A 144,179-nucleotide genomic window follows, 5' to 3' on the forward strand; every position below is an offset into this window, starting at 1 on the left:
TGAGATAGAGAGAGAGGAATGGACACCTGTCAGTGAGATAGAGAGAGAGAGGAATGGACATCTGTCAGTGAGAGAGAGAGAGAGAAAGGAATGGACATCTGTCAGTGAGATGGAGAGAGAGGAAATGACACCTGTCAGTGAGATAGAGAGAGAGAGGAATGGACACCTGTCAGTGAGATAGAGAGAGAGAGAGGAATGGACTCCTGTCAGTGAGAGAGAGAGAGAGGAATGGACAGCTGTCAGAGATATATATAGAGAGAGAGAGGAATGGACACCTGTCAGTGAGATGGAGAGAGAGGAATGGATACATGTCAGTGAGATAGAGAGAGAGAGGAATGGACACCTGTCAGTGAGATAGACAGAGAGAGGAATGTACACCTGTCAGTGAGATAGAGAGAGAGAGAGGAATGGACATCTGTCAGTGAGATAGAGAGAGAGAGGAATGGACACCTGTCAGTGAGATAGAGAGAGAGAGAGGAATGGACATCTGTCAGTGAGATAGAGAGAGAGAGGAATGGACACCTGTCAGTGAGATAGAGAGAGAGGAATGGGCACCTGTCAGTGAGATAAAGAGACAGGAATGGACACGTGTCAGTGAGATAGAGAGAAATGGACACCTGCCAGTGAGATAGAGAGAGAGGAATGGACACCTGTCAGTGAGATAGAGAGAGAGGAATGGACACCTGTCAGTGAGATAGAGAGAGAGGAATGGACACCTGTCAGTCAGACAGAGAGAGAGAGGAATGGACACCAGTCAGTGAGATATAGAGAGAGGAATCGACACCTGTCAGTGAGATAGAGAGAGAGAAAGGAATGGCCTCCTGTCAGTGAGACAGAGTGAGAGGAATGGACACCTGTCAGAGATATATATATAGAGAGAGAGGAATGGACACCAGTCAGTGAGATAGAGAGAGTGGAATGGACACATGTCAGTGATATAGAGAGAGAGAGGATTGCACATCTGTCAGTGAGATAGAGAGAGAGAGAGGAATGGACACCTGTCAGTGAGATAGAGAGAAAGAGAACGAATAGACACCACTCAGTGAGATAGAGTGAGAGACAGGAATGGACACCTCTCAGTGAGATAGAGAAAGAGGAATGGACACCTGTCAGTGAGATAGAGAAAGAGGAATGTACACCTGTCAGTGATACAGAGAGAGAGAAACGGACACCTGTCAGTGATACAGAGAGAGAGAAACGGACACCTGTCAGTGAGATAGAGAGAGAGGAATGGACACCTGTCAGTCAGACAGAGAGAGAGAGGAAAGGACACCAGTCAGTGAGATATAGAGAGAGGAATGGACACCTGTCAGTGAGATAGAGAGAGAGAGAGGAATGGACACCTGTCAGAGATATATATATAGAGAGAGAGGAATGGTCACCTGTCAGTGCGATAGAGAGAGAGGAATGGACCCATGTCAGTGAGATAGAGAGAGCGAGGAATGATCACCTGTCAGTGAGATAGACAGAGAGAGGAATGCACACCTGTCAGTGAGATAGAGAGAGAGAGGAATGGACACCTGTCAGTGAGAGAGAGAGAGAGAGAGGAATGGACACCTGTCAGTGAGATAGAGAGAGAGAGGAATGGACACCTGTCAGTGAGATAGAGAGAGAGAGAGAAATGGACACCAGTCAGTGAGATAGAGAGAGAGGAATGGACACCTGCCAGTGAGATAGAGAGAGAGGAATGGACACCTGTCAGTGAGATTGAGAGAGAGGAATGGACACCTGTCAGTCAGACAGAGAGAGAGAGGAATGGACACCAGTCAGTGAGATATAGAGAGAGGAATGGACACCTGTGAGTGAGATAGAGAGAGAGAGAGGAATGGACACCTGTCAGAGATATATATATATAGAGAGAGGAATGGTCACCTGTCAGTGAGATAGAGAGAGAGGAATGGACCCATGTCAGTGAGATAGAGAGAGAGAGGAATGAACACCTGTCAGTGAGATAGACAGAGAGAGGAATGCACACCTGTATGTGAGATAGAGAGAGAGAGGAATGGACACCTGTCAGTGAGAGAGAGAGAGAGAGAGGAATGGACACCTGTCAGTGAGATAGAGAGAGAGAGGAATGGACACCTGTCAGTGAGATAGAGAGAGAGAGAGGAAACAAAACCTGTCAGTGAGATAGAGAGAGAGAGGAATGGACACCTGTCAGTGAGATAGAGATAGAGGAATGGGCACCTGTCAGTGAGATAGACAGAGAGAGGAATGGACACATGTCAATGAGATAGAGAGAGAGGAATCGACAGCTGTCAGTGAGATAGAGAGAGAGAGGAAAGGACACCTGTCGGTGAGATAGAGAGAGAGGAAAGGACACCTGTCAGTGATATAGAGAGAGAGAGGAATGGACACCTGTCAGTGAGATAGAGATAGAGGAATTGACACCTGTCAGTGAGATATAGAGAGAGGAATGGACACCTGTCAGTGAGACAGAGAGAGAGGAATGGACACCTGTCAGTGAGATATTGAGAGAGGAATGGACACCTGTCAGTGAGATAGAGAGAGAGAGAAATGGACACCTGTCAGTGAGATAGAGAAAGATGAATCGACACCTGTCAGTGAGACAGAGAGAGAGGAATGGACACCTGTCAGTGAGATATTGAGAGAGGAATGGACACCTGTCAGTGAGATAGAGAGAGAGGGAGTAATGGACACCTGTCAGTGAGATAGAGAGAGAGAGGAATGGACATCTGTCAGTGAGATTGAGAGACAGGAATGGACACCTGTCAGTGAGGTAAAGAGAAAGGAATGGACACGTGTCAGTGAGATAGAGAGAAATGGACACCTGTCAGTGAGATAGAGAGAGAGGAATGGACACCTGTCAGTGAGATAGAGTGAGAGGAATGGACACCTGTTAGTGAGATAGAGAGAGAGGAATGAACACCTGTCAGTCAGACAGAGAGAGAGAGGAATGGACACCAGTCAGTGAGATATAGAGAGAGGAATCGACACCTGTCAGTGAGATAGAGAGAGAGAAAGGAATGGCCTCCTGTCAGTGAGAGAGAGTGAGAGGAATGGAAACCTGTAAGAGATATATATATAGAGAGAGTAGAATGGACACCTGTCAGTGAGATAGAGAGAGTGGAATGGACACATGTCAGTGAGATAGAGAGAGAGAGGAATGGACACCTGTCAGTGAGATAGAGAGAAAGAGAACGAATGGACACCTCTCAGTGAGATAGAGAGAGAGACAGGAATGGACACCTCTCAGTGAGATAGAGAAAGAGGAATGGACACCTGTCAGTGAGATAGAGAAAGAGGAATGTACACCTGTCAGTGATACAGAGAGAGAGAAACGGACACCTGTCAGTGATACAGATAGAGAGAAACGGACACCTGTCAGTGATACAGATAGAGGTAAATGGACATCTGTCAGTGAGGTAGAGAGAGAGAGGAATGGACACCTGTCAGTGAGATAGAGGGAGAGGAATGGACACCTGTCAGTGAGACAGAGAGACAGGAATGGACACCTGTCAGTGAGATTGAGAGAGAAGAATGGACACCTGCCAGTGAGATAGAGAGGGAGGAATGGACACCTGTCAGTGAGATAGAGAGAGAGGAATGGACACCTGTCAGTCAGACAGAGAGAGAGAGGAATGGACACCAGTCAGTGAGATATAGAGAGAGGAATGGACACCTGTCAGTGAGATAGAGAGAGAGAGAGAGGAATGGACACCTGTCAGAGATATATATATAGAGAGAGAAGAATGGTCAACTGTCAGTGAGATAGAGAGAGAGGAATGGACTCATGTCAGTGCGATAGAGAGAAAGAGGAATGGACACCTGTCAGTGAGATACACAGAGAGAGGAATGCACACCTGTCAGTGAGATAGAGAGAGAGAGGAATGGACACCTGTCAGTGAGAGAGAGAGAGAGAGAGGAATGGACACCTGTCAGTGAGATAGAGAGAGAGAGAGGAATGGACACCTGTCAGTGAGATAGAGAGAGAGAGGAAAGGACACCTGTCCGTGAGATAGAGAGAGAGAGGAATGGACACCTGTCAGTGAGATAGAGAGAGAGGAATGGGCACCTGTCAGTGAGATAGAGAGAGAGAGGAATGGACACATGTCAATGAGATAGAAAGAGAGGAATCGACACCTGTCAGTGAGATAGAGAGAGAGGAATGGACATCTGTCAGTCAGATAGAGAGAGAGGAATGGACACCTGTCAGTGGAATAGAGAGAGAGGAATGGACACCTGTCAGTGAGATAGAGAGAGAGGAATGGACACCTGTCAGTGAGATAGAGAGAGATAGAAATGTACACCTGTCAGTGAGAGAGAGAAAGATGAATGGACACCTGTCAGTGAGAAAGAGAGAGAGGAATCGACACCTGTCAATGAGATAGAGAGAGAGAGGACTGGACACCTGTCAGTGAGATAGAGAGCGAGGAATCGACACCTGTCAGTGGGATAGAGAGAGAGGAATGGACACCTGTCAGTGAGATAGAGAGAGAGGAATGGACAACTGTCAGTGAGATAGAGAGAGAGGAATGGACACCTGTCAGTGAGATAGAGAGAGAGGAATTGAAACCTGTCAGTGAGATACAGAGAGAGAGAAATGGAGAACTGTCAGTGAGATAGAGAAAGAGGAATGGACACCTGTCAGTGAGATAGAGAGAGAGGAATCGACACCTGTCAGTGAGATAGAGAGAGAGAGAGGAATGGACACCTGTCAGTGAGATAGAGACAGAGGAATGGACATCTGTCAGTGAGATAGAGAGAGAGAGAAATGGACACCTGTCAGTGAGATAGAGAAAGATTAATGGACACCTGTCAGTGAGATAGAGAGAGAGCAATGGACACCTGTCAGTCAGACAGAGAGAGAGAGGAATGGACACCAGTCAGTGAGATATAGAGAGAGGAATCAACACCTGTCAGTGAGATAGAGAGAGAGAAAGGAATGGCCTCCTGTCAGTGAGACAGAGTGAGAGGAATGGACACCTGTCAGAGATATAGAGAGAGAGAGGATTCGACAGCTGTCAGTGAGATAGAGAGAGAGAGAGGAATGGACACCTGTCAGTGAGATAGAGAGAAAGAGAACGAATGGACACCACTCAGTGAGATAGAGAGAGAGACAGGAATGGACACCTCTCAGTGAGATAGAGAAAGAGGAATGGACACCTGTCAGTGAGATAGAGAAAGAGGATTGTACACATGTCAGTGATACAGAGAGAGAGAAACGGACACCTGTCAGTGATACAGAGTGAGAGACACGGACACCTGTCAGTGATACAGATAGAGGTAAATGGACATCTGTCAGTGACGTAGAGAGAGAGAGGAATGGACACCTGTCAGTGAGAGAGAGAGAGAGGAATGGACACCTGTCAGTGAGATAGAGGGAGATGAATGGACACCTGTCAGTGAGATAGAGAGACAGGAATGGACACATGTCAGTGAGATAGAGAGAGAGGAATGGACACGTGTCAGTGAGATTGAGAGAAATGGACACCTGTCAGTGAGATAGAGAGAGAGGAATGGACACCTGCCAGTGAGATAGAGAGAGAGGAATGGACACCTGTCAGTGAGAAAGAGAGAGAGGAATGGACACCTGTCAGTCAGACAGAGAGAGAGAGGAATGGACACCAGTCAGTGAGATATAGAGAGAGGAATGGACACCTGTCAGTGAGATAGAGAGAGAGAGAGAGGAATGGACACCTGTCAGAGATATATATACAGAGAGAGAGGAATGGTCACCTGTCAGTGAGATAGAGAGAGAGGAATGGACCCATGTCAGTGAGATAGAGAGAGAGAGGAATGAACACCTGTCAGTGAGATAGACAGAGAGAGGAATGCACACCTGTCATTGAGATAGAGAGAGAGAGGAATGGACACCTGTCAGTGAGAGAGAGAGAGAGAGAGGAATGGACACCTGTCAGTGAGATAGAGAGAGAGAGGAATGGACACCTGTCGGTGAGATAGAGAGAGAGAGAGGAAAGGAAACCTGTCAGTGAGATAGTGAGAGAGAGGAATGGACACCTGTCAATGAGATAGAGATAGAGGAATGGGCACCTGTCAAAGAGATAGACAGAGAGAGGAATGGACGCATGTCAATGAGATAGAGAGAGAGGAATCGACAGCTGTCAGTGAGATAGAGAGAGAGGAATGGACATCTGTCAGTGAGATAGAGAGAGAGGAATGGACACCTGTCAGTGAGATAGAGAGAGAGGAATGGACAACTGTCAGTGAGATAGAGAGAGAGGAATGGACACCTGTCAGTGAGATAGAGAGAGAGGAATGGAAACCTGTCTGTGAGATAGAGAGAGAGAGAAAAGGACAACTGTCAGTGAGATAGAGAAAGAGGACTGGACACCTGTCAGTGAGATAGAGAGAGAGGAATAGACATCTGTCAGTGAGATAGAGAGAGAGAGAGGGATGGACACCTGTCAGTGAGATAGAGAGAGAGAGGAATGGACACCTGTCAGTGAGATTGAGAGACAGGAATGGACACCTGTCAGTGTGACAGAGAGAGAGGAATGGACACCTGACAGTGAGATAGAGAGAGAGGAATGGACACCTGTCAGTCAGACAGAGAGAGAGAGGAATGGACACCAGTCAGTGAGGTTTAGAGAGAGGAATGGACACCTGTCAGTGAGAGAGAGAGAGAGAAAGGAATGGACATCTGTCAGTGAGATGGAGAGAGAGGAAATGACACCTGTCAGTGAGATAGAGAGAGAGAGGAATGGACACCTGTCAGTGAGATAGAGAGAGAGAGAGGAATGGACTCCTGTCAGTGAGAGAGAGAGAGAGGAATGGACAGCTGTCAGAGATATATATATAGAGAGAGAGGAATGGACACCTGTCAGTGAGATGGAGAGAGAGGAATGGATACATGTCAGTGAGATAGAGAGAGAGAGGAATGGACACCTGTCAGTGAGATAGAGAGAGGAATGGACACCTGTCAGTGAGATAGACAGAGAGAGGAATGCACACATGTCAGTGAGATAGAGAGAGGAATGGACACCTGTCAGTGAGATAGAGAGAAAGAGAACGAATGGACACCTCTCAGTGAGATGGAGAGAGAGACAGGAATGGACACCTCTCAGTGACATAGAGAAAGAGAAAGTACACATGTCAGTGATACAGAGAGAGAGGAACGGAAACCTGTCAGTGATCCAGAGAGAGAGAAACGGACACCTGTCAGTGATACAGATAGAGGTAAATGGACATCTGTCAGTGAGGTAGAGAGAGAGAGGAATGGACACCTGTCAGTGAGAGAGAGAGAGAGGAATGGACACCTGTCAGTGAGATAGAGAGAGAGAGAGGAATGGACTCCTGTCAGTGAGAGAGAGAGAGAGGAATGGACAGCTTTCAGAGATATATATAGAGAGAGAGAGGAATGGACACCTGTCAGTGAGATGGAGAGAGAGGAATGGACACCTGTCAGTGAGAGAGAGAGAGAGGAATGGACACCTGTCAGTGAGATAGAGAGAGAGAGAGAAATGGACACCTGTCAGTGAGGTAGAGAAAGATGAATGGACACCTGTCAGTGAGATAGAGAGAGAGGAATCAACACCTGTCAATGAGATAGAGAGAGAGAGGACTGGACACCTGTCAGTGAGATAGAGATAGAGGAATCGACACCTGCCAGTGGGATAGAGAGTTAGGAATGGACACCTGTCAGTGAGATAGAGAGAGAGGAATGGACACCTGTCAGTGAGATAGAGGGAGAGGAATGGACACCTGTCAGTGAGATAGAGAGAGAGGAATGGAAACCTGTCAGTGAGATAGAGAGAGAGAGAAATGGACAACTGTCAGTGAGATAGAGAAAGAGGAATGGACACCTGTTAGTGAGATAGAGAGAGAGAGGAATCGACACCTGTAAGTGAGATAGAGAGAGAGAGGAATTGACACCTGTCAGTGAGATTGAGAGACAGGAATGGACACCTGTCAGTGAGACAGAGAGAGAGGAATGGACACCTGTCAGTGAGATAGAGAGAGAGGAATGGACACCTGTCAGTCAGACAGAGAGAGAGAGGAATGGACACCAGTCAGTGAGATATAGAGAGAGGATTGGACACCTGTCAGTGAGATAGAGAGAGAGAGAGGAATGGACTCCTGTCACTGAGAGAGAGAGAGTGGAATGGACAGCTGTCAGAGATATATATAGAGAGAGAGAGGAATGGACACCTGTCAGTGAGATGGAGAGAGAGGAATGGACACATGTCAGTGAGATAGAGAGTGAGAGGAATGGACACCTGTCAGTGAGATAGAGAGAGAGAGGAATGCACAACTGTCAGTGAGATAGAGGGAGAGGAATGGACACCTGTCAGTGAGACAGAGAGACAGGAATGGACACCTGTCAGTGAGATTGAGAGAGAAGAATGGACACGTGTCAGTGAGATAGAGAGAAATGGACACCTGTCAGTGAGATAGAGAGAGAGGAATGGACACCTGCCAGTGAGATAGATAGGGAGGAATGGACACCTGTCAGTGAGATAGAGAGAGAGGAATGGACACCTGTCAGTCAGACAGAGAGAGAGAGGAATGGACACCAGTCAGTGAGATATAGAGAGAGGAATGGACACCTGTCAGTGAGATAGAGAGAGAGAGTGGAATGGACGCCTGTCAGAGATATATATATAGAGAGAGAAGAATGGTCAACTGTCAGTGAGATAGAGAGAGAGGAATGGACTCATGTCAGTGCGATAGAGAGAAAGAGGAATGGACACCTGTCAGTGAGATACACAGAGAGAGGAATGCACACCTGTCAGTGAGATAGAGAGAGAGAGGAATGGACACCTGTCAGTGAGAGAGAGAGAGAGAGAGGAATGGACACCTGTCAGTGAGATAGAGAGAGAGAGGAATGGACACCTGTCAGTGAGATAGAGAGAGAGAGGAAAGGACACCTGTCAGTGAGATAGAGAGAGAGAGGAATGGACACCTGTCAGTGAGATAGAGAGAGAGGAATGGGCACCTGTCAGTGAGATAGAGAGAGAGAGGAATGGACACATGTCAATGAGATAGAAAGAGAGGAATCGACACCTGTCAGTGAGATAGAGAGAGAGGAATGGACATCTGTCAGTGAGATAGAGAGAGAGGAATGGACACCTGTCAGTGGAATAGAGAGAGAGGAATGGACACCTGTCAGTGAGATAGAGAGAGAGGAATGGACACCTGTCAGTGAGATAGAGAGAGAGAGAAATGTACACCTGTCAGTGAGTGAGAGAAAGATGAATGGACACCTGTCAGTGAGATAGAGAGAGAGGAATCGACACCTGTCAATGAGATAGAGAGAGAGAGGACTGGACACCTGTCAGTGAGATAGAGAGAGAGGAATCGACACCTGTCAGTGGGATAGAGAGAGAGGAATGGACACCTGTCAGTGAGATAGAGAGAGAGGAATGGACAACTGTCAGTGAGATAGAGAGAGAGGATTGGACACCTGTCAGTGAGATAGAGAGAGAGGAATTGAAACCTGTCAGTGAGATACAGAGAGAGAGAAATGGAGAACTGTCAGTGAGATAGAGAAAGAGGAATGGACACCTGTCAGTGAGATAGAGAGAGAGGAATCGACACCTGTCAGTGAGATAGAGAGAGAGTGAGGAATGGACACCTGTCAGTGAGATAGAGACAGAGGAATGGACATCTGTCAGTGAGATAGAGAGAGAGAGAAATGGACACCTGTCAGTGAGATAGAGAAAGATGAATGGACACCTGTCAGTGAGATAGAGAGAGAGCAATGGACACCTGTCAGTCAGACAGAGAGAGAGAGGAATGGACACCAGTCAGTGAGATATAGAGAGAGGAAGCAACACCTGTCAGTGAGATAGAGAGAGAGAAAGGAATGGCCTCCTGTCAGTGAGACAGAGTGAGAGGAATGGACACCTGTCAGAGATATAAAGAGAGAGAGGATTCGACAGCTGTCAGTGAGATAGAGAGAGAGAGAGGAATGGACACCTCTCAGTGAGATAGAGAAAGAGGAATGGACACCTGTCAGTGAGATAGAGAAAGAGGATTGTACACATGTCAGTGATACAGAGAGAGAGAAACGGACACCTGTCAGTGATACAGGGTGAGAGACACGGACACCTGTCAGTGATACAGATAGAGGTAAATGGACATCTGTCAGTGACGTAGAGAGAGAGAGGAATGGACACCTGTCAGTGAGAGAGAGAGAGAGGAATGGACACCTGTCAGTGAGATAGAGGGAGAGGAATGGACACCTGTCAGTGAGACAGAGAGACAGGAATGGACACCTGTCAGTGAGATAGAGAGAGAGGAATGGACACGTGTCAGTGAGATTGAAAGAAATGGACACCTGTCAGTGAGATAGAGAGAGAGGAATGTACACCTGCCAGTGAGATAGAGAGGGAGGAATGGACACCTGTCAGTGAGATAGAGAGAGAGGAATGGACACGTGTCAGTCAGACAGAGAGAGAGAGGAATGGACACCAGTCAGTGAGATATAGAGAGAGGAATGGACACCTGTCAGTGAGATAGAGAGAGAGAGAGGAATGGACACCTGTCAGAGATATATATATAGAGAGAGAAGAATGGTCAACTGTCAGTGAGATAGAGAGAGAGGAATGGACACATGTCAGTGCGATAGAGAGAAAGAGGAATGGACACCTGTCAGTGACATACACAAAGAGAGGAATGCACACCTGTCAGTGAGATAGAGAGAGAGAGGAATGGACACCTGTCAGTGAGAGAGAGAGAGAGAGAGGAATGGACACCTGTCAGTGAGATAGAGAGAGAGAGGAATGGACACCTGTCAGTGAGATAGAGAGAGAGAGGAAAGGACACCTGTCAGTGAGATAGAGAGAGAGAGGAATGGACACCTGTCAGTGAGATAGAGAGAGAGGAATGGGCACCTGTCAGTGAGATAGAGAGAGAGAGGAATGGACACATGTCAATGAGATAGAAAGAGAGGAATCGACACCTGTCAGTGAGATAGAGAGAGAGGAATGGATATCTGTCAGTGAGATAGAGAGAGAGGAATGGACACCTGTCAGTGGGATAGAGAGAGAGGAATGGACACCTGTCAGTGAGATAGAGAGAGAGGAATGGACACCTGTCAGTGAGATAGAGAGAGAGAGAAATGTACACCTGTCAGTGAGAGAGAGAAAGATGAATGGACACCTGTCAGTGAGATAGAGAGAGAGGAATCGACACCTGTCAATGAGATAGAGAGAGAGAGGACTGGACACCTGTCAGTGAGATAGAGAGAGAGGAATCGACACCTGTCAGTGGGATAGAGAGAGAGGAATGGACAACTGTCAGTGAGATAGAGAGAGAGGAATGGACACCTGTCAGTGAGATAGAGAGAGAGGAATTGAAACCTGTCAGTGAGATACAGAGAGAGAGAAATGGAGAACTGTCAGTGAGATAGAGAAAGAGGAATGGACACCTGTCAGTGAGATAGAGAGAGAGGAATCGACACCTGTCAGTGAGATAGAGAGAGAGAGAGGAATGGACACCTGTCAGTGAGATAGAGACAGAGGAATGGACATCTGTCAGTGAGATAGAGAGAGAGAGAAATGGATACCTGTCAGTGAGATAGAGAAAGATGAATGGACACCTGTCAGTGAGATAGAGAGAGAGCAATGGACACCTGTCAGTCAGACAGAGAGAGAGAGGAATGGACACCAGTCAGTGAGATATAGAGAGAGGAAGCAACACCTGTCAGTGAGATAGAGAGTGAGAAAGGAATGGCCTCCTGTCAGTGAGACAGAGTGAGAGGAATGGACACCTGTCAGAGGTATAGAGAGAGAGAGGATTCGACAGCTGTCAGTGAGATAGAGAGAGAGAGAGGAATGGACACCTGTCAGTGAGATAGAGAGAAAGAGAACGAATGGACACCACTCAGTGAGATAGAGAGAGAGACAGGAATGGACACCTCTCAGTGAGATAGAGAAAGATGAATGGACACCTGTCAGTGAGATAGAGAAAGAGGATTGTACACATGTCAGTGATACAGAGAGAGAGAAACGGACACCTGTCAGTGATACAGGGTGAGAGGCACGGACACCTGTCAGTGATACAGATAGAGGTAAATGGACATCTGTCAGTGACGTAGAGAGAGAGAGGAATGGACACCTGTCAGTGAGAGAGAGAGAGAGGAATGGACACCTGTCAGTGAGATAGAGGGAGATGAATGGACACCTGTCAGTGAGATAGAGAGACAGGAATGGACACCTGTCAGTGAGATAGAGAGAGAGGAATGGACACGTGTCAGTGAGATTGAGAGAAATGGACACCTGTCAGTGAGATAGAGAGAGAGGAATGGACACCTGCCAGTGAGATAGAGAGAGAGGAATGGACACCTGTCAGTGAGATAGAGAGAGAGGAATGGACACCTGTCAGTCAGACAGAGAGAGAGAGGAATGGACACCAGTCAGTGAGATATAGAGAGAGGAATGGACACCTGTCAGTGAGATAGAGAGAGAGAGAGGAATGGACACCTGTCAGTGAGATAGAGAGAGAGGAATGGACACCTGTCAGTCAGACAGAGAGAGAGAGGAATGGACACCAGTCAGTGAGATATAGAGAGAGAAATGGACACCTGTCAGTGAGATAGAGAGAGAGGAATGGACACCTGCCAGTGAGATAGAGAGAGAGGAATGGACACCTGTCAGTGAGATAGAGAGAGAGGAATGGACACCTGTCAGTCAGACAGAGAGAGAGAGGAATGGACACCAGTCAGTGAGATATAGAGAGAGGAATGGACACCTGTCAGTGAGATAGAGAGAGAGAGAGGAATGGTCACCTGTCAGTGAGATGGAGAGAGAGGAATGGACCCATGTCAGTGAGATAGAGAGAGAGAGGAATGAACACCTGTCAGTGAGATAGACAGAAAGAGGAATGCACACCTGTCATTGAGATAGAGAGAGAGAGGAATGGACACCTGTCAGTGAGAGAGAGAGAGAGAGAGGAATGGACACCTGTCAGTGAGATAGAGAGAGAGAGGAATGGACACCTGTCAGTGAGATAGAGAGAGAGAGAGGAAAGGAAACCTGTCAGTGAGATAGTGAGAGAGAGGAATGGACACCTGTCAATGAGATAGAGATAGAGGAATGGGCACCTGTCATTGAGATAGACAGAGAGAGGAATGGACGCATGTCAATGAGATAGAGAGAGAGGAATCGACAGCTGTCAGTGAGATAGAGAGAGAGGAATCGACATCTGTCAATGAGATAGAGAGAGACGAATGGACACCTGTCAGTGAGATAGAGAGAGAGGAATGGACAACTGTCAGTGAGATAGAGAGAGAGGAATGGACACCTGTCAGTGAGATAGAGAGAGAGGAATGGACACCTGTCAGTGAGATAGAGAGAGAGGAATGGACACCTGTCAGTGAGATAGAGAGAGAGGAATAGACATCTGTCAGTGAGATAGAGAGAGAGAGAGGGATGGACACCTGTCAGTGAGATAGAGAGAGAGAGGAATGGACACCTGTCAGTGAGATTGAGAGACAGGAATGGACACCGGTCAGTGTGACAGAGAGAGAGAGAGGGATGGACACCTGTCAGTGAGATAAAGCGAGAGGAATGGACACCTGTCAGTAAGATAGAGAGAGAGGAATGGACACCTGTCAGTCAGACAGAGAGAGAGAGGAATGGACACCAGTCAGTGAGGTTTAGAGAGAGGAATGGACACCTGTCAGTGAGAGAGAGAGAGAGGAATGGACAGCTGTCAGTGAGAGAGAGAGAGAGAAAGGAATGGACTCCTGTCAGTGAGAGAGAGAGAGAGAAAGGAATGGACTCCTGTCAGTGAGAGAGAGAGAGAGGAATGGACAGCTGTCAGTGAGATGGAGAGAGAGGAATGGATACATGTTAGTGAGATAGAGAGAGAGAGGAATGGACACCTGTCAGTGAGATAGACAGAGAGAGGAATGCACACATGTCAGTGAGATAGAGAGAGGAATGGACACCTGTCAGTGAGATAGAGAGAAAGAGAACGAATGGACACCTCTCAGTGAGATGGAGAGAGAGACAGGAATGGACACCTCTCAGTGACATAGAGAAAGAGAAAGTACACATGTCAGTGATACAGAGAGAGAGAAACGGAAACCTGTCAGTGATCCAGAGAGAGAGAAACGGACACCTGTCAGTGATACAGATAGAGGTAAATGGACATCTGTCAGTGAGGTAGAGAGAGAGAGGAATGGACACCTGTCAGTGAGAGAGAGAGAGAGGAATGGACACCTGTCAGTGAGATAGAGAGAGAGGAATGGACACCTGTCAGTGAGATAGAGAGAGAGGAATGGACACCTGTCAGTGAGATAGAGAGAGAGGAATGGAAACCTGTCAGTGAGATAGAGAGAGAGAGAAATGGACAACTGTCAGTGAGATAGAGAAAGAGGAATGGACACCTGTTAGTGAGATAGAGAGAGAGAGGAATCGACGCCTGTCAGTGAGATAGAGAGAGAGAGAGGAATTGACACCTGTCAGTGAGATTGAGAGACAGGAATGGACACCTGTCAGTGAGACAGAGAGAGAGGAATGGACACCTGTCAGTGAGATAGAGAGAGAGGAATGGACACCTGTCAGTCAGACAGAGAGAGAGAGGAATGGACACCAGTCAGTGAGATATAGAGAGAGGATTGGACACCTGTCAGTGAGATAGAGAGAGAGAGAGGAATGGACTCCTGTCAGTGAGAGAGAGAGAGAGGAATGGACAGCTGTCAGAGATATATATAGAGAGAGAGAGGAATGGACACCTGTCAGTGAGATGGAGAGAGAGGAATGGACACATGTCAGTGAGATAGAGAGTGAGAGGAATGGACACCTGTCAGTGAGATAGAGAGAGAGAGGAATGCACAACTGTCAGTGAGATAGAGAGAGAGAGGAATGGACACCTGTCAGTGAGATAGAGAGAAAGAGAACGAATGGACACCTCTCAGTGAGATGGAGAGAGAGACAGGAATGGACACCTCTCAGTGACATAGAGAAAGAGGAATGGACACCTGTCAGTGAGACAGAGAAAGAGAAAGTACACCTGTCAGTGATACAGAGAGAGAGAAACGGACACCTGTCAGTGATACAGAGAGAGGTAAATGGACATCTGTCAGTGAGGTAGAGAGAGAGAGGAATGGACACCTGTCAGTGAGAGAGAGAGAGAGGAATGGACACCTGTCAGTGAGATAGAGTGAGAGGAATGGACACCTGTCAGTGAGATAGAGAGAGAGGAATGGACAGCTGTCATTAGGATAGAGAGAGAGGAATGGACACCTGTCAGTGAGAGAGAGAGAGAGGAATGGACACCTGTCAGTGAGATAGAGAGAGAGAGAAATGGACACCTGTCAGTGAGATAGAGAAAGATGAATGGACACCTGTCAGTGAGATAGAGAGAGAGGAATCGACACCTGTCAGTGGGATAGAGAGAGAGGAATGGACACCTGTCAGTGAGATAGAGAGAGAGGAATGGACACCTGTCAGTGAGATAGAGAGAGAGGAATGGACACCTGTCAGTGAGATTGAGAGAGAGGAATGGAAACCTGTCAGTGAGATAGAGAGAGAGAGAAATGGACAACTGTCAGTGAGATAGAGAAAGAGGAATGGACACCTGTCAGTGAGATAGAGAGAGAGGAATCGACACCTGTCAGTGAGATAGAGAGAGAGAGAGGATTTGACACCTGTCAGTGAGATAGAGAGAGAGAGGAATGGACATCTGTCAGTGAGATTGAGAGACAGGAATGGACACCTGTCAGTGAGACAGAGAGAGAGGAATGGACAGCTGTCAGTGAGATAGAGAGAGAGGAATGGACACCTGTCAGTCAGACAGAGAGAGAGAGGAATGGACACCAGTCAGTGAGATATAGAGAGAGGATTGGACACCTGTCAGTGAGAGAGAGAGAGAGAGAGGAATTGGCTCCTGTCAGTGAGAGAGAGAGAGAGGAATGGACAGCTGTCAGAGATATACATAGAGAGAGAGAGGAATGGACACCTGTCAGTGAGATGGAGAGAGAGGAATGGACACATGTCAGTGAGATAGAGAGAGAGAGGAATGGACATCTGTCAGTGAGATAGACAGAGAGAGGAATGCATACCTGTCAGTGAGATAGAGAGAGAGAGGAATGGACACCTGTCAGTGAGATAGAGAGAAAGAGAACGAATGGACACCTCTCAGTGAGATGGAGAGAGAGACAGGAATGGACACCTCTCAGTGACATAGAGAAAGAGGAATGGACACCTGTCAGTGAGATAGAGAAAGAGAAAGTACACTTGTCAGTGATACAGAGAGAGAGAAACGGACACCTGTCAGTGATACAGAGAGAGAGAAACGGACACCTGTCAGTGATACAGATAGAGGTAAATGGACATCTGTCAGTGAGGTAGAGAGAGAGAGGAATAGACACCTGTCAGTGAGAGAGAGAGAGAGAGAGGAATGGACACCTGTCCATGAGATAGAGAGAGAGAGGAATGGACTCCTGTCAATGATATAGAGAGAGAGAGGACTGGACACCTGTCAGTGAGATAGAGAGAGAGGAATCGACACCTGTCAATGAGATAGAGAGAGAGAGGACTGGACGCCTCTCAGTGAGATAGAGAGAGAGGAATGGGCACCTGTCAGTGAGATAGAGAGAGAGAGGAAAGGACACCTGTCAGTGAGATAGAGAGAGAGGAATGGACACCTGTCAGTGAGATAGAGAGAGAGATGAATGGACACCTGTCAGTGAGATAGAGAGAGAGTAATCGACACCTGTCAGTGAGATAGAGAGAGAGGAATGGACGCCTGTCAGTGAGATAGAGAGAGAGGTATGGACACCTGTCAGTGAGATAGAGAGAGAGGAATGGACACATGTCAGTGAGATAGAGACAGAGGAATGGACACCTGTCAGTGAGATAGAGAGAGAGGAATCGACACCTGTCAGTGAGATAGAGAGAGAGAGGAATGGACACATGTCAGTGAGATAGAGAGAGAGAGGAATGGACACCTGTCAGTGAGATAGAGAGAGAGAGAGAGGAATGGACACCTGTCAGTGAGATAGAGAGAGAGAGGAATGGACACCTGTCAGTGAGATAGAGAGACAGGAATGGACACCTGTCAGTGAGATAAAGAGAGAGGAATGGACACGTGTCAGTGAGATTGAGAGAAATGGACACCTGTCAGTGAGATAGAGAGAGAGGAATGGACACCTGTCAGTGAGATAGAGAGAGAGGAATGGACACCTGTCAGTGAGATAAAGAGAGAGGAATGGACACCTGTCAGTCAGACAGAGAGAGAGAGAGGAATTGACACCAGTCAGTGAGATATAGAGAGAGGAATCGACACCTGCCAGTGAGATAGAGAGAGAGAAAGGAATGGACACCTGTCAGTGAGAGAGAGTGAGAGGAATGGACACCTGTCAGAGATATATATATAGAGAGAGAGGAATGGACACCTGTCAGTGATATATAGAGAGAGAGAAATGGACACCTGTCAGTGAGATAGAGAGAGAGACATGAATGGACACCTCTCAGTGAGATAGAGAAGGAGGAATGGACACCTGTCAGTGAGATAGAGAGAGATGAATGGACCCCTGTCAGTGAGATAGAGAGAGAGAGGAATGGACACCTGTCAGTGAGATAGAGAGAGAGGCAGGAATGGACACCTCTCAGTGAGATAGAGAAAGAGAAAGTAAACCTGTCAGTGATACAGAGAGAGAGAAACGGACACCTGTCAGTGATACAGAGAGAGAGAAACGGACACCTGTCAGTGATACAGATAGAGGTAAATGGACATCTGTCAGTGAGGTAGAGAGAGAGAGGAATGGACACCTGTCAGTGAGAGAGAGAGCGAGGAATGGACACCTGTCAGTGAGATAGAGGGAGAGGAATGGACACCTCTCAGTGACACAGAGAAAGAGGAATGGACACCTGTTAGTGAGATAGAGAAAGAGAAAGTACACCTGCCAGTGATACTGAGAGAGAGAAACGGACACATGTCAGTGATACAGAGAGAGAGAAACGGACACCTGTCAGTGATACAGATAGAGGTAAATGGACATCTGTCAGTGAGGTAGAGAGAGAGAGGAATGGACACCTGTCAGTGAGAGAGAGAGAGAGGAATGGACACCTGTCAGTGAGGTAGAGAGAGAGAGGAATGGACACCTGTCAGTGAGATAGAGAGAGAGAGGAATGGACACCTGTCAGTGAGAGAGAGAGAGAGAGGAATGGACACCTGTCAGTGAGATCGAGAGAGAGAGGAATGGACACCTGTCAGTGAGATAGAGAGAGAGAGGAAAGGACACCTGTCAGTGAGATAGAGAGAGAGGAATGGACACCTGTCAGTGAGATAGAGAGAGAGAGGAATGGACACCTGTCAGTGAGATAGAGAGAGAGTAATCGACACCTGTCAGTGAGATAGAGAGAGAGGAATGGACACCTGTCAGTGAGATAGAGAGAGAGGAATGGACACCTGTCAGTGAGATAGAGAGAGAGGAATGGACACATGTCAGTGAGATAGAGACAGAGGAATGGACACCTGTAAGTGAGATAGAGAGAGAGGAATCGACACCTGTCAGTGAGATAGAGAGAGAGAGGAATGGACACATGTCAGTGAGATAGAGAGAGAGAGGAATGGACATCTGTCAGTGAGATAGAGAGAGAGAGAGGAATGGACACCTGTCAGTGAGATAGAGACAGAGAGGAATGGACACCTGTCAGTGAGATAGAGAGACAGGAATGGACACCTGTCAGTGAGATAAAGAGAGAGGAATGGACACGTGTCACTGAGATAGAGAGAAATGGACACCTGTCAGTGAGATAGAGAGAGAGGAATGGACACCTGTCAGTGAGATAGAGGGAGAGGAATGGACACCTGTCAGTCAGACAGAGAGAGAGAGGAATTGACACCAGTCAGTGAGATATAGAGAGAGGAATCGACACCTGTCAGTGAGATAGAGAGAGAGAAAGGAATGGACTCCTGTCAGTGAGAGAGAGTGAGAGGAATGGACACCTGTCAGAGATATATATATAGAGAGAGAGGAATGGACACCTGTCAGTGAGATAGAGAGAGTGGAATTGACACATGTCAGTGAGATAGAGAGAGAGAGGAATGGACACCTGTCAGTGAGATAGAGAGAGAGAGAGGAATGGACACCTGTCAGTGAGATAGAGAGAAAGAGAACGAATGGACACCTCTCAGTGAGATAGAGAGAGAGACAGGAATGGACACCTCTCAGTGAGATAGAGAAAGAGGAATGGACACCTGTCAGTGAGATAGAGAAAGAGGAATGTACACCTGTCAGTGATACAGAGAGAGAGAAACGGACACCTGTCAGTGATACAGAGAGAAAGAAACGGACACCTGTCAGTGATACAGAGAGAGAGAAACGGACACCTGTCAGTGATACAGATAGAGGTAAATGGACATCTGTCAGTGAGGGAGAGAGAGAGGGGAATGGACACCTGTCAGTGAGAGAGAGAGAGAGGAATGGTCACCTGTCAGTGAGATAGAGGGAGAGGAATGGACACCTGTCAGTGAGATAGAGAGAGAGAGAGGAATGGACACCTGTCCGTGAGATAGAGAGAGAGAGGAATGGACACCTGTCAATGCGATAGAGAGAGAGAGGAATGGACACCTGTCAGTGAGATAGAGAGAGAGAGGAAAGGACACCTGTCAGTGAGATAGAGAGAGAGAGGAATGGACACCTGTCAGTGAGATAGAGAGAGAGGAATGGACACCTGTCAGTGAGATAAAGAGAGAGAGGAATGGACACCTGTCAGTGAGATAGAGAGAGAGGAATCGACACCTGTCAGTGAGATAGAGAGAGTGGAATGGACACCTGTCAGTGAGATAGAGAGAGAGGAATGGACACCTGTCAGTTAGATAGTGAGAGAGTAATGGACACCTGTAAGTGAGATATTGAGAGTGGAATGGACAACTGTCAGTGAGATAGAGAGAGAGAGAAATGGACACCTGTCAGTGAGATAGAGAAAATGAATGGACACCTGTCAGTGAGATAGAGAGAGAGGAATGGACACCTGTCAGTGAGATAGAGAGAGAGAGGAATGGACACCTGTCAGTGAGACAGAGAGAGAGTAATCGACACCTGTCAGTGAGATAGAGAGAGAGGAATGGACACCTGTCAGTGAGATAGAGAGAGAGGAATGGACACCTGTCAGTGAGATAGAGAGAGAGGAATGGACACATGTCAGTGAGATAGAGACAGAGGAATGGACACCTGTCAGTGAGATAGAGAGAGAGGAATCAACACCTGTCAGTGAGATAGAGAGAGAGAGGAATGGACACATGTCAGTGAGATAGAGAGAGAGAGGAATGGACACCTGTCAGTGAGATAGAGAGAGAGAGAGGAATGGACACCTGTCAGTGAGATAGAGAGAGAGAGGAATGGACACCTGTCAGTGAGATAGAGAGACAGGAATGGACACCTGTCAGTGAGATAAAGAGAGAGGAATGGACACGTGTCAGTGAGATAGAGAGAAATGGACACGTGTCAGTGAGATAGAGAGAGAGGAATGGACACCTGTCAGTGAGATAGAGAGAGAGGAATGGACACCTGTCAGTGAGATAGAGAGAGAGGAATGGACACCTGTCAGTCAGACAGAGAGAGAGAGGAATTGACACCAGTCAGTGAGATATAGAGAGAGGAACCGACACCTGTCAGTGAGATAGAGAGAGAGAAAGGAATGGACTCCTGTCAGTGAGAGAGAGAGAGAGGAATGGACACCTGTCAGAGATATATATATAGAGAGAGAGGAATGGACACCTGTCAGTGAGATAGAGAGAGTGGAATTGACACATGTCAGTGAGATAGAGAGAGAGAGGAATGGACACCTGTCAGTGAGATAGAGAGAGAGAGAGGAATGGACACCTGTCAGTGAGATAGAGAGAAAGAGAACGAATGGACACCTCTCAGTGAGATAGAGAGAGAGACAGGAATGGACACCTGTCAGTGAGATAGAGAAAGAGGAATGTACACCTGTCAGTGATACAGAGAGAAAGAAACGGACACCTGTCAGTGATACAGAGAGAGAGAAACGGACACCTGTCAGTGATACAGATAGCGGTAAATGGACATCTGTCAGTGAGGGAGAGAGAGAGGGGAATGGACACCTGTCAGTGAGAGAGAGAGAGAGGAATGGACACCTGTCAGTGAGATAGAGGGAGAGGAATGGACACCTGTCAGTGAGATAGAGAGAGAGAGAGGAATGGACACCTGTCCGTGAGATAGAGAGAGAGAGGAATGGACACCTGTCAGTGAGATAGAGAGTGAGAGGAATGGACACCTGTCAGTGAGATAGAGAGAGAGAGGAAAGGACACCTGTCAGTGAGATAGAGAGAGAGAGGAATGGACACCTGTCAGTGGGATAGAGAGAGAGGAATGGACACCTGTCAGTGAGATAAAGAGAGAGAGGAATGGACACCTGTCAGTGAGATAGAGAGAGAGGAATCGACACCTGTCAGTGAGATAGAGAGAGTGGAATGGACACCTGTCAGTGAGATAGAGAGACAGGAATGGACACCTGTCAGTTAGATAGTGAGAGAGTAATGGACACCTGTAAGTGAGATATTGAGAGAGGAATGGACAACTGTCAGTGAGATAGAGAGAGAGAGAAATGGACACCTGTCAGTGAGATAGAGAAAATGAATGGACACCTGTCAGTGAGATAGAGAGAGAGGAATGGGCACCTGTCAGTGAGATAGAGAGAGAGAAATGGACACCTGTCAGTGAGATAGAGAGAGAGGAATGGACACCTGTCAGTGAGATAGAGAGAGAGGAATGGACACCTGTCAGTGAGATAGAGAGAGAGGAATGGACACCTGTCAGTGAGATAGAGAGAGAGGAATGGACAACAGTCAGGGAGATTGAGAGAGGGGAATGGACACCTGTCAGTGAGATAGAGAGAGAGAGGAATGGACACCTGTCAGTGAGATAGAGAGAGAGGAATGGATACCATTCAGTGAGATAGAGAGAGAGGAATGGACACCTGTCAGTGAGATAGAGAGAGAGGAATGGACACCTGTCAGTGAGATAGAGAGAGAGAGGAATGGACACCTGTCAGTGAGATAGAGAGAGAGAGGAATGGACACCTGTCAGTGAGATAGAGAGAGAGGAATGAATACCTGTCAGTGAGATAAAGAGAGAGGAATGGACACCTGTCAGTGAGATAGAGAGAGAGTAATCGACACCTGTCAGTGAGATAGAGAGAGAGGAATGGACACCTGTCAGTGAGATAGAGAGAGAGGAATGGACACCTGTCAGTGAGATAGAGAGAGAGGAATGGACACATGTCAGTGAGATAGAGACAGAGGAATGGACACCTGTAAGTGAGATAGAGAGAGAGGAATCGACACCTGTCAGTGAGATAGAGAGAGAGAGGAATGGACACATGTCAGTGAGATAGAGAGAGAGAGGAATGGACATCTGTCAGTGAGATAGAGAGAGAGAGAGGAATGGACACCTGTCAGTGAGATAGAGACAGAGAGGAATGGACACCTGTCAGTGAGATAGAGAGACAGGAATGGACACCTGTCAGTGAGATAAAGAGAGAGGAATGGACACGTGTCACTGAGATAGAGAGAAATGGACACCTGTCAGTGAGATAGAGAGAGAGGAATGGACACCTGTCAGTGAGATAGAGGGAGAGGAATGGACACCTGTCAGTCAGACAGAGAGAGAGAGGAATTGACACCAGTCAGTGAGATATAGAGAGAGGAATCGACACCTGTCAGTGAGATAGAGAGAGAGAAAGGAATGGACTCCTGTCAGTGAGAGAGAGTGAGAGGAATGGACACCTGTCAGAGATATATATATAGAGAGAGAGGAATGGACACCTGTCAGTGAGATAGAGAGAGTGGAATTGACACATGTCAGTGAGATAGAGAGAGAGAGGAATGGACACCTGTCAGTGAGATAGAGAGAGAGAGAGGAATGGACACCTGTCAGTGAGATAGAGAGAAAGAGAACGAATGGACACCTCTCAGTGAGATAGAGAGAGAGACAGGAATGGACACCTCTCAGTGAGATAGAGAAAGAGGAATGGACACCTGTCAGTGAGATAGAGAAAGAGGAATGTACACCTGTCAGTGATACAGAGAGAGAGAAACGGACACCTGTCAGTGATACAGAGAGAAAGAAACGGACACCTGTCAGTGATACAGAGAGAGAGAAACGGACACCTGTCAGTGATACAGATAGAGGTAAATGGACATCTGTCAGTGAGGGAGAGAGAGAGGGGAATGGACACCTGTCAGTGAGAGAGAGAGAGAGGAATGGTCACCTGTCAGTGAGATAGAGGGAGAGGAATGGACACCTGTCAGTGAGATAGAGAGAGAGAGAGGAATGGACACCTGTCCGTGAGATAGAGAGAGAGAGGAATGGACACCTGTCAATGCGATAGAGAGAGAGAGGAATGGACACCTGTCAGTGAGATAGAGAGAGAGAGGAAAGGACACCTGTCAGTGAGATAGAGAGAGAGAGGAATGGACACCTGTCAGTGAGATAGAGAGAGAGGAATGGACACCTGTCAGTGAGATAAAGAGAGAGAGGAATGGACACCTGTCAGTGAGATAGAGAGAGAGGAATCGACACCTGTCAGTGAGATAGAGAGAGTGGAATGGACACCTGTCAGTGAGATAGAGAGAGAGGAATGGACACCTGTCAGTTAGATAGTGAGAGAGTAATGGACACCTGTAAGTGAGATATTGAGAGTGGAATGGACAACTGTCAGTGAGATAGAGAGAGAGAGAAATGGACACCTGTCAGTGAGATAGAGAAAATGAATGGACACCTGTCAGTGAGATAGAGAGAGAGGAATGGACACCTGTCAGTGAGATAGAGAGAGAGAGGAATGGACACCTGTCAGTGAGACAGAGAGAGAGTAATCGACACCTGTCAGTGAGATAGAGAGAGAGGAATGGACACCTGTCAGTGAGATAGAGAGAGAGGAATGGACACCTGTCAGTGAGATAGAGAGAGAGGAATGGACACATGTCAGTGAGATAGAGACAGAGGAATGGACACCTGTCAGTGAGATAGAGAGAGAGGAATCAACACCTGTCAGTGAGATAGAGAGAGAGAGGAATGGACACATGTCAGTGAGATAGAGAGAGAGAGGAATGGACACCTGTCAGTGAGATAGAGAGAGAGAGAGGAATGGACACCTGTCAGTGAGATAGAGAGAGAGAGGAATGGACACCTGTCAGTGAGATAGAGAGACAGGAATGGACACCTGTCAGTGAGATAAAGAGAGAGGAATGGACACGTGTCAGTGAGATAGAGAGAAATGGACACGTGTCAGTGAGATAGAGAGAGAGGAATGGACACCTGTCAGTGAGATAGAGAGAGAGGAATGGACACCTGTCAGTGAGATAGAGAGAGAGGAATGGACACCTGTCAGTCAGACAGAGAGAGAGAGGAATTGACACCAGTCAGTGAGATATAGAGAGAGGAACCGACACCTGTCAGTGAGATAGAGAGAGAGAAAGGAATGGACTCCTGTCAGTGAGAGAGAGAGAGAGGAATGGACACCTGTCAGAGATATATATATAGAGAGAGAGGAATGGACACCTGTCAGTGAGATAGAGAGAGTGGAATTGACACATGTCAGTGAGATAGAGAGAGAGAGGAATGGACACCTGTCAGTGAGATAGAGAGAGAGAGAGGAATGGACACCTGTCAGTGAGATAGAGAGAAAGAGAACGAATGGACACCTCTCAGTGAGATAGAGAGAGAGACAGGAATGGACACCTGTCAGTGAGATAGAGAAAGAGGAATGTACACCTGTCAGTGATACAGAGAGAAAGAAACGGACACCTGTCAGTGATACAGAGAGAGAGAAACGGACACCTGTCAGTGATACAGATAGCGGTAAATGGACATCTGTCAGTGAGGGAGAGAGAGAGGGGAATGGACACCTGTCAGTGAGAGAGAGAGAGAGGAATGGACACCTGTCAGTGAGATAGAGGGAGAGGAATGGACACCTGTCAGTGAGATAGAGAGAGAGAGAGGAATGGACACCTGTCCGTGAGATAGAGAGAGAGAGGAATGGACACCTGTCAGTGAGATAGAGAGTGAGAGGAATGGACACCTGTCAGTGAGATAGAGAGAGAGAGGAAAGGACACCTGTCAGTGAGATAGAGAGAGAGAGGAATGGACACCTGTCAGTGGGATAGAGAGAGAGGAATGGACACCTGTCAGTGAGATAAAGAGAGAGAGGAATGGACACCTGTCAGTGAGATAGAGAGAGAGGAATCGACACCTGTCAGTGAGATAGAGAGAGTGGAATGGACACCTGTCAGTGAGATAGAGAGACAGGAATGGACACCTGTCAGTTAGATAGTGAGAGAGTAATGGACACCTGTAAGTGAGATATTGAGAGAGGAATGGACAACTGTCAGTGAGATAGAGAGAGAGAGAAATGGACACCTGTCAGTGAGATAGAGAAAATGAATGGACACCTGTCAGTGAGATAGAGAGAGAGGAATGGGCACCTGTCAGTGAGATAGAGAGAGAGAAATGGACACCTGTCAGTGAGATAGAGAGAGAGGAATGGACACCTGTCAGTGAGATAGAGAGAGAGGAATGGACACCTGTCAGTGAGATAGAGAGAGAGGAATGGACACCTGTCAGTGAGATAGAGAGAGAGGAATGGACAACAGTCAGGGAGATTGAGAGAGGGGAATGGACACCTGTCAGTGAGATAGAGAGAGAGAGGAATGGACACCTGTCAGTGAGATAGAGAGAGAGGAATGGATACCATTCAGTGAGATAGAGAGAGAGGAATGGACACCTGTCAGTGAGATAGAGAGAGAGGAATGGACACCTGTCAGTGAGATAGAGAGAGAGAGGAATGGACACCTGTCAGTGAGATAGAGAGAGAGGAATGAATACCTGTCAGTGAGATAAAGAGAGAGGAATGGACACCTGTCAGTGAGATAGAGAGAGAGGAATGGACACATGTCAGTGAGAGAGAGAGAGAGAGGAATGGACACCTGTCAGTGAGATAGAGAGAGAGACAGGAATGGACACCTCTCAGTGAGATAGAGAAAGAGGAATGGACACCTGTCAGTGAGATAGAGAAAGAGGAATGTACACCTGTCAGTGATACAGAGAGAGAGAAACGGACACCTGCCAGTGATACAGAGAGAGAGAAACGGACACCTGTCAGTGATACAGATAGAGGTAAATGGACATCTGTCAGTGAGGGAGAGAGAGGGGGAAATGGACACCTGTCAGTGAGATAGAGGGAGAGGAATGGGCACCTGTCAGTGAGATAGAGAGGGAGAGAGGAATGGACACCTGTCCGTGAGATAGAGAGAGAGAGGAATGGACACCTGTCAGTGAGATAGAGAGAGAGAGGAATGGACACCTGTCAGTGAGATAAAGAGAGAGAGGAATGGAAACCTGTCAGTGAGATAGAGAGAGAGAGGAAAGGACACCTGTCAGTGAGATAGAGAGAGAGAGGAATGGACACCTGTCAGTGAGATAGAGAGAGAGGAATGGACACCTGTCGGTGAGATAAAGAGAGAGATGAATGGACACCTGTCAGTGAGATAGAGAGAGAGGAATCAACACCTGTCAGTGAGATAGAGAGAGTGGAATGGACACCTGTCAGTGAGATAGAGAGAGAGGAATGGACACCTGTCAGTGAGATAGAGAGAGAGGAATGGACACCTGTCAGTGAGATAGAGAGAGAGGAATGGACACCTGTCAGTGAGATAGAGAGAGAGAAATGGACACCTGTCAGTCAGACAGAGAGAGAGAGGAATGGACACCTGTCAGTGAGATAGAGAGAGAGGAATGGACACCTGTCAGTGAGATAGAGAGAGAGGAATGGACACCTGTCAGTGAGATAGAGAGAGAGGAATGGACACCTGTCAGTGAGATAGAGAGAGAGAGGAATGGACACCAGTCATTGAGATAGAGAGAGAGGAATGGACACCTGTCAGTGAGATAGAGAGAGAGGAATGGACACATTGTCAGTGAGATAGAGAGAGAGGAATGGACACCTGTCAGTGAGATAGAGAGAGAGAGGAATGGACACCAGTCATTGAGATTGAGAGAGGGGAATGGATACCTGTCAGTGAGATAGAGAGCGAGAGGAATGGACACCTGTCAGTGAGATAGAGAGAGAGGAATGTAATCCTGTCAGTGAGATAGAGAGAGAGGAATGGACACCTGTCAGTGAGATAGAGAGATAGGAATGGACACCTGTCAGTGAGATAGAGAGAGAGAGGAATGGATACCTGTCAGTGAGATAGAGAAAGAGGAATGGATACCTGTCAGTGAGATAGAGAGAGAGGAATGGACACCTGTCAGTGAGATAGAGAGAGTGGAATGGACACCTGTCAGTGAGATAGAGAGAGAGAGGAATGGACACCTGTCAGTGAGATAGAGAAAGAGAGACAATGGACACCTGTCAGTGAGATAGAGACAGATAGAGAGGAAAGGACACCTGTCAGTGAGATAGAAGGAGAGGAATGCAGACCTGTTGGTGAGATAGAGAGATAGAGGACTGGACACCTGTCAGTGAGATAGAGAGAGAGAGGAATGGACACCTGTCAGTGAGATAGAGAGTGAGGAATGGACACCTGTCAGTGAGATAAAGAGAGAGAGGAATGGACAACTGTCAGTGAGATAGAGAGAGAGGAATCAACACCTGTCAGTGAGATAGAGAGAGTGGAATAGACACCTGTCAGTGAGATAGAGAGAGAGGAATGGACACCTGTCAGTGAGATAGAGAGAGAGAGGAATGGACACCTGTCAGTGAGATAGAGAGAGAGGAATGGACACCTGTCAGTGAGATAGAGAGAGAGAAATTGACACCTGTCAGTCAGACAGAGAGAGAGAGGAATGGACACCTGTCAGTGAGATAGAGACAGAGGAATGGACACCTGTCAGTGAGATAGAGAGAGAGGAATGGACACCTGTCAGTGAGATAGAGAGAGAGGAATGGACACCTGTCAGTGAGATAGAGAGAGAGAGAGAGGAATGGACACCAGTCATTGAGATAGAGAGAGAGGAATGGACACCTGTCAGTGAGATAGAGAGAGAGGAATGGACACCTGTCAGTGAGATAGAGAGAGAAGAATGGACACCTGTCAGTGAGATAGAGAGAGAGAGGAATGGACACCTGTCAGTGAGATAGAGAGAGAGGAATGGATACCATTCAGTGAGATAGAGAGAGAGGAATGGACACCTGTCAGTGAGATAGAGAGAGAGGAATGGACACCTGTCAGTGAGATAGAGAGAGAGAGGAATGGACACCTGTCAGTGAGATAGTGAGAGAGGAATGAATACCTGTCAGTGAGATGAAGAGAGAGGAATGGACACCTGTCAGTGAGATAGAGAGAGAGGAATGGACACCTGACAGTGAGATAGAGAGAGAGAGGAATGGACACATGTCAGTGAGATAGAGAGAGAGACAGGAATGAACACCTCTCAGTGAGATAGAGAAAGAGGAATGGACACCTGTCAGTGAGATAGAAAGAGAGAGGAATGGAAACCTGTCAGTGAGATAGAGAGAGAGAGGAAAGGACACCTGTCAGTGAGATAGAGAGAGAGAGGAATGGACACCTGTCAGTGAGATAGAGAGAGAGAGGAAAGGACACCTGTCAGTGAGATAGAGAGAGAGAGGAATGGACAACTGTCAGTGAGATAGAGAGAGAGGAATGGACACCTGTCAGTGAGATAAAGAGAGAGAGGAATGGACACCTGTCATTGAGAAAGAGAGAGAGGATCGACATCTGTCAGTGAGATAGAGAGAGAGGAATGGACACCTGACAGTTAGATAGAGAGAGAGTAATGGACACCTGTCAGTGAGATATTGAGAGAGGAATGGACAACTGTCAGTGAGATAGAGAGAGAGAGAAATGGACATCTGTCAGTGAGATAGAGAAAATGAATGGACACCTGTCAGTGAGATAGAGAGAGAGGAATGGGCACCCGTCAGTGAGATAGAGAGAGAGAAATGGACACCTGTCAGTGAGATAGAGAGAGAGGAATGGACACCTGTCAGTGAGATAGAGAGGAATGGACACCTGTCAGTGAGATAGAGAGAGAGGAATGGACACCTGTCAGTGAGATAGAGAGAGAGGAATGGACACCAGAAAGTGAGATAGAGAGAGGGGAATGGACACCTGTCAGTGAGATAGAGAGAGAGAGGAATGGACATCTGTCAGTGAGATAGAGAGTGAGAGAGGAATGGACACCTGTCATTGAGATAGAGAGAGAGAGGAATGGACACCTGTCAGTGAGATAGTGAGAGAGGAATGAATACCTGTCAGTGAGATAAAGAGAGAGGAATGGACACCTGTCAGTGAGATAGAGAGAGTGGAATGGACACCTGACAGTGAGATAGAGAGAGAGAGGAATGGACACCTGTCAGTGAGATAGAGAGAGAGACAGGAATGAACACCTCTCAGTGAGAAAGAGAAAGAGGAATGGACACCTGTCAGTGAGATAGAAAGAGAGAGGAATGGAAACCTGTCAGTGAGATAGAGAGAGAGAGGAAAGGACACCTGTCAGTGAGATAGAGAGAGAGAGGAATGGACACCTGTCAGTGAGATAGAGAGAGAGGAATGGACACCTGTCAGTGAGATAAAGAGAGAGATGAATGGACACCTGTCAGTGAGATAGAGAGAGAGGAATCAACACCTGTCAGTGAGATAGAGAGAGTGGAATGGACACCTGTCAGTGAGATAGAGAGAGAGGAATGGACACCTGTCAGTGAGATAGAGAGAGAGGAATGGACACCTGTCAGTGAGATAGAGAGAGAGGAATGGACACCTGTCAGTGAGATAGAGAGAGAGAAATGGACACCTGTCAGTCAGACAGAGAGAGAGAGGAATGGACACCTGTCAGTGAGATAGAGAGAGAGGAATGGACACCTGTCAGTGAGATAGAGAGAGAGGAATGGACACCTGTCAGTGAGATAGAGAGAGAGGAATGGACACCTGTCAGTGAGATAGAGAGAGAGAGGAATGGACACCAGTCATTGAGATACAGAGAGAGGAATGGACACCTGTCAGTGAGATAGAGAGAGAGGAATGGACACATTGTCAGTGAGGTAGAGAGAGAGGAATGGACACCTGTCAGTGAGATAGAGAGAGAGAGGAATGGACACCAGTCATTGAGATTGAGAGAGGGGAATGGATACCTGTCAGTGAGATAGAGAGCGAGAGGAATGGACACCTGTCAGTGAGATAGAGAGAGAGGAATGTAATCCTGTCAGTGAGATAGAGAGAGAGGAATGGACACCTGTCAGTGAGATAGAGAGATAGGAATGGACACCTGTCAGTGAGATAGAGAGAGAGAGGAATGGATACCTGTCAGTGAGATAGAGAGAGAGGAATGGATACCTGTCAGTGAGATAGAGAGAGAGGAATGGACACCTGTCAGTGAGATAGAGAGAGTGGAATGGACACCTGTCAGTGAGATAGAGAGAGAGAGGAATGGACACCTGTCAGTGAGATAGAGAAAGAGAGACAATGGACACCTGTCAGTGAGATAGAGACAGATAGAGAGGAAAGGACACCTGTCAGTGAGATAGAAGGAGAGGAATGCAGACCTGTTGGTGAGATAGAGAGATAGAGGACTGGACACCTGTCAGTGAGATAGAGAGAGAGAGGAATGGACACCTGTCAGTGAGATAGAGAGAGAGGAATGGACACCTGTCAGTGAGATAAAGAGAGAGAGGAATGGACAACTGTCAGTGAGATAGAGAGAGAGGAATCAACACCTGTCAGTGAGATAGAGAGAGTGGAATGGACACCTGTCAGTGAGATAGAGAGATAGGAATGGACACCTGTCAGTGAGGTAGAGAGAGAGAGGAATGGACACCTGTCAGTGAGATAGAGAGAGAGGAATGGACACCTGTCAGTGAGATAGAGAGAGAGAAATTGACACCTGTCAGTCAGACAGAGAGAGAGAGGAATGGACACCTGTCAGTGAGATAGAGAGAGAGGAATGGACACCTGTCAGTGAGATAGAGAGAGAGGAATGGACACCTGTCAGTGAGATAGAGAGAGAGGAATGGACACCTGTCAGTGAGATAGAGAGAGAGAGAGAGGAATGGACACCAGTCATTGAGATAGAGAGAGAGGAATGGACACCTGTCAGTGAGATAGAGAGAGAGGAATGGACACCTGTCAGTGAGATAGAGAGAGAAGAATGGACACCTGTCAGTGAGATAGAGAGAGAGAGGAATGGACACCTGTCAGTGAGATAGAGAGAGAGGAATGGATACCATTCAGTGAGATAGAGAGAGAGGAATGGACACCTGTCAGTGAGATAGAGAGAGAGGAATGGACACCTGTCAGTGAGATAGAGAGAGAGAGGAATGGACACCTGTCAGTGAGATAGTGAGAGAGGAATGAATACCTGTCAGTGAGATGAAGAGAGAGGAATGGACACCTGTCAGTGAGATAGAGAGAGAGGAATGGACACCTGACAGTGAGATAGAGAGAGAGAGGAATGGACACATGTCAGTGAGATAGAGAGAGAGACAGGAATGAACACCTCTCAGTGAGATAGAGAAAGAGGAATGGACACCTGTCAGTGAGATAGAGAGAGAGGAATGGACACCTGTCAGTGAGATAGAGAGAGAGAGGAATGGACACCTGTCAGTGAGATAGAGAGAGAGGAATGGACACCTGTCAGTGAGATAGAGAGAGAGAAATTGACACCTGTCAGTCAGACAGAGAGAGAGAGGAATGGACACCTGTCAGTGAGATAGAGAGAGAGGAATGGACACCTGTCAGTGAGATAGAGAGAGAGGAATGGACACCTGTCAGTGAGATAGAGAGAGAGGAATGGACACCTGTCAGTGAGATAGAGAGAGAGAGAGAGGAATGGACACCAGTCATTGAGATAGAGAGAGAGGAATGGACACCTGTCAGTGAGATAGAGAGAGAGGAATGGACACCTGTCAGTGAGATAGAGAGAGAAGAATGGACACCTGTCAGTGAGATAGAGAGAGAGAGGAATGGACACCTGTCAGTGAGATAGAGAGAGAGGAATGGATACCATTCAGTGAGATAGAGAGAGAGGAATGGACACCTGTCAGTGAGATAGAGAGAGAGGAATGGACACCTGTCAGTGAGATAGAGAGAGAGAGGAATGGACACCTGTCAGTGAGATAGTGAGAGAGGAATGAATACCTGTCAGTGAGATGAAGAGAGAGGAATGGACACCTGTCAGTGAGATAGAGAGAGAGGAATGGACACCTGACAGTGAGATAGAGAGAGAGAGGAATGGACACATGTCAGTGAGATAGAGAGAGAGACAGGAATGAACACCTCTCAGTGAGATAGAGAAAGAGGAATGGACACCTGTCAGTGAGATAGAAAGAGAGAGGAATGGAAACCTGTCAGTGAGATAGAGAGAGAGAGGAAAGGACACCTGTCAGTGAGATAGAGAGAGAGAGGAATGGACACCTGTCAGTGAGATAGAGAGAGAGGAATGGACACCTGTCAGTGAGATAAAGAGAGAGATGAATGGACACCTGTCAGTGAGATAGAGAGAGAGGAATCAACACCTGTCAGTGAGATAGAGAGAGTGGAATGGACACCTGTCAGTGAGATAGAGAGAGAGGAATGGACACCTGTCAGTGAGATAGAGAGAGAGGAATGGACACCTGTCAGTGAGATAGAGAGAGAATAATGGACACCTGTCAGTGAGATAGAGAGAGAGAAATGGACACCTGTCAGTCAGACAGAGAGAGAGAGGAATGGACACATGTCAGTGAGATAGAGAGAGAGGAATGGACACCTGTCAGTGAGATAGAGAGAGAGGAATGGACACCTGTCAGTGAGATAGAGAGAGAGGAATGGACACCTGTCAGTGAGATAGAGAGAGAGAGGAATGGACACCAGTCATTGAGATAGAGAGAGAGGAATGGACACCTGTCAGTGAGATAGAGAGAGAGGAATGGACACATTGTCAGTGAGATAGAGAGAGAGGAATGGACACCTGTCAGTGAGATAGAGAGAGAGAGGAATGGACACCAGTCATTGAGATTGAGAGAGGGGAATGGATACCTGTCAGTGAGATAGAGAGCGAGAGGAATGGACACCTGTCAGTCAGATAGAGAGAGAGGAATGTAATCCTGTCAGTGAGATAGAGAGAGAGGAATGGACACCTGTCAGTGAGATAGAGAGATAGGAATGGACACCTGTCAGTGAGATAGAGAGAGAGAGGAATGGATACCTGTCAGTGAGATAGAGAGAGAGGAATGGATACCTGTCAGTGAGATAGAGAGAGAGGAATGGACACCTGTCAGTGAGATAGAGAGAGTGGAATGGACACCTGTCAGTGAGATTGAGAGAGAGAGGAATGGACACCTGTCAGTGAGATAGAGAAAGAGAGACAATGGACACCTGTCAGTGAGATAGAGACAGATAGAGAGGAAAGGACACCTGTCAGTGAGATAGAAGGAGAGGAATGCAGACCTGTTGGTGAGATAGAGAGATAGAGGACTGGACACCTGTCAGTGAGATAGAGAGAGAGAGGAATGGACACCTGTCAGTGAGATAGAGAGAGAGGAATGGACACCTGTCAGTGAGATAAAGAGAGAGAGGAATGGACAACTGTCAGTGAGATAGAGAGAGAGGAATCAACACCTGTCAGTGAGATAGAGAGAGTGGAATGGACACCTGTCAGTGAGATAGAGAGAGAGGAATGGACACCTGTCAGTGAGATAGAGAGAGAGAGGAATGGACACCTGTCAGTGAGATAGAGAGAGAGGAATAGACACCTGTCAGTGAGATAGAGAGAGAGAAATTGACACCTGTCAGTCAGACAGAGAGAGAGAGGAATGGACACCTGTCAGTGAGATAGAGAGAGAGGAATGGACACCTGTCAGTGAGATAGAGAGAGAGGAATGGACACCTGTCAGTGAGATAGAGAGAGAGGAATGGACACCTGTCAGTGAGATAGAGAGAGAGAGAGAGGAATGGACACCAGTCATTGAGATAGAGAGAGAGGAATGGACACCTGTCAGTGAGATAGAGAGAGAGGAATGGACACCTGTCAGTGAGATAGAGAGAGAAGAATGGACACCTGTCAGTGAGATAGAGAGAGAGAGGAATGGACACCAGTCATTGAGATTGAGAGAGGGGAATGGATACCTGTCAGTGAGATAGAGAGCGAGAGGAATGGACACCTGTCAGTCAGATAGAGAGAGAGGAATGTAATCCTGTCAGTGAGATAGAGAGAGAGGAATGGACACCTGTCAGTGAGATAGAGAGATAGGAATGGACACCTGTCAGTGAGATAGAGAGAGAGAGGAATGGATACCTGTCAGTGAGATAGAGAGAGAGGAATGGATACCTGTCAGTGAGATAGAGAGAGAGGAATGGACACCTGTCAGTGAGATAGAGAGAGTGGAATGGACACCTGTCAGTGAGATAGAGAGAGAGAGGAATGGACACCTGTCAGTGAGATAGAGAAAGAGAGACAATGGACACCTGTCAGTGAGATAGAGACAGATAGAGAGGAAAGGACACCTGTCAGTGAGATAGAAGGAGAGGAATGCAGACCTGTTGGTGAGATAGAGAGATAGAGGACTGGACACCTGTCAGTGAGATAGAGAGAGAGAGGAATGGACACCTGTCAGTGAGATAGAGAGAGAGGAATGGACACCTGTCAGTGAGATAAAGAGAGAGAGGAATGGACAACTGTCAGTGAGACAGAGAGAGAGGAATCAACACCTGTCAGTGAGATAGAGAGAGTGGAATGGACACCTGTCAGTGAGATAGAGAGAGAGGAATGGACACCTGTCAGTGAGATAGAGAGAGAGAGGAATGGACACCTGTCAGTGAGATAGAGAGAGAGGAATGGACACCTGTCAGTGAGATAGAGAGAGAGAAATTGACACCTGTCAGTCAGACAGAGAGAGAGAGGAATGGACACCTGTCAGTGAGATAGAGAGAGAGGAATGGACACCTGTCAGTGAGATAGAGAGAGAGGAATGGACACCTGTCAGTGAGATAGAGAGAGAGGAATGGACACCTGTCATTGAGATAGAGAGAGAGAGAGAGGAATGGACACCAGTCATTGAGATAGAGAGAGAGGAATGGACACCTGTCAGTGAGATAGAGAGAGAGGAATGTACACCTGTCAGTGAGATAGAGAGAGAAGAATGGACACCTGTCAGTGAGATAGAGAGAGAGAGGAATGGACACCAGTCATTGAGATTGAGAGAGGGGAATGGATACCTGTCAGTGAGATAGAGAGCGAGAGAAATGGACACCTGTCAGTGAGATAGAGAGAGAGGAATGGACACCTGTCAGTGAGATAGAGAGATAGGAATGGACACCTGTCAGTGAGATAGAGAGAGAGAGGAATGGATACCTGTCAGTGAGATAGAGAGAGAGGAATGGATACCTGTCAGTGAGATAGAGAGAGAGGAATGGACACCTGTCAGTGAGATAGAGAGAGTGGAATGGACACCTGTCAGTGAGATAGAGAGAGAGAGGAATGGACACCTGTCAGTGAGATAGAGAAAGAGAGACAATGGACACCTGTCAGTGAGATAGAGACAGATAGAGAGGAAAGGACACCTGTCAGTGAGATAGAAGGAGAGGAATGCAGACCTGTTGGTGAGATAGAGAGATAGAGGACTGGACACCTGTCAGTGAGATAGAGAACGAGGAATGCAGACCTGTCAGTGAGATAGAGAGAGAATGGAGCGGACAGCTTTCTGTGAGATAGAGAGAGAGGAATGGATACTTGTCAGTGAGATAGAGAAAGATGAATGGACACCTGTCAGTGAGATAGAGAGAGAGGAATGGGCACCTGTCAGTGATATAGAGAGAGAGAAATGGACACCTGTCAGTGAGATAGAGAGAGAGGAATGGACACCTGTCAGTGAGATAGAGAGAGAGGAATGGACACATGTTAGTGAGATAGAGAGAGAGGAATGGACACCTGTCAGTGAGATAGAGAGAGAGGAATGGACACCAGTCAGTGAGATTGAGAGAGGGGAATGGACACCTGTCAGTGAGATAGAGAGAGAGAGGAATGGACACCTGTCAGTGAGATAGAGAGAGAGCAATGGATACCTGTCAGTGAGATAGAGAGAGAGGAATGGACACCTGTCAGTGAGATAGAGAGAGAGGAATGGACACCTGTCAGTGAGATAGAGAGAGAGGAATGGACACCTGTCAGTGAGATAGAGGGAGAGGAACGACACCTGTCAGTGAGATAGAGAGAGAGAGAGGAATGGACACCTGTCCGTGAGATAGAGAGAGAGAGGAATGGACACATGTCAGTGAGTTAGAGAGAGAGAGGAATGGACACCTGTCAGTGAGATAGAGAGAGAGAGGAAAGGTCACCTGTCAGTCAGATAGATAGAGAGAGGAATGGACACCTGTCAGTGAGATAGAGAGAGAGGAATGGACACCTGTCAGTGAGATAAAGAGAGAGAGGAATGGACACCTGTCAGTGAGATAGAGAGAGAGGAATCGACACCTGTCAGTGAGATAGAGAGAGTGGAATGGACACCTGTCAGTGAGATAGAGAGAGAGGAATGGACACCTGTCAGTGAGATAGAGAGAGAGGAATGGACACCTGTCAGTGAGATAGAGAGAGAGGAATGGACACCTGTCATTGCGATAGAGAGAGAGAGAAATGGACACCTGTCAGTGAGATAGAGAAAGATGAATGGACACCTGTCAGTGAGATAGAGAGAGCGGAATGGGCACCTGTCAGTGAGATAGAGAGAGAGAAATGGACACCTGTCAGTCAGACAGAGAGAGAGAGGAATGGACACCTGTCAGTGAGATAGAGAGAGAGGAATGGACACCTGACAGTGAGATAGAGAGAGAGGAATGCACACCTGTCAGTGAGATAGAGAGAGAGGAATGGACACCTGTCAGTGAGATAGAGAGAGAGAGGAATGGACACCAGTCATTGAGATTGAGCGAGGGGAATGAATACCTGTCAGTGAGATAGAGAGAGAGAGGAATGGACACCTGTCAGTGAGATAGAGAGAGAGGAATGTAATCCTGTCAGTGAGATAGAGAGAGAGGAATGGACACCTGTCAGTGAGATAGAGAGATAGGAATGGACACCTGTCAGTGAGATAGAGAGAGAGAGGAATGGATACCAATCAGTGAGATAGAGAGAGAGGAATGGATACCTGTCAGTGAGATAGAGAGAGAGGAATGAATACCTGTCAGTGAGATAAAGCGAGAGGAATGGACACCTGTCAGTGAGATAGAGAGAGAGGAATGGACACCTGTCAGTGAGATAGAGAGAGAGAGGAATGGACACCTGTCAGTGAGATAGAGAAAGAGAGACAATGGACACCTGTCAGTGAGATAGACACAGATAGAGAGGAAAGGACACCTGTCAGTGATATAGATGGAGAGGAATGCAGACCTGTTGATGAGATAGAGAGATAGAGGACTGGACACCTGTCAGTGAGATAGAGAACGAGGAATGCAGACCTGTCAGTTAGATAGAGAGAGAGGAGTGGACAGCTTTCTGTGAGATAGAGAGAGAGGAATAGATACTTGTCAGTGAGATGGAGAGAGCGAGGAATGCAGACGTGTCAGAGAGATAGAGAGAGAGAAGAATGGACACCTGTCAGTGTGATTGAGAGAGATGGAGAGGAAAGGACACCTGTCAGTGAGGTGGAGAGAGAGGAAAGGACACCTGTCAGTGAGATGGGAAGAGTGAGGAATGGACTCCTGTCAGTGAGATGGAGAGAGAGGAATGGACACCTGTCAGTGAGATAGAGAAAGAGGAATGGACACCTGTCAGTGAGATAGATTGAGAGGAATGGACACCTGTCAGTGAGATAGAGAGAGAGGAATGGACACCTGTCAGTGAGATAGAGAGAGAGGAATGGACACCTGTCTGTGAGATAGAGAGAGAGGAATGGACACCTGTCAGTGAGATAGAGAGAGAGGAATGGACACCTGTCAGTGAGATAGAGAGAGAGGAATGGACACCTGAAAGTGAGATAGAGACAGAGGAATGGACAGCTGTCAGTGAGATAGAGAGAGAGAGAAATGGACACCTGTCAGTGAGATAGAGAAATATGAATGGACACCTGTCAGTGAGATAGAGAGAGAGGAATCGACACCTGTCAGTGAGATAGAGAGAGAGAGGAATGGACACATGTCAGTGAGATAGAGAGAGAGAGGAATGGACACCTGTCAGTGAGATAAAGAGACAGGAATGGACACCTGTCAGTGAGATAAAGAGAGAGGAATGGACACGTGTCAGTGAGATAGAGAGAAATGGACACCTGTCAGTGAGATAGAGAGATAGGAATGGACAGCTGTCAGTGAGATAGAGAGAGAGGAATGGACACCTGTCAGTGAGATAGAGAGAGAGGAATGGACACCTGTCAGTCAGACAGAGAGAGAGAGGAATGGACACCAGTCAGTGAGATATAGAGAGAGGAATCGACACCTGTCAGTGAGATAGAGAGAGAGAAAGGAATGGCCTTCTGTCAGCGAGAGAGAGTGAGAGGAATGGACATCTGTCAGAGATATATATATAGAGAGAGAGGAATGGATACCTGTCAGTGAGATAGAGAGAGTGGAATGGACACATGTCAGTGAGATAGAGAGAGAGAGGAATGGACACCTGTCAGTGAGATAGAGAGAGAGAGATGGTTGGACACCTGTCAGTGAGATAGAGAGAAAGAGAACGAATGGACACCTCTCAGTGAGGTAGAGAGAGAGACAGGAATGGACAACTCTCAGTGAGATAGCGAAAGAGGAATGAACACCTGTCAGTGAGATAGAGAAAGAGGAATGTACACCTGTCAGTGATACAGAGAGAGAGAAACGGACACCTGTCAGTGATACAGAGAGAGAGAAAGGGACACCTGTCAGTGATACAGATAGAGGTAAATGGACATCTGTCAGTGAGGTAGAGAGACAGAGGAATGGACACCTGTCAGTGAGAGAGAGAGAGAGGAATGGACACCTGTCAGTGAGATAGAGGGAGAGGAATGGACACCTGTCAGTGAGATAGAGAGAGAGAGAGGATGGACACCTGTCCGTGAGATAGGGAGAGAGAGGAATGGACACCTGTCAGTGAGATAGACAGAGAGAGGAATGGACACCTGTCAGTGAGATAGAGAGAGAGAGGAAAGGACACCTGTCAGTGAGATAGAGAGAGAGAGGAATGGACACCTGTCAGTGAGATAGAGAGAGAGGAATGGACACCTGTCAGTGAGATAAAGAGAGAGAGGAATGGACACCTGTCAGTGAGATAGAGAGAGAGGAATTGACACCTGTCAGTGAGATAGAGAGAGTGGAATGGACACCTGTCAGTGAGATAGAGAGAGAGGAATGGACACCTGTCAGTGAGATAGAGAGAGAGAGAATTGTACACCTGTCAGTGAGATAGAGAAAGATGAATGGACACCTGTCAGTGAGATAGAGAGAGAGGAATGGACACCTGTCAGTGAGATAGCGAGAGAGGAATCGACACCTGTCAGTGAGATAGAGAGAGAGAGGAATGGACACATGTCAGTGAGATAGAGAGAGAGAGGAATGGACAACTGTCAGTGAGATAGAGAGAGAGAGAGGAATGGACACCTGTCAGTGAGATAGAGAGAGAGAGGAATGGACACCTGTCAGTGAGATTGAGAGACAGGAATGGACACCTGTCAGTGAGATAAAGAGAGAGGAATGGACACGTGTCAGTGAGATAGAGAGAAATGGACACCTGTCAGTGAGATAGATAGAGAGGAATGGACACCTGTCAGTGAGATAGAGAGAAAGAGAACCAATGGACACCTCTCAGTGAGATAGAGAGAGAGGAATGGACACCTGTCATTCAGACAGAGAGAGAGAGGAATGGACACCAGTCATTGAGATATAGAGAGAGGAATCGACATCTGTCAGTGAGATAGAGAGAGAGAAAGGAATGGACTCCTGTCAGTGAGAGAGAGTGAGAGGAATGGACACCTGTCAGAGATATATATATAGAGAGAGAGGAATGGATACCTGTCAGTGAGATAGAGAGAGTGGAATGGACACATGTCAGAGAGATAGAGAGAGAGAGGAATGGACACCTGTCAGTGAGATAGAGAGACAGGAATGGACACCTGTCAGTGAGATAGAGAGAGAGGAATGGACACCTGTCAGTGAGATAGAGAGAGAGAGAAATTGACACCTGTCAGTGAGATAGAGAAAGATGAATGGACACCTGTCAGTGAGATAGACAGAGAGGAATCGACACCTTTCAGTGAGATAGAGAGAGAGAGGAATGGACACATGTCAGTGAGATAGAGAGAGAGAGGAATGGACACCTGTCAGTGAGATAGGGAGAGAGAGAGGAATGGACACCTGTCAGTGAGATAGAGAGAGAGAGGAATGGACACCTGTCAGTGAGATAGAGAGACAGGAATGGACACCTGTCAGTGAGATAAAGAGAGAGGAATGGACACGTGTCAGTGACATAGAGAGAAATGGACACCTGTCAGTGAGAGAGAGAGAGAGGAATGGACACCTGAAAGTGAGATAGAGACAGAGGAATGGACACCTGTCAGTGAGATAGAGAGAGAGAGAAATTGACACCTGTCAGTGAGATAGAGAAAGATGAAAGGACACCTGTCAGTGAGATAAAGAGAGAGGAATGGACCCGTGTCAGTGAGATAGAGAGAGTGGAATGGACACCTGTCAGTGAGATAGATAGAGGGGAATGGACACCTGTCAGTGAGACATTGAGAGAGGAATGGACACCTGTCAGTGAGATAGAGAGAGAGAGAAATGGACACCTGTCAGTGAGATAGAGAAAGATGAATGGACACCTGTCAGTGAGATAGAGAGAGAGGAATGGGCACCTGTCAGTGAGATAGAGAGCGAGGAATGGACACCTGTCAGTGAGATAGAGAGAGAGGAATGGACACCTGTCAGTGAGATAGAGAGAGAGAGGAATGGGCACCTGTCAGTGAGATAGAGAGAGAGGAATGAATACCTGTCAGTGAGATAAAGCGAGAGGAATGGACACCTGTCAGTGAGATAGAGAGAGAGGAATGGACACCTGTCAGTGAGATAGAGAAAGATGAATGGACACCTGTCAGTGAGATAGCGAGAGAGGAATCGACACGTGTCAGTGAGATAGAGAGAGAGAGCAATGGACACATGTCAGTGAGATAGAGAGAGAGAGGAATGGACACCTGTCAGTGAGATAGAGTGACAGGAATGGACACCTGTCAGTGAGATAAAGAGAGAGGAATGGACACGTGTCAGTTAGATAGAGAGAAATGGACACCTGTCAGTGAGATAGAGAGAGAGGAATGGACACCTGTCAGTGAGATAGAGAGAAATAGAACGAATGGACACCTCTCAGTGAGATAGAGAGAGAGGAATGGACACCTGTCAGTCAGACAGAAAGAGAGAGGAATGGACACCAGTCAGTGAGATATAGAGAGCGGAATCGACACCTGTCAGTGAGATAGAGAGAGAGAAAGGAATGGACTCCTGTCAGTGAGAGAGAGTGAGAGGAATGGACACCTGTCAGAGATATAGATATAGAGAGAGAGGAATGGATACCTGTCAGTGAGATAGAGATAGTGGAATGGACACATGTCAGTGAGATAGAGAGAGAGAGGAATGGACACCTGTCAGTGAGATAGAGAGAGAGAGAGGAATGGACACCTGACAGTGAGATAGAGAGAAAGAGAACGAATGGACACCTCTCTGTGAGATAGAGAGAGAGACAGGAATGGATAACTCTCAGTGAGATAGAGAAAGAGGAATGGACACCTGTCAGTGAGATAGAGAAAGAGGAATGTACACCTGTCAGTGATACAGAGAGAGAGAAACGGACACCTGTCAGTGATACAGGGAGAGAGAAACGGACACCTGTCAGTGATACAGATAGAGGTAAATGGACATCTGTCAGTGAGGTAGAGAGAGAGAGGAATGAACACCTGTCAGTGAGAGAGGGAGAGAGGAATGGACAGCTGTCAGTGAGATAGAGGGAGAGGAATGGACACCTGTCAGTGAGATAGAGAGAGAGAGATGGTTGGACACCTGTCAGTGAGATAGAGAGAAAGAGAACGAATGGACACCTCTCAGTGAGATAGAGATAGAGACAGGAATGGACAACTCTCAGTGAGATAGCGAAAGAGGAATGAACACCTGTCAGTGAGATAGAGAAAGAGGAATGTACACCTGTCAGTGATTCAGAGAGAGAGAAACGGACACCTGTCAGTTATACAGAGAGAGAGAAACGGACACCTGTCAGTGATACAGATAGAGGTAAATGGACATCTGTCAGTGAGGTAGAGAGACAGAGGAATGGACACCTGTCAGTGAGAGAGAGAGAGAGGAATGGACACCTGTCAGTGAGATAGAGGGAGAGGAATGGACACCTGTCAGGGAGATAGAGAGAGAGAGAGGATGGACACCTGTCCGTGAGATAGGGAGAGAGAGGAATGGACACCTGTCAGTGAGATAGACAGAGAGAGGAATGGACACCTGTCAGTGAGATAGAGAGAGAGAGGAAAGGACACCTGTCAGTGAGATAGAGAGAGAGAGGAATGGACACCTGTCAGTGAGATAGAGAGAGAGGAATGGACACCTGTCAGTGAGATAAAGAGAGAGAGGAATGGACACCTGTCAGTGAGATAGAGAGAGAGGAATTGACACCTGTCAGTGAGATAGAGAGAGTGGAATGGACACCTGTCAGTGAGATAGAGAGAGAGGAATGGACACCTGTCAGTGAGATATTGAGAGAGGAATGGACACCTGTCAGTGAGATAGAGAGAGAGAGAAATGGACACCTGTCAGTGAGATAGAGAAAGATGAATGGACACCTGTCAGTGAGATAGAGAGAGAGGAATGGACACCTGTCAGTGAGATAGAGAGAGAGGAATGGACACCTGTCAGTGAGATAGAGAGAGAGGAATGGACACCTGTCAGTGAGATAGAGAGAGAGAGGAATGGACACCTGTCAGTGAGATAGAGAGAGAGGAATGAATACCTGTCAGTGAGATAAAGCGAGAGGAATGGATACCTGTCAGTGAGATAGAGAGAGAGGAATGGACACCTGTCAGTGAGATAGAGAAAGATGAATGGACACCTGTCAGTGAGATAGCGAGAGAGGAATCGACACCTGTCAGTGAGATAGAGAGAGAGAGGAATGGACACATGTCAGTGAGATAGAGAGAGAGAGGAATGGACAACTGTCAGTGAGATAGAGAGAGAGAGAGGAATGGACACCTGTCAGTGAGATAGAGAGAGAGAGGAATGGACACCTGTCAGTGAGATTGAGAGACAGGAATGGACACCTGTCAGTCAGAAACATAATAACTTAATTATAATTTGGAGGATATCTAAGCCAGAGATCGGAGAATATTATAGTTAGCTATCGCATTTCTATTAGAAATCTAGTGCTAGGAAACAGATAGTTGACAGTAACTTTGTAATTTAAAAAAAAAAGTATTTAAAAAAAAAAAAGACAAATTTTAATTTTAATTAATTGACGCAATGTCAGATAGAGGGGTGCTGTGCTCTGACTGTGAGATGTGGCAGGTCCGGGAGGCTTCCAGCGTCCCGGATGGCTTCATCTGCAGAAAGTGCACCCAACTGCAGCTCCTCACAGACTGCATGGTTCGGTTGGAGCAGCAATTGGATGCACTTAGGAGCATGCAGGTGGCGGAAAGCGTCATAGATCGCAGTTATGTAAGTGTGGTCACACCCAAGGTGCAGGCAGAGAAATGGATGACCACCAGAAAGGGCAGGCAGTCAGTGCAGGAATCCCCTGTGGTTGTCCCCCTCTCGAACAGATATACCCCTTTGGATACTGTCGGGGGGGATAGCCTATCAGGGGAAAACAGCAGCAGCCAGAGCAGTGGCACCACGGCTGGCTCTGATGTTCAGAAGGGAGGGTCAAAGCGCAGAAGAGTAATAGTTATAGGGGACTCTATAGTCAGGGGCACAGATAGGCGCTTCTGTGGACGTGAAAGAGACTCCAGGATGGTATGTTGCCTCCCTGGTGCCAGGGTCCAGGATGTCTCCGAACGGGTAGAGGGAATCCTGAAGGGGGAGGGCAAACAGGCAGAGGTCGTTGTACATATTGGTACTAACGACATAGGCAGGAAGGGGCATGAGGTCCTGCAGCAGGAGTTCAGGGAGCTAGGCAGAAAGTTAAAAGACAGGACCTCGAGGGTTGTAATCTCGGGATTACTCCCTGTGCCACGTGCCAGTGAGGCTAGAAATAGGAAGATAGAGCAGACAAACACGTGGCTAAACAGCTGGTGTAGGAGGGAGGGTTTCTGTTATCTGGACCACTGGGAGCTCTTCCGGGGCAGGTGTGACCTGTATAAGATGGACGGGTTGCATCTAAACCGGAGAGGCATAAATATCCTGGCCGCGAGATTTGCTAGTGTCACACGGGAGGGTTTAAACTAGTATGGCAGGGGGGTGGGCACGGGAGCAATAGGTCAGAAGGTGAGAGCATTGAGGGAGAACTAGGGAATAGGGACAGTGTGGCTCTGAGGCAGAGCAGACGGGGAGAAGTTGCTGAACACAGCGGGTCTGGTGGCCTGAAGTGCATATGTTTTAATGCAAGGAGCATTACAGGTAAGGCAGATGAACTTAGAGCTTGGATTACTACTTGGAACTATGATGTTGTTGCCATTACAGAGACCTGGTTGAGGGAAGGGCAGGATTGGCAGCTAAACGTTCCAGGATTTAGATGTTTCAGGCGGGATAGAGGGGGATGTAAAAGGGGAGGCGGAGTTGCGCTACTTGTTCAGGAGAGTATCACAGCTATACAGCGAGAGGACACCTCAGAGGGCAGTGAGGCTATATGGGTAGAGATCAGGAATAAGAAGGGTGCAGTCACAATGTTGGGGGTATACTACAGGCCTCCCAACAGCCAGCGGGAGATAGAGGAGCAGATAGGTAGACAGATTTTGGAAAAGAGTAAAAACAACAGGGTTGTGGTGATGGGAGACTTCAACTTCCCCAATATTGACTGGGACTCACTTAGTGCCAGGGGCTTAGACGGGGCAGAGTTTGTAAGGAGCATCCAGGAGGGCTTCTTAAAACAATATGTAAACAGTCCAACTAGGGAAGGGGCGGTACTGGACCTGGTATTGGGGAATGAGCCCGGCCAGGTGGTAGATGCTTCAGTAGGGGAGCATTTCGGTAACAGTGACCACAATTCAGTAAGTTTTAAAGTACTGGTGGACAAGGATAAGAGTGGTCCGAGGATGAATGTGCTAAATTGGGGGAAGGCTAATTATAACAATATTAGGCGGGAACTGAAGAACATAGATTGGGGGCGGATGTTTGAGGGCAAATCAACATCTGACATGTGGGAGGCTTTCAAGTGTCAGTTGAAAGGAATACAGGACAGGCATGTTCCTGTGAGAAAGAAAGATAAATACGGCAATTTTCGGGAACCTTGGATGACGAGTGATATTGTAGGCCTCGTCAAAAAGAAAAAGGAGGCATTTGTCAGGGCTAAAAGGCTGGGAACAGACGAAGCCTGTGTGGCATATAAGGAAAGTAGGAAGGAACTTAAGCAAGGAGTCAGGAGGGCTAGAAGGGGTCATGAAAAGTCATTGGCAAATAGGGTAAAGGAAAATCCCAAGGCTTTTTACACTTACATAAAAAGCAAGAGGGTAGCCAGGGAAAGGGTTGGCCCACTGAAGGATAGGCAAGGGAATCTATGTGTGGAGCCAGAGGAAATGGGCGAGGTACTAAATGAATACTTTGCATCAGTATTCACCAAAGAGAAGGAATTGGTAGATGTTGAGTCTGGAGAAGGGGGTGTAGATAGCCTGGGTCACATTGTGATCCAAAAAGACGAGGTGTTGGGTGTCTTAAAAAATATTAAGGTAGATAAGTCCCCAGTGCCGGATGGGATCTACCCCAGAATACTGAAGGAGGCTGGAGAGGAAATTGCTGAGGCCTTGACAGAAATCTTTGGATCCTCGCTGTCTTCAGGGGATGTCCCGGAGGACTGGAGAATAGCCAATGTTGTTCCTCTGTTTAAGAAGGGTGGCAGGGATAATCCCGGGAACTACAGGCCGGTGAGCCTTACTTCAGTGGTAGGGAAATTACTGGAGAGAATTCTTCGAGACAGGATCTACTCCCATTTGGAAGCAAATGGACGTATTAGTGAGAGGCAGCACGGTTTTGTGAAGGGGAGGTCGTGTCTCACGAACTTGATAGAGTTTTTCGAGGAGGTCACTAAGATGATTGATGCAGGTAGGGCAGTAGATGTTGTCTATATGGACTTCAGTAAGGCCTTTGACAAGGTCCCTCATGGTAGACTAGTACAAAAGGTGAAGTCACACGGGATCAGGGGTGAACTGGCAAGGTGGATACAGAACTGGCTAGGCCATAGAAGGCAGAGGGTAGCAATGGAGGGATGCTTTTCTAATTGGAGGGCTGTGACCAGTGGTGTTCCACAGGGATCAGTGCTGGGACCTTTGCTCTTTGTAGTATATATAAATGATTTGGAGGAAAATGTAACTGGTCTGATTAGTAAGTTTGCAGACGACACAAAGGTTGGTGGAATTGCGGATAGCGATGAGGACTGTCTGAGGATACAGCAGGATTTAGATTGTCTGGAGACTTGGGCGGAGAGATGGCAGATGGAGTTTAACCTGGACAAATGTGAGGTAATGCATTTTGGAAGGGCTAATGCAGGTAGGGAATATACAGTGAATGGTAGAACCCTCAAGAGTATTGAAAGTCAAAGAGATCTAGGAGTACAGGTCCACAGATCACTGAAAGGGGCTACACAGGTGGAGAAGGTAGTCAAGAAGGCATACGGCATGCTTGCCTTCATTGGCCGGGGCATTGAGTATAAGAATTGGCAAGTCATGTTGCAGCTGTATAGAACCTTAGTTAGGCCACACTTGGAGTATAGTGTTCAATTCTGGTCGCCACACTACCAGAAGGATGTGGAGGCTTTAGAGAGGGTGCAGAAGAGATTTACCAGAATGTTGCCTGGTATGGAGGGCATAAGCTATGAGGAGCGATTGAATAAACTCGGTTTGTTCTCACTGGAACGAAGGAGGTTGAGGGGCGACCTGATAGAGGTATACAAAATTATGAGGGGCATAGACAGAGTGGATAGTCAGAGGCTTTTCCCCAGGGTAGAGGGGTCAATTACTAGGGGGCATAGGTTTAAGGTGAGAGGGGCAAAGTTTAGAGTAGATGTACGAGGCAAGTTTTTTACGCAGAGGGTAGTGGGTGCCTGGAACTCACTACCGGAGGAGGTAGTGGAGGCAGGGACGATAGGGACATTTAAGGGGCATCTTGACAAATATATGAATAGGATGGGAATAGAAGGATACGGACCCAGGAAGTGTAGAAGATTGTAGTTTAGACGGGCAGTATGGTCGGCACGGGCTTGGAGGGCCGAAGGGCCTGTTCCTGTGCTGTACATTTCTTTGTTCTTGTTCTTTGTTCTTTGAGATAAAGAGAGAGGAATGGACACCTGTCAGTGAGATAGATAGAGAGGAATGGACACCTGTCAGTGAGATAGAGAGAAAGAGAACCAATGGACACCTCTCAGTGAGATAGAGAGAGAGGAATGGACACCTGTCATTCAGACAGAGAGAGAGAGGAATGGACACCAGTCATTGAGATATAGAGAGAGGAATGGACACCTGAAAGTGAGATAGAGACAGAGGAATGGACACCTGTCAGTGAGATAGAGAGAGAGAGAAATGGACACCTGTCAGTGAGATAGAGAAAGATGAATGGACACCTGTCAGTGAGATAGACAGAGAGGAATCGACACCTTTCAGTGAGATAGAGAGAGAGAGGAATGGACACCTGTCAGTGAGATAGAGAGAGAGAGAGAGGAATGGACACCTGTCAGTGAGATAAAGAGAGAGAGGAATGGACACCTGTCAGTGAGATAGAGAGACAGGAATGGACACCTGTCAGTGAGATAAAGAGAGAGGAATGGACACGTGTCAGTGAGATAGAGAGAGTGGAATGGACACCTGTCAGTGAGATAGAGAGAGAGGAATGGACACCTGTCAGTGAGACATTGAGAGAGGAATGGACACCTGTCAGTGAGATAGAGAGAGAGAGGAATGGGCACCTGTCAGTGAGATAGAGAGAGAGGAATGAATACCTGTCAGTGAGATAAAGCGAGAGGAATGGACACCTGTCAGTGAGATAGAGAGAGAGGAATGGACACCTGTCAGTGAGATAGAGAAAGATGAATGGACACCTGTCAGTGAGATAGCGAGAGAGGAATCGACACGTGTCAGTGAGATAGAGAGAGAGAGCAATGGACACATGTCAGTGAGATAGAGAGAGAGAGGAATGGACACCTGTCAGTGAGATAGAGAGAGAGAGGAATGGACACCTGTCAGTGAGATAGAGAGAGAGGAATGAATACCTGTCAGTGAGATAAAGCGAGAGGAATGGACAACTGTCAGTGAGATAGAGAGAGAGGAATGGACACCTGTCAGTGAGATAGAGAAAGAGAGACAATGGACACCTGTCAGTGAGATAGAGACAGATAGAAATGAAAGGACACCTGTCAGTGAGATCGAGGGAGAGGAATTCAGACCGGTTGGTGAGATAGAGAGATAGAGGACTGACCACCTGTCAGTGAGATAGAGAGCGAGGAATGCAGACCTGTCAGTGAGATAGAGAGAGAGAGGAGTGGACAGCTTTCAGTGAGATAGAGAGAGAGGAATGGACACTTGTCAGTGAGATGGAGAGAGAGAGGAATGCAGACCTGTAAGAGAGATAGAGAGAGATAAGAATGGACACCTGTCAGTGTGATTGAGAGAGATGGAGAGGAAAGGACACCTGTCAGTGAGGTGGAGAGAGAGGAAAGGACACCTGTCAGTGAGATGGGAAGAGTGAGGAATGGACACCTGTCAGTGAGATGGAAAGAGAGGAATGGACACCTGTCAGTGAGATAGAGAAAGTGGAATGGACACCTGTGAGTCAGATAGATTGAGAGGAATGGACACCTGTCAGTGAGATAGAGAAAGAGAAATGGACACCAGTCAGTGAGATATAGAGAGAGGAATCGACACCTGTCAGTGAGATAGAGAGAGAGGAATGGTCACCTGTCAGTGAGATAGAGAGAGAGGAATGGACACCTGTCAGTGAGATAGAGCGAGAGGAATGGACACCTGGCAGTGAGAAAGAGACAGAGGAATGGACACCTGTCAGTGAGATAGAGAGAGAGAGAAATGGACACCTGTCAGTGAGATAGAGAAAGAAGAATGGACACCTTTCAGTGAGATAGAGAGAGAGAGAGGAATGGACACATGTCTGTGAGATAAAGAGAGAGAGGAATGGACACCTGTCAGTGAGATAGAGAGAGAGAGAGGAATGGACACCTGTCAGTGAGATAGAGAGATAGAGGAATGGACACCTGTCAGTGAGATAGAGAGAGAGAGGAATGGGCACCTGTCAGTGAGATAGAGAGAGAGGAATGAATACCTGCCAGTGAGATAAAGCGAGAGGAATGGACACCTGTCAGTGAGATAGAGAGAGAGGAATGGACACCTGTCAGTGAGATAGAGAAAGATGAATGGTCACCTGTCAGTGAGATAGCGAGAGAGGAATCGACACGTGTCAGTGAGATAGAGAGAGAGAGCAATGGACACATGTCAGTGAGATAGAGAGAGAGAGGAATGGACACCTGTCAGTGAGATAGAGAGAGAGAGAGGAATGGACACCTGTCAGTGAGATAGAGAGAAAGAGGAATGGACACCTGTCAGTGAGATGGAGAGACAGGAATGGACACCTGTCAGTGAGATAAAGAGAGAGGAATGGACACGTGTCAGTTAGATAGAGAGAAATGGACACCTGTCAGTGAGATAGAGAGAGAGGAATGGACACCTGTCAGTGAGATATTGAGAGAGGAATGGACACCTGTCAGTGAGATAGAGAGAGAGGAATGGACACCTGTCAGTAAGATAGAGAGAGAGGAATGGACACCTGTCAGTGAGATAGAGAGAGAGGAATGGACACCTGTCAGTGAGATAGAGAGAGAGAGGAATGGACACCTGTCAGTGAGATAGAGAGAGAGGAATGAATACCTGTCAGTGAGATAAAGCGAGAGGAATGGACAACTGTCAGTGAGATAGAGAGAGAGGAATGGACACCTGTCAGTGAGATAGAGAAAGAGAGACAATGGACACCTGTCAGTGAGATAGAGACAGATAGAAATGAAAGGACACCTGTCAGTGAGATCGAAGGAGAGGAATTCAGACCTGTTGGTGAGATAGAGAGATAGAGGACTGACCACCTGTCAGTGAGATAGAGAGCGAGAAATGCAGACCTGTCAGTGAGATAGAGAGAGAGAGGAGTGGACAGCTTTCAGTGAGATAGAGAGAGAGGAATGGACACTTGTCAGTGAGATGGAGAGAGAGAGGAATGCAGACCTGTAAGAGAGATAGAGAGAGATAAGAATGGACACCTGTCAGTGTGATTGAGAGAGATGGAGAGGAAAGGACACCTGTCAGTGAGTTGGAGAGAGAGGAAAGGACACCTGTCAGTGAGATGGGAAGAGTGAGGAATGGACACCTGTCAGTGAGATGGAAAGAGAGGAATGGACACCTGTCAGTGAGATAGAGAAAGTGGAATGGACACCTGTGAGTCAGATAGTTTGAGAGGAATGGACACCTGTCAGTGAGATAGAGAAAGAGGAATGGACACCAGTCAGTGAGATATAGAGAGAGGAATCGACACCTGTCAGTGAGATAGAGAGAGAGGAATGGTCACCTGTCAGTGAGATAGAGAGAGAGGAATGGACACCTGTCAGTGAGATAGAGAGAGAGGAATGGACACCTGGCAGTGAGAAAGAGACAGAGGAATGGACACCTGTCAGTGAGATAGAGAGAGAGAGAAATGGACACCTGTCAGTGAGATAGAGAAAGAAGAATGGACACCTTTCAGTGAGATAGAGAGAGAGAGAGGAATGGACACATGTCTGTGAGAGAAAGAGAGAGAGGAATGGACACCTGTCAGTGAGAGAGAGAGAGAGAGAGGAATGGACACCTGTCAGTGAGATAGAGAGATAGAGGAATGGACACCTGTCAGTGAGATAGAGAGACAGGAATGGACACCTGTCAGTGAGATAAAGAGAGAGGAATGGACACGTGTCAGTGAGATAGAGAGAAATGGACACCTGTCAGTGAGATAGACAGAGAGGAATGGACACCTGTCAGTGAGATAGAGAGAGAGGAATGGACACCTGTCAGTGAGATAGAGAGAGACGAATGGACACCTGTCAGTCAGACAGAGAGAGAGAGGAATGGACACCAGTCAGTGAGATATAGAGAGAGGAATCGACACCTGTCAGTGAGATAGAGAGAGAGAAAGGAATGGACTCCTGTCAGTGAGAGAGAGTGAGAGGAATGGACACCTGTCAGAGATATATATATATAGAGAGAGGAATAGATACCTGTCAGTGAGATAGAGAGAGTGGAATGGACACATGTCAGTGAGATAGAGAGAGAGAGGAATGGACACCTGTCAGTGAGATAGAGAGAAAGAGAACGAATGGACACCTCTCAGTGAGATAGAGAGAGAGACAGGAATGGACAACTCTCAGTGAGATAGAGAAAGAGGAATGGACACCTGTCAGTGAGATAGAGAAAGAGGAATGTACACCTGTCAGTGATACAGAGAGAGAGAAACGGACACCTGTCAGTGATACAGAGAGAGAGAAACGGACACCTGTCAGTGATACAGATAGAGGTAAATGGACATCTGTCAGTGAGGTAGAGAGAGAGAGGAATGGACACCTGTGAGTCAGATAGATTGAGAGGAATGGACACCTGTCAGTGAGGTAGAGAAAGAGGAATGGACACCAGTCAGTGAGATATAGAGAGAGGAATCGACACCTGTCAGTGAGATAGAGAGAGAGGAATGGTCACCTGTCAGTGAGATAGAGAGAGAGGAATGGACACCTGTCAGTGAGATAGAGAGAGAGGAATGGACACCTGGCAGTGAGAAAGAGACAGAGGAATGGACACCTGTCAGTGAGATAGAGAGAGAGAGAAATGGACACCTGTCAGTGAGATAGAGAAAGAAGAATGGACACCTTTCAGTGAGATAGAGAGAGAGAGAGGAATGGACACATGTCTGTGAGATAAAGAGAGAGAGGAATGGACACCTGTCAGTGAGATAGAGAGAGAGAGAGGAATGGACACCTGTCAGTGAGATAGCGAGATAGAGGAATGGACACCTGTCAGTGAGATAGAGAGACAGGAATGGACATCTGTCAGTGAGATAAAGAGAGAGGAATGGACACGTGTCAGTGAGATAGAGAGAAATGGACACCTGTCAGTGAGATAGACAGAGAGGAATGGACACCTGTCAGTGAGATAGAGAGAGAGGAATGGACACCTGTCAGTGAGATAGAGAGAGACGAATGGACACCTGTCAGTCAGACAGAGAGAGAGAGGAATGGACACCAGTCAGTGAGATATAGAGAGAGGAATCGACACCTGTCAGTGAGATAGAGAGAGAGAAAGGAATGGACTCCTGTCAGTCAGAGAGAGTGAGAGGAATGGACACCTGTCAGAGATATATATATAGAGAGAGAGGAATAGATACCTGTCAGTGAGATAGAAAGAGTGGAATGGACACAAGTCAGTGAGATAGAGAGAGAGAGGAATGGACACCTGTCAGTGAGATAGAGAGAAAGAGAACGAATGGACACCTCTCAGTGAGATAGAGAGAGAGACAGGAATGGACAACTCTCAGTGAGATAGAGAAAGAGGAATGGACACCTGTCAGTGAGATAGAGAGAGAGGAATCGACACCTGTCAGTGAGATAGAGAGAGTGAGAGGAATGGACACCTGTCAGTGAGATAGAGAGACAGGAATGGACACCTGTCAGTGAGATAAAGCGAGAGGAATGGACACGTGTCAGTGAGATAGAGAGAAATGGACACCTGTCAGTGAGATAGACAGAGAGGAATGGACACCTGTCAGTGAGATAGAGAGAGAGGAATGGACACCTGTCAGTGAGATAGAGAGAGAGGAATGGACACCTGTCAGTCAGACAGAGAGAGAGAGGAATGGACACCAGTCAGTGAGATATAGAGAGAGGAATCGACACCTGTCAGTGAGATAGAGAGAGAGAAAGGAATGGACTCCTGTCAGTGAGAGAGAGTGAGAGGAATGGACACCTGTCAGAGATATACATATAGAGAGAGAGGAATGGACACCTGTCAGTGAGATAGAGAGAGTGGAATGGACACATGTCAGTGAGATAGAGAGAGAGAGGAATGGACACCTGTCAGTGAGATAGAGAGAGAGAGAGGAATGTACACCTGTCAGTGAGATAGAGAGAAAGAGAACGAATGGACACCTCTCAGTGAGATAGAGAAAGAGGAATGGACACCTGTCAGTGAGATAGAGAAAGAGGAATGTACACCTGTCAGTGATACAGAGAGAGAGAAACGGACACCTGTCAGTGATACAGAGAGAGAGAAACGGACACCTGTCAGTGATACAGATAGAGGTAAATGGACATCTGTCAGTGAGGTAGAGAGAGAGAGGAATGGACACCTGTGAGTCAGATAGATTGAGAGGAATGGACACCTGTCAGTGAGGTAGAGAAAGAGGAATGGACACCAGTCAGTGAGATATAGAGAGAGGAATCGACACCTGTCAGTGAGATAGAGAGAGAGGAATGGTCACCTGTCAGTGAGATAGAGAGAGAGGAATGGACACCTGTCAGTGAGATAGAGAGAGAGGAATGGACACCTGGCAGTGAGAAAGAGACAGAGGAATGGACACCTGTCAGTGAGATAGAGAGAGAGAGAAATGGACACCTGTCAGTGAGATAGAGAAAGAAGAATGGACACCTTTCAGTGAGATAGAGAGAGAGAGAGGAATGGACACATGTCTGTGAGATAAAGAGAGAGAGGAATGGACACCTGTCAGTGAGATAGAGAGAGAGAGAGGAATGGACACCTGTCAGTGAGATAGCGAGATAGAGGAATGGACACCTGTCAGTGAGATAGAGAGACAGGAATGGACATCTGTCAGTGAGATAAAGAGAGAGGAATGGACACGTGTCAGTGAGATAGAGAGAAATGGACACCTGTCAGTGAGATAGACAGAGAGGAATGGACACCTGTCAGTGAGATAGAGAGAGAGGAATGGACACCTGTCAGTGAGATAGAGAGAGACGAATGGACACCTGTCAGTCAGACAGAGAGAGAGAGGAATGGACACCAGTCAGTGAGATATAGAGAGAGGAATCGACACCTGTCAGTGAGATAGAGAGAGAGAAAGGAATGGACTCCTGTCAGTCAGAGAGAGTGAGAGGAATGGACACCTGTCAGAGATATATATATAGAGAGAGAGGAATAGATACCTGTCAGTGAGATAGAAAGAGTGGAATGGACACAAGTCAGTGAGATAGAGAGAGAGAGGAATGGACACCTGTCAGTGAGATAGAGAGAAAGAGAACGAATGGACACCTCTCAGTGAGATAGAGAGAGAGACAGGAATGGACAACTCTCAGTGAGATAGAGAAAGAGGAATGGACACCTGTCAGTGAGATAGAGAGAGAGGAATCGACACCTGTCAGTGAGATAGAGAGAGTGAGAGGAATGGACACCTGTCAGTGAGATAGAGAGACAGGAATGGACACCTGTCAGTGAGATAAAGCGAGAGGAATGGACACGTGTCAGTGAGATAGAGAGAAATGGACACCTGTCAGTGAGATAGACAGAGAGGAATGGACACCTGTCAGTGAGATAGAGAGAGAGGAATGGACACCTGTCAGTGAGATAGAGAGAGAGGAATGGACACCTGTCAGTCAGACAGAGAGAGAGAGGAATGGACACCAGTCAGTGAGATATAGAGAGAGGAATCGACACCTGTCAGTGAGATAGAGAGAGAGAAAGGAATGGACTCCTGTCAGTGAGAGAGAGTGAGAGGAATGGACACCTGTCAGAGATATACATATAGAGAGAGAGGAATGGACACCTGTCAGTGAGATAGAGAGAGTGGAATGGACACATGTCAGTGAGATAGAGAGAGAGAGGAATGGACACCTGTCAGTGAGATAGAGAGAGAGAGAGGAATGTACACCTGTCAGTGAGATAGAGAGAAAGAGAACGAATGGACACCTCTCAGTGAGATAGAGAGAGAGACAGGAATGGACACCTCTCAGTGAGATAGAGAAAGAGGAATGGACACCTGTCAGTGAGATAGAGAAAGAGGAATGTACACCTATCAGTGATACAGAGAGAGAGAAACGGACACCTGTCAGTGATACAGAGAGAGAGAAACGGACACCTGTCAGTGATACAGATAGAGGTAAATGGACATCTGTCAGTGAGGTAGAGAGAGAGAGGAATGGACACCTGTCAGTGAGAGAGAGAGAGAGGAATGGACACCTGTCAGTGAGATAGAGGGAGAGGAATGGACACCTGTCAGTGAGATAGAGAGAGAGAGAGGAATGAACACCTGTCCGTGAGATAGAGAGAGAGAGGAATGGACACCTGTCAGTGAGATCGAGAGAGAGAGGAATGGACACCTGTCAGTGAGATAGATAGAGAGAGGAAAGGACACCTGTCAGTGAGATAGAGAGAGAGAGGAATGGACACCTGTGAGTGAGAGAGAGAGAGAGGAATGGACACCTGTCAGTGAGATAGAGAGAGAGAGAAATGGACACCTGTCAGTGAGATAGAGAAAGATGAATGTACACCTGTCAGTGAGATAGAGAGAGAGGAATGGGCACCTGTCAGTGAGATAGAGAGAGAGAAATGGACACCTGTCAGTGAGATAGAGAGAGAGGAATGGACACCTGTCAGTGAGATAGAGAGAGAGCAATGGACACCTGTCAGTGAGATAGAGAGAGAGGAATGGACACCTGTCAGTGAGATAGAGAGAGAGAGGAATGGACACCAGTCATTGAGATTGAGAGAGGGGAATGGACACCTGTCAGTGAGATAGAGAGAGAGAGGAATGGACACCTGTCAGTGAGATAGAGAGAGAGGAATGAATACCTGTCAATGAGATAAAGCGAGAGGAATGGACACCTGTCAGTGAGATATTGAGAGAGGAATGGACACCTGTCAGTGAGATAGAGAGAGAGAGAAATGGACACCTGTCAGTGAGGTAGAGAAAGATGAATGGACACCTGTCAGTGAGATAGAGAGAGAGGAATGGGCACCTGTCAGTGAGATAGAGGGAGAGGAATGGACACCTGTCAGTGAGATAGAGAGAGAGGAATGGACACCTGTCAGTGAGATAGAGAGAGAGAGGAATGGACACCTGTCAGTGAGATAGAGAGAGAGGAATGAATACCTGTCAGTGAGATAAAGCGAGAGGAATGGACACCTGTCAGTGAGATAGAGAGAGAGGAATGGACACCTTTCAGTGAGATAGAGAGAGAGAGGAATGGACACCTGTCAGTGAGATAGAGAGAGAGGAATGGACACCTGTCAGCGAGATAGAGAGAGAGGAATGGACACCTGTCAGTGAGTTAGAGAGAGAGGAATGGACACCTGTCAGTGAGATAGAGAGAGAGGAATGGACACCTGTCAGTCAGACAGAGAGAGAGAGGAATGGACACCAGTCAGTGAGATATAGAGAGAGGAATCGACACCTGTCAGTGAGATAGAGAGAGAGAAAGGAATGGACTCCTGTCAGTGAGAGAGAGTGAGAGGAATGGACACCTGTCAGAGATATACATATAGAGAGAGAGGAATGGACACCTGTCAGTGAGATAGAGAGAGTGGAATGGACACATGTCAGTGAGATAGAGAGAGAGAGGAATGGACACCTGTCAGTGAGATAGAGAGAGAGAGAGGAATGTACACCTGTCAGTGAGATAGAGAGAAAGAGAACGAATGGACACCTCTCAGTGAGATAGAGAGAGAGACAGGAATGGACACCTCTCAGTGAGATAGAGAAAGAGGAATGGACACCTGTCAGTGAGATAGAGAAAGAGGAATGTACACCTATCAGTGATACAGAGAGAGAGAAACGGACACCTGTCAGTGATACAGAGAGAGAGAAACGGACACCTGTCAGTGATACAGATAGAGGTAAATGGACATCTGTCAGTGAGGTAGAGAGAGAGAGGAATGGACACCTGTCAGTGAGAGAGAGAGAGAGGAATGGACACCTGTCAGTGAGATAGAGGGAGAGGAATGGACACCTGTCAGTGAGATAGAGAGAGAGAGAGGAATGAACACCTGTCCGTGAGATAGAGAGAGAGAGGAATGGACACCTGTCAGTGAGATCGAGAGAGAGAGGAATGGACACCTGTCAGTGAGATAGATAGAGAGAGGAAAGGACACCTGTCAGTGAGATAGAGAGAGAGAGGAATGGACACCTGTGAGTGAGAGAGAGAGAGAGGAATGGACACCTGTCAGTGAGATAGAGAGAGAGAGAAATGGACACCTGTCAGTGAGATAGAGAAAGATGAATGTACACCTGTCAGTGAGATAGAGAGAGAGGAATGGGCACCTGTCAGTGAGATAGAGAGAGAGAAATGGACACCTGTCAGTGAGATAGAGAGAGAGGAATGGACACCTGTCAGTGAGATAGAGAGAGAGCAATGGACACCTGTCAGTGAGATAGAGAGAGAGGAATGGACACCTGTCAGTGAGATAGAGAGAGAGAGGAATGGACACCAGTCATTGAGATTGAGAGAGGGGAATGGACACCTGTCAGTGAGATAGAGAGAGAGAGGAATGGACACCTGTCAGTGAGATAGAGAGAGAGGAATGAATACCTGTCAATGAGATAAAGCGAGAGGAATGGACACCTGTCAGTGAGATATTGAGAGAGGAATGGACACCTGTCAGTGAGATAGAGAGAGAGAGAAATGGACACCTGTCAGTGAGGTAGAGAAAGATGAATGGACACCTGTCAGTGAGATAGAGAGAGAGGAATGGGCACCTGTCAGTGAGATAGAGGGAGAGGAATGGACACCTGTCAGTGAGATAGAGAGAGAGGAATGGACACCTGTCAGTGAGATAGAGAGAGAGAGGAATGGACACCTGTCAGTGAGATAGAGAGAGAGGAATGAATACCTGTCAGTGAGATAAAGCGAGAGGAATGGACACCTGTCAGTGAGATAGAGAGAGAGGAATGGACACCTTTCAGTGAGATAGAGAGAGAGAGGAATGGACACCTGTCAGTGAGATAGAGAGAGAGGAATGGACACCTGTCAGCGAGATAGAGAGAGAGGAATGGACACCTGTCAGTGAGTTAGAGAGAGAGGAATGGACACCTGTCAGTGAGAAAGAGACAGAGGAATGGACACCTGTCAGTGAGATAGAGAGAAATGGACACCTGTCAATGAGATAGAGAAAGATGAAAGGACACCTGTCAGTGAGATGGGAAGAGTGAGGAATGGACACCTGTCAGTGAGATGGAGAGAGAGGAATGGACACCTGTCAGTGAGATAGAGAAAGAGGAATGGACACCTGTCAGTGAGATAGAGAGAGAGAGGAATGGACACCTGTCAGTGAGATAGAAAGAGAGAGGAAAGGACACCTGTCAGTGAGATAGAGAGAGAGAGGAATGGACACCTGTGAGTGAGAGAGAGATAGAGGACTGGACACCTGTCAGTGAGAGAGAGAGCGAGGAATGCAGACCTGTCAGTGAGATAGAGAGAGAGAGGAGTGGACAGCTTTCAGTGAGATAGAGAGAGAGAAATGGACACTTGTCAGTGAGATGGAGAGAGAGAGGAATGCAGACCTGTCAGAGAGATAGAGAGAGAGAAGAATGGACACCTGTCAGTGTGATTGAGAGAGATTGAGAGGAAAGGACACCTGTCAGTGAGGTGGAGAGAGATGAAAGGACACATGTCAGTGAGATGGGAAGAGTGAGGAATGGACACCTGTCAGCGAGATGGAGAGAGAGGAATGGACACCTGTCAGTGAGATAGAGAAAGAGGAATGGACACCTGTCAGTGAGATAGATTGAGAGGAATGGACACCTGTCAGTGAGATAGAGAGAGAGGAATGGGCACCTGTCAGTGAGGTAGAGAGAGAGGAATGGACACCTGTCAGTGAGATAGAGAGAGAGGAATGGACACCTGTCAGTGAGATAGAGAGAGAGGAATGGACACCTGTCAGTGAGTTAGAGAGAGAGGAATGGACACCTGTCAGTGAGAAAGAGACAGAGGAATGGACACGTGTCAGTGAGATAGAGAGAGAGAGAAATGGACACCTGTCAGTGAGATAGAGAAAGATGAATGGACACCTGTCAGTGAGATAGAGAGAGAGGAATCGACACCTGTCAGTGAGATAGAGAGAGAGAGGAATGGACACATGTCAGTGAGATAAAGAGAGAGAGGAATGGACACCTGTCAGTGAGATAGAGAGAGAGAGAGAGGAATGGACACCTGTCAGTGAGATAGAGAAAGAGAGACAATGGACACCTGTCAGTGAGATAGAGACTGATAGAGAGGAAAGGACACCTGTCAGTGAGATCGAAGGAGAGGAATGCAGACCTGTTGGTGAGATAGAGAGATAGAGGACTGGACACCTGTCAGTGAGATAGAGAGCGAGGAATGCAGACCTGTCAGTGAGATAGAGAGAGAGAGGAGTGGACAGCTTTCAGTGTGATAATGAGAGAGAATTGGACACTTGTCAGTGAGATGGAGAGAGAGAGGAATGCAGACCTGTCAGAGAGATAGAGAGAGAGAAGAATGGACACCTGTCAGTGTGATTGAGAGAGATGGAGAGGAAAAGACACCTGTCAGTGAGGTGGAGAGAGAGGAAAGGACACCTGTCAGTGCGATGGGAAGAGTGAGGAATGGACACCTGTCAGTGAGATGGAGAGAGAGGAATGGACACCTGTCAGTGAGATAGAGAAAGAGGAATGGACACCTGTCAGTGAGATAGATTGAGAGGAATGGACACCTGTCAGTGAGATAGAGAGAGAGGAATGGACACCTGTCAGTGAGATAGAGAGAGAGGAATGGACACCTGTCAGTGAGATAGAGAGAGAGGAATGGACACCTGTCAGCGAGATAGAGAGAGAGGAATGGACACCTGTCAGTGAGTTAGAGAGAGAGGAATGGACACCTGTCAGTGAGAAAGAGAAAGAGGAATGGACACCTGTCAGTGAGATAGAGAGAGAGAGAAATGGACACCTGTCAGTGAGATAGAGAAAGAGGAATGGACACCTGTCAGTGAGATAGATTGAGAGGAATGGACACCTGTCAGTGAGATAGAGAGAGAGGAATGGACACCTGTCAGTGAGATAGAGAGAGAGGAATGGACACCTGTCAGTGAGATAGAGAGAGAGGAATGGACACCTGTCAGCGAGATAGAGAGAGAGGAATGGACACCTGTCAGTGAGTTAGAGAGAGAGGAATGGACACCTGTCAGTGAGAAAGAGACAGAGGAATGGACACCTGTCAGTGAGATAGAGAGAGAGAGAAATGGACACCTGTCAGTGAGATAGAGAAAGATGAAAGGACACCTGTCAGTGAGATGGGAAGAGTGAGGAATGGACACCTGTCAGTGAGATGGAGAGAGAGGAATGGACACCTGTCAGTGAGTTAGAGAGAGATGAATGGACACCTGTCAGTGAGAAAGAGACAGAGGAATAGACACCTGTCAGTGAGATAGAGAGAGAGAGAAATGGACACCTGTCAGTGAGATAGAGAAAGAGGAATGGACACCTGTCAGTGAGATAGATTGAGAGGAATGGACACCTGTCAGTGAGATAGAGAGAGAGGAATGGACACCTGTCAGTGAGATAGAGAGAGAGAGGAATGGACACCTGTCAGTGAGATAGAGAGAGAGGAATGGACACCTGTCAGCGAGATAGAGAGAGAGGAATGGACACCTGTCAGTGAGTTAGAGAGAGAGGAATGGACACCTGTCAGTGAGAAAGAGACAGAGGAATGGACACCTGTCAGTGAGATAGAGAGAGAGAGAAATGGACACCTGTCAATGAGATAGAGAAAGATGAAAGGACACCTGTCAGTGAGATGGGAAGAGTGAGGAATGGACACCTGTCAGTGAGATGGAGAGAGAGGAATGGACACCTGTCAGTGAGATAGAGAAAGAGGAATGGACACCTGTCAGTGAGATAGAGAGAGAGAGGAATGGACACCTGTCAGTGAGATAGAAAGAGAGAGGAAAGGACACCTGTCAGTGAGATAGAGAGAGAGAGGAATGGACACCTGTGAGTGAGAGAGAGAGAGAGGAATGGACACCTGTCAGTGAGATAGAGAGAGAGAGAAATGGACACCTGTCCGTGAGATAGAGAAAGATGAATGTACACCTGTCAGTGAGATAGAGAGAGAGGAATGGACACCTGTCAGTGAGATAGAGAGAGAGAAATGGACACCTGTCAGTGAGATAGAGAGAGAGGAATGGACACCTGTCAGTGAGATAGAGAGAGAGCAATGGACACCTGTCAGTGAGATAGAGAGAGAGGAATGGACATTTGTCAGTGAGAAAGAGACAGAGGAATGGACACGTGTCAGTGAGATAGAGAGAGAGAGAAATGGACACCTGTCAGTGAGATAGAGAAAGATGAATGGACACCTGTCAGTGAGATAGAGAGAGAGGAATCGACACCTGTCAGTGAGATAGAGAGAGAGAGGAATGGACACATGTCAGTGAGATAAAGAGAGAGAGGAATGGACACCTGTCAGTGAGATAGAGAGAGAGAGGAATGGACACCTGTCAGTGAGATAGAGAGAGAGAGGAATGGACACCTGTCAGTGAGATAGAGAGACAGGAATGGACACCTGTCAGTGAGATAGAGAGAGAGAGGAATGGACACCTGTCAGTGAGATAGAGAAAGAGAGACAATGGACACCTGTCAGTGAGATAGAGACTGATAGAGAGGAAAGGACACCTGTCAGTGAGATCGAAGGAGAGGAATGCAGACCTGTTGGTGAGATAGAGAGATAGAGGACTGGACACCTGTCAGTGAGATAGAGAGCGAGGAATGCAGACCTGTCAGTGAGATAGAGAGAGAGAGGAGTGGACAGCTTTCAGTGTGATAGAGAGAGAGAATTGGACACTTGTCAGTGAGATGGAGAGAGAGAGGAATGCAGACCTGTCAGAGAGATAGAGAGAGAGAAGAATGGACACCTGTCAGTGTGATTGAGAGAGATGGAGAGGAAAAGACACCTGTCAGTGAGGTGGAGAGAGAGGAAAGGACACCTGTCAGTGCGATGGGAAGAGTGAGGAATGGACACCTGTCAGTGAGATGGAGAGAGAGGAATGGACACCTGTCAGTGAGATAGAGAAAGAGGAATGGACACCTGTCAGTGAGATAGATTGAGAGGAATGGACACCTGTCAGTGAGATAGAGAGAGAGGAATGGACACCTGTCAGTGAGATAGAGAGAGAGGAATGGACACCTGTCAGTGATATAGAGAGAGAGGAATGGACACCTGTCAGCGAGATAGAGAGAGAGGAATGGACACCTGTCAGTGAGTTAGAGAGAGAGGAATGGACACCTGTCAGTGAGAAAGAGAAAGAGGAATGGACACCTGTCAGTGAGATAGAGAGAGAGAGAAATGGACACCTGTCAGTGAGATAGAGAAAGAGGAATGGACACCTGTCAGTGAGATAGATTGAGAGGAATGGACACCTGTCAGTGAGATAGAGAGAGAGGAATGGACACCTGTCAGTGAGATAGAGAGAGAGGAATGGACACCTGTCAGTGAGATAGAGAGAGAGGAATGGACACCTGTCAGCGAGATAGAGAGAGAGGAATGGACACCTGTCAGTGAGTTAGAGAGAGAGGAATGGACACCTGTCAGTGAGAAAGAGACAGAGGAATGGACACCTGTCAGTGAGATAGAGAGAGAGAGAAATGGACACCTGTCAGTGAGATAGAGAAAGATGAAAGGACACCTGTCAGTGAGATGGGAAGAGTGAGGAATGGACACCTGTCAGTGAGATGGAGAGAGAGGAATGGACACCTGTCAGTGAGTTAGAGAGAGATGAATGGACACCTGTCAGTGAGAAAGAGACAGAGGAATAGACACCTGTCAGTGAGATAGAGAGAGAGAGAAATGGACACCTGTCAGTGAGATAGAGAAAGAGGAATGGACACCTGTCAGTGAGATAGATTGAGAGGAATGGACACCTGTCAGTGAGATAGAGAGAGAGGAATGGACACCTGTCAGTGAGATAGAGAGAGAGAGGAATGGACACCTGTCAGTGAGATAGAGAGAGAGGAATGGACACCTGTCAGCGAGATAGAGAGAGAGGAATGGACACCTGTCAGTGAGTTAGAGAGAGAGGAATGGACACCTGTCAGTGAGAAAGAGACAGAGGAATGGACACCTGTCAGTGAGATAGAGAGAGAGAGAAATGGACACCTGTCAATGAGATAGAGAAAGATGAAAGGACACCTGTCAGTGAGATGGGAAGAGTGAGGAATGGACACCTGTCAGTGAGATGGAGAGAGAGGAATGGACACCTGTCAGTGAGATAGAGAAAGAGGAATGGACACCTGTCAGTGAGATAGAGAGAGAGAGGAATGGACACCTGTCAGTGAGATAGAAAGAGAGAGGAAAGGACACCTGTCAGTGAGATAGAGAGAGAGAGGAATGGACACCTGTGAGTGAGAGAGAGAGAGAGGAATGGACACCTGTCAGTGAGATAGAGAGAGAGAGAAATGGACACCTGTCCGTGAGATAGAGAAAGATGAATGTACACCTGTCAGTGAGATAGAGAGAGAGGAATGGACACCTGTCAGTGAGATAGAGAGAGAGAAATGGACACCTGTCAGTGAGATAGAGAGAGAGGAATGGACACCTGTCAGTGAGATAGAGAGAGAGCAATGGACACCTGTCAGTGAGATAGAGAGAGAGGAATGGACATTTGTCAGTGAGAAAGAGACAGAGGAATGGACACGTGTCAGTGAGATAGAGAGAGAGAGAAATGGACACCTGTCAGTGAGATAGAGAAAGATGAATGGACACCTGTCAGTGAGATAGAGAGAGAGGAATCGACACCTGTCAGTGAGATAGAGAGAGAGAGGAATGGACACATGTCAGTGAGATAAAGAGAGAGAGGAATGGACACCTGTCAGTGAGATAGAGAGAGAGAGGAATGGACACCTGTCAGTGAGATAGAGAGAGAGAGGAATGGACACCTGTCAGTGAGATAGAGAGACAGGAATGGACACCTGTCAGTGAGATAGAGAGAGAGAGGAATGGACACATGTCAGTGAGATAGAGAAAGAGAGACAATGGACACCTGTCAGTGAGATAGAGACTGATAGAGAGGAAAGGACACCTGTCAGTGAGATCGAAGGAGAGGAATGCAGACCTGTTGGTGAGATAGAGAGATAGAGGACTGGACACCTGTCAGTGAGATAGAGAGCGAGGAATGCAGACCTGTCAGTGAGATAGAGAGAGAGAGGAGTGGACAGCTTTCAGTGTGATAGAGAGAGAGAATTGGACACTTGTCAGTGAGATGGAGAGAGAGAGGAATGCAGACCTGTCAGAGAGATAGAGAGAGAGAAGAATGGACACCTGTCAGTGTGATTGAGAGAGATGGAGAGGAAAAGACACCTGTCAGTGAGGTGGAGAGAGAGGAAAGGACACCTGTCAGTGCGATGGGAAGAGTGAGGCATGGACACCTGTCAGTGAGATGCAGAGAGAGGAATGGACACCTGTCAGTGAGATAGAGAAAGAGGAATGGACACCTGTCAGTGAGATAGATTGAGAGGAATGGACACCTGTCAGTGAGATAGAGAGAGAGGAATGGACACCTGTCAGCGAGATAGAGAGAGAGGAATGGACACCTGTCAGTGAGTTAGAGAGAGAGGAATGGACACCTGTCAGTGAGAAAGAGAAAGAGGAATGGACACCTGTCAGTGAGATAGAGAGAGAGAGAAATGGACACCTGTCAGTGAGATAGAGAAAGAGGAATGGACACCTGTCAGTGAGATAGATTGAGAGGAATGGACACCTGTCAGTGAGATAGAGAGAGAGGAATGGACACCTGTCAGTGAGATAGAGAGAGAGGAATGGACACCTGTCAGTGAGATAGAGAGAGAGGAATGGACACCTGTCAGCGAGATAGAGAGAGAGGAATGGACACCTGTCAGTGAGTTAGAGAGAGAGGAATGGACACCTGTCAGTGAGAAAGAGACAGAGGAATGGACACCTGTCAGTGAGATAGAGAGAGAGAGAAATGGACACCTGTCAGTGAGATAGAGAAAGATGAAAGGACACCTGTCAGTGAGATGGGAAGAGTGAGGAATGGACACCTGTCAGTGAGATGGAGAGAGAGGAATGGACACCTGTCAGTGAGTTAGAGAGAGATGAATGGACACCTGTCAGTGAGAAAGAGACAGAGGAATAGACACCTGTCAGTGAGATAGAGAGAGAGAGAAATGGACACCTGTCAGTGAGATAGAGAAAGAGGAATGGACACCTGTCAGTGAGATAGATTGAGAGGAATGGACACCTGTCAGTGAGATAGAGAGAGAGGAATGGACACCTGTCAGTGAGATAGAGAGAGAGAGGAATGGACACCTGTCAGTGAGATAGAGAGAGAGGAATGGACACCTGTCAGCGAGATAGAGAGAGAGGAATGGACACCTGTCAGTGAGTTAGAGAGAGAGGAATGGACACCTGTCAGTGAGAAAGAGACAGAGGAATGGACACCTGTCAGTGAGATAGAGAGAGAGAGAAATGGACACCTGTCAATGAGATAGAGAAAGATGAAAGGACACCTGTCAGTGAGATGGGAAGAGTGAGGAATGGACACCTGTCAGTGAGATGGAGAGAGAGGTATGGACACCTGTCAGTGAGATAGAGAAAGAGGAATGGACACCTGTCAGTGAGATAGAGAGAGAGAGGAATGGACACCTGTCAGTGAGATAGAAAGAGAGAGGAAAGGACACCTGTCAGTGAGATAGAGAGAGAGAGGAATGGACACCTGTGAGTGAGAGAGAGAGAGAGGAATGGACACCTGTCAGTGAGATAGAGAGAGAGAGAAATGGACACCTGTCCGTGAGATAGAGAAAGATGAATGTACACCTGTCAGTGAGATAGAGAGAGAGGAATGGACACCTGTCAGTGAGATAGAGAGAGAGAAATGGACACCTGTCAGTGAGATAGAGAGAGAGGAATGGACACCTGTCAGTGAGATAGAGAGAGAGCAATGGACACCTGTCAGTGAGATAGAGAGAGAGGAATGGACATTTGTCAGTGAGAAAGAGACAGAGGAATGGACACGTGTCAGTGAGATAGAGAGAGAGAGAAATGGACACCTGTCAGTGAGATAGAGAAAGATGAATGGACACCTGTCAGTGAGATAGAGAGAGAGGAATCGACACCTGTCAGTGAGATAGAGAGAGAGAGGAATGGACACATGTCAGTGAGATAAAGAGAGAGAGGAATGGACACCTGTCAGTGAGATAGAGAGAGAGAGGAATGGACACCTGTCAGTGAGATAGAGAGAGAGAGGAATGGACACCTGTCAGTGAGATAGAGAGACAGGAATGGACACCTGTCAGTGAGATAGAGAGAGAGAGGAATGGACACCTGTCAGTGAGATAGAGAAAGAGAGACAATGGACACCTGTCAGTGAGATAGAGACTGATAGAGAGGAAAGGACACCTGTCAGTGAGATCGAAGGAGAGGAATGCAGACCTGTTGGTGAGATAGAGAGATAGAGGACTGGACACCTGTCAGTGAGATAGAGAGCGAGGAATGCAGACCTGTCAGTGAGATAGAGAGAGAGAGGAGTGGACAGCTTTCAGTGTGATAGAGAGAGAGAATTGGACACTTGTCAGTGAGATGGAGAGAGAGAGGAATGCAGACCTGTCAGAGAGATAGAGAGAGAGAAGAATGGACACCTGTCAGTGAGGTGGAGAGAGAGGAAAGGACACCTGTCAGTGCGATGGGAAGAGTGAGGAATGGACACCTGTCAGTGAGATGCAGAGAGAGGAATGGACACCTGTCAGTGAGATAGAGAAAGAGGAATGGACACCTGTCAGTGAGATAGATTGAGAGGAATGGACACCTGTCAGTGAGATAGAGAGAGAGGAATGGACACCTGTCAGTGAGATAGAGAGAGAGGAATGGACACCTGTCAGTGAGATAGAGAGAGAGGAATGGACACCTGTCAGCGAGATAGAGAGAGAGGAATGGACACCTGTCAGTGAGTTAGAGAGAGAGGAATGGACACCTGTCAGTGAGAAAGAGAAAGTGGAATGGACACCTGTCAGTGAGATAGAGAGAGAGAGAAATGGACACCTGTCAGTGAGATAGAGAAAGACGAATGGACACCTGTCAGTGAGATAGATTGAGAGGAATGGACACCTGTCAGTGAGATAGAGAGAGAGGAATGGACACCTGTCAGTGAGATAGAGAGAGAGGAATGGACACCTGTCAGTGAGATAGAGAGAGAGGAATGGACACCTGTCAGCGAGATAGAGAGAGAGGAATGGACACCTGTCAGTGAGTTAGAGAGAGAGGAATGGACACCTGTCAGTGAGAAAGAGACAGAGGAATGGACACCTGTCAGTGAGATAGAGAGAGAGAGAAATGGACACCTGTCAGTGAGATAGAGAAAGATGAAAGGACACCTGTCAGTGAGATGGGAAGAGTGAGGAATGGACACCTGTCAGTGAGATGGAGAGAGAGGAATGGACACCTGTCAGTGAGTTAGAGAGAGAGGAATGGACACCTGTCAGTGAGAAAGAGACAGAGGAATGGACACCTGTCAGTGAGATAGAGAGAGAGAGAAATGGACACCTGTCAGTGAGATAGAGAAAGAGGAATGGACACCTGTCAGTGAGATAGATTGAGAGGAATGGACACCTGTCAGTGAGATAGAGAGAGAGGAATGGACACCTGTCAGTGAGATAGAGAGAGAGAGAGGAATGGACACCTGTCAGTGAGATAGAGAGAGAGGAATGGACACCTGTCAGCGAGATAGAGAGAGAGGAATGGACACCTGTCAGTGAGTTAGAGAGAGAGGAATGGACACCTGTCAGTGAGAAAGAGACAGAGGAATGGACACCTGTCAGTGAGATAGAGAGAGAGAGAAATGGACACCTGTCAATGAGATAGAGAAAGATGAAAGGACACCTGTCAGTGAGATGGGAAGAGTGAGGAATGGACACCTGTCAGTGAGATGGAGAGAGAGGAATGGACACCTGTCAGTGAGATAGAGAAAGAGGAATGGACACCTGTCAGTGAGATAGAGAGAGAGAGGAATGGACACCTGTCAGTGAGATAGAAAGAGAGAGGAAAGGACACCTGTCAGTGAGATAGAGAGAGAGAGGAATGGACACCTGTGAGTGAGAGAGAGAGAGAGGAATGGACACCTGTCAGTGAGATAGAGAGAGAGAGAAATGGACACCTGTCCGTGAGATAGAGAAAGATGAATGTACACCTGTCAGTGAGATAGAGAGAGAGGAATGGACACCTGTCAGTGAGATAGAGAGAGAGAAATGGACACCTGTCAGTGAGATAGAGAGAGAGGAATGGACACCTGTCAGTGAGATAGAGAGAGAGCAATGGACACCTGTCAGTGAGATAGAGAGAGAGGAATGGACACCTGTCAGTGAGATAGAGAGAGAGAGGAATGGACACCAGTCATTGAGATTGAGAGAGGGGAATGGACACCTGTCAGTGAGATAGAGAGAGAGAGGAATGGACACCTCTCAGTGAGATAGAGAGAGAGGAATGAATACCTGTCAGTGAGATAAAGCGAGAGGAATGGACACCTGTCAGTGAGATAGAGAGAGAGGAATGGACACCTGTCAGTGAGATAGAGAGAGAGTGGAATGGACACCTGTCAGTGAGATAGAGAAAGAGAGACAATGGACACCTGTCAGTGAGATAGAGACAGATAGAGAGGAAAGGACACCTGTCAGTGAGATAGAAGGAGAGGAATGCAGACCTGTTGGTGAGATAGAGAGATAGAGGACTGGACACCTGTCAGTGAGATAGAGAGCGAGGAATGCAGACCTGTCCGTGAGATAGAGAGAGAGAGGAGTGGACAGCTTTCAGTGATATAGAGGGAGAGGAATGGACACTTGCCAGTGAGATGGAGAGAGAGAGGAATGCAGACCTGTCAGAGAGATAGAGAGAGAGAAGAATGGACACCTGTCAGTGTGATTGAGAGAGATGGAGAGGAAAGGACACCTGTCAGTGAGGTGGAGAGAGAGGAAAGGACACCTGTCAGTGAGATGGGATGAGTGAGGAATGGACACCTGTCAGTGAGATGGAGAGAGAGGAATGGACACCTGTCAGTGAGATAGAGAAAGAGGAATGGACACCTGTCAGTGAGATAGATTGAGAGGAATGGAAACCTGTCAGTGAGATAGAGAAAGAGGAATGGACACCTGTCAGTGAGATAGAGAGAGAGGAATGGACACCTGTCAGTGAGATAGAGAGAGAGGAATGGACACCTGTCAGTGAGATAGAGAGAGAGAGATACGGACACCTGTCAGTGAGATAGAGAGAGAGAAATGGACACCTGTCAGTGAGATAGAGAGAGAGGAATGGACACCTGTCAGTGAGATAGAGAGAGAGAAATGTACACCTGTCAGTAAGGTAGAGAGAGAGAGAAACGGGCACCTGTCAGTGATACAGAGAGAGAGAAACAGGCACCTGTCAGTGATACAGAGAGAGAGAAATGGACACCTGTCAGTGAGATAGAGAGAGAGGAATGGTCACCTATCAGTGAGACAGAGAGAGAGGAAAGGACACCTGTCAGTGAGAGAGAGAGAGACGAATGGACACCTGTCCGTCAGACAGAGAGAGAGGAATGGAGACCAGTCAGTGAGAGAGAGAGAGAGGAATGGACACCTGTCCGTCAGACAGAGAGAGAGGAATGGACACCAGTCAGTGAGAGAGAGAGAGAGGAAAGGACACCTGTCAGTGAGAGAGAGAGAGACGAATGGACACCTGTCCGTCAGACAGAGAGAGAGGAATGGAGACCAGTCAGTGAGAGAGAGAGAGGGGAATGGACACCTGTCCGTCAGACAGAGAGAGAGAGGAATGGACACCAGTCAGTGAGATAAAGAGACAGAGGAATGGACACCTGACACTGAGATAGAGAGAGAGGAATGGACACCTGTCAGAGAGAGAGACAGAGAGAGGAATGGACACCTGTCAGTGAGATAGAGAGAGAGAGGAATGGACACCTGTCAGTCAGATGGAGAGAGAGAGAGGAATGGACATCTGACAGTGAGATAGAGGGAGAGAGAGCGAATGGACATCTCTCAGTGAGATAGAGAGAGAGAGAAACGGACACCTGTCAGTGATACAGAGAGAGAGAAACGGACACCTGTCAGTGATACAGATAGAGGTAAATGGACATCTGTCAGTGAGATAGAGAGAGAGAGGAATGGACACCTGTCAGTGAGAGAGAGGGAGAGGAATGGACATCTGTCAGTGAGATAGAGAGAGAGAGGAATGGACACCTGTCCGTGAGATAGAGAGTGAGAGGAAAGGACACCTGTCAATGAGATAGAGAGAGAGAGGAATGGACACCTGTCAGTGAGATAGAGAGAGAGAGGAATGGACACCTGTTAGTTAGAGAGAGAGAGAGAGGAATGGACACCTGTCAGTGAAGTAGAGAGAGAGAGGAATGGACACCTGTCAGTGAGATAGAGAGAGCGGAATGGTCATCTGTCAGTGAGATAGAGAGAGAGGAATGGACACCTGTCAGTGATATTGAGAGAGAAATGAATGGACACCTGTCAGTGAGATAGAGAGAGAGAGGATTGGACACCTATCAGTGAGATAGAGAGAGAGGAATGGACACCTGTCAGTGAGATAGAGAGAGAGGAATGGACACCTGTCAGTGAGATAGAGAGAGAGAGGAATGGACACCTGTCAGTGAGATAGAGAGAGAGGAATGGACACCTGTCAGTGAGATAACGAGAGAGGAATGGACACCTTTCAGTGAGATAGAAAGAGAGAGGAATGGACACCTGTCAGTGAGATAGAGAGAGAGGAATCGACACCTGCCAGTGAGATACAGAGAGAGGAATGGACAAAGAACAACAAAGAACAAAGAAATGTACAGCACAGGAACAGGCCCTTCGGCCCTCCAAGCCCCTGCCGACCATGCTGCCCGACTAAACTACAATCTTCTACACTTCCTGGGTCCATATCCCTCTATTCCCATCCTATTCATGTATTTGTCAAGATGCCCCTTACATGTCACTATCGTCCCTGCCTCCACTACCTCCTCCGGTAGTGAGTTCCAGGCACCCACTACCCTCTGCGTAAAACACTTGCCTCGTACATCTACTCTAAACCTTGCCCCTCTCACCTTAAACCTATGCCCCCTAGTAATTGACCCCTCTACCCTGGGGAAAAGCCTCTGACTATCCACTCTGTCTATGCCCCTCATAATTTTGTATACCTCTATCAGCTCTCCCCTCAACCTCCTTCGTTCCAGTGAGAACAATCCGAGTTTATTCAACCGCTCCTCATAGCTTATGCCCTCCATACCAGGCAACATTCTGGTAAATCTCTTCTGCACCCTCTCTAAAGCCTCCACATCCTTCTGCTAGTGTGGCGACCAGAATTGAACACTATACTCCAAGTGTGGCCTAACTAAGTTTCTATACAGCTGCAACATGACTTGCCAATCAATGCCCCGGCCAATGAAGGCAAGCATGCGTATGCCTTCTTGACTACCTTCTCCACCTGTGTTGCCCCTTTCAGTGACCTGTGGACCTGTACTCCTAGATCTCTTTGACTTTCAATACTCTTGAGGGTTCTACCATTCACTGTATATTCCCTACCTGCATTAGACCTTCCAAAATGCATTACCTCACATTTGTCTGGATTAAACTCCATCTGCCATCTCTCCGCCCAAGTCTCCAAACAATCTAAATCCTGCTGTATCCTCCGACAGTCCTCATCGCTATCCGCAATTCCACCAACCTTTGTGTCGTCTTCAAACTTACTAATCAGACCAGTTACATTTTCCTCCAAATCATTTATATATACTACAAAGAGCAAAGGTCCCAGCACTGATCCCTGTGGAACACCACTGGTCACAGCCCTCCAATTTGAAAAGCATCCTTCGATTGCTACTCTCTGCCTTCTATGGCCTAGCCAGTTCTGTATCCACCTTGCCAGCTCACCCCTGATCCCGTGTGACTTCACCTTTTGTACTAGTCTACCATGAGGGACCTTGTCAAAGGCCTTACTGAAGTCCATATAGACAACATCCACTGCCCTACCTGCATCAATCATCTTAGTGACCTCCTCGAAAAACTCTATCAAGTTAGTGAGACACGACCTTCCCTTCACAAAACCGTGCTGCCTCTCACTAATACGTCCATTTGCTTCCAAATGGGAGTAGATCCTGTCTCGAAGAATTCTCTCCAGTAATTTCCCTACCACTGAAGTAAGGCTCACCGGCCTGTAGTTCCCGGGATTATCCTTGCTACCCTTCTTAAACAGAGGAACAACATTGGCTATTCTCCAGTCCTCCGGGACATCCCCTGAAGACAGCGAGGATCCAAAGATTTCTGTCAGGGCCTCAGCAATTTCCTCTCCATCCTCCTTCAGTATTCTGGGGTAGATCCCATCAGGCCCTGGGGACTTATCTACCTTAATATTTTTTAAGACACCCAACACCTCATCTTTTTGGATCTCAATGTGACCCAGGCTATCTACACACCCTTCTCCAGACTCAACATCTACCAATTTCTTCTCTTTGGTGAATACTGATGCAAAGTATTCATTTAGTACCTCGCCCATTTCCTCTGGCTCCACACATAGATTCCCTTGCCTATCCTTCAGTGGTCCAACCCTTTCCCTGGCTACCCTCTTGCTTTTTATGTACGTGTAAAAAGCCTTGGGATTTTCCTTAACCCGATTTGCCAATGACTTTTCGTGACCCCTTCTAGCCCTCCTGACTCCTTACTTAAGTTCCTTCCTACTTTCCTTATATTACACGCAGGCTTTGTCTGTTCCCAGCCTTTTAGCCCTGACAAATGCCTCCTTTTTCTTTTTGACGAGGCCTACAATATCTCTCGTCATCCAAGGTTCCCGAAAATTGCCATATTTATCCTTCTTCCTCACAGGAACATGCCGGTCCTGAATTCCTTTCAACTGCCACTTGAAAGCCTCCCACATGTCAGATGTTGATTTGCCCTCAAACATCCGCCCCCAATCTATGTTCTTCAGTTCCCGCCTAATATTGTTATAATTAGCCTTCTCCCAATTTAGCACATTCATCCTAGGACCACTCTCATCCTTGTCCACCAGTACTTTAAAACTTACTGAATTGTGGTCACTGTTACCGAAATGCTCCCCTACTGAAACATCTACCACCTGGACGGGCTCATTCCCCAATACCAGGTCCAGTACCGCCCCTTCCCTAGTTGGACTGTCTACATATTGTTTTAAGAAGCCCTCCTGGATGCTCCTTACAAACTCCGCCCCGTCTTAGCCCCTGGCACTAAGTGAGTCCCAGTCAATATTGGGGAAGTTGAAGTCTCCCATCACCACAAGCCTGTTGTTTTTACTCTTTTCCAAAATCTGTCTACCTATCTGCTCCTCTATCTCCCGCTGGCTGTTGGGAGGCCTGTAGTATACCCCCAACATTGTGACTGCACCCTTCTTATTCCTGATCTCTACCCATATAGCCTCACTGCCCTCTGAGGTGTCCTCCCGCAGTACAGCTGTGATATTCTCCCGAACCAGTAGCGCAAATCCGCCTCCCCTTTTACATCCCCCTCTATCCCTCCTGAAACATCTAAATCCTGGAATGTTTAGCTGCCAATCCTGCCCTTCCCTCAACCAGGTCTCTGTAATGGCAACAACATCATAGTTCCAAGTACTAATCCAAGCTCTAAGTTCATCTGCCTTACCCGTAATACCTCTTGCATTAAAACATATGCACTTCAGGCCACCAGACCCGCTGTGTTCAGCAACTTCTCCCTGTCTGCTCTGCCTCAGAGCCACACTGTCCCTATTCCCTAGTTCTCCCTCAATGCTCTCACCTTCTGACCTATTGCTCCCGTGCCCACCCCCCTGCCATACTAGTTTAAACCCTCCCGTGTGACACTAGCAAACCTCGCGGCCAGGATATTTATGCCTCTCCGGTTTAGATGCAACCTGTCCTTCTTATACAGGTCACACCTGCCCCGGAAGAGCTCCCAGTGGTCCAGATAACGGAAACCCTCCCTCCTACAGCAGCTGTTTAGCCACGTGTTTAGCTGCTCTATCTTCCTATTTCTAGCCTCACTGCCACGTGGCACAGGGAGTAATCCCGAGATTACAACCCTCGAGGGCCTGTCTTTTAACTTTCTGCCTAGCTCCCTGAACTCCTGCTGCAGGACCTCATGCCCCTTCCTGCCTATGTCGTTAGTACCAATATGTACAACGACCTCTGCCTGTTTGCCCTCCCCCTTCAGGATGCCCTCTACCCGTTCGGAGACATCCTGGACCCTGGCACCAGGGAGGCAACATACCATCCTGGAGTCTCTTTCACGTCCACAGAAGCACCTATCTGTGCCCCTGACTATAGAGTCCCCTATTACTATTACTCTTCTGCGCTTTGACCCTCCCTTCTGAACATCAGAGCGAGCCGTGGTGCCACTGCTCTGGCTGCTGCTGTTTTCCCCTGATAGGCTATCCCCCCAGACAGCATCCAAAGGGGTATACCTGTTCGAGAGGGGGACAACCACAGGGGATTCCTGCACTGACTGCCTGCCCTTTCTGGTGGTCACCCATTTCTCTGCCTGCACCTTGGGTGTGACCACATTTACATAACTGCGATCTATGACGCTTTCCGCCACCTGCATGCTCCTAAGTGCATCCAATTGCTGCTCCAACCGAACCATGCGGTCTGTGAGGAGCTCCAGTTGGGTGCACTTTCTGCAGATGAAGCCATCCGGGACGCTGGAAGCCTCCCGGACCTGCCACATCTCACAGTCAGAGCACTGCACCCCTCTAAATGACATTGCGTCAATTAAATAAAATTAAAATTAAAATTTTTTTAAAAATATATATTTTTTTAAATGTCAAAGTTACTGTTAACTATCTGTTTACTAGCACTAGATTTCTAATAGAAATGCGAAAGCTAAATATAGTACTCTCCGATCTCTGTCTTAGATATCCCTCTAAATTATAATTAAGTAATTATGTTTAATTAGTTACCAATGCTTAATTTTTAAATTTAGTGTAGATTCCCAACCAGCCACTCAGGCCACAGCTTTTCTGTGATGTCACTTCAGTTTCCCCCCGACACACACAATTTGAAAAAGGTATAAAAGTAAAAATGAGTAAAAATCACTTACTTACCTTCTTACCCTCTGAGTGTCTTAGATGTTCTCAGGTTCTCTCCCTGACAGAGACTGCTCCTCCTCCTCCGAACGGCTCCCGAAACTAGGCCGCGATCTTTTAAAATCTCCGCTCCGACTCCGACTTGTTCTTTGTTGTTTGACACCAGTCAGTGAGATTGAGAGAGGGGAATGGACACCTGTCAGTGAGATAGAGAGAGAGAGGAATGGACACCTGTCAGTGAGATAGAGAGAGAGGAATGGACACCTGTCAGTGAGATAGGGAGAGAGGAATGGACACCTGTCAGTGATATAGAGAGAGAGAGGAATGGACACCTGTCAGTGAGATAGAGAGAGAGAGGAATGGACACCTGTCAGTGAGATAGAGAGAGAGAGGAATGGATACCTGTCAGTGAGATAGAGAGAGAGGAATGGATACCTGTTAGTGAGATAGAGAGAGAGGAATGGACACCTGTCAGTGAGATAGAGAGAGAGGAATGGACACCTGTCAGTGAGATAGAGAGAGAGGAATGGACACCTGTCAGTGAGATAGGGAGAGAGGAATGGACACCTGTCAGTGAGATAGAGAGAGAGAGGAATGGACACCTGTCAGTGAGATAGAGAGAGAGGAATCAACACCTGTCAGTGAGATAGAGAGAGAGGAATGGACACCTGTCAGTGAGATAGAGAGAGACAGAGGAATCGACACCTGTCAGTGAGATAGAGAGAGAGGAATCGACACCTGTCAGTGAGATAGAGAGAGAGGAATGGACACCTGTCAGTGAGATAGAGAGAGAGAGGAATGGACACCTGTCAGTGAGATAGAGAGAGAGGAATCGACACCTGTCAGTGAGATAGAGAGAGAGGAATGGACACCTGTCAGTGAGATAGAGAGAGACAGAGGAATCGACACCTGTCAGTGAGATAGAGAGAGAGGAATCGACACCTGTCAGTGAGATAGAGAGAGAGGAATGGACACCTGTCAGTGAGAGAGAGAGAGAGGAATCGACACCTGTCAGTGAGATAGAGAGAGAGGAATGGACACCTGTCAATGAGATAGAGAGAGAGAGGAATGGACACCTGTCAGTGAGAGAGAGAGAGAGGAATCGACACCTGTCAGTGAGATAGAGAGAGAGGAATGGACACCTGTCAGTGAGAGAGAGAGAGAGAAGAATGGACACCTGTCAGTGAGATAGAGGGAGAGAGGAATGGACACATGTCAGTGAGATAGAGAGAGAGAGGAATGGACACCTGTCAGTGAGATAGAGAGAGAGGAATGGACACCTGTCAGTGCCCTCACTCCCTTCTTTTGGATTCTCTCGATTCTGGAGTTGTCGCTCTGGATTGGAAAATTGCTGATGTGATTCCTCTTTTCAAGAAGTGTGAAAGGGGATACCAGGATTTACAGGCCCGTCGGCCTAATGTCTGTTGTTGTTCTTTAGCTGGAGTTTATAATCAGGGATGGGGTAACTGAGGTGTCCGTGAAAAACTTTGGTCGATCAGGGAGAGCAGGCGTGGATTTCTGGAGCGTTTGGCATGTCTGAGTAATGTTATTGACTGTTTTGCAGAGGTGACTAAGGTAGTAGACAGGGGAATGAAAGCCTATGGGTGTTATTTAACTGGACTTCCAGAAGGCATTTGATTAATTCCCACAAAAGAGACTGTTAATGATGGTGGAAGCCCAAGGAGTTGAGGGCATATTATTGAAATGGTTCGGAAACTGGTTGAGTTGGAAGACGACAGAGAGTGGGGACAACGGGTAGTTACTCTAATTGACAGGGGGTGACCAGTGGTACACCACAGAGATTTGTGTTGGGGCCTCAATTATTCACACTCTTCAGTAATGACTTGGATGATGGCATAGGAAGTCATATATCCAATTGAAGATGATACAAATTTAGGTAGCATTGTAGGGCTAGAATATTCAGGAGAGATGTGAGGAAGCACTTATAATAATAATCTTTATTGTCACAAGTAGGCTTAGTGGCTGTTTAGCACAGGGCTAAATCGCTAGCTTTGAAAGCAGACCAAGGCAGGCCAGCAGCACGGTTCAATTCCCGTTACAGCCTCCCCGAACAGGCGCCGGAATGTGGCGACTAGGGGCTTTTCACAGTAAATTCACGAAGCCTACTTGTGACAATAAGCGATTTTCATTTCATTTCAATTTCATGTCACATTAACACTGCAATGAAGTTCTGTGAAAAGCCCCGAGTCGCCACACTCCCGCGCCTGTTCAGAGGGAGAATCCAGAATGGCCAATTTACCTAACAACACATCTTTCGGGACTTGTGGGAGGAAACCGGGACACCCGGAGGACACCCACGCAGACATGGGGAGGATGTGCAGACTCCACAAAGCCAGTGACCCAAGCCGGGAATTGAACCTGGGACCCTGGAGCTGTGAAGCAACATTGCTAACCACTGTGCTACACTGCCACCCTTCTTCACTCAGAGTGTGGCAGAGGTTTTCAACTCTCTCCCACAAACAGCAGTTGAAGCTAGATCAGTTGTTAATTTTCAATCTTGGATAGATTAATTTTGGTTAAGCAAATATATTAAGGGACATGGGCCAAAGGCAGGTATATGCAGTTAGGCCACAGATCAACCATGATCCCATTAAAGCGCGGGACAGACTCGAGGTGCTGAATGGCCTACTCCTACCCCTACTCCTATGTTCCTATGGCCTATGTTCCTAAAGATGAGGAGGGAATGTTTACCTTTGTCACTTTCACATAAGAATGTTATATATGATTTTGGTTGGCTATTCTGATTGGGGGGATTTCAAACATGGAGTGTTCCAGGAAAGACGGGCATGGATTCGGGAGTATGCAGCACTGTTAAAGACTTTGGAGAGAAAAGGGAGTTTGGAGATGGCAAGATAGTTTTCAAGGCCAGAGGGGACAGGAGCTGTCCGTTTGAGGACAGGGGGTGATGCTGGCAGATATGAAGGAGAGAGGGGGCAACACCTGGAGAGAGAGATCCATTAACAATATGAACGAATGTAGGGACAATGAGGGGATTGTTGATGATCAGCAGTTTGGTGGGAATAGGATTGAGAGAGCAGGAGGTGGGCCTATTGGACAAGATGAGTTCTGAGAGTGCGTGAGGAGAGGAGACAAACTGGAGAAAGGTGAGAGTTCAGGGCCAGGCTCGGGGGTGGTGGGTGGGGAACGTTCTCTTGAGAGAAAGTTTGGCCAGTTGAGATAGAAAAAAGAATGGAAGTATCAGAGGTAGCTGGTGGAGGCTCTAAATCTGAGAGACAAATAAAAATAAACGGAGTTGCACTGGGAGAGGAGCAACTTCTCCTCTCTTGAAGTCAGGGATTACCCAACTCCCTCTCTCTTGTATGTTGTTAATGATTATCGTCTTCTCCTGGGCCACACATGTTGTGCTAGTTTGTCGAAAGTACGAGCTGAATCATAATAAATATCTCAAAGTTTAGGCTGGGAACAGCATTTCTGTAAACTGTTGATCCAAACGTTAATCAGTGACACGCACACCAGATATACTCATTCATTCAAATAGTCGGTGTGTCCATAGGCATCAGAATACAACAACCCCAACAATACTGGAGCAGCACGGTCGCACAAGTGGATAGCACTGTGGCTTCACAGCACCAGGGTCCCAGGTTCGATTCCACCCTGGGTCACTGTCTGTGCGGAGTCTGCACATTCTCCCCATGTCTGCGTGGGTTTGCTCCGGTTTCCTCCTACAATCCAAAGATGTGCAGATTAGGTGGATTGGCCATGATAAATTGCCCTTAGTGACCAAAAAGGTAGGAGGGGTTATTGGGTTATGGGGATAGGGGGGACGTGAGGGCTTAAGTTGGTCAGTGCAGACTCGATGGGCCGACTGGCCTCCTTCTGCACTGTATGTTCTATGTTCTAATATAGATTTATATCGCTCTTTTAAGATGTTATCAGGCAAGGTTTGTAGAGGGTGCCATCTCCGCTACTCCACTACTGGGCCGATATCTGGGGTTTGGATGTCTGTGTGTGTCTCTCTCCAGCTGGCACTGAAACTTCAGAGGCCAGGGGATGTCGCACTGGGACACTTCCACTGAAGAGAGCACTGATTCAAGCCTGCCGTTTATTCCTAACTGACAGCCTGAGACTTATATCACACAGATCTCCAGACCCCTACCAATACCCAGGTGATTCTCTCTCTTGCCGGTGGTACAACCCCCACCCGGTTCCTACTCCACTAGAGTAGCTTTCCCAAGAGAGAGAATAGGACACTGCTGTTTATTTCCTAACCAGCAGTCTGTCCTGAGTGAATCGCTCAAGATGACCCTCGATTCTTGAACCCGGAATTAAGGTGAGGAGTATTTTTAACAATGACTTGGTCAGAGATCGCTGGTGAAGGATTGAAGAATTTAAACGACTCCAATTAGCATCAAATCAAGGTTTATTGTAAAACCCAGGTCAAAATCATCAACAGAAGAAACACAATAAAATCTTATGCTCTAATACAACTAAGTCTATTCAAAAGGTAATATAGCGGACACAACGAAAATTCTTACGGTTACACAGGTTTTAGCAAAAACACAAGGCACAAAACAAGTTCCCTTCCCCAAAGCCTCAACCACTATTAAAATCAAGGGAGCTTCGCAAGCTGCTGCGGGTTACTTACGGTCACAGGCTGCAGAGGTCAAGTCAGGGGTGCAGAGGTCGAGCCAGGAACGAAGAGCCCCCCAATTGAAAACACAGCCCCTTTTATATTGCTTTACCTGGCTTTGTTCTGTGATCGGCCAGCCCCTTTTGCATTGAAAAGGTAAGTTTTAAAGTTCCCGCTGGTCCCGCCCCCTTTGAGCCGGTCAGAGCTGTCGAGATGGGAGTACCTCCCCTAGGTCCGCCTCCAGTCTGTTTTTTGAGATAACGAGGTTGAGCTCCCTTGAAGATTTTCAAAGACTTCCATCTGCTCCGGAGATGCTGCTATGTTGATGGGGTGTTGATTGGATTCTGCTCTGGTGGAGGCCAGGTCATTTACATTTGCATGGGGCTATGACCATCCCATTGTCCTGCTTGCATGCAAGCCTCCTGTGTATTCCCGTGCCCCTTTGTCTGTGTCTTGATGTTATCTTGTTGTCTGGCTCCTTCTTCCTTGTAGCTCCTAGGGGGGTGTTTGTAAATATTTATGTGCTTATGTCCCCACTCAGCTCAGCGGGCCAAGCCTGCTGGGAAAACTGGTTCTGTTCCCTTGGCTGGAAAGTCAGTTTACAGTCTCTGAGTTTCTCCAAAAGGGCCGAATTGCCCGAAAACCTTACAGATGCCCCTTCGATACGTCCCTACCTGCTTGGACCGTATCGACACAGGTGAAGGGCAATTATTTCCTTTTGTGTGGACCGTAGGTCCCCCCCCAACAACATGCGAAACTACAAGTCCCAAGACAGTTCCCTTAATCTAGGCTACCCCTGATTTCAATGAAAGGGAAAGACAAGACCATATCTAATTTAAACACACAGTAACATATACACATTTCACCGGAACCCCAAACGTAAGGGTCCCTGCACATATATCACAATCAAGTACACATTTCACGCGAATCCATACAACTATTTACAATTGCATCTGTTTATTTCACCAAGGATCCTCCTTTCTTGGCTGCACTCCGCTTCTTCCCGTTGAGGGCTCTTCATTTATCCTCCATCGTCGATACCTGCAGCTGAGAGGTTTAGTCCAACTGAGGCGACAGCATAATGTACCCCCTGTACAACATTTCCTTTGTGGGGGCAAACACTAAACCATTCTCAGGCCCCCCCCTGGTGGTGATCGGACAGTTGTGAGGGTCGATCGGTTGGGCTGTGGGCAGGGGTCGCTTTACCTGAACCAGCAGTTCGGTAGCTTCTACAGTCATCCCTTCCCTGGGCGTTACACATCCCTCCCCACTGCGGTCAATTTATCCCGTTCCCTGGGTTCTGCCACCACCTTACAAAAGTGATTAATGCCCCTTGTGGACATGCCTTGGTAGATCCCCATGAACACCAATAAATGCCCTGGTCAGAAGCCCACCCCTTATCCCCGCAAACGGTGATCCTACCCGGTGACCCCGTGATGGTCCGGTAGGTGTTGTCCAGTCCGTTCCCAGTCCGAGGACCGATCCCTCATGTCCAGCCTCAGCTTCCTGGGCCACCACCGTCTCCCCAAAGGAAGGTCCCCCTCACAGGTTGAACACACCCGCCTGCCCTCAGTCACCCTAACCCGGTCAGTCGAAGGACTCTTCTGTCTCGCCTCTGCGGAGTTCTCCCGGTCCCACCATCGCCAAGATCATCAGCAAGCTCCACATCGTCCGGTGCCCCATCTGTAAAAACAAAACACATTCTTGCCTCTACAGCCCTACCTACCTTAAAGTGCATGGGTTCTATCCAGTGGCGGCAGCAGCTCCTGCTTTGAAGTTGCCGCAGCCTGTCTGGGGTTCTGTGTTTACAGCCCGGCTCCCCAGGGTCCTAGTGCCTGCCGCTATCCGGTTGCAGCAGCAGCTCCTGCTTTGAAGTTGCCGCAGCCTGTCTGGGGTTCTGTGTTTACAGCCCGGCTGCACCAGGGTCCTAGTGCCTGGTGCTTCATCATTTTACCCTTGCACCAGGCGCTTCTGTGTCCCCACGATCCCAAATACCTCACACACAACTACACACTAATTTAGAACTAGCAGGGGGAAAGGAAAGGGAATATGTTATATACAATGCCACCCGTCTCCGGGTGGCCAAATTAAAACTGTGCCCCGTTAAACTGGGGCAGTCCACCTGTTTGGTCCAACGGCTCGGGCCAGACCGTCCCCTCCCGGGGGTTCGGGCTGCCCCTTGCCTCTCCTTTCCCAACAGGGTTCGGTGATCCCTCATCGCTCCCTTCTACTCGGGCCCCCTTACTGCGGGACCGGGTGACAGGGAGGTGTGATGGGGACCATCTTACCGGGGGCTTGGAGACCCGATTGCTCCTTCGTCCCCCGACTGGTTCCCAAGCCCAAGGTGATACCTCCACTTCCTCCGCCTCCTTAGCCTCTATACTAAGGCAGGCTACCTGACCCACAGGTAAGGGCTTGGGAATCATCACTGTCCCTGGGCTGGGTGCTTGCAGCACTGTCGGTATCTTTGGGACTGCCCCTTCGGGACAGCACCTTGTCACCGGTTGTGTGACCGTGGAGTCAGGGACCTCCCCCACCGTCGTTAATTCTACGGGGGGTTTCTCCACTACCACCCCCAGTCTTCCCCCCACCTTGCTCTTTCTTGCCCTTATGGGGTGGAACAATTTAAATTGACTGATGTGGCGTTCGCATGGGTCCCACCTTAAGGGATTTAAACTGCAAATAGCCGCTGAGGCAGCCTCCAGAATGGGACCCTGCACCTGGACCGGACCAGGGTCTGGGGCTAGAACTACCCCTGCGCTCCCTTTTTCCTGAGGCTGCTCCCTGGGTAGTCATACGGGTTCTTGTGGTGTGGGTGCGGGCAGGCCCTGGCCCGTTGCCATTGCCACCTGTCCCGACCCAGCTGCTAGGCTCTGCAAAAAGGCTAAAAGTTTCTTTACCTCGAAGGTTTCCGGGGCAGCTGCTCCTGCCGCCGGGGTCTGACTCTCTACTGCGGGAGCCCTCTCCTGCTTGCTAGGGTTTTTACATTCCCTCTTGAAATGCCCGGCCTTCCCACACCCGTAGCATACCGGTTTCTCGTCGGAGGTCCGGGTGCCCTCATGCTTCCACTCTCTCTTAGGGGCTGCTGGCGCGATTTCATGCACCCTACCCTTAAGGGGCTTGTCCTCACCCCTCTCCCCATTACGATATGCGAGGGTAAGTTTCCTGAGGACCTCTTCCTCGTTAAGGGCCGGGGTCTGCGGGTCGAACCAGTGTTCGGCTTTTGCCCTAACGTTAGGGAGACAATTGGCAACTAGGGTCTTCAGCCAGTGGGCGGTTCTTTCCCCTAAATTCCGTCTATCCGCTTGAATCCCGCATGCCTCCATATAGACAGTCCACAGTCTGTCTGCGAACATGGTGGGAGATTCCCCTGGTTGCTGCTTGGTTTCCCCCACCCTCATGAAAGGGCTCCCCAGATTCAAGCCCATTGCCTCCAGAACAGCAGTCTGTGCTGCCGCCCAGGTGTCAGGTCTTCCCCCATTCCCAGAGGTCACTGTCCTGCATAGCTGGGCATCTAGGGTTATCAGGAGCATCTTTATTTGCTCCCCTTCGTCGCAGTCATTGATGTTGGCAGCCTGTTCCACCTCCATAAAATGCAGCGACGGATCCCCCTTTGGAGTTAGTCTGGGAACGTGGGCCACCATCCCCCTGAGCGCGGATGCCCCATGAGGAACGATAATGTCGCCCTCAACCGGTCCCCTATTTGCCATCCCCGCCGGGGGACCATACCTCCTTTGCCTGACAGGGCACATCTGCCCTACCTGGGGTTCCTGCTCCTCCTCCCCACTGTCCAGCTCTCCTGCCTCGTTGGGTAGCCCCCCTGTCCCCGGGCTAACTACCCATATAGGAGACGCCGCTATCTGGGGATACACCACTGACCCCCCTTGGACCTGCCCCTGACCGGGCGGTCCAAACCCTACCTGCTGACCCGGCCCCATCACCGGCATCCCAGGCAGCGGTCTGTCCCCATCCCATGGGGACCCACATACGAAACCAGGCGGACACGCCGCCAGCTGGGGGTACCCTGCCGACCCCCCTTGGACTTGCCCCTGAACGTGCAGTCCGTTCCCCGCCTGCCGACCCGAGCACGATCCCGGTGCCTCAGGAGGCGGTCTCTTCCCCTTGGCCTGTGGGGAATCATCCGCTGCGAGGAGCACCTTGCCCCTTGGGGACCCCCCTGGACCTACCAGGTGTATCTGTCCCCTGACCTTGGACAAGGCCTCCTCCAACTCCGTTATTCGTGCCTGGCACGGCCCATGGGCACAGTCCCCTACTTCCTCGCGAGCCACTCGGTACGCTGCCTGGATGTCCCGGAACTTCCCCTCCAGCTTCCTACACTGCTCTGTACTCCGAGCATAGAGTTCCTGGAGCCTCCGTTCCTTTTCTTTACCCTCCACTATCTGGCAGTGGAGATAGTCCTTCTCACACCGGTTAGACTCGCTTTCCTGTTTCATTTCTGCCATTTCTTCCCGCAGTCGTTCCGCTGCGCTAGCGCTGTCCCCTGCGCTGGCCCTCACTTCTCTCAACTCCTGCTCTAACTCTTCGACCCTGTCCTCTGTTTTGACTACCTGCTCGGACAGGCAAACCAGCCAAACTGCCTTCTCCAAGTGCCTTTTGTGCGCCTTACTGTCTGTCCATGCAGCCGCTGCCATTACCGGTTGCTCCGCATTGATTAATTCTGAAACCCAAGGTTTGGTGAGGTTGACCTTTTGCCACAAATACGAGGATATTCTCTCCTCCATTTTGCTTTGTTCCCTCACCCCCTCTGCCAAGTCACATACTCCAAACCACCGGGGTCCTGCCGCGGTCGCCATTGTAGAGGGTGCCATCTCCGCTACTCCACTACTGGGCCGATATCTGGGGTTTGGATGTCTGTGTGTGTCTCTCTCCAGCTGGCACTGAAACTTCAGAGGCCAGGGGATGTCGCACTGGGACACTTCCACTGAAGAGAGCACTGATTCAAGCCTGCCGTTTATTCCTAACCGACAGCCTGAGACTTATATCACACAGATCTCCAGACCCCTACCAATACCCAGGTGATTCTCTCTCTTGCCGGTGGTACAACCCCCACCCGGTTCCTACTCCACTAGAGTAGCTTTCCCAAGAGAGAGAATAGGACACTGCTGTTTATTTCCTAACCAGCAGTCTGTCCTGAGTGAATCGCTCAAGATGACCCTCGATTCTTGAACCCGGAATTAAGGTGAGGAGTATTTTTAACAATGACTTGGTCAGAGATCGCTGGTGAAGGATTGAAGAATTTAAACGACTCCAATTAGCATCAAATCAAGGTTTATTGTAAAACCCAGGTCAAAATCATCAACAGAAGAAACACAATAAAATCTTATGCTCTAATACAACTAAGTCTATTCAAAAGGTAATATAGCGGACACAACGAAAATTCTTACGGTTACACAGGTTTTAGCAAAAACACAAGGCACAAAACAAGTTCCCTTCCCCAAAGCCTCAACCACTATTAAAATCAAGGGAGCTTCGCAAGCTGCTGCGGGTTACTTACGGTCACAGGCTGCAGAGGTCAAGTCAGGGGTGCAGAGGTCGAGCCAGGAACGAAGAGCCCCCCAATTGAAAACACAGCCCCTTTTATATTGCTTTACCTGGCTTTGTTCTGTGATCGGCCAGCCCCTTTTGCATTGAAAAGGTAAGTTTTAAAGTTCCCGCTGGTCCCGCCCCCTTTGAGCCGGTCAGAGCTGTCGAGATGGGAGTACCTCCCCTAGGTCCGCCTCCAGTCTGTTTTTTGAGATAACGAGGTTGAGCTCCCTTGAAGATTTTCAAAGACTTCCATCTGCTCCGGAGATGCTGCTATGTTGATGGGGTGTTGATTGGATTCTGCTCTGGTGGAGGCCAGGTCATTTACATTTGCATGGGGCTATGACCATCCCATTGTCCTGCTTGCATGCAAGCCTCCTGTGTATTCCCGTGCCCCTTTGTCTGTGTCTTGATGTTATCTTGTTGTCTGGCTCCTTCTTCCTTGTAGCTCCTAGGGGGGTGTTTGTAAATATTTATGTGCTTATGTCCCCACTCAGCTCAGCGGGCCAAGCCTGCTGGGAAAACTGGTTCTGTTCCCTTGGCTGGAAAGTCAGTTTACAGTCTCTGAGTTTCTCCAAAAGGGCCGAATTGCCCGAAAACCTTACAGGTTTGACATAAAGAAATGTTAGGACAGGTGACCCTCAGCTTCGTAGGTTTTAAGGCTCATCTTAGAACTGGAAAGCAGGGAAAAGAGGAGAAAGATTTTGGGAGAGAATTGCAAAGCTTCGGGCCGAGACAGCTGACAACATGGTCACAATTGCATCCATGAGCAGATACAGGGAAGTCATTTTTGCAGATGGGTACACAGAGTTTGGGCAGTCAGGCAGTGTGTCTCACAAAATGGAAGATTATGGAACTTGGAATGTTGGAACAGATCCAACAAATTTTGCCGTGATTTAATTCAGCCACTACACTGACATCTCACTTCCAAGTCTCCTAACTAATCACAGAGCTACGGCATCCTTAAACTGTCAATGGACAGTTATTGCCCCCCCCCCCCCCCCGAGGGGTCAGAATGGCTGCTAATGCGAAATGGCTCCACTCCCACCTCTCCACTATCCCCCATCTCGCCCATCCCCACCTCACTCACCTCTCACCCCAGCCCCCCAACCCATTATACCTTCCATCCTGACCTCACCCCCCACCCAACCTCACCCCCATCCCCACCGCTCTTCCAGCCCCACCACTCCCCACCTCACCCCCATCCCCACCTCACCTTCCCACTCCCACCTTAACCCCACCCCCACCTCACATTCCCACTTCCACCTCACCCCCACCCCCACATCACCCCCACCTCCACATCTCCACCTCATCCCGACCTCACCCACCCATACCCACCTCACCCCATTCTCCACATCACCCCATTCCCACCTCACCCACCCATCCCTACCTCACCCCATTCCCCACATCACCCCATTCCCACCTCACCCACCCATCCCCACCTCACCCCCATTCCCCACATCACCCCATTCCCCACATCACCCCATTCCCACCTCACCCAACCATCCCCACCTCACCCCATTCCCCACATCACCCCATTCCCACCTCACCCACCCATCCCTACCTCACCCCATTCCCCACATCACCCCATTCCCACCTCACCCACCCATCCCCACCTCACCCCCATTCCCCACATCACCCCATTCCCCACATCACCCCATTCCCACCTCACCCACCCACCCCCACCTCACCCCATTCACCACATCTGTAAAAGTTGGTGAGAGTCGTAGCTGACATGCCATATTTCCTTAGTCTTCTGAGAAAGTAGAGTTGTTGGTGGGCCTTTTTTAACTATAGTGTCGGCATGAGGGGACCAGACAGGCTGTGGGTGATCTGGACACATAAAAACTTGAAGCTCTCGACCCTTTCTACTTTGTTCCCAGTGATGTAGACAGGGACATATTCTCCTCCACGCTTCCTGAAGTTGATGACAAGCCCCTTCGTTTTGTTGACATTGAGGGAGAGATTATTGTCGTCGCACCAGTTCACCAAATTCTCTATATTGCTAGTTTAGCACAGTGGGCTAAATAGCTGGCTTGCAATGCAGAACAATGCCAGCAGAGCGGGTTCAATTCCCGTACTGGCCACCCCGAACAGGCGCCGGAATGTGGCGACTAGGGGCTTTTCACAGTAACTTCATTGAAGCCTACGTGTGACAATAAGCTATTATTATTATTATTACTCTGTCTCGTCATTGTTTGAAATCCGACCCACTACGGTGGTGTCATCTGCAAATTTGAAAATCAAGTTGGAGGCGAATTTAGCCACACAGTCATAGGTGTATAAGGAGTATAGTAGGGGGCTGAGGACACAGCTTTGTGGGGTTCCGGTGTTGAGGATTATCATGGAGGAGGTGTTGTTGCCTATCCATACTGATTGTGTTCTGTGGGTTAGGAAGTTCACGATCCAGTCGCAGAGGGAGGAGCCGAGGCCCAGGCCACGGAGTTTGGAGAAGAGTTTTGTAGGAATAATGTGTAAGCTGGCACCACATCATGGTGATTTGCTCTCACCACAAACTGAAAAGCTTTTGAACTCTTCCCTCAGGTCAATTTGACTTCATGCCATTGATTTGCCACAGGTCCTTCAGGAGGAGGAACTGGGGAAGGTGCACGTTACCTGAGGTAACACAATCACAGGACATATCAGTACCACCCCCACTGGCAAAGAAACATTCAGCTCAATAGGAATACCAGGAGAGCTATTCAGGTTGTCACAAGGTGAAGAGCACTGTAATGTGACGAAGAGTAGGTATTGTATGTATTGTATTTTGGGGTATCTGTGAAATTCCTTGTGCAGTATACTCCAAGCTCCACTCGGTTGTACACAGATAATGAGTCTTAGGGGTCATCACCGAAGATGACATTTCCAGAGTTGAAATTTCCAGAGGCAATTCACATCAAACACTCCCTGGACAGGTACAGCACAGGGATAGATACAGAGAAAAGTTCCCTTTACACTGTCTCATCTTGTGTGTTGCTGGGGCTCTCCTGGACCATGGACTTCAGACTGGACTCATCCTGAAGCTGTGCTAGGCTGCACTGGGCCCTTCTCCTCAATCAGACCACTGTCGTCAATAAGGCAGCATTGAGCGCAGGCTCCATTCCTTAATCCTTTTTCTCACTGAGAACTGATGGATGAAACAGATTAATGAACACAGGGTGGATATAGTAGGCCTCCCGCTTGACAGTACAGTGTTCCTCCTGCCCCTTCCATGAGTGTCTGTGCAACCCATCCCTCTTGTACCACACTAACACAATCCCGCTGCGTGCATCACCTTCCATTTATATAGTTCTGTTAGTATTCCAGCCCTTCTGTGTCTCCGTTCCAGTTTTCAATGTCATGCTCCAGTTTTCCCACCATTGGTCTCCCCTCTGCCTGTTATCATTCCCCCCGACCCACAATTTTCAACTCTACCTTTGTCCATTGTACCCCATGTCTCTTTCCTATTCTTTTGTTCATTTTCCTTCCTGGCTCATTAAATATATGGAAAATGTCTTGGAGATGAGTTGTTCAAGAACAGGTATACCAGGTAGGGGGTTACAATGGAATAGTGTCTCTGCCAAGATTGAGGTAAGTCTGAGCTGGGACAGGCTGGAGTTCTGCTGGGAGAAAGATAAGGTTATGCTGGGACAGGCTGGGTTTCTGCTGGGAGAAAGATAAGGTTGTGCTGGGACTGGCTGGGGTTCTGCTGGGAGAGAGAAAAGGTTGTGCTGGGACATGCTGGGGTTGCCGTGGAAGAGGAGAGTGTCTGTGCTGGGAGTTCGATAGGGGAGGGTCTGACCCCATGATGAGCTTCTGACCTTATGCATACTACTACTAAGACCACCTAGTTCCATCTCCATTGCTCGACTTCACCCCTATCTCAGCTGATCTGCTGCTGAACTCCTCAGTCAGGCTTTTGCTACCTCTGGACTCGATAATTCCAATATTCTCCAGACTAGTTTCTCGCAATTTATCCTCCATAAACTTGAAGTCACCCATAACTCCACTGCCCTTGTCCTAACTCGTACCAAGTCCCATCCCTGTGCTCACTGACCTACATTGGTTCCTGGTCAAGTCACGTTTTGATTTTAAAATTCACATTCATGTTTTCAAATTCCTCCATGATCTTGCCCTCACTATCTGTGTAATCTTCCAAACCCAACCCATTGGTGGCCACTCCTTCATTTGTCTCGGCCAAAACCGACAGAATTCCTTCTCTAATCCTCTTCCCTCACTGTCTCATTTTCCTGCTTTAAGACATTTGTTACTGTGGTAGTATGTATTGGGGGTCATGTGGGACTGGAAGCCCTAATGTCATTGGCTGACAGATCCCGGGTCCTGGTTGGCCGTTGACCTCTAGCTCCGCCCTGAAGGCGGAGTATAAGAAGCCGGAGTCTTCCCCCGCAGGCCAGTTTACTATCGAGCTGCGGGGGAACAGACAGGCTTAATAAAGCCTCATCGACTTCACTCTATTCGTCTCACGGAGTCTTTGTGCGCTACAGTTACACCCTATTTCTTTGAACCACCTTTCTATGATCTGTCTGAATATCTCCATCGTGGTGTCAATTTTAGCTTCCTAATGCTCCTGAGAAGCATCTTGGGATAGTTTATCATTTGTCATAATCCGCGCGGGACTTACGCCCCTGGTTCTGGACACACCCACCATCGGGAACATATTCCTGCATTAGAGTTAGAGTTAAAGGGGGTGGGGAACTCTAACTATGTGTCATTGAACTTCTGTATAAAATCGGCCACTTTGGGTACGTACATGGAAGAAAGACCCAGATGGGATCTTGCGTGCTGTGTAAATAATAGTTATTGTAATAAAACTTTATTTCTCTCTGCAAATCAGTGTGGACTCTTTTAAGGTTTACTAAAGAGGCGACAAGGGTTCAATTGGTTTTCTGTCGACGCTGAATCTGTTGGATAAGCCACTAACCCTGCTTGGAATCTTCTCATTAACCTGCCTTTGTTCGGAAAATTAGATGTGTTTGACATCAATTTGGAGGATTGGAAAGAAGGTGTTGCCTCTTCAGGGCCAATAGGATCACGGAGAATGATCGCCAGACTGTCATTTTGTTAACTGCCTGTGGCGCGCATACCTACGGTGTGGTATAAAGTTTCACCTATCGTGCGGCACCTAACATTCATATTTTCGAGCAGATAGTGGGGCAATATTTGAACCTGACATCATCTGTAGTTTGTGCAGGGATATTGCTTTAATATGCCGGAAAGGAACATGGATGAATTTGTCCAGATTACAAAAGATAGCTGAATTCTGCGATTATGGATGTTCCTGTCGGAAATGCTGCGTGACCGCTTGATATGTGGCATCATTAATGAGGCCACAAAATAATTTTTGGCTGAACTACCCCTAGGCCCCGACGTGAGCACAAGCCACAGGTCGGCCAGAGGTCCTGGCTCCCTGGTAGTGACAAACGTCTGCCTAGGGCCTGTACTTTCCATCTGGATGAACCAGAGGAGGGGCATTGCATGCAGCTCAATTATGTGGCAACATCAAAATCGCTGCGTAAGTGAACGGACACCTATTGGATATGGAGCTTGATACCGGAGCTGCAGTTTCCATTGTAGCAATGCAAACGTTCAACGGCATTAAGAAAGGAATGTAACATTTGGATTTGAGGGACACTGAGACTTGACTGGCCACTTATGCCAGCGAACCGCTGGACATTGCAGGGACCATCTTGGCCCAAATGGTTTCTGGACGGCAGTCAGTACACCTCCCGCTAATTGTAGTGAAGAGACATGCCCTAACTTGTTAAGCCGCGTTTGGTTGAGTGGCCTGCACTTTGATTGGCAATGCATCTTCCAAATGGAATCAGGGGACCTGAGAGAAGTCCTGGGAAAGTACCCTGAAGTCTTTCAGCACAGATTGAGAAAAACAAAAGGTGCTATGGCCAAAATCCATGACGACACAGGTGTACAGCTGAAATATTTCAGGGACCGCTCAGTCCCTCATGCATTGCTGGCAAAAGTGGGGACCGAGCTCAGCCAATCTGAAGAATTAAGGATTATCCGGCTTGTGTGCTTTGCAGACTTGGTAGCACCGATGGTTCCGTTATTGAAGCCCGACAAGATGATCCGGTTGTGCAAGGATTATAAACTGACGGCGAATATGGCTTTGTGTTTGGACCGCTACCCGATGCTTTGCATTGTAGACATTTATGCTAAATTAGCAGGTGGACTTTCACTGCCAATCCATCAGCTGTATGGGCATGCTCCAGCACAACCAGTGCCATCTTGTTGGCTGGGATGGTGTGTGTGGGGAGTGAAGTATGTATATGCGGCGGCAGCTTGTCAGCCTCCCGAGTGTCAATCACGGACCCGGCGAAACCCGTATCATTTTTGATTGGAATCGATTGTGTTCCACATGGTGCGGGTGCTAGACCCTCCACAGTTGTTGAATCAATCCGGGTTCGCCACCAGTTTTGCTGTCGTGAAAGTCCACAAATTCTGCTTCGGAGTCAATACTTAGCCTCATAAACAGAGAATCCCGCCCAAAGTATTGTTATCGTGGTATCCCGCACGGGGTGGGGTGGGAATACTTGTCTTCCCCGTGCTCCTTGCGAAGTACGAGCTCCCGCGCTAAGACCTTACATACATTTCCCAATGTATATAAGGTAGACCAGTAATGCACCGACCAGAGAGGAACCAGGTAGGGATCTACCGGGTAGTGTATATATCGTTTGTGTAACTAAAGCTTCATTCTTTACTCGGTGTAGACTCTCCGTGTCCTTATTTAAGTTATGTCACTGACAGGCGTCCATAGCCCTCTTTCTAACCCCCATCTCAGTGTAGGAGCAACATCTAGGCTTGGAAGGGCAGGGAAGTAGAATTATAATGGGTGGAGATAAGAAATAGCAAGAGTCAGATAACACTGGGCAGAGCAGTTTATAGCTCACAGGGTAGACGCTATAATTTTGGACAGCGCATTTACCAGAAAAATAAAAGGAGCTTGATAACTGACAAAGTAATAAAATAATGGGAGGACTTTATTTTTCATAAAGGCTGGGCAAAGGTGAAGAGGTATATTTTAAGGAGTGTTTTAAGACAAGAAAGCGAGGTAGAGAGTTGGGCATGGTGCAGACAAAGAAAATAGGCAAGAGTTGTTTGAAGGATGAGTTCATGGAGTACATTCAAGGTACTTTCCCAGAAGAATATGTGATGGAACTGACCAGAGAAGGGGCAATTTGTTTTGTGTAATGAGAACCATCTGGTTGTAAGGAGATTCTTAGAATAAAAATAGTATAATAAATGGGATTTCACTTTGAGTTTTAGTATGACATAAAGACCATGTTGGAAGAGAATGGAACTAAAACAAAACCAAATACATAGATGTGAGGGGTCAGTGGCTAAGGTAGATTGAGAAATTAGATTAAGAGGGACATTGATGGACTAAGCAAAGGTGAATATTTAAATAAATGTTTCATAATTAACACACAACCGCAAAATATTTGCAGTGGAATTAGTATCTTTATTTCAGTGGTACAACTTCACATTCCATCCAATCCCACCCATTCTTCCTGCGACAACCCCATTCCCCACTCCATCCCACAGACCATTCTGCCAACCCCTTCCAAGAGCTGCCCCCTCCAATGAGGTTGGAGCTCCCTCCAGCTCATGCCAGCCCCCTACACCTCTCCCATGCCATTCCTCCTCCGTGTGATACCGCATCCCCCTTTCCTGCTATCCTACCCCAAAGCTGACCTGAGCTTTGAGCCTCTGCAACCTGCTCCTGCCCCTTTGTCCCTCCTGCACTACCCTGCTGTTTCCCCTGACCTCCAATGTCATCTGAGCCCATGTGCTCCCTGCTCAAATTCTCTGTCCTAATGGTCTGTGGAACCCTTGTTGTTGAGTGTGTTGATAATGCACAAAGATTGTGTTGAAGTAGAAGATCAGCCATGATCTCATTGAATGCTGGTAGCGGGTTTGAAGGGCTGAATGGCGTATTCCTGCTCCTATTTCTTATGTCCTTATGTTCTCCTCCCTGTCGCTCTCCATATGCCATGCATTACCTCCCTCTCCCTCTTTCCACACCCTTCCCTCTCTCCCATGTCACCCCTTCCCACACCTTCCCCACACTCTATGTCACCCTCCTCATGTCTTCCATGCCCATCCTTCCCCTCTGATGGCATTCTCTATCCCACCCAGCCATTGTTGTCAAAAGCCCAATAACCCAGATCAGGGGATGGTAAGAGGCAAGAGCCAGGGGCCAGCGAGTGACACTGGGAAGTGGCAGCAGTCGAGGGCTAGTAAATGTGTGCATGTGCCTGGCTTTGCCCAACAACCCACTGACCAATGAAAAAATGCAGACAAACAGAAATTGTATATTTTATGTACGATTCTTAACAAATCTGCAGTCAATTGAGAAGCAAAAGCTCCATGGGAAAAGAGATTAATCTGTGATTAGCTAAAGAGATTAAACATAGAGTTATGACACCCTGAGCTACTGCCCAGTCAATTCCAGCCTCATAGACCCCAGAGTCCCATCACAGAATAGAAATGTCCACTTGCCCACAGCTCCTCTCATAGGTCACTTTCACAGGCGAGCTGGGAGCATTTAAATCACCAGGCCTCTCAAACAGAGTTTTCCACTTTCACCGACCTGGCTGGAGACATTTAAGACAGAAGTGGCTTCCCCAGGTTTGCTGGATGCATTCAAATCGCCAGGCCAAAAGTTGATAGATAGGGAGTCTTGTTGTTTGTTGCTTTCGAAGTCTGCACAGTACTGATAGACAAAGTGGAGCTGGCCTGGGTTTTCAGAATCTTCCAGCAACTCTCTGACAAGTTTGACCAATCCCAAAGAAGGACAGAAGAGGCCCCACAATTTCAGAGGAAGCCATTGGCTGCTTGCCAAGTCCATCAAAATTACATCACGGGCTGTGCCACAGAGCATCAAGGAAGAGGCCTGGGCCAGTACATTAGACCAGGGTTATTTGCAGTTTTACCAAAGTCTTCAGTTTAAAACAAAATCTGCAATGTTGCAGGGACAGGAGTTGAAAAGAGAAACACGAAACAGGCAAGGATTTAGCCTGTTGCTTACAAATAAAAAAGGAAGCTTATAATATTGCCAAGATTAGTAGTACGCCTGAGGATTGGGATAGTTTCAGAAACAGAGAATCATAGAAAATAGAAGCAGGAGGAGGCCATTCGGCCCCTTTGAGCTGCTCCGCATTCATTATGATCATGGCTGATCATCTAATTCAACTGAGAAAGAGGAAAAAAATATAATATGAAAATAACTGGCAAGAAATGGGGAAAATCAGCTTGTGAAAACCTCTACGAGAATATAAGAAGGAAGAATGTAGCAAAAATAAATATGCGTTCCTTAAAAGCTGAGGCTAGAGAAATGATAATTGGAAAGAACATAGAACATACAGTGCAGAAGGAGGCCATTCGGCCCATCAAGTGTGCACCAACCCACTTAAGCCCTCACTTCCACCCTATCCACGTAACACAATAACCCCTCCGAACCCTTTTTGGTCACGAAGGGCAATTTATCATGGCCAATCCACCTAACCTAATATCAGATGTGAAACACATTTAACAGTAGAAAACACAAGAAACAGACTAGAAACAGTGGGAAAATCAGGATCTAATGAGGGTGAATATCTTAACTTAATTAATAACAGCAAACAAAAAGTGCGAGAGAAATTAATGGGGCTGAATTGTGACAATTCCCCTGAACATGTAATCCTGGGCTTTTAAAGAGATGGGCTGCAGAGTCAGCAGATACAGTGGTTGCGATCTTCCAAAATGTGGACTGAAAAAGTAGCAAAGATACTACTGCTTTTCTAGAAAGTAGCGAGAGCAACAAAACAGGGAGCTACAGGCCTGTTAGCCTCGCATCATAGGGGAAAATGCTGAAATCCATTATTGTGAATATGGTATCAACAGGAAAAGTATAAAAAAATCATATTTGGCAGTGCCAACATACGTTTTCTAAAAGGGAAATTGAATTTGACAAATCTATCAGAGGCTTTTTATAAGGATGTAGTATTGGTATATTTGGATTTCCAAAATAATTTCTTTTACCTCTCTGAAATACGGTGCCACACAAGAGGTAAAGGTTTGGTGCAATGTATGAGCATTGATAGAGGATTGATTAAAAGACAGAAGAAATGATTTGGAATAGATGGGTCATTTTCAGGTTAACAAGTTGTTACAATTGAGGTGTACAAGGATCAGTACTGGAGACTCAGCTGTTTGTAATGAAAATAAATGGCCGAACGACTAAGAGAGACAGTGGCATCATGGTAAATGGCAGGTAAGTGAGTTGGCAACAAATGACTGGTGGATTTGAATGCAGGGAATTGTGATGTTCTTTGGTAAATGGTAAGAAATATCAAATGTTGGTGTTCAGAGGAATTTGGATATCCTTGTATAGGATTCACAGGGAGTTAACATGTAGGTGCAGCACATGTCATTAGGAAAGCAAATGTTCGCCTTTAGTGCAAGGGTTTGGAGTACAGAGTAAGGAGGAATTGCTGTAACCGGACATAGGTTTGGTGAGGCCACACCTTGAATTTTGTGTACAGGTATTCCTCTCTGTATTGTAAGGAACAGGTTAAATCCTGGTCTATTTTGTGTTTCTCTTATAATACCTGTCACTGCAACCTGACAGATTTTGCTTTAAAACCTGCAGACTTTTGTCAAACTGAAAACACACCTGGTCGAATGTACTGGCCCAGGTCTCCTCTTGATGCTCTGTGGCATAGCCCGTGATGTTATGTTGATGCATTTGGCCAGCAACCAATCAGCTCATTTAAATTCCGGGCCTCTGACGGATTCTCATTTGGGATTGGTGGAGCATTTACTAAACTCTCTTTTCAAGTGAGGCAGCGCTTCACACAAACTTCCTTCAATCTGGTCTATTGCATTCGCACCTCCTAGTGCAATGTACTCTACATTGGAGAGACTAAACGTAGATTGGGTGACTGCTTTGCAGAACACCTCCGGTCCGTCCACAAGCAGGACCCAGACCTTCCTGTTATGTTATTTTCTAAGTCTGAATGAAGACTGAAGACTTACAGTTAACACAAGCTCTTTATTCAAAGAGTTTGTTTTGCTTCCAGAGCTCAACTAGATGTAAAACAGTCAAGAGGTATGACCAGTGAAACTAAGGTAAATTTCCTATGCAGAGCTATCCCTGTGTGCTGCTGCTCCCTAGCTCTGTGCTTCTCAAAGAGGTGGACCCTACCTTGGGCTCGACACTTTATAGCCGTCTCTGATGCTGCCCTCTAGTGGTGCTGTGACTGTTACATCTGTGCTGCAGTCCTGGTGTATGTGCAGATGTATGTACAGATGTACAGATCACTACATCCCCCCTTTTGAGGTGATATGTACCTAAACTGACTGCAAAAAACTGTACAGAACAAGTGGTGAGAATAAGCAAATCTGCACACTGTGAAAATGATAAAGTAATACAGAAACAATTAACAGTATTATGAGTCCATCGTTAGAAATGTTCATATTCATCTTGTGGGTGTGTTTTAAAAAAATATATATTTATTAAAGTTTTTTACCACAATTTTTCTCCCTTACAAACAATAACCCCCCCCCCCCCCCCCGGTAACAAAAAAAACAAGAAATCGCGCAGAGCAAGATATATACATGGCAAAATGATATATTTACACAGCTTTGTACACTGGCCCTCACCCGTACGTGCCAGTTTCCCCAACCCTTCGTGTTATCTCTTGCTCATCCACCCTCCCAGGCAGTCACCCCTTCCCCCCCCTCCCCCCTCTCCCAGGACGTCCCCTCCAACCCCCCTCCCATGTTGCTGCTGCTGCTGACCGATCTTCCTCTAACGCTCCGCGAGATAGTCTAGGAATGGTTGCCACCGCCTGTAGAACCCCTGCGCATACCCTCTCAAGGCAAACTTAACCCTCTCCAACTTTATGAACCCAGCCATATCATTTATCCAAGCCTCCAGGCTGGGGGGCTTCGCATCCTTCCACATTAGCAAGATCCTTCGCCGGGCCACTAGGGACGCAAAGGCCAGAATGCCGGCCTCTTTCGCCTCCTGCACTCCCGGTTCATCCACTACTCCAAATATTGCGAGCCCCCAGCTTGGCTTGACCCGGACTTTCACCACCTGAGATATTGCTCCCGCCACTCCTCTCCAGAACCCCTCCAGTGCCGGGCATGACCAAAACATATGGACATGGTTCGCCTGAGCACCTTCCACATCTGTCCTCTACCCCAAAGAACCTACTCAACCTCGCCCCCGTCAAGCGCACTCTGTGGACCACCTTAAATTGTATCAGGCTGAACCTGGCACACGAGGAGGAGGAATTAACCCTACTTAGGGCATCAGCCCACAGACCTTCCTCGATCTCCTCCCCCAGCTCCTCCTCCCATTTACCCTTCAACTCTTCTACCAGCACTTCCCCCTCTTCTTTCAACTCCTGGTGTATTTCCGACACTTTGCCCTCCCCGACCGATACACCCGAGATCACCCTATCTTGAACTTCTTGTGCCGGGAGCAACGGGAATTCCCTCACCTGTCGCCTCACAAAAGCCCTCACCTGCATATATCTAAAGGCATTTCCCGGGGGTAACTCGAACTTCTCCTCCAGTGCCCCTAGGCTCGCAAACGTCCCGTCGATGAACAGGTCCCCCATTCTTCCAATCACCGCCCGATGCCAGCTCTGGAACCCCCCGTCCATCTTCCCCGGGACAAACCGGTGGTTATCCCTGATCAGGGACCACACCGATGCTCCCATTGCACCCCGGTGCCATCTCCACTGGCCCCAGATCCTTAGCATTGCCGCCACCACCGGGCACGTGGTATACTTTGTCGGCGAGAGCGGCAGCAGTGCCGTCACCAACGCCCCCAGGCTCGTTCCTTTACAGGACGCCATCTCCATCCTCTTCCATGCCGCCCCCTCTCCCTCCATAACCCACTTGCGGATCATCGCCACATTTGCTGCCCAGTAGTAGCTCCCCAGGTTTGGCAGCGCCAACCCTCCTCGGTCCCTACTGCGTTCCAGGAACCCTTTCCTTACTCTCGGGGTCTTATTCGCCCACACAAACCCCACAATACTCCTGCCTACTCTCTTAAAAAAGGCCTTAGTGATCACGATGGGAAGGCACTGAAACACAAACAGAAACCTCGGAAGGACCACCATTTTGACCGACTACACTCTACCCGCCAGCGAGAGCGGTAACATGTCCCATCTTTTGAAATCCTCCTCCATTTGCTCCACCAACCTCGTCAGATTCAGTTTATGTAGGGTCCCCCAACTCCTGGCTATCTGGATCCCCAGATACCAAAAGCTCCCCTCCGCCCTCCTCAGCGGTAGGTCCCCTATCCCTCTTTCGTGGTCCCCTGCCTGTAATACAAAGAGCTCGCTCTTCCCTACATTGAGCTTATAGCTCAAAAACTCCCCAAACTCCCTTAGAGTCTGCATGACCTCCACCATCCCCTCCATTGGATCCGCCACGTACAGCAACAGGTCATCCGCATATAGCGACACCCGATGCTCTTCTCCCCCTCGGACCACCCCCCTCCATTTATTAGACTCCCTCAATGACATGGCCAATGGTTCGATCGCCAATGTGAACAACAGGGGGGACAGGGGGCACCCCTGCCTCGTCCCTCGGTACAGTCGAAAGTACTCCGACCTCCGCCGGTTCGTCACTACACTCGCCATCGGGGCTCTGTAAAGGAGCTTAACCCAATTGATAAACCCTACCCCAAACCCAAACCTACGCAGCACCTCCCAGAGGTACTCCCACTCTACTCGGTCAAAGGCCTTCTCCGCGTCCATAGCTGCCACTATCTCCACCTCTCCCTCCTCCGATGGCATCATTATCACGTTTAAGGGCCGTTGCACATTGGTGTTTAGTTGCCTGCCCTTTACAAATCCCATCTGGTCCTCGTGGATTACCCCCGGGACACAGTCCTCGATCCTCGTGGCCAGCACTTTTGCCAGCAACTTTGCATCCACATTGAGGAGCGAGATCGGCCTGTACGATCCACATTGCAGTGGGTCCTTGTCCCGCTTTAGGATCAAAGAAATTGTCGCTTCCGACATTGTCGGGGGCAGGGTCCCCTCCTCTCTTGCCTCATTAAAGGTCCTCACCAGTAGCGGTGCCAACAGGTCTGCATACTTCCTGTAGAACTCCACCGGGAATCCGTCCGGTCCCGGGGTCTTCCCCGCCTGCATGCTCCCCAAACCCTTGCTCAGCTCCTCCAACCCAATTGGTGCCCCCAAACCAGCCACCTCTTTCTTGCTCCTCCACCCTCGGGAATCTCAGCTGATCTAGGAATCGTCTCATTCCCTCTTCCCCCGCTGGGGGCTGGGATCTGTACAGCTCTTCATAAAAGGCCTTGAATACCTCGTTTATTTTCATCGCACTCCGAACCGTGGCTCTCCTTCCATCTTTGACTCCCCCTATTTCCCTCACTGCCATCCTCTTACGGAGCTGGTGTGCCAGCATCCGACTAGCCTTTTCCCCATACTCGTAGGTCGCCCCCTGCGCTTTCCTCCACTGTGCCTCCGCCTTCCCTGTGGTCAACAGGTCAAACTCCGTCTGGAGCCGTCGTCTTTCCCCAAGTAATCTTTCCTCCGGGGCCTCTGCGTATCTCCTGTCCACTCTCAAAATCTCCCCCACTAACCTCTCCCATTCCATACCCTCTGTCTTCTCCCTATGAGCCCTAATGGAAATGAGCTCTCCCCTGATCACTGCCTTCAACGCCTCCCATACCACCCCCACCCGCACCTCCCCGTTGTCGTTGGCCTCCAAGTACCTTTCCATACACCCCCTCACCTTCCCACAGACCACCTCGTCCGCCAGCAGTCCCACATCCAGCCGCTACAGCGGGCGTTGGTCCCTCTCCTCTCCCAGCTCCAGTTCCACCCAATGTGGGGCATGGTCCGAAACGGCTATGGCCAAATACTCCGTCCCCTCCACCCTCGGGATGAGCACCCTACCCAGAACAAAGAAATCTATCCGGGAGTAGGCTTTGTGTACAAGGGAGAAGAAAGAAAATTCCCTGGCCTGCGGCCTTGCAAACCGCCATGGGTCCACTCCCCCCATCTGATCCATAAACCCTCTAAGTACCTTGGCCGCCGCCGGCCTCTTTCCAGTCCTTGATTTGGAGCGGTCCAGTGCTGGATCCAACACTGTATTGAAGTCCCCTCCCATTATCAGGCCTCCTATCTCCAGGTCCGGAATGCGCTCCAACATGCGCTTCATGAATCCTGCATCATCCCAGTTCGGGGCGTATACATTTACCAACACCACCCACATTCCTTGCAGCTCACCATTACATATCGCCCTCCATTGTCCGCTACAATAGTCTTGGCCTCAAGTGACACCCGCTTTCCCACCAATATTGCCACCCCTCTACTCTTCGCGTCCAGTCCCGAGTGGAATACCTGTCCTACCCACCCCTTTCTTAGCCTGACCTGGTCCGCCACCCTCAGGTGTGTCTCTTGGAGCATGGCCACGTCCGCCTTCAGTCCCTTCAAGTGCGCGAACACTCGAGCCCTCTTCACCGGCCCATTCAGGCCCCTCACATTCCACGTTACCAGCCGGATTGGAGGGGCTCTCACCCCCCCCATGCCCCGCCGACTAGCCATCTCCTTTTCTGGGCCAGTCCCGTGTCCACGTCTCCCTCACCCTCCAGTCCCCTAGAGGGGGGACCCCCGCCCTGACCACCTCTTCTGTGTCCCATTCCCTTTTGGCCAGTGCAGCAGCAACCCTTTCTCCCCCCCCCCCCCCCTCCCCCCTTCCCCTCCCCCCGCTAGACCCCTGTCTAGCTTTTTTGCTCCCCCCATGTCACTCCCGTAAGTCAGCTGACGCCTGCTGACCCCGGCTTCCCCCGCCGTCCCATTGACCTCCCCGCGTGAGAGTCTCCCAATCCATATGCATTCCTTCGTTCCCCTTCCCGCCTTTCCAAAGCCCGCTCCGCCCCCCCGGCGCAGCTCCCCCCAGCCCATGTAACATTTCCTGCGCGTGATTGACCCCCTATATACAACAACCATCACACATCAAACCCCAAAACATCCCCCCCCGCCCTCACAAACGCTCAGTTAGAGTCCAACTTTTCGGCTTGTACAAAGGTCCACGCCTCTTCAGGCGTTTCGAAGTAATAGTGTTGGCCCTTGTATGTGACCCACAGTCGCGCTGGCTGCAGCATTCCGAATTTCACTTCTTTCCGGCACAACCCCCCCCATTTGGCCCGGTTGAAACCCGCTCTCCGCTTTGCAACCTCCGTGCTCCAGTCCGGGTATATTCGGATCTCTGCATTGTCCCACTTACTGCTCCGCTCCTTCTTGGCCCATCTCAGGACCCACTCTCTGTCCGTGAACCGGTGGAACCTCACCACCATCGCCCTTGGCGGCTCATTTGCCTGGGGCTTCTTCGCCAGCACCCGATGTGCCCCGTCCAACTCCAGCGGCCCCGAAGGGAGACCCAGGATTCGCAGATTCTTTCTCCTCGACCTGTTCTCCAGGTCTTCGAGTCTTCCCGCCCACCTCTTGTGTAGCGCCTCGTTCTGCTCCACTCTCACCGCCAGGCCCACGAGCTCGTCCTCGTTCTGACTGACTCTTTTCTGTCCCTCCTGGATCTTAGCTTCGTGGGCCTTCTGGGTGATCCCGAGTCCTTCAATTGCTGAAAGCATAGGCGCCAACATCTCCTTGCGCATCTCCTCGCGCTGCTCCTCGAAGCAGCGCTTGATGAACTCCTGCAGCTCCCCTTTGTCCCTGGCCGCTGCCATTTTGTTTTCTTCCCCTCGCTTCTCCCGTTCCTCCAGTGCCGCTCCTTTGGCCGTTACACTTCTGGTCCGTTTCATAGAAGTTGGAGGGGGACCTCTCTCTTCCCTTCCCCACGGGCTGCGTCACAAAAAAAACAAAAAAAAAGTTCCGTTGGGGCTCCTCTAACGAGCCCGAAAGTCTGTGGTAGCGGGAGTAGCCGAATCGTGCGGCTTAGCTCCGCATAGCCGCAACCGGAAGTCGAGAGGGAATCCTTTTGGCAGTGTTCGCTTCACCAGTCTGCCCCAAAAAGTCTATGGAAACTCCTGAAAAAGGTCTGGGAGTCCGTTCCAGACGGGAGCTGCCGAATGCGCGACCTACTCCTCCATGGCCGCCACCGGAAGCCTCGTCCCTGCTTCTTCAATGGCCTTGGTAGATCTTTTCACAGTTGTTCCCTCTGCTGCTAGAATTCACCTTTGATAGAGTCAAGTCAGATTGCAGCTTTAAGCTTGCCCTTCCCCCGCCTGCATGCTGGAAGAGGCCCTGTTTATCCTGTTGCAGCCAAATCTTTTACTGTTTCTGCTGGGTCTGGTAGCCAAAAGACATAACATTCCTGGGGGACACTGTCAGGGGAATGCTGCAGTTTTCTTCCCACACCGGAAAATGTCAAACAAATGCCGTGGGGGCCCTGTAAAAGAGCCCAAAAGTCCGTTCCAAGCGGGAGCTACCGAATATGCGACCTAGCTCTGCATAGCCGCACCCGGAAGTCGTCTTGTGGGTGTGTTGAAGTGTCGTTACAAATCCAGCTGGTCGGGTGCCTTACGGCTTCTGCCGGAGCGTCGTAACGGTGGAGGTGGGGATGACGGTTTGATGTCATCAAGAGTACTGTCTGGTGTTGTCTGGCTAGGAATGTCCTGTGGACTAATGGACTTGGTCAAGTCCAGTGTGGGAAACACCGGCATCGTAGGCCGAAGCATTAACAGATCCCGATGGTTGCGGTGAATGAGTACTCCTACAGATGACTTGACAATGTAGGACCGCGGTGCCTCCTGCCTGATCACCGTGGCTGGCTCAGACTATCCGCCTTCTGGGTTCCTGATCCTGATAATGTCACCCATGTTCAGTGGCTTGAGTGGGATCACATGTTGATCGTAGTATTGTTTTTGTTTGGACCGTAGTACCCGCGTTTTGTCGAGTACCAGAGTGTTATCGGGGTCTCGGAATTGAATCGCCGGTTGGGTTGTCCGGATGTTCCTGCCAAAGCGCATCTGCGCTGGTGACAGTCCTGAGTTCAATGGGGTGGCTCGGTAGGATAACAGAGCTAGGTTGATGTCCGAGCGTGAATCTGTTGACTTGCTAATAAGTTGTTTAACAATGTGGACACCCTTTTCCACTTTCCCATTTGACTGTGGGTAGCGTGGACTGGACGTTACATGCCGAACGCTGTAGCGGTCTGAGAACTCTTTCCACTCCCAGCTCGCGAAGCAGGGACCATTATCTGACATTACCTCACGTGGGATTCCATGTCGCGCGAATGTCTCCTGGCACGCCTTGATGACAGATGTGACGTGAGATCATGGAGTTTCAGTACCTCCGGATAGGTTGAGTAATAGTCCATGATCAAGACGTAATCACGCCCTGTGGCATGAAATAGGTCAATGCCCACTTTTGTCCTCGGTGCCATTGTGAGCTCGTGTTGCTGCAGTGGTTCTTTACACTGTGCGGGTTGATGTCTTTGGCAGGTGTCACATGTCATGACCATGTCCGTTATGTATTGATTCATGCCGGACCAGTACACAGCCTGTCTTGCTCGCCTTTGGCATTTCTCAATGCCTAGGTGGCCTTCTTGAATCTTACGTAGCATCTCAGCGCGGAGTGTGGCCGGAATCACAATCTGCGCATTGCGTAGCAGCAGGCCATCTACTTCAATCAGTTCTGACTTGACATTCTGAAATTGTGGACATTGTCCCCTCGTCCAACCGTGCTGGAGTAGGTGCAGCACCCTCCATAAGGTTGCATCTTTCTGCGTCTCCTGTCAGATTAGGCGAAGCTTCTCATCCGAAGCAGGCAAATTCTCCATGCATAACTGTGTTTGGGCCTCGATTTCTCTGTTTGGGCCTGGTGGTGCGTTGTCAGTGCCAATGGATCGGGACAGTGCATCGGCAATGGCAAGGTCTCGTCCCGGGGTGTATATTAGGACGAAATCACACCTTCACAGCTTCATCATGATGCGCTGCAGATGAGGTGTCATGTCATTTAGATCCTTGTCTATGATATGGACCAACAGTCTGTGGTCGGTTTCCACTATGAACGTGGGCGGGCCGTACACATAGTCATGGAACTTCAGAATCCCAGTGAGGAGTCCGAGACATTCTTTTTCGATCTGTGCATATCTGCACTCAGTTGGGGTCATGGCCCTGGACGTGTATGCCACCGGGACCCAGTTAGGCTGGTCGCCCTGTTGGAGGAGAACATCAGCGGAGATCTTGGTGGGTCTGGTTGCGTCAAAGAAAGCAAGGGTCGGTGCCCTCGTTAGTTGCTGTATGAGATCCACCCATTCCTTTTGGTGACGTTTGTCCACTCAAACGCAGTGGTCTTTCGTAGGAGATTGTGTAAAGCTGCCGTCCGTGCGGACAGGTTTGGGATGAACCTGCCGAGGAAGTTGACGAAGCCCAGAAATCGTAGCACCGCCTTCTTGTCATGTGGCATTGATTGCAGCAATTTACACCTCATCAGGGCTGACACCCTGAGATGATATGGTGTCACCCAAAAAGGTTACAGACTCCTTCGCAAATGTGCATTTTGCCTGGTTCAGTTTCAAACCATATTTATGAATCCTCTGAAACACCTTCTTCAGACGACAGAGGTGTCATCCGCATAGACTCTGACACCCTCGATGCCCTCAGTCATTTGCTCCATTATCCTGTGGAAAATCTCTGAAGCAGAAACGTCCAAATGGTGTGTTGAACGTGCACGGTAATCTGCTCGAGTCCGAGCTGTATCTGCCAAAATCCCTGCGAGGCGTCGAGCTTGGTGAAGATACGAGCATTCGCCATCTCAGATGTGATCTCTTCATGCTTGGGGATGGGGTAGTGTTCCCGGCGAATGTTCTGGTTCAGGTCCTTCTGGTCTATGCATATGCGAAGATCTCCAGAAGGTTTCTTAACACTGGCGATGGAGCTAACCCAGTCAGTCGGCTGTGTGACTCGCGATATTACGCCTTGTGACTGCAGTCTGTTGAGTTCTGCTTTCAGCTTCTCCCGCAGTGGAGTTGGAACCCTCCTGGGCGGCTGAATGATGGGTTTGGCGTCTGTCTTCAGCATGATTTTGTATTGGCAGGGTAGGGTGCCCATGCCTTTGAATACGTCGGGGTATTCTTGTAGCATGCTGTGGATTTTGGCTTCCAGGCTTGATGGATCCTGGGTGTGCATGTAAATGCGTTGCACCAGCCGCAAGTCTTTGCAGGCCTGAGCGCCTAACAGTGATGATTTGTTGTCGTCTACGATCTCGAATCGTAGCTGCTTGCATATCGTCTTGCTCTCCACCCGGAGGTGGCACGATCCCTTTGAGGCGATCTGATTGCCGTTGTAGTCCTTCAGCCGACATGCAGCGGGTATTATTTCATGGTCTCCTGGAATCGAATGGAGATCCTTCCTAGTGAGGAGGTTAGCTGAGGCCCAGTGTCAAGCTTGAAGACTAATGGAAAGTCATTGACTTGCACAGTCGCAGTCCACTCACTGCTGGAATCAATGCTGTTGACCGGGTGAGGCGTGGCGATTGTTGCATCATGTTCCTCGATTGTCTCGATCATGTTCACGACAAATGAGTTGTTGCAAGTGAGGCTGTCCTCATCCAAGGAATACTCATCATGGGGTTTTTTGTGCTCCGTTGAATCTACGCTTCTTACATTAAAGTTCATGTGTTTCTGTCTAGTTGCCTTCATTAGCAGTGCAGCTCTGCACTGTGAGGCAAAGTGGTCGTATTTGCCACACTTTAAACATTGTTTTCCAGAAGCTGGACATTGCCCTTTTAAGTGGGCGTATCCGCAGCGGGGACACGTCATGACGCTATCCCTCCACGCTCGCGCATGCACAGTAGGCCTTTCTTCCGTGTCAAATCTTCGGGAGGACTGCGCATGCGTGTGGCCTGCATCCAGGTTTGCGTTCGCGGGATTGCCGCTAGAGGAGTGCCTTCTGGACGCCTGGGCCACCATTTTGACGGGCTCGACCTCGTGGTAAAGGCCTTGGTCCCGGTAAGTAAACTCCTCATATTCTTCTTTACTTTTTTCATAAGTAGAGCATCTTTGCAGGGCTGTTTCTAGGGTTAGGGCTTTTCGTTTAAGTAAGGATTTTCTAAGTCCCTCATCAGGGGCGAGATTCTCCGACCCCCCGCTTGCCCTTGTCCTCCCCTGCCAGGTAGGTAAAGGAATTATATATTTCTAGAGCCTGCAGCCCAGCCAGGGATAAGAGCAAGGCTACCTTCCTGGCATCAGGCACTGAGGTTAGATCCTTAGCTTCTAGATATATTTTGAACTGTTGTATAAAAAGTTTCCAATTGGAATGCATATTACCAGTGGTCTGGAGCAGGCGTGGAGGTTGGATTGGGTCCATCATGCCGATTGGTATCTGAAGGGTCCGAATGTTGCGAGGCCTTCCGTGGTCGAATATCTGGTTTAAGTCTACAAAGAGATCTAGGAGTACAGGTTCATAGCGCCTTGAAGGTGGAGTCGCAGGTGGACAGGGTGGTGAAGAAGGCATTCGGCATGCTTGGTTTCATTGGTCAGAACATTGAATACAGGAGTTGGGACGTCTTGTTGAAGTTGTACAAGACATTGGTACGGCCCCACTTGGAATACTGTGTGCAGTTCTGGTCACCCTATTATAGAAAGGATATTATTAAACTAGAAAGAGTGCAGAAAAGATTTACTAGGATGTTACCGGGACTTGATGGTTTGAGTTATAAGGAGAGGCTGGAAAGACTGGGACTTTTTTCCCTGGAGCGTAGGAGGCTTAGGGGTGATCTTATAGAGGTCTATAAAATAATGAGGGGCATAGATAAGGTAGATAGTCAACATCTTTTCCCAAAGGTAGGGGAGTCTAAAACTAGAGGGCATAGGTTTAAGGTGAGAGGGGAGAGATTCAGAAGGGCCCAGAGGGGCAATTTCTTCACTCAGAGGGTAGTGAGTGTCTGGAATGTGCTGCCAGAGGTGGTAGTAGAGGCGGGTACAATTGTGTCTTTTAAAAAGCATTTAGATAGTTACATGGGTAAGATGGGTATAGAGGGTTATGGGCCAAGTGCGGGCAACTGGGACTAGCTTAATGGTAAAAACTGGGCGGCATGGACTGGTTGGGCCGAAGGGCCTGTTTCCATGCTGTAAACTTCTATGATTCTATAAGTCCTCTTCTCTTGCTGTTGTCTAGCTAGCTTACTGAAATCACACCTGGTACCGCCGGGTCGGAGAATCGCCGGGGGCTGGCGTGAATCCCGTCCCCTCCGGTTGCCGAATTCTCTGGCACCGGAGATTCGGCGGGGGCGGGAATTGCGCCGCACCGGTTGGCGGGCCCTCCCCCGGCGATTCTCCAGCCCGGATGGGCCGAAGTCCCGCTGCCTGTCCCGCCGGCGTGGATTAAACCACCTCTCTTACAGGCGGGAAAAGGCGGCGCGGGCGTGCTCCGGGGTCCTGGGGGGGCACGGGGCGATCATGGCGGAGGCAGAAGAGACCCCCTCCACTGCGCATGTGTGGGGATGCCGTGAGCGGCCGCTGACGCTCTCGCGCATGCGCCGCCCGGCAATGTCATTTCCGCGCCAGCTGGCGGGGCACCAAAGGCCTTTCCCGCCAGCTGGCGGGGCGGAAATCAGTCCGGCGCAGGCCTAGCCCCTTAAGGTTAGGGCTCGGACGCTCAAGATGCGGAGGATTCCGCACCTTTGGGGCGGCGCGATGCCGGATTGATTTGCGCTGTTTTTGGCGCCGGTCGGCGGACATCGCGCCGATTACGGAGAATTCCGCCCCATATGTTATTCGCTAAGTCTGAATGAAGACTGAAGACTGACAGTTAACACAAGCTCTTTATTCAAAGGGTTCAGTCTGCTTCCAGAGCTCAACTAGATGTAAAACAGTCAAGAGGTATGACCAGTGAAACTAAGGTAAACTGCCTATGCTGAGCTGTCTCGGTGTACTGCTGCTCCCTAGCTCTGTGCTTCTCAAAGAGGTGGATCCTACCTTGGGCTCGACCCTTTATACCTGTCTCTGATGCTGCCCTCTAGTGGTGCTGTGACTGTTACATCTGTGCTGCAGTCCCTGGTGTATGTGCAGATGTATGTACAGATGTACGGATCACTACACCTGTCGCTTGCCATTTCAACTCACCGTCCAGCTCTCATGTCCACATGTCCATCCTTGGCCTGCTGCAATGTTCCAGTGAAGCCCAACTCAAACTGGAGGAACTCCGGTTAGATACGTTACAGCCTTCCGGACTTAACATTGAGTTCAACAACTTCAGACTGTTAGGCGCTCAGTCTCCTCCACCTTTACCGCATTTTTATTTCTATCAATTTATTTTTATTTTAATTTCTTCTATTGATCTGTTTTTCCCTCATCATTGTTTCCCCCTCCTCCCCCCACTCCACTTGGGCCAACTGTTCCTAATTGCCCTTTGCACAGTGCTCACCTTTGTTCTGCCATTGATACATTCAAATCTCTTTCTATGCCACCCTAACCCCCCTTCTTAGCCTTAATCACCCCCATTTACATTCCTTTTATAATCTGCCCTCAACGTCTTTGTCAGTCTCCACCTATCCCTGGCCCTCTCTCCAGCCCCACAGCTCCATCACCCCCACAACAGCATAAATCTGACCCCACTTCCACTTCTCTCCAGCTTTGACAAAGAGTCATCCAGACTCGAAACGTTTGTTCCCTTTTCTCTCCACAGATGCTGTCAGACCTGCTGAGATTGTCCAGTATTTACGGTTTTTGTGTAAGGAAGGATATATCTGCCTTAGGGGCAAAACAATTAAGAATCCCTGGGCGGTATTTTCCGACGATCAGGTGGGAAAAGCTCCCGCTTTTCCTGCCTGATTTAGCGGCACTCTGGGTAATTTCAAAGTCCTGCCGAAGATCACACAGCTGGGGGGGAGGGGAGGGGGCCTAGACACACTAGCAAAGCCTGGATTCTGAGATGGGGGGCCGTTTTAAAGGGTGCCCGATCTCAAAGTTCATATAAAGCCCCTCACCCGCCTCCACCTGACAGAGAACAGGGGAACTCCACCCCACGGCCAAGGTTCGGTGCACCACACCCACCGCAACACCAACATCAGGGCACCCCCCCCCCCCCCCCCCACCACAGTGGCAACATTGGGGTACTTCCCCCCAACCCTTTGCAGTCATCGGTCCTCTTTCCTGCCCCCTCCCACTCCCACCGTTCAAGCATTGGGGCTCTCCCTCGCCCCACCACACATAAGGGGAAACTCCCCAATGGAGATGGATTACCCCCTCCCTGCCAGAGCCCCCTTGGCACTGCCCCCTTCATGGGGGTGCCAGGAGGTGATGTCCAGCCTTGACCCCCAATCCCCCCAGGACATTCCGGCAGCTCCGCTCCCCCGATGTGGTCATCACGACTGGTTTTCGTTTTTGAAAACAAGCAGCAATTCGTTCCCTCTCTGGGCGTGAATCTGGTCATATCACCGACCTGGAGCGGGGATGATCTCAAACTGAGATCTCACCGGCGCAAATCTCATTTTGGCCCTCTCATGAGATTTAGTGACAAGAATGGGAATTTCACCCACGGTGAATGGATCACTCCCACTATATTGAATCCTGGGATGAAAGGGTTGCCCTCTGATGGTAGATTGAGTAGGACTACCCTCACTGAAATTTAGCGGAATAAGAGGTGATTGTATTGAAACGTAGAAGATTTTAAAAGCGCTTGGCTGAGAGACTGCTCCCCCTCGACTAGAGTGTCTAATTAAGGTCTATAGTGTCAGGATAAGGGGACAATCAGGATAAGAGAATAATCAACAGAGAACATGGACAAATGGTACATCGACAAATAGTGATTAGTTACAGTGCGGAACAAGGGGCCACACAAAGCAAATACATGAACAAGAGCAGCATAGGGCGTCGTGAATGGTGTTCTTACAGGGAACAGATCAGACAGAGGGGGAGTAGTTGACGAGTCTTGTAGCTGTGGGGAAGAAGCTGTTCCGAAATTGCCCTTAGTGTCCAAAAACAAAGGTTAGGTGGGGTTACTGGGTTACGGGGATAGGGTGGAGGTGTGGGCTTGGTTAGGGTGCTCTTTCCCAGGGCCGGTGCAGACTCGATGGGACGAATGGCTTCCTTCTGCACTGTAAATTCTATGATTCTATGATATGATTCTAATGATGTATTCTCCAAGCATATTCAAGGCTGAGACTAATAGATTTTTGGACACACTTACACACAGATACACACACAGTCATGCACACACCCGAGCGCACACTCACAAAAACCTTCGCATGCACACACACCCATACACGTAGCAAAAATAAAGTTAATGTCCAATAAGAGAAAAGTGAAAGAGTAAAAGGTTAAGTATCCTTTGGTTGTCCTTAAGGAATAGATTGTTCGACATTGCGACCTGCTCAGGTGAGCTCATTTCCTGGGTGTAGTCATATGTAGAAGATTGTGCTATTCTCATGAGATCTTGGTTTGTTGGTCGGTTTCTAGTTGACGTCTGCACTGGTAAATTTACTTTTTCCGAGAGAGAATGAAAGAGATAGAGAAAGAACAAGAGCTCTTCAACCTGTTTCTTCTTTTTCAAAACTCTCTGCTCGAATGATCCCTTCTCTGGCTTGGTGAACCCGTCCTTAACCAGCAGTTTGTAAAATCCTGATGCGTGCAAGATGAAAAGCTTTGACTGCATGCCTCTTTCTGCAGCAATACTCAAATTCTGTATTACCAAGTGACTATTTGACAGGTGTCCATTCCCCTTTCTCTCTATCTCACTGGCAGATGTCCATTGCCCTGTATATATCACAATGGAAGATCCACAATACAACATTGACTACAGTTCAAAAGAGTTTCATGAGCTGTGATACATCTTTGGGAACTAACATGTCATGAGAGACTTTGTATGAGTGTACGCCTGTTTTTCAAAACGTCAAATAGCTTTGTACAAAAACTCATAAATTTCATAATCGTGCGTGTCAAAGGAAGAACAACAAATCTGCCGATAATTGTCAGTGACGACTCTTCTGAGTATCCTTTGAGAAATGTGAAATACACTCTGTGTAAGTGTTGTCGGTCAAACAGACTTCTGCAGAAATCTTTATGGGGGGTGGTGGGCGGGTGGAAGGGAGATTGAGAAATGTACTAAAAAATAAACAAGCTTGTTTTGTGGGGATCCTTGGGTCATTTAATTTGCAGTAAACAGCAACTTGAGGTGGTTGACTTCAGTCAGTCTAGAGGTCAAATACCAACAACCACACAAAGTGTTACGTTGTTGGAACCAGCGCACATTGCTGAAGTTCTTCAATTGTTTAGAGCGGAGCAGCTACATTCCTGTGGCTCACTAAATGTTTTGAAAAGCTGGCCCTTAGCAATTTGCCATGAAGTCATGCCCCTCTCACAGAACAATTGTCAACAGCCTTATTTTTTTAAAAATCCATTCAGAGAACCTGGCTTCACTGGCAAGGCCAGCATGTATTGCCCGTCCCTAATTGCCCTCGAGGAGGTGGTGGTGGTGAGTCCCTGCAGTCCAAATGGTGTAAGTACAACCACAGTGCTGTTATGAAGGGATTATTACCGAGTGACAGTGAAGGAATAGTGATCCAGTTCTGAGTTAGGGTGGTGTACGACTTGGTGTTCCCATGCATCGACTGCTCTTGTCCTCATAGAGGTAGGATTTGAAAGTGCAGTCAGAAAATGCTGGTCAACGCTGCAGTGCATCTTGTCAATGGACAAGGAGTAAAGATTTGCATCTCACACAGTAAGCTCTCACACACTATAACATGATAATGATCAGATCATTTCTTTTCTAAATTATTTTATTTTATTTAAAAAAAAAAAAATTTTAGAGTACCCAATTCATTTTTTCCAATTAAGGGGCAATTTAGCGTGGACAATCCCCCTACCCTGAACATCTTTGGGTTGTGGGGACGAAACCCACGCAAACACGGGGAGAATGTGCAAACTCCACACGGACAGTGACCCAGAGCCGGGATCGAACCCGGGACCTCGGCGCCGTGAGGCTGCAGTGCTACCCACTGCGCCACCGTGCTGCCTTTTCTAAATGATTTTGATTGGGAATTAACTGTTGGCTGGGACACTCACAACCTCCCTGCATTTTGAAGAATACCATGGTCCTTTTACATGCATCTGGGAGCAGATGGGGCCTTAGTTTAAGATCTCATTCAAAAGACAGCACCTCAAACAATGCAGAATTGTTTCAGGGCTGCACTGGCAGTGTCAGTCTCGATTAGTCTACTGAAAGATCTGGAGTTGGACTTGATTTCACAACCTTCTGATTTGCAGGCTAGAGTCATGACCCACTGAGCCGTGGCTGATCGTACGTAATGCAACAGAAGGGGTTGCAGGTGAGGGGTAGTCGGGGAGGTGGGGGGGGGGTGGAATGAGGTGTCTGTGCCCCTGGCCAGTCCCTTTCCCCCCTTAGACGGTTAACCTGGAGGAGACCAGAGCATCCCTTGCGCGTTGGCCCTGGCGCACATGTCGTACGCCTCTGTGCCTGCCTGGGCTCCATGACCAGCCCATCCTCCTCGTTGGATGAGGACTGGCGTTCATCCATCTCCCCCAGCACGTCGCCCCTTTCCTGTGCGATGTTGTGGAGGACACAGCAGGCCGCCATGATGAGGGTGGCCTTCTCAGCATCATAATGGAGGGTCCCTCGAGAACAGCCCTGGCACCTGGTTTAGCACAGTGGGCTAAACAGCTGGCTTGTAATGCAGAACAATGCCAGCAACGCGGGTTCAATTCCCGTACCGGCCTCCCCGAACAGGCTCCGGAATGTGGCGACTGGGGGCTTTTCACAGTAACTTCATTGAAGCTTACTCGTGACAATAAGTGATTATTATTATATTACACCCCATCGATCACCCCTGGACCTGGGGGATCCGGTCGATGGCGGCGAACTCCGCTGCCCAGACGTCCTGGTGGGCTTAGTCCACATTGAACTGGATGTATTGTGCCGACTGGGCAAATAGGGCCTCCGTTGTGGCACGGGTGCACTTGGAGCCTGGAAGGATCCTGTGGCGTAAAAGTTCAGGGCGACCGTCACCATCACGGCCACCGGGAGCAGATGTCCTCCCGCATTCCCCTGCAGTGCCAGGTGCGCCATGATATGGTAGATATGTCGCACTGTCCCCCTGCACGGCTGGAGCTTTCAGCAGCATAGCCGGTCCAGCAGGTCCTCAAATGACAGGCGTGCCGTTACACACGAGGCCTCATGCGCGGCTCCTTTGCAACTCCTCCTCTTCGGCCTGTTGGGCAGCCGGCTCTCCATCCTCAGTGACTGCCTCCTGTTCCTCTGGGGCAGGCTCCGCTGCTGCAGCTTCCTCCTCCTGGAGCAGCTCCAGCTCGTACAGCCGCAGGACATTCCCCCAGGGCTGCGGCAACTAGGAGGAAGGCCGCCATTGCTGTTTCAATTCCAATATCCATTGTCTGCAGGGGGTGAAAGGCCGATATGTTTGTATGGTGCCTAACCCCGTGCCCAACCAGGTCCAAAGGGCTACACGGTGGCTCCGGTTGGCCCTGCGGACCCTGCCTCCTCATGCCCCCCCCATCTCTACACCCTTTGCCCCGTCGGTGCCTGGCACCATAGGGCCTCTGACCGTGTTGCCCATCCCTGATGCCAGGGGTACCATCAGCTGGTGCTGCCCTTGCCAGTGGTACGTTCCACCCGGTGCCCCCATAGGGGCTACAGTGGACGTTGTCCTTGAGTGGGCTGCGTGATGCTCTGCCAGTGGGTGGGGGCTGGTTAGGTGCTGAGGGGTGTAGCAGAGGGTAATGTGCAGGTGGCGGGGGGGGGTGGAGGCACCCATTTGGCAGGTGTCACCCTGCAGAAGCAGGGGCCAAAGTTGGGTGGGCAGCGGGGTGCGCAGCAAGATGGCTGACTTGTGGGCTGCGGCCTCCCCAGTCACGTGAGGGATCGCACCAGCCACATGTCCTGCTCCCCCCACAGTTGTACCTCTCTGTGTCCTACCTCCTCTCTCTCCCTCACCCGGCACAACGGCGGTTTCACAATTTTTCAAAGCACAAGTGAACCGCGCCGGGAATTCAGCCCGTCAGAGGCAGAGAATCGCGGAGGCCCCGGAGAATAACTGGTCGGGCCCGCTAATGACATGCAAACCCTGTTTACTGTACCTGCATTTCTGACCGCATTGACGCCGCTATCAAGGTGACGGGGAATTGCGATTTGACGTAAAAATGGCGCCCACCTTGATTTTGGCATCAGGACATGTTCCCCGGCCAATCGCATTTTGTGATTTTGGCATCAGCCAACGGCGAATCCCGGCCAGGATGTCCAGAGACAGTATCGCAGCAGATGGATGCAGGACAGATGTTTTCGGGAAGGGGACATGGTATAGGTCCGGAGACGGCGCACGGTGGTACCAGGGACTGTAGTGCAAAGAACTGGACCAGTTTCATTTACAGTGAAAATACGGGAAAGGACAGTGCGAATGATCACCTTAAAAGCAGGGTGTCCGTACCAGGATCGGCCCTGGCGGATCAGTGAGCCCTTCATCCCTCCTGCCCGTCAGCCAAGGCCCAAGGGACAATACCCCCAGGGGTCCAGACACAGTGATGCATGAGGTGAAAGACTCAGGCTCCAACATGGAGACACAAGTGGCCAGGGATTTGAATGACAGCCACACCAGGAAGAGGCCTCTGATGGCACTACCCAGACGACTGGCGTGGAAGGGGCGTTCCCCAACATGTTATATGCTCCCGACCCCGCCCCTCAACCGGAGGAAGCGCAACCGCAGGCGAAGCGGAGAGGAAGGCCTCCTCCACCCTCTTTGACAGAAGGGCTTGTGGACTTCAGAGGGGGGTTCAGGGGTTGGCGAGATGTTATAACCCCGACAAAACCCACAGGGATGAGCCGATTGATCACCTCATGGGCTTGTGGAAACGAGCGGCACTCCTGAGGGGCGGAGGCGCAACAGCGGGGGTTCATTAAAATCCACCGATAATAGTTGACCCAGAAAGAAACTGGCATCTTCGGATCGTCCCGTCTGGGACTAGTTGTCCCTCCCGCCACTTTCGACTTTCCTTTACTTCGTAATAAAGTAATTGGTTTCAAACCTTTTCAGGACTCATCGTGATCCGCCCCCCCCCCCCCCCCCCCCCCTCCACCCCCCCCCCCTCCACCACCCCCCCCCCTCCAAATCAGAGTCATCAGGCCGCGCGCCGCGCACAGTCGCAACCTCGTTTGCATATAATTATGAGGCCCACCCATGATGCTCCGCTTCCAATGGGCCAGGTTCCGGACGGTGTGGGCCACGTGTGGTCTGAACGGTGGTGAGTCTGGCATCGAGGCTGCGGAAGGAGAGAGAGGGCGTGCAGACAGTGTCCAGCACCGTCACACTCTGCCCAGAGCCGTGCCACTGGACTGGGGGATTCCGCCAGGGCTGGGGGGAGTGGCAGGGGGTAGCCAGGAGGTGGGCTGTGGGGTCGGAGTGGGTGGGTACGCAGTCCAACACAACCGGCACCCACTTTTCCGGTGCATTCGATGCGTGTATGGTTGGTGTAGGCGTATGCGCGACTGCAGCTTGTCAGCCCTGCGCATGTCTAGCGCGGACTCGGTAATTCCCCCATCGTTTTTCATGTGTTCCGTGGGTGTTTCACCCGGCGCCGCTGCTAGCCCTCACCGGTACCGGAATTGGTGCGGGTGCAGCGCCAATTTTCCTGCCGTGAAACACCACAGATCCTCTGTTGGTGTCAACACTTAGATGCAGGAACAGGAGAATCCAGCCCCATGGCAGTCCAAATGAAATCTGCCTTGTTATAAGGTCTGAAGAAGTTAGAGAGAAATGCACCCTCAGACTCAGTGTTACTGACACAGTGTGTGGGTACAGCACAAGTACAAGGGTTACGGACAAAGAGATCTCAGCAGCCTCATCAATACATGCTCCACCATGGTCAGATCCCTTGAAAACTGGCCAATTGTGGAAATGCCATCAATGCAGGAGCACCCTCCCTGGCCAGCTGAATGGCTCTTTTGTAGTTTAGTCGGGCAGCATGGTCGGCACGGGCTTGGAGGGCCGAAGGGCCTGTTCCTGTGCTGTACATTTCTTTGTTCTTGTTCTTTGACCTCGGTGTCCGTGAGGTCCTCGAGTTCTGGCACCCCTCCACCCATCTGGGATCTCCATCTTGTTGTAAGTCAGATTGTCCTGCATGAAGACAGATAGAGAGAGCATAAGCAGGATGCATGCCAGGGCTGATGATAAGGATGCCTGGCATGTGTAGAAAGTGAATGGAAGCAGGGAGGTGGTGAGGAGACATCCTGCTGGGGAGGTGGAGATGTTTGTGGAAGAGCGAGTGGTGGTATCCCTTGAGCTGACATTAAGTTTGAGTTACCCCTGTAGATTGGTGATGGGTCTGTGAATGTGTGAGCTGTAAGTGATGAGAAGAGTGATTACCCGGCTGAACGAAGGAGCCCATTCATCCTCTTGTCGCACTGGATGGCTGTCCTCTTCTGCAGGACATTGGCACCCCACTACTATTGCCGCCGCCTCCCATGCAGGATTGGTGTCCTTAGATGCAGGGCTTTGCCCAGTGTGTGGGTACAGAACATCGCGGCACTGTGTCCAGCAGGCACTCGCGGTAGGCATGGGTGAACCTAGGCCGAATGTTTCCTGGGTTTGGCGGCCATGACTTCCCAGCAAACTCTGCAGTGTGCTCGCTGTACGCCCGGATCATCGAAGCGCTGAGTTGATGGCATGGTGGATGGATCAGAGGCCGCCCGCCAGTGATACGAGATGGAACCTGGGCCTGCTCATTTTTTTCCCTAAGTGCCTCACAATATGGAGGAAAAAGCCACCATTGCGGTCGGCAGGGTAAACGCCAGTTTCCCTGCCTGGAATTGCACTTTACCAATTTCTTTACTGCGGAATAGGCAGGCTATGGAATGGAAGACTCGACAATCTGTGCACTGTTCAAAGAATGTCTTATTACAATGCAGTCCAAGTCTCACACCATCCTGACTTGGAAATATATCCTTCACTGTCACTGGGTTAACAATGCCAAATTCAGGGCCTCCCTCCCCAACTGCACTGTGTGTGTACCTGGTGCACGATCAATTGCACAGAGACGAGAGTTGAATACAACTGAGGCTTTATTACTCTAAGATGTGTGGCCTCCTACAGCAGCTGGCGAAATGGCTGCTGTATAGGGAGCACACATATTTATACTCCGCCTACTGGGCAGAGCCAGCAGGCAGGGACTACCCCCGTACCTGTAGTACAGGGCCTTACCACACATCTCAATATATACAAGTGTGATTACCACATTCACCCCCTGTTAAAATTGAGCCCGGCGGGTTGGTGGAGAACTATATACAGAGCAAGTTTAATATACAGAAGCAAAAAAAATATATTTCTTTCTGAAGTCCAGTACAAGGTGGTTTGATAGTCCCGAACCAATTATAGATTTAGGTGGTCTGGGGCCTTGATGCGGCGTTGGGAGCGACGCAGTGGTGGCGGCAATTCCGGTGTTGGTCTGGTCCGCGGTGACTTCGGGAGCGTGCCAAAATTCTCTTCATCCTCAGGCGTGGGCAGGGGGAGGACGGATGGTCCTGGAGGGGTTGTTGCTGGGTGCGCCGGGGGAGGGTGGTGGAGCTGTGCCGGAGGGGTGTGTGTGTGTGGAACTTGCTGGTGCCAGGTCCCTGAGGGAGACAGTATCCTGGCGGCCGTCGGGGTACGCTACGTAGGCATATTGGGGGTTAGCGTGGAGTAACTGCAACCTTTCAACCAACGGGTCCGCCTTGTGGAATCGGACGTGCCTACGGAGGAGTACGGGTCCTGGAGCTGAGAGCCAAGTCAGCAGCGACACCCCTGATGTGGACGAAGGCAAAGAAACGCTCATGGGGTGTGTCGTTAGTGGCGGTGCATAGTAGCGACCGAATGGAGTGCAGTGCATCGGGGAGGATCTCCTGCCAGCGGGAGGTCGGAAGATTTCTGGACCGTAGGGCCAGTTGTACGGCCCTCCAGACCATACCGTTCACCCTCTCCACCTGCCCATTTCCCCGGGGGTTACAGCTGGTCGTCCTGCTGGAGGCGATACCCCTGCCGAGCAGGAACTGAAGCAGCTCATCGCTCATCAATGAGGATCCCCTGTCGCTGTGGAAGTAGGCGGGGAAGCCGAACAGCCGAAGATTGTGTTGAGGGCTTAGCTGACGGTGGCAGACGTCATATCGAGGGATGGGATGGCGAAGGGGAATCTGGAGTATTCATCGACCACACTGAGGAAATACGTGTTCCGGTCGGTGGAAGGGAGGGGCCCTTTGAAATCCATGCTGAGGCATTCAAAGGAGCGGGAGGCCTTCACCAGGTGGGCACAGTCTGGCTGGTAGAAGTGCGGTTTACACTCCGCACATACCTGGCAGTCCCTGGTGATTGTCCTGACTTCCTTGATGGATTAGGGCAGATTGCGGGCCTTTATGAAATGGTACAACCGTGTGACTCCCGGGTGACAAAGGTTATCGTGCAGGGTCCGGAGCCGGGCCACTTGTACGCTGGCACATGTACCTCGGAATAGGGCATCTGGGGACTCGTTGAGCTTGCCGGAGCAATACAAAATCTCATAGTTCTAGATGGAGAGCTCGATCCTCCACCTCAAGATTTTATCATTTCTGATCTTACCCCGTTGTGTGTTATTGATCATGAAGGCTACTGACCGTTGGTCAGTGAGGAGAGTGAATCTCTGGCTGGCCAGGTAATGCCTCCAATGCCGCACAGCTTCAACGATGGCTTGGGCCTCTTTTTCGACGGAGAAGTGCCGAATTTCAGAGGCATGAAGGGTGCTGGAAAAGAATGTCACAGGTCTGCCTGGTTGAGGGTGGCGGCTAGGGCGACGTCTGATGCGTCGCTCTCCACTTGAAAGGGCAGCGTCTCACCTACTGCGTGCATCCCGGCCTTGGCGATATCGGCTCAAATACGGTTGAAGGCATGTTGAGCCTCGGCCGTCAGAGGGAAAAAGGTGGACTGGATGAGTGGGCAGGCCTTGTCCGCATAGTTTTGGACCCGCTGGGCGTAGTATGAAAAGAACCCCAGGCAGCGTTTGAAGGCCTTGGGGCAGTGGGGAAGGGGGAGCTCCATGAGGGGGCGCATGCGGTCAGGATCGGGCCCCAGAACTCTGTTCTGGACCACATAGCCGAGGATGGCTAAGCGGTTCGTGCTGAATACACACTTCTCCTTGTTATAGGTGAGGTTTAGGAGAGTGGCGGTGTGGAGAAATTTAGCAAGGTTGGCATCGTGGTCCTGCTGATGGTGGCCGCAGATGGCGACATTGTCTAGGTACGGGAAGGTGGCCCGCAACCCATGGGCCACCTGTGTATGGGCAGTCCGCCTTACGGATGGGGAGCTGGTGGTATGCGGATTTGAGGTCTACAGTTGAGAAGGCCCGTACTGTGCAATCTGATTGACCATATCAGATATGCTTGGGAGGGGGTACACGTCGAGCTGTGTAAACCTATTGATGGTCTGGCTGTAGTCCTCGACCATTCTGTGTTTCTCCCCAGTTTTTACCACTACCACTTGGGCTCTCCAGGGGCTGTTGCTGGCCTTGATGATGCCTTTCCGAAGCACCTGCTGGACCTCGGACCTGATGAAGGTCCTGTCCTGGGTGCTGTACCGTCTGCTCCTGGTGGCGACGGGTTTGCAATCCGGGGTTAGGTTTGCGAATAGGGAAGGTGAGTCGACCTTTAGGGTCGCGAGCCGCACGCAGTGAGGGGTGGTAAGGGCCCGCCAAATTTCAAGGTTAGGCTCTGGAGGTTACACTGGAAGTCCAGGCCGAGTAGCAGGGCAGCACAGAGGTTGGGGAGGGCGTAGAGGCGGACGCCGCTGAATTCTACGCCCTGGACCGTGAGTGTGACTATAAAGTACCCCCGGATCACCACGGTGTGATCCGGAGGCCAGGGAGATTCTTTGATTGGTGGGGTGTACCGCAAGGGAGCAGCGCCTTACTGTATCTGGATGGATGAAGCTTTTGGTGCTCCCAGAGTCCAACAGGCAAGAGGTCTCGTGCCCATCGATCTTCACGCTTGTCGAGACAGTGGCTACATTGTGCGGGCGAGACTGTTCGATAGTGACCGAGGCGAGTCGTGGCTGGTCGTCTCTGGTGTCGAACGATGGGATGCCCGGGGGGCATCAGTCCTGGAACAATGGTGGCGCCCATGTGCCGTGGGGAAGACAAGATGGCAGCGCCTGGAGATCCTGAGGTGGTCTGAGGGGGAGAAGATGGAGGTGCCCACTGGCCGTGCGTGGTCTGAGGGGGGGAAGATGGCGGCGCCCACTGGCCGCGAGTGGTCCAGGGAGGTGAAGATGGCGGCGCCCATTGTCTGTACGCGAGGGGGATCGGGGCAATAGTGACGATTGAGCGGGCCTGGCACACCGCAGCGAAGTGCCCCTTCTTGCCGCAGGCCTTGCAAAGGGCGGTGCGGGCCGGGCAGCGTTGGCGGGGGTGTTTCTGTTGCCCGCAGAAGTAACATTGGGGGCCCCCGGGGTTGGCTGGCTGGCGCGATGCACAGGCGTATTGACTGGGTGAGGCCCCCGGTGGGGCGGCCGTCTGCGGAGTCCACGATGTGTAGGAGGGGTGGGCCGAGCGGCTGGGGGTGTAGGCCTGAATATTGCGCACGGTGACCGTCATCGATAGCGCCAGTTTTTTTGTTGCTGCAAGGTCGAGTGTGGCCCCCTCTAAAAGTCGCTGGTGTATGAGGTCTGACCCTATCCCCGTGATGAAAACGTCCCGCATGAGGAGGTTCGAATGTTCTGTGGCCGTGACGGACGACAGTCACAGTCTCTGACCAGAGGAATTAAAGCACGCCAGAAATCTTCTACGGACTCACCAGGGAGTTGACTGCGAGTAGAGAGTACATGTCTGGCGAAGAGCGTGTCCGTCTGCTGGGCGTAGTTCCCTTTCAGTAGCGCCATGGCTTCATCATAGGTCGGCGCGTCCTGGATAAAATGAAAGACATTGGAGCTCAGCCGCAGTAGAGTATCTGGATCTTCTGAGCTTCCAGGATCGGGTCTGGTGCAGACCTAATGTAAGCTTCGAAACAAGCTAGCCAGTGTTGAAAGTCCTTTTTGGCATTGCATGATTGCGGATCCAGCTGCAGGCAGTCCGGCTTGATGCGGAGGTCATCTTCTGAAAATCTTAGAGTAATAAATTGATGCACGATCAATTGCACAGAGACGAGAGTTGAATACAATTGAGGCTTTATTACTCTAAGATGTGTGGCCTCCTACAGCAGCTGGCGAAATGGCTGCTGTATGGGGAGCACACATATTTATACTCCGCCTACTGGGCGGAGCCAGCAGGCAGGGGCTACCCCCGTACCTGTAGTACAGGGCCTTACCACACATCTCCTAATATATACAACAGTGGTGACTACCACAGTACCTACACCACAGGGCCTGCAGTGATTCAAGAAAGTTGCTCACCACTACCTTCCCAACGGAAACTAGGGATGGTTGATAAATGCGATGTGAATAAGCTAAGAAATTGAGTAATTTTAATCAGAGTCACCAGGTGGGAAGAGGTGAAAGCCAAGCACCCACCTAACTTTGAATTCCACCGACTTCAGTGTTTGATGCACCCCCCCCCAACTCCCCAACACCACTTTCCCACCAATGAGGTTAGAATAACTGGCGTAGACTCAGTTCCACTCAGTGAGGTAGATCAAAGGAACAAGTGCTGCTCGCTCGTTCGGCCATGTGACTGTGAAGCCATTCACTGATGTCAACAACTTGTATTTAAGTAGCACCTTTAATGGCTGAATGTGCGGGCACAAAGACCCGTGACTGGTTTGCCGCCCAGCGCAAATCCTGAATTTGTCCCGCCAAGGGATTCTCCGCCCGATCGGAATTGAGTGGGGAACAATGATTCCCGGCCACTATCTGCATAACCCTTCATGTTATTGAATTTAAAGCAGCGTGTGAAAAGAGGAGAGTAGGATTGAGGGGCAGTGAGGTTTCAGAAAAAAATTCCAGAGCTTCAGGCCTAGACACCTCGAAGGTATGACTGCCAATATGAAAGAATCCCTGGAGAAGAGTCATACAGACTCAAAACGTTAACTCTGTTTCCCGCTCCATTGATGCTGCCAGACATGCTGAGTTTTTTCAGCATTTTCTATTTTCATTTAAGAAAGGAGCGAATGGTGCATCAGACTTGGAGGAGCGAAGATCTCGCAAGAGATTGTGGGATTGGAGGACATTACAGAGATCGGGAGGGATGAGGCCATGGGAGGGTTTGTAATCAGGGATGAGTATTTTAAAATGAATGAATTGGCGGATCTGAACCCAGTGTCGGGTAGCAGAAACAAGGGCAACGCGTGAATGAGACTCGGTGAGAGTTGGAATACTGGCAGCAGGAACCATTTATGTTCTGCATGGTTTCAATAGTGGTCAAGGGGAGGGTGAAGACACCATGGGCGGGATTCTCTGATCCTGAGGCTAAGTGTTGACGCTGTCGGAAACGCCGTTGCATTTCTCGACGGAGTCAACCTTGAAGTGTTGGGTACTCTGCTACACAGACGAACCAATACGGTTGCGAATGGTACAACTGAGTTTTATTACGAACATTTATTTACAGTGGTAAACTGGTTACTGAGGTTCGATCATAACCCTAGAATCTGTGGACCTATTCCTAATACTATCTTGGAGTGGCACTCGGCCCATGGTGGATGTCTGAGTGACTTGCTGTGAGCTCTGTGCCTTGAGCTGTCTCCTGCTGGAATGCCCGGGAAGTGTTGTGTTCCCTGTTTTGTACTGTGTATGCTCTTGCCTGTGATTGGCTGTGGTGTTGTGTGTGTGTTGATTGGTCCATTGATCTGTCCATCAGTGTGTATGTATGTTTGTACCATGATGTTTACCTGAATATCATGACAAACCTGGCCTCAGGATCAGCAATTCTGGCCCCTACAGGGTGCCAGCACGGCACTGGAGTGACCCACACCGCTCCAGCTGCTGATCCCGGTGTCAACTGGGCGCCGCGGGGTCCACGCATGTGCAGTGGCTCCCTTCTCCACGCCGGCCCCGACACAAAATGGCGTAGGGCTAAAGCGGCCGGCGCGGAAGAGAGGAGACCCTAGCGCAAGAGGCCGGTCTGCTGAACGGTGGGCCCCGATCATGGGCCAGGCCACAATGGAGGCCCGCCCCCTGGGGTCAATTCCCCCCTCCCCCCCCCACAGTCCACCCCCCGGACCCTTCCACGGAGAGGCCCCGCCGGCTGAGAGCAGATAGGATGGCGCCGGCGGGACTCAGGTTTTCTGTTACGGCCGCTCGGCCCATCCCGAGCCGCGAATCGCCGGGGGGGGGGGCGCGTAGAGCAACCCCCAACCAGCGCCGCGCTGACCACGTTGGCGTCAATGCCGCCGATTCTCCACTCTGCGGAGAATCGCGTCCCAGTGTCGGGGCGACGTGGCGTGATTCGAGCCGGTCACGGCGATTCTCCGGCCCTGCCCCGGGCTGAGTGAATCCCGCCCCACATTCTTGTAGTCACAGAGGGGATCAGTGAAGTACAGATTAGAGAGAAGGGCACACTGAGCTCAGCGTGACTTCAATGATAGAAAATCTTAGTGTGGGCAGCTTATAAACAACTCATGCAACCAATCCCTCAAGGCTGAACCTTCTGAACTCAAATTGAGTTAAATGGGGTTACCAAGTGAGAGGATCAGAGGATGATTAGTAATGTTGACCAGCCTCAAGTGACTAATCAACAGGGATTTCTGAACTATCCTGTTTAACCCTTCATGGTCTATTGTTTATTCCTTTTAAGATAAAGTATTTCATTGTTCAACTGAGGCACCATGCAGCTTAACTGGACAACGTAAGATAAATATCAGCGTCACAGTTATATCATTGTTATTAATAATTGGACCAGTTTTTAAAGTTTTGAATTGATAGGACTTGAAGTGCACTGGGGCTTTGACAGTGCCTTTCCGTTATGGAGTGAACTGGACTGAGATGCCACGAGGAAAATGGATCATGAAGAAAGCTATCCCAAACCTGCCCTCTCAACTCCCAGACATCCTCCCTCTCCTTTGTCCCTGAATTCTGCCTTTAATTATATTTTGCCCTGCATGGGACTCTGTTTCCTAAAAGCCTCTATCTTATCTTCTCCACACGCTCAGTGAGACTTAATTTCACCATCCCTGGTCGGAAGCTATAGGCTGGACTTCAGGGGCGTCATTCTCCGCCGGCGGGAGTCTCCGTTTTGCCGGCGCCGGGGGGTTTCCCGACGGCGTGGGGCTGCCCCACAATGGGAAACCCCATTGACCGGCCGGTGTTACGGAGACTCCCGCCGGCCGGTCGGCGCAGAAATGTGGCGGGGCGGATAGGAGAATTTCGTCCCAGAATTCCGAATGTGACGATGATCAACTGTGTGAAGAGATCTGGTCGGCACGGTATCACAGTGGTTAGCACAGTTGCTTCACCGCACCAGGGTCCCAGGTTTGATTCCTGGCTTGGGTCACTGTCTGTGCGGAGTCTGCATGTTCTCCCCCTGTCTGCGTGGGTTTCCTCCGGGTGCTCCGGTTTCCTCCCACAAGTCCCGAAAGACGTGCTGTTAGGTAACTTGGACATTCCGAATTCTCCCTCTGTGTACCCGAACAGGTGCCGGAATGTGGCGACTAGGGGATTTTCACAGTAATCTCATTGCAGTGTTAATGTAAGCCTACTTGTGACAATAAAGATTTTTTTTTTAAAGGGGCAGCACGGTGGCGCAGTGGTTAGCACTGCTGCCTCATGGGGCCGAGGTCTCAGGTTCGATCTCAGCTCTGGGTCACTGTCCGTGTGGAGTTTGCACATTCTTCCCGTGTTTGCATGGGTTTCACCCCCACAACCCAAAGATGTGCAGGGTAGGTGGATTGGCCACGCTAAATTGCCCCTTAATTGGAAAGAATGAATTGGGTCGCCTAAATTTATAAAAGAAACTGTGTGAAGAGATGTTTCCTGGTTTCACCACTGGATAACCCCACTCTAATTGAAGGTAATACACTGAACTTTTGTAATTTTGGAAGGGCTCCTCATCTTAACCAAAATTGCACCGGTACCCAGAATCCAGAAGTCCCTGTTGGAGTCAGATAGGCTTTTGGAGAGAAAAAGAGGCTGTAGGAGAGCAGAACCCCTGTTGAAGATTCACATACCTAGTTAGTGGGTGGCATGGTAGCACAGTGGTTAGCACTGTTGTTTCACCGCACCAGGATCCCAGGTTCGATTCCCGCTTGGGTCACTGTGCGGAGTCTGCACATTCTCCCCGTGTCTGCGTGGGTTTCCTCCGGGTGCTCCGGTTTCCTCCCACAAGTCCCGAAAGACGTGCTGTTAGGTGAATTGGACACTCTGAATTCTCCCTCTGTTTATCCGAACAGACGCCGGAATGTGGTGACTATGGGCTTTTCACAGTAACTTCATTGCAGTGTTGATGTAAGCCTCCTTGTGACAATAATAAAGATATTTTTTTTAAATTAGATACCCTGTTGGAGAGTCAGGTGACTTGTTGGAGAGTCAGGTGACTTGTTGGAGAGTCAGGTGTCCTATTGGAGAGTCAGGGGCGAGATTCTCTAATCCCGCGGCAGAGTGTCCACGCCGTCGTAAATACCGTCGCGTTTTACAACGGTCTGAACGGGCCGACCCGACGACTAATTCTGGCCCGCAAAAGAGGCCAGCACGGGCGTGGCTAGAAGCGCGGGGGCATGGTGCCATCCCGGCATCATTCGCGCGACGCCCCCCGCCGTGCCGCCCCAAGGTTCAGGGTCCATGACCTCAAGATGTTGCTGGACGCAGTAGAGGAGAGGAGGGCGATCCTGTGCAGTAGACGTGGCCACCGGCACCCTGCCAGCAGAGTCCGGAGGAATTGGCGTGAGGTGGGCGTTGCGGTAAGCGCGGTGCGGCCGAGCAGTGCCGCAAGAAGATGCACGACCTGACGAGGGCAGCCAGGGTGAGTACACCGAGACATGCCCCTGGCAGCACCTAACCCCTACCACCCACACATGTGACATTAACCCCCCCCCCCCCCCCACAGGAGGGGTGCCAACCCCCCACTTGACCCACATGGGCTGCAAAGCCCTGAGAGCCGCTGTGGCCGGGTGCCCAGTGCTCCCATGCCATCATCTAGGCGACATCTGCACGGGGTGCTGTGTACCGTCTAACTCTGGTGCTTTGCTGCCCTCCCCTAGGAGAAGACCGCCCAGAACCACAGGGAGCGTGTGAGAACTGGAGGGGGGTCACCTGTACTGCACCCCCTCACAGTACCTGAGCAGAGGGCACTGGACCTCGTTGGCGGAGCCTGGGACCGGGATATTGCCCCTTGCCAGACCGGAGGCACACCAGCAAGTGAGACTCCCCTGCCTGGCTACACCCCCTCCCCCCATTCTCCCACCCACTACACCCCTCACCCCATCCTCCCCCCAGTACATCCCCCCATCTCCTCCCCCCAGTACACCCCCTTCCACCATTCCCCCCCCCAGTATACCCTCTTCCCCCATTCCCCCCAGTACACCCCCTTTCCCCCATTCCCCCCAGTACACCCCTTCACCTCATTCCCCCACCAACTACACCGCCGCACCCCATCCTCCTCCCAGCACATCCCCCCCATTCCCCCCAGTACACCCCCTTCCCCATTCCCCGCTCAGTACACTCTCCTCCCCCATTCCCCTCAGTACACCCCCTTCCCCCATTCCCCCCCCCAGTACACCCCCTCACCCCATTCCCCCACCCACTACACCCCCTCACCCCATCCTCCCCCCAGTACATCCCCCCATCCCCCCAGTATACCCCCTTCCCCCATTCCCCCCCAGTACACCCTCTTCCCCCATTCCCCCCAGTACACCCCCTTCCCCATTCCCCGCTCAGTACACCCCCTCGCCCCATCCTCCCCCCCAGTACACCCCATTCCCCCCCCCCAGTAGACCCCCTCACCCCATTCCCCTGCCTGCCGACACCCCCTCACTCCACCCCCCGCCCCACTACATCCCCTCACCCCAGTCCGCCTGTGCAACGATATATGCTGTATTGTGTTGCAAGACCTGCCGCCGATCATCCCGGACCGTCTGACGCTGCTCGCCCCCAACAAGTGCTAGGTCCAGATGCCCCCAGGGGCTGAGGCACGATCAATTTGGCTGGAGACAAAGTTGAATTCAAACTGAGGCTTTATTAGTATCTGAAGTGTGGCCTCCTACAGCAGCTGACGAAATGGCTGCGAGCTGAAGGCCACGCATATTTATAACCCGGCTCCTGGGCGGAGCTAGCATGCAGGGGCCCAGGTGGACCTGTACAAAGAACAAAGAACAAAGAAATGTACACCACAGGAACAGGCCCTTCGGCCCTCCAAGCCCGTGCCGACCATGCTGCCCGACTAAACTACAATCTTCTACACTTTCTGGGTCCATATTCCTCTATTCCCATCCTATTCATGTATTTGTCAAGATGCCCCTTAAATGTCACTATCGTCCCTGCTTCCACCACCTCCTCCGGTAGCGAGTTCCAGGCACCCACTACCCTCTGTGTAAAAATCTTGCCTCGTACATCTACTCTAAACCTTGCCCCTCTCACCTTAAACTTATGCCCCCTAGTAATTGACCCCTCTACCCTGGGAAAAAGCCTCTGACTGTCCACTCTGTCTATGCCCCTCATAATCTTGTAGACCTGTATCAAGTCGCCCCTCAACCTCCGTCATTCCAGTGAGAACAAACTGAGTTTATTCAACCGCTCCTCATAGCTAATGCCCTCCATACCAGGCAACATTCTGGTAAATCTCTTCTGCACCCTCTCTAAAGCCTCCACATCCTTCTGGTAGTATGGCGACCAGAATTGAACACTATACTCCAAGTGTGGCCTAACTAAGGTTCTATACAGCTGCAACATGACTTGCCAATTCTTATACTCAATGCCCCGGCCAATGAAGGCAAGCATGCCGTATGCCTTCTTGACTACCTTCTCCACCTGTGTTGCCCCTTTCAGTGACCTGTGGACCTGTACTCCTAGATCTCTTTGACTTTCAATACTCTTGAGGGTTCTACCATTCACTGTATATTCCCTACCTGCATTAGACCTTCCAAAATGCATTACCTCACATTTGTCTGGATTAAACTCCATCTGCCATCTCTCCGCCCAAATCTCCAAACAATCTAAATCCTGCTGTATCCTCTGACAGTCCTCATCGCTATCCGCAATTCCACCAACCTTTGTGTCGCCTGCAAACTTACTAATCAGACCAGTTACATTTTCCTACAAATCATTTATATATACTACAAACAGCAAAGGTCCCAGCACTGATCCCTGTGGAACACCACTGGCCACAGCCCTCCAATTAGAAAAGCATCCTTCCATTGCTACTCTCTGCCTTCTATGACCTAGCCAGTTCTGTATCCACCTTGCCAGCTCACCCCTGATCCCGTGTGACTTCACCTTTTGTACTAGTCTACCATGAGGGACCTTGTCAAAAGCCTTGCTGAAGTCCATATAGACAACATCCACTGCCCTACCTGCATCAATCATCTTTGTGACCTCCTCGAAAAACTCTATTTTAGTGAGTTAGTGTCTCAAGTTAGTGAGACACGACCTCCCCTTCACAAAACCATGCTGCCTCTCACTAATACGTCCATTTGCTTCCAAATGGGAGTAGATCCTGTCTCGAAGAATTCTCTCCAGTAATTTCCCTACCACTGAAGTAAGGCTCACCGGCCTGTAGTTCCTTGTATTATCCTTGCTACCCTTCTTAAACAGAGGAACAACATTGGCTATTCTCCAGTCCTCCGGGATATCACCTGAAGACAGTGAGGATCCAAAGATTTCTGTCAAGGCCTCAGCAATTTCCTCTCCAGCCTCCTTCAGTATTCTGGGGTAGATCCCATCAGGCCCTGGGGACTTATCTACCTTAATATTTTTTAAGACGCCCAACACCTCGTCTTTTTGGATCACAATGTGACCCAAGCTATCTACACACCCTTCTCCAGACTCAACATCCACCAATTTCTTCTCTTTGGTGAATACTGATGCAAAGTATTCATTTAGTACCTCGCCCATTTCCTCTGGCTCCACACATAGATTCCCTTGCCTATCCTTCAGTGGGCCAACCCTTTCCCTGGCTACCCTCTTGCTTTTTATGTACGTTTAAAAAGCCTTGGGATTCTACCGTACAACCCTTAATATAGGAACACAGTGGTTTACCACATTCACCCCCTGTTAAAATTGAGTCCGGCGGGGGTGGTGGATTACTATATACAATTTGCAATCTTTAATATTTACAGAACAGTGAAAAAAAAATGTCTCTGGTCATCTGGTGGGCCGGTCAGAGGTTCAGCCGGTCCGGCACCTTGATCGACAAAGTGGAGCCGGCGATGGTGGTGCTGTCGTGGTCGAAGTTGACTCCGGGAGCGTACCGAAATCCTCTTCATCAACGGGGGTGGGCAGGGGGAGGACGGACGGTCCTAGAGGGGGTGATGGGGGTGGCGGGGGAGGGGAGGGTGGCGCCGGGGGCGACGGGGGTGGTGTGGGGCGGAACCTGCTGGTCCCTTAGGGAGACGGTATCCTGGCGGTCGTCGGGGAACGCCACGTAGGCGTACTGTGGGTTTGCGTGGAGCAGGTGCACCCTTTCCACTAACAGGTCCGCCTTGTGGAGCCGCACATGTTTATGGAGAAGCACGGTTCCCGGAGCTGTGAGCCAAGTTGGGAGCGATACCCCGGATGTGGACTTCCCGGGGAAGGCAAAAAGGCGTTCATGCGGTGTACTGTTAGTAGCAGTGCAAAGTAATGAGCGAATGGAATGTAGTGCATCAGGGAGGACCTCTTGCCAGCGGGAGGCCGGGAGATTTCTGGACCGTAGGGCCAGCTGGACGGCCCTCCATACCGTCCTATTCTCGCTTTCTACCTGTCCATTTCCCCGGGGGTTGTAGCTCGTCGTTCTGCTGGAGGCGATACCCCTGCTGAGCAGGAACTGACGTAGCTCATCACTCATGAATGAGGATCCCCTGTCACTGTGGATGTAGGCGGGGAAACCGAACAGAGTGAAGATAGAATTAAGTGCTTTAATGACGGTGGCAGACGTCATGTCGGGGCATTGGATGGCGAAGGGAAAACGGGAGTATTCATCGATCACACTGAGGAAACACATGTGTCGGTCGGAGGAGGGGAGGGGGCCTTTGAAATCCACGCTGAGGCATTCAAAGTAGCGGGAGGCCTACACCAGGTGCGTGCGGTCCGGCCTATAGAAGCGCGGCTTGCACTCCGCACAGACCTGGCAGTCCTTGGTGATCGTCCTTACTTCCTCGACGGAGTAGGGCAAATTTTGTGCCTTAATGAAGTGGTACAACCGAGTGACCCCTGGGTGACAAAGGCTGTCATGCAGGGCCCGGAGTCGGTCTATCTGTGTGCTGGCACATGTACCTCGGGATAGGGCGTCTGGGGGCTCGTTGAGTTTGCCAGGGCGATACATAATCTCGTAGTTATAGGAGGAGAGCTCGATTCTCCACCGCAAGATTTTGTCATTTTTGATCTTGCCCCGCTGCGTGTTGTTGAACATGAAGGCTACCGACTATTGGTCAGTGAGGATTACCTGCGGCCAGGTAATGCCTCCAATGTCGCACAGCCTCAACGATAGCCTGGGCCTCCTTTTCGACGGATGAGTGCCGAATTTCGGAGGCATGGAGGGTGCGGGGAAAGAATGCCACGGGCCTGCCTGCCTGGTTGAGGGTGGCGGCAAGGGCGACGTCCGATGCATCGCTTTTTACTTGGAAAGGAAGTGTTTCGTCTGCAGCGTGCATTGTGGCCGTGGAAATATCAGCTCTGATCCAGGTGAAGGCCTGTTGGGCCTCTGCTGTCAGGGGGAAATGAGTGGACTGTATGAGTGGGCGGGCCTTGTCCGCATAGTTTGGGACCCACTGGGCATAATACGAGAAGAACCCGAGGCAGCGTTTGAGGGCCTTGGGGCAGTGAGGGAGGGGAAGCTGCATGAGGGGGCGCATGCGGTCGGGATCAGGCCCCAGAACTCCGTTCTGGACCACGAGCCGAGGATGGCTAAGCGGTTTGTATGGAACACACACTTCTCCTTGTTGTACGTGATGTTAAGGAGAGTGGCGGTGCAGAGAAATTTAGCGAGGTTGGCGTCGTGGTCCTGCTGATCATGGCCGCAGATGGTCACATTGTCTAGGTACGGAAACGTGGCCCGCAAGCCGTACCGGTCGACCATTCAGTCCATCTCCCTTTGGAATACCAAAACCCCATTGGTGATGCCGAAGGGGACCCTAAGGAAGTGATATAGCCGGCCGTCTGCCTCGAAGGTGGTGTATGGCCGGTCCGCTTTACGGATGGGGAGCTGGTGGTAAGCGGATTTCAGGTCCACCGTTGAGAAGACCCGGTACTGTGCAATCTGGTTAACCATGTCAGATATGCGTGGGAGGGGGTACACGTTGAGCTGCGTATACCTGTTGATAGTCTGGCTGTAGTCCATGACCATTCGATTTTTCTCCCAAGACTTAACCACTACCACTTGAGCTCTCCAGGGGCTCATGCTGGCCTCGATGACTCCCTCCTGAAGCAACCGCTGGACCTCGGACCTGATGAAGGCCTTATCCTGGGTGCTGTACTGTCTGCTCCTGGTGGTGACGGGTTTGCAATCTGGAGTTAGATTGGCAAAAAGGGAAGGAGGATCGACCTTTTTGCCAATCTAGGCAAAAAGGGAAGGAGGTCGCGAGGCCGCACACAGTGAGGGGTGATAAGGGTCCGCCGAATTTAAGGGTCAGGCTCTGGAGGTTGTACTAAAAATCCAGGCCAAGGATAAGTGCAGCGCAGAGGTTAGGGAGGACGTAGAGGCGAAAACCGTGGAACTCTACGACTTGGACTGTTAGCGTGACCGTGCAGTTCCCCCGGATCGCTACGCGATGGGATCCAGAGGCAAGGGAGATACTTTGATTGGTAGGGTGTACCTTAAGGGAGCAGCGCCTTACCGTATTTGGATGTACAAAGCTCTCGGTGCTCCCGGAGTCCAGTAGGCAGGAGGTCACGTGGCCGTTGACTTTCACGCTGGTGGATGCGTTGGTCAGAGTGTGTGGTCTGGACTGGTCGATTACCATGGATGCGAGTCGTGATTGATCGTCGGGTAGTGAGGCGGCCGCTGCGTCGGGTTCCTGAAACGCCGTTGGTCTCCGTGTGCTGCGGGGTGGACAAGATGTCGGCGCCCGGAGGTCCTGGGGGGTCACAAAATGGCGGCGCCCATGGAACGCATGTTGGAGGGGTGGAGCAAGGTGGCGGCGCCCATGAAACGCACGTGTTGTGCGGGAGAGAACATTGCTCGCACATGGTCTGGGGAGGAGGGGAGGATAGTGGCGCCAAATGTCCGTGACTGGGGGGGGGGTGGGGGGCGACCGCTGCCGCTGAGCGGGCCTGGTGCGGGGGAGAAGATGGCGGTGCCCATTGCTCGCACATGGCCTGGTGAGGAGGGGAGGATAGCGACGCCCATTGTCCGTGACCGGGGTGGGGTGGGGGGGGGGGGGGGGGGGAGAGCGACCACTGCCGCTGAGCGGGCCTGGTGCGGGGGAGAAGATGGCAGTGCCCATTGCTCGCACATGGCCTGGTGAGGAGGGGAGGATAGCGGCGCCCATTGTCCGTGACGGGGGGGGGGGTGGGGGCGACCGCTGCCGCCGAGTGGGCCTGGCACACCACTGCGTAGTGGCCCTTCTTCCCACAGGCCTTACAAAGGGCAGCGTGGGCCATGCAGCGTTGGCGGGGGTGTCACAAAAATAGCATCGGGGCCCCCCGGAGATCACCGGCTGGCGCATAGCGCAGGCGTACTGAGTGGGTAGCGCCCCCGCTGGGGCGACTGCCTGTGGGGTCTATGAAGCGTAGGAGGAGTGGGCCACGCGGTTGGGGGTGTAGGACTGTACATTGCGCAGGGCGACCGTCATGGAAAACGCTAGTGTTTTAGTCTCTGCGAGGTCACTGCCTGATAACATCGGACGAAGAGCGTGTTTGTCTTCTGCTCATAACTCTCTTTGAGTCAAGTCATAGCGTCAACGTAATTGGGCGCATCCTGGATCAGCGGGAAGATTTTAGAGTTGAGTCTGGAGTACAAGATTTGAATCTTTTGAGCCTCTGGAACAGGGGTCGGCGCCGCGTTGATATACGCTTCAAAACAAGCTAGTCAGTGCTGGAAGTCCTTTTTGGCGTCGCTTGCGTGTGGATCCAGCTGCAGTCGATCTGGTTTAATCTGGAGGTCCATCTTCTGAATCTGATACTAATAAACTGAGGCACAATCAATTTGGCTGGAGACGAAGTTGAATTCAAACTGAGGCTTTATTAGTATCTGAAATGTGGCCTCCCACAGCAGCTGACAAAATGGCTGCTGGCTGAAGGCTACGCATATTTATAACCCGGCTCCTGGGTGGAGCTAGCGTGCAGGGGCCCAGGTGAACCTGTAGTGCAGGTTCTGCCGTACAACCCTTAATATAGGAACACAGTGGTTTACCACAGGGACGCACGGCACGGCGGGGGAGGCAGACAGCAAGGAAGGCCTTGCTCCCTCACTGGGACACAGGAATTGGATGCACAGAGGACTGAGACCCAGGACAGTGATGAACAGAGGATGGACACCCAGGACAGCGACAGCCCAGAAATGGAGACGATGGACACTAAACGCACGGCAGTCAGGACGCACAAAGGACGTTGAGCCAGGACAGTGACACACAGATGAAGGACAGACCGGACAGTGCCCCTCAGATGGGGGCGACAGAAAGAACACCGGCCCCGGGCTCGACGCAGGAGCCCCCAGACTTTGGGTCCGATGACGACCGAGACTTGGCGTCACTGCACTCTCCCACACCCCCCACCATCGCAGAGACTCGTGATGAGGCTTCTGGCACACAGACTGGTGCACACCACACAGCCGTACTGGTACAGCAGGTGGAGGTAGGCCGAGGGGCCGGACGGTCGGAGGGCAGCTCAGCCCCAGTAACCAGCTGCCGCCCAGACGGTTCCCGGGTTCCTGGGCTTTCCAGTCCCACCCGTAGACCCGAGCAGTTAGAAACCCAGGGACTAGATGGTGGGATGATGGCGAGATCCCAGCAACTGCAGACGCAGGTGGAGGAGTCCATCCACGTCCAGGAACAGGGAGTGGTGCCGGTCATGCGTGCCACCCAGGCCAACACCGCACGGGTGGCATCCGCGGTGGAGACAATGGGTACAACGGTTTTGGCCATGGGTCAGGTCATGCAAGGCGTGGGGCTTACTGTGTATGCGTCATCCGTGGACCAGGACAGGGCTGCCCTCTCACAGGCAGCCATATGCCAGAGCCAGCTGGACATTGCAGCCGCGTTCCGCAGTCTGTCCAAGTCTCAGCAGACCATCGCTGAGAGCACCGGCGGCATTGCCCAGGCGATGACTCAGTCTCAGCAGACCATCGCTGAGAGCATCGCGGCCTTGCCCAGGCGATGGCTCAGTCTCAGCAGACCATCACTGAGAGCACCGGCGGCATTGCCCAGGCGATGACTCAGTCTCAGCAGACCATCGCTGAGAGCACGGCGGCATTGCCCAGATGCTGGATGGTGTCGCACAAGCACAGAGGGAGGTGGCATAGTCCCAGACAGGAATGGCCCACTCCCTGAGCTCCATCGCTGCTAACATTCAGACCCTGGTCGATACCACAGCGGGCTTCCAGGACTAGCAGCGCCAGGTGTCGGGGGTGCCCCGGGGCTTGTCTCTGCTCGCACCCCCGTCCCATAGAGAGGCTCGGGGGCCACCGGGCACCCCCAGGGAGGAGGAGATTCTGGGGCCCATCCCGTGCTCCTCGGACAGTCAGATACCCTGTTGGAGAATCAGGGGCGAAACTCTCCGGTATCGGCGCAATGTCCGCCGACTGGCGCCCAAAACGGCACAAATCAGTCGGGCATCGCGCCGCCCCAAAGATGCGGAATGCTCCGCATTTTTGGGGGCCGAGCCCCAACCTTAAGGGGCTAGGTCGGCGGCGGACGAATTTCTGCCCCGCCAGCTGGCGGAAAAGGCCTTTGGTGCCCCGCCAGCTGGCGCGGAAATGACATTTCCGGGCGGCGCTTGTGCGGGAGCGTTAGCGGCCGCTGACTGCATTCCCGCGCATTCGCAGTGGAGAGAGTCTCTTCCGCGTCCGCCATGGTGAAGATCGTGGCGAAGGCGGAAGGGAAAGAGTGCCCCCACGGCACAGGCCCACCCGCGGATTGGTGGGGCCCGATCGCGGGCCAGGCCACCGTGGGGGCACCCCCCGGGGCCAGATCGCCCCGTGCCCCCCCCAGGACCCCGGAGCCGACCCGCGCCGCCTTGTCCCACCGGTAAGGTAGGTGGTTTAATCTACGCCAGCGGGACAGGCATTTTAGCGGCGGGACTTCGGCCCATCCGGGCCGGAGAATCGCGGGGGGGGGCCCGCCAACCGGCGCGGCGCGATTCCCGCCCCCGCCGAATATCCGGTGGTGGAGAATTTGGCAACCGGAAGGGGCGGGATTCACGCCAGCCCCCGGCGATTCTCCGACCCGGCGGGGGGGGGGGGGGGGGGGGGTCGGAGAATTCGCCCCAGGTGTCCTATTGGAGAGTCAAATACCCTGTTGGAGAGTCACATACCCTGTTGGAGAGTCAGATACCCTGTTGGAGAGTCAGATACCCTGTTGGAGAGTCAGGTGTCCTGTTGGAGAGTCAGATACCCTGTTGGAGAGTCAGGTACCCTGTTGGAGAGTCAGATACCCTGTTGGAGAATCAGATACCCTGTTGGAGAGTCAGATACCCTGTTGGAGAGTCAGGTGTCCTGTTGGAGAGTCAGATACCCTGTTGGAGAGTCAGATGTCCTGTTGGAGAGTCAAATACCATGTGGGAGAGTCAGATGTCTATTGGAGAGTCAGATACCCTGTTGGAGAGTCAGATACCCTATTGGAGAGTCAGATAACCTGTTGGAGAGTCAGATGTCTATTGGAGAGTCAGATACCCTGTGGGAGAGTCAGATACCCTGTGGGAGAATCAGATACCCTGTTGGAGAGTCAGATGTCCTGTTGGAGAGTCAGATGTCCTGTTGGAGAATCAGATACCCTGTGGGAGAGTTAGATACCCTGTTGGCGAGTCAGATACCCTGTGGGAGAGTCAGATACCCTGTTGGAGAGTCAGATACCCTGTTGGAGAGTCAGATACCCTGTGGGAGAGTCAGATACACTGTTGGAGAGTCAGATACCCTGTTGGAGAGTCAGATACCCTGTTGGAGAGTCAGATACCCTGTTGGGGAGTCAGATACCCTGTTGGAGAGTCAGATACCCTGTTGGAGAGTCAGATACCCTGTTGGAGAGTCAGAGACCCTGTTGGAGAGTCAGGTGTCCTATTGGAGAGTCAGAGACCGTGTTGGAGAGTCAGATACCCTGTTGGAGAGTCAGTTACCCTGTTGGAGAGTCAGGTGTCCTGTTAGAGAGTCAGACACCCTGTTGGAGAGTCAGATACCCTGTTGGAGAGTCAGATACCCTGTTGGAGAGTCAGATACCCTGTTGGAGAGTCAGGTGTCCTGTTGGAGAGTCAGATACCCTGTTGGAGAGTCAGATACCCTGTTGGAGAGTCAGATACCCTGTTGGAGAGTCAGATACCCTGTTGGAGAGTCAGATACCCTGTTGGAGGGTCAGATACCCTGTTGGAGGGTCAGATACCCTGTTGGAGGGTCAGATACCCTGTTGGAGAGTCAGATACCCTGTTGGAGAGTCAGATACCCTGTTGGAGAGTCAGATACCCTGTTGGAGAGTCAGATACCCTGTTGGAGAGTCAGATACCCTATTGGAGAGTCAGATAACCTGTTGGAGAGTCAGATAACCTGTTGGAGAGTCAGATACCCTGTTGGAGGGTCAGATACCCTGTTGGAGGGTCAGGTACCCTGTTGGAGAGTCAGATACCATGTTGGAGAGTCAGATACCCTGTTGGAGAGTCAGATACCCTGTTGGAGAGTCAGATGTCTATTGGAGAGTCAGATACCCTGTTGGAGAGTCAGATACCCTATTGGAGAGTCAGATAACCTGTTGGAGAGTCAGATGTCTATTGGAGAGTCAGATACTCTGTTGGAGAGTCAGATACCCTGTGGGAGAGTCAGATACCCTGTGGGAGAATCAGATACCCTGTTGGAGAGTCAGATGTCCTGTTGGAGAGTCAGATGTCCTGTTGGAGAATCAGATACCCTGTGGGAGAGTTAGATACCCTGTTGGCGAGTCAGATACTCTGTGGGAGAGTCAGATACCCTGTTGGAGAGTCAGATACCCTGTTGGAGAGTCAGATACCCTGTGGGAGAGTCAGATACCCTGTTGGAGAGTCAGATACCCTGTTGGAGAGTCAGATACCCTGTTGGAGAGTCAGATACCCTGTTGGGGAGTCAGATACCCTGTTGGAGAGTCAGATACCCTGTTGGAGAGTCAGATACCCTGTTGGAGAGTCAGAGACCCTGTTGGAGAGTCAGGTGTCCTATTGGAGAGTCAGAGACCCTGTTGGAGAGTCAGATACCCTGTTGGAGAGTCAGATACCCTGTTGGAGAGTCAGTTACACTGTTGGAGAGTCAGGTGTCCTGTTGGAGAGTCAGACACCCTGTTGGAGAGTCAGATACCCTGTTGGAGAGTCAGATACCCTGTTGGAGAGTCAGATACCCTGTTGGAGAGTCAGGTGTCCTGTTGGAGAGTCAGATACCCTGTTGGAGAGTCAGATACCCTGTTGGAGAGTCAGATACCCTGTTGGAGAGTCAGATACCCTGTTGGAGAGTCAGATACCCTGTTGGAGGGTCAGATACCCTGTTGGAGGGTCAGATACCCTGTTGGAGAGTCAGATACCCTGTTGGAGAGTCAGATACCCTGTTGGAGAGTCAGATACCCTGTTGGAGAGTCAGATACCCTGTTGGAGAGTCAGATACCCTGTTGGAGAGTCAGATACCCTGTTGGAGAATCAGATACTCTGTTGGAGAGTCAGATACCCTGTTGGAGAGTCAGATACCCTGTGGGAGAGTCAGATACCCTGTTGGAGAGTCAGATACCCTGTGTGAGAGTCAGATACCCTGTTGGGGAGTCAGATACCCTGTTGGAGAGTCAGATACCCTGTTGGAGAGTCAGGTGTCCTATTGGATAGTCAGAGACCCTGTTGGAGAGTCAGATACCCTGTTGGAGAGTCAGATACCCTGTTGGAGAGTCAGTTACCCTGTTGGAGAGTCAGGTGTCCTGTTGGAGAATCAGATACCCTGTTCGAGAGTCAGGTGTCCTGTTGGAGAGTCAGATTCCCTGTTGGAGAGTCAGATACCCTGTTGGAGAGTCAGATGTCCTGCTGGAGAATCAGATACCCTGTTGGAGAGTCAGATACCCTGTTGGAGAGTCAGATACCCTGTTGGAGAGTCAGTAACCCTGTTGGAGAGTCAGGTGTCCTGTTGGAGAATCAGATACCCTGTTGGAGAGTCAGGTGTCCTGTTGGAGAGTCAGATTCCCTGTTGGAGAGTCAGATACCCTGTTGGAGAGTCAGATGTCCTGCTGGAGAATCAGATACCCTGTTGGAGAGTCAGATACCCTGTTGGAGAGTCAGATACCCTGTTGGAGAGTCAGATACCCTGTTGGAGAGTCAGATGTCCTGCTGGAGAATCAGATACCCTGTTGGAGAGTCAGATACCCTGTTGGAGAGTCAGATACCCTGTTGGAGAGTCAGACACCCTGTTGGAGAGTCAGATACCCTGTTGGAGAGTCAGAAACCCTGTTGGAGAGTCAGATACCCTGTTGGAGAGTCAGATACCCTGTTGGAGAGTCAGATACACTGTTGGAGAGTCAGATACCTTGTTGGAGAGTCAGATACACTGTTGGAGATTCAGATACCCTGTTGGAGAGTCAGATACCCTGTTGGAGAGTCAGATACCTTGTTCGAGAGTCAGATACACTGTTGGAGAGTCAGATACCTTGTTGGAGAGTCAGATACCCTGTTGGAGAGTCAGATACCCTGTTGGAGAGTCAGATACCTTGTTGGAGAGTCAGATACACTGTTGGAGAGTCAGATACCCTGTGGGAGAGTCAGATACCCTGTTGGAGAATCAGATACCCTGTTGGAGACTCAGATACTCTGTTGGAGAGTCAGGTGTCCTGTTGGAGAGTCAGATACCCTGTGGGAGAGTCAGATACCCTGTTGGAGAGTCAGATGTCCTGTTGGAGAGCCAGATACTCTGTGGGAGAGTCAGATACCCTGTTGGAGAGTCTGATGTCCTGTTGGAGAGTCAGATACCCTGTTGGAGAGTCAGATACCCTGTTGGAGAATCAGATACCCTGTTGGATAGTCAGGTACCCTGTTGGAGAATCAGATACCCTGTATGAGAGTCAGATACCCTGTTGGAGAATCAGATACCCTGTTGGAGAGTCAGATACCCTGTGGGAGAGTCAGATGTCCTGTTGGAGAGTCTGATACCCTGTTGGAGAGTCAGATACCCTGTTGGAGAGTCAGATACCCTGTTGGGGAGTCAGATACCCTGTTGGAGAATCTGATACCCTGTATGAGAGTCAGATACCCTGTTGGAGAATCAGATACCATGTATGAGAGTCAGATACCCTGTTGGAGACTCAGATACCCTGTTGGAGAGTCAGGTGTCCTGTTGGAGAGTCAGATACCCTGTGGGAGAGTCAGATACCCTGTTGGAGAGTCAGATGTCCTTTTGGAGAGTCAGATACCCTGTTGGAGAGTCAGATACCCTGTTGGAGAGTCAGATACCCTGTGGGAGAGTCAGATACCCTGTTGGAGAATCAGATACCCTGTATGAGAGTCAGATACCCTGTTGGAGAATCAGATACCCTGTTGGAGAATCAGATACCCTGTTGGAGAGTCGGATACCCTGTTGGAGAATCAGATACCCTGTATGAGAGTCAGATACCCTGTTGGAGAATCAGATACCATGTATGAGAGTCAGATACCCTGTTGGAGAGTCAGGTACCCTGTTGGAGAGTCAGGTGTCCTGTTGGAGAGTCAGATACACTGTTGGAGAGTCAGGTACCCTGTTGGAGAGTGAGATACCCTGTTGGAGAGTCAGATGTCCGGTCGGAGAGTCAGATACCCTGTTGGAGAGTCAGATACCCTGTTGGAGAGTCAGATACCCTGTTGGAGAGTCAGATACCCTGTTGGAGAGACAGGTGTCCTGTTGGAGAGTCAGCTACCCTGTTGGAGAGTCAGATACCCTGTTGGAGAGTCAGATACCCTGTTGGAGAGTCAGCTACCCTGTTGGAGAGTCAGATACCCTGTTGGAGAGTCAGATACCCTGTGGGAGAATCAGATACCCTGTTGGAGAGTCAGATACCCAGTTGGAGAGTCAGGTGTCCTGATGGAGAGTCAGATACCCTGTTGGAGAGTCAGATGTCCTGTTGGAGAGTCAGATACCCTATTGGAGAGTCAGATACCCTGTTGGAGAGTCAGATACCCTGTTGGAGAGTCGGGTGTCCTGTTGGAGAGTCAGATACCCTGTTGGAGAGTCAGATACCCTGTTGGAGAGTCAGATACCCTGTTGTAGAGTCAGGTGTCCTGTTGGAGAGTCAGATACCCTGTTGGAGAGTCAGATGTCCTGTTGGAGAGTCAGATACCCTGTTGGAGAGTCAGATACCCTGTTGGAGAGTCAGGTGTCCTGTTGGAGAGTCAGATACCCTGATGGGGAGTCAGATACCCTGTTGGAGAGTCAGATACCCTGTTGGGGAGTCAGATACCCTGTTGTAGAATCAGAAACCCTGTTGGAGAGTCAGATACCCTGTTGGAGAATCAGATACCCTGTTGGAGAGTCAGATACCCTGTTGGAGAGTCAGATACCCTGTTGGAGAGTCAGGTGTCCTGTGGGAGAGTCAGATTCCCTGCTGGAGAATCAGATACCCTGTTGGAGAGTCAGATACCCTGTTGGAGAGTCAGATACCCTGTTGGAGAGTCAGATACCCTGTTGGAGAGTCTGGTGTCCTGTTGGAGAGTAGATACCCTGTTGGAGAGTCTGGTGTCCTGTTGGACAGTCAGATACCCTGTTGGGGAGTCAGGTACCCTGTGGGAGTGTCAGAAACCCTGTTGGAGAGTCAGATACCCTGTTGGGGAGTCAGATACCCTGTTGGGGAGTCAGGTACCCTGTGGGAGAGTCAGATACCCTGTTGGAGAGTCAGATACCCTTTTGGAGAGTCAGATACCCTGTTGGAGAGTCAGGTGTCCTGTTGGAGAGTCAGATACCCTGTTGGAGAGTCAAATACCCTGTTGGAGAGTCAGATACCCTGTGGGAGAGTCAGATACCCTGTTGGAGAGTCAGGTGTCCTATTGGAGAGTCAGGTGTCCTATTGGAGAGTCAGATACCCTGTTGGAGAGTCAGGTGTCCTGTTGGAGAGTCAGATACCCTGTTGGAGAGTCAGATACCCTGTTGGAGAGTCAGATACCCTGTTGGAGAGTCAGGTGTCCTGTTGGAGAGTCAGATACCCTGTTGGAGAGTCAGATGTCCTGTTGGAGAATCAGATACCCTGTTGGAGAGTCAGGTGTCCTGTTGGAGAGTCAGATGCCCAGTTGGAGAGTCAGATACCCTGTTGGAGAGTCAGATACCCTGTTGGAGAGTCAGATACCCTGTTGGAGAGTCAGGTGTCCTGTTGGAGAGTCAGATACCCTGTTGGAGAGTCAGATGTCCTGTTGGAGAATCAGATACCCTGTTGGAGAGTCAGGTGTCCTGTTGGAGAGTCAGATACCCTGTGGGAGAGTCAGATGTCCTGTTGGAGAATCAGATACCCTGTGGGAGAGTCAGATACCCTGTTGGAGAGTCCGATACCCTGTGGGAGAGTCAGATACCCTGTTGGAGAGTCAGGTGTCCTGTTGGAGAGTCAAATACCCTGTTGGAGAATCAGATACCCTGTGGGAGAGTCAGATACCCTGTGGGAGAGTCAGATACCCTGTTGGAGAGTCAGATACCCTGTGGGAGATTCAGATACCCTGTTGGAGAGTCAGATACCCTGTGGGAGAGTCAGATACCCTGTGGGAGAGTCAGATACCCTGTTGGAGAGTCAGATACACTGTGGGAGAGTCAGATACCCTGTTGGAGAGTCAGATACCCTGCTGGAGAATCAGATACCCTGGGCGAAATTCTCAATTATCGGCGGAAAGTCCGCCGATTGGCGCAAAAAACGGCGCAAATCCCACTTGCGTCACGTCATAAAAATGGGCCGATATTCTGCGGCCCGAAATGGGCTAGCAGCGACGTAACGGGATCCGCGCTTGCGCAGTGGTTCACGCCGTGCAGCGTCATACGCGCTGCACGGCGTGACGGCTCATAAGGCCGCGCAGCTCCCCCCCACCCGACCGGAACAGCCGACCGCAACACCCGACTGGATGGCTGGCCGTCGCTCAGCCCCGAGGTTCGAGTCACGCGATGTGTGTCACCCAGTGCCACAAGAAGGTGAACGACCTCGTCAGAGCAGGCAGGGTGAGCCTCCCCATATCCCCCATATCCCCCCTCCCCCAAATCCCCCCTCCCCCATATCCCCCCTCCCCCATATCCCCCATATTCCCCCCTCCCCCATATTCCCCCCTCCCCCATATCCCCCCTCCCCCATATCCCCCATATCCCCCCCTCCCCCATATCCCCCATATTCCCCCCTCCCCCATATCCCCCCTCCCCATATCCCCCATATCCCCCCCTCCCCCATATCCCCCCCTCCCCCATATCCCCCATATCCCCCCTCCCCCATATCCCCCCTATTCCCCCCTCCCCCATATCACCCATATCCCCCCTCCCCCATATCCCCCTCCCCATATCCCCCATATCCCCCCTCCCCCATATCCCCCCCTCCCCCATATCCCCCATATCCCCCCTCCCCCATATCCCCCATATTCCCCCCTCCCCCATATCCCCCATATCCCCCCTCCCCCATATCCCCCCTCCCCCATATCCCCCATATTCCCCCCTCCCCCATATCCCCCATATCCCCCCTCCCCCATATCCCCCATATCCCCCCCTCCCCATATCCCCCCTCCCCATATCCCCCATATCCCCCCTCCCCCATATCCCCCCCTCCCCCATATCCCCCATATCCCCCCTCCCCCATATCCCCCATATTCCCCCCTCCCCCATATCCCCCCTCCCCCATATTCCCCATACCCCCCCTCCCCCATATCCCCCCCTCCCCCATATCCCCCATATCCCCAAGTGAATCCAGCCCTAACCTTAACCTCTGCACTGCACGCGCAACCGATGGCGTGCATTCATATACCTGCCTAACACTGTTGCCTTTTACCCCTGCCATCACCCCCCCCCCCCCCCAGGAGAAGCGCGCACACAACAATAGGGAGCATGTGAGGACTGGAGGAGGGCCCGCTGATGAGAGGCCACTGACCGTACACGAGGAAAGGGCCCTGGAACTGGCTGGCGGACCTGAGGACCAGGAGGTTGCTGATGCAGAGGTCGGGGCCCCACGAGCAAGTGAGCCACCAACAGCCCGTCCCCATATCCCCCCTCCCCTATATCCCCCTCCCCCGTATCACCTGATCACTGCCTGATGTCTAACCATGCATGCTTCATTGTGTATCGCAGGACCAAACGTCCAGGCACCAATCCCCGCAGATGCAGACCGCCCGCAGGATGCCCCTCGGAGACCACGGGAGACGGAGAGACCCGCACCCTCCAGCATGCGACGCCCGCAGGATGCCCCTCGGAGACCACGGGAGACGGAGAGACCCGCACCCTCCAGCATGCGACGCCCGCAGGATGCCCCTCGGAGACCACGGGAGACGGAGAGACCCGCACCCTCCAGCATGCGACGCCCGCAGGATGCCCCTCGGAGACCACGGGAGACGGAGAGACCCGGACCCTCCAGCATGCGACGCCCGCAGGATGCTCCTCGCACACCACGGGAGACGGAGAGACCCGCACCCTCCAGCATGCGACGCCCGCAGGATGCCCCTCGCACACCACGGGAGACGGAGAGACCTGGAGCAACAGGGAGACGACACCCCCGTCACGTGCGGGAGCGACCACCCAGCGATGAGGGGGGCAGCCACAGGCCCCCGTCACATCCGAGCCAGGACACCACTACCCAGGACA

This window comes from Scyliorhinus torazame, chromosome 17, assembly GCF_047496885.1.
Source record: "Scyliorhinus torazame isolate Kashiwa2021f chromosome 17, sScyTor2.1, whole genome shotgun sequence".
Lineage (NCBI taxonomy): Eukaryota > Metazoa > Chordata > Chondrichthyes > Carcharhiniformes > Scyliorhinidae > Scyliorhinus > Scyliorhinus torazame.